General features: G+C 41.4%; 2 protein-coding genes across 10 annotated transcripts; one reads left to right on the forward strand and one right to left on the reverse strand.

The window, feature by feature from the left end:
- Positions 1 to 8,285: 8,285 nt before the first annotated feature.
- BASP1 (brain abundant membrane attached signal protein 1) lies at positions 8,286 to 100,516 on the reverse strand. Of its 9 annotated transcripts, none has more exons than XM_081517493.1 (3): positions 100,442 to 100,516; positions 66,660 to 66,747; positions 8,286 to 9,885 (listed from the first exon to the last, which is right to left on the reverse strand). In XM_081517493.1, the coding sequence occupies exon 3, from the start codon at positions 9,874 to 9,876 to the stop codon at positions 9,190 to 9,192; it is 687 nt and encodes a 228-aa protein (XP_081373619.1). In that variant the 5' UTR covers positions 9,877 to 9,885; positions 66,660 to 66,747; positions 100,442 to 100,516; the 3' UTR covers positions 8,286 to 9,189. The 9 variants fall into 9 exon arrangements, with proteins under 9 accessions (XP_081373619.1, XP_081373620.1, XP_081373621.1 ...); XM_081517494.1 differs by lacking the exon at positions 100,442 to 100,516 and adding an exon at positions 96,432 to 96,705; XM_081517495.1 differs by lacking the exon at positions 66,660 to 66,747 and having other exon boundaries at positions 100,442 to 100,511.
- Positions 62,139 to 113,570, forward strand: LOC145516353 (uncharacterized). Its single transcript, XM_081517499.1, has 4 exons — positions 62,139 to 62,841; positions 63,221 to 63,442; positions 78,834 to 78,918; positions 110,498 to 113,570. Exons 1-4 carry the CDS (start codon positions 62,795 to 62,797, stop codon positions 110,552 to 110,554), a joined length of 411 nt encoding a protein of 136 aa, XP_081373625.1. The 5' UTR covers positions 62,139 to 62,794; the 3' UTR covers positions 110,555 to 113,570.
- Positions 113,571 to 144,179: the final 30,609 nt, after the last annotated feature.

The following is a 144,179-nucleotide window of genomic DNA, read 5'->3' on the forward strand; positions in this document are numbered from 1 at the left end:
ATGTAGTCTTTCCCTTCCATTAAGAGGATTGCTTTCGTTTTAGGGGCTCAGGGATTTTTTTTTTTCCTTTTTCAGTTTTTTTCACTGCTCTTTTTGTTAACAAAAATGTATTACAAATGACTATGGTTTCCTCCAGTTTAAAAAAAAAAAGTGCCATTTTCCTTTGAGTAACAACATTGATGGGCCTGAGTTTCTGAATGTGTGGCTCTTAAATACAAACCAATTGATATTAAGGATTAATTTAGTCACTAAAGCAAGAATAGTCTTTGGTGCCTATTGCAACATAGCTTCTACTTGAATAAATCCATAGCTTAAAAAGCCAAAAGATAGTGAGGTTGCCACTAGTCTACCTGGTGATTAAAACTGAGTCTTTAAGATAAATATTTTTAATGTATCAGAATATTTACATGTTTAAAATAGCAAATTTCATTTTAAGCTTTAGTAGACTTTCTGCCACCCATGCCTTTGGGGAAGCCTGCAGCCTGTCTGGCTTTGTTTTCGTCATCCGAAACTGCCTTAGAATTAGGGAAATAGATGTAAAGCCATATTCAAGATGAGAATTCCTCAATACAACATCTTTGGACTCTTTTCTCTTACTCTTAAATCCTGGACTATATAATCAAAACCATATGTGAAGAAAGCAAATACGAAAGCTTTCTTGATGATTCTAAATTGGTGCTTATCACGCCATCATTTTGTCATTTGACTAGTAAAGACACGAATCTGGAGGAGTTAAAAAAAAAGAAGTAGATACATTATAGAAGGCTTATTAATTTATAAATGAAAGATGTTAAATGTGAATTTTCCTGGACTCAGAGGGAAACTTGGGGGAAACATAAAACCACCTTCAAAGGAAATGAAATGAGGAACAAATGTGATATTTGGACCTCAGGAAAATATGAAGGTCAAGTGTACATGAGATAGAGATATATGATATTGCTATTTGATTTTCTATTTCAATGTGTACAGTTGTACCAAGTATCCTTTTTCAAGAGAATAGTTCCTTTGCAAAAAGATTTTCCTCCAGGAATTTAAATATGTAAGTGAACGGAAGTACACAGCTTCAGAAGAAAAATTGCTTTTAATAAAATGACTGAGAACCGTTTGGAGAAATATACTTAACCAATGGTTCGTGGATTTTGAGATTTCATACACTAATAAAATTTCTATCCTTAAAAAGGCACAAGGCATATAGGCTCATGAAAAGAAATAGTTTTTTTTATTTTTATTTTTAATCAGGGACATATATCTTTATTTAAAACTGCAATCCTAATACAGGGGGCACAGGTTCGATCCCTGGTTGTGGAACTAAGATCTTGCATGCTGCATGGCACAGTCAAAAAATAAATAAACTTTTAAAAAGACAAATACCTTTATGAAAAACTCTCTGAATTACTCTCTTCACTTTCCCATGAGCAGGAAGGGTTAAAAACTCCGGGCCAAGTAACAGTCATTGACTAAACATTTAAAACATGAACTACTTGGCTGACCAAAACAATGTCAACTATAAATGAGGAAAATTTGGTCTCCTTTTACAAGGATGCATAGAAAAGTTCATCTGATTAATCCCATAAATATTAGTGGCACTGCTATTTGGTATATTGTTTTTTTATCTTAGCATCTTTTTTAATTGGAGGATAATTGCTTTACACTCTTGTGTTGGTTTCTGCCATATATCCACATGAATCAGCCACAAGTATGCATATGTCCCCTCCTTCCTGAATCCCTCTCCCATCTCCCTCTCCATCCCACTCCTCTAAGTTATCATAGAGCACTGGGTTGAGCTCCCTGTGTCACACAGCAAATTCCCACTTGCTACCTATTTTATATACGGTAATGTATATGTTTCCATGGTATTCTCTCAATTCATCCCACCCTCTCTTTCCCCCACTGTGTCCATAAGTCTGTTCTCTAGGTTTGCATCTCCATTGCTGCCCTGCAAATAGGTTCATCAGTACCATCTTTCTAGATTCCATACATGTGTTAATATACAACATTTGTCTCTTTCTGACTTACTTCACTCTAACAGGTTCATCCACCTCATTAGGACTGACTCAAATGCATTCTTTTTAACAGTTGAGTAATATTCCATTGTATATATGTACCACAATTTCTGTACCCATTCATCTGTCAATGGATATCTGGTTGCTTCTGAGAAAGTCAATTCTTAGGCAGGTTGATGAGAAGTATGGGGTCCCAGAGGACATGTTTCTACTTCTTAAGGCCCTTCTGACTAATCCTGTCATCTTTAAATGTATATTATGGCAGTGGGTCTAGTAAGATCTTTCTATTGTTAGCTCTAATCCCTTTATCTTAAAATGTAAATCATGGGAGTGGATCTGGTAAGACCTTTACAAAATTGAGACATTCTTTTGATTTACTGTAATAACCAATTGAAAATGTATATAACTCTCTTGCTAAGACGAGCAAAGGGGGCACACTCCGTCCCCCTTCTGATGTCTATGTCAGAAGCTTCCTCTGTCCCTCTTTATACTGTAATAAAATTCTGCTATAGCAAGGAGAGATGAATCTCTCTAAGAAAATTAGAGATACCCAGGAAACATTTCTTGCAAAAATGGATACTCCAAAGACAGAAATGGTATAGACCTAACAGAAGCAGAAGATATGAAGAAGAGGTGGCAAGAATACAGATAACTATACAAAAATGATCTATACAACCCAGATAATCATGATGGTGTGATTACTCACCTAGAGCCAGACATCCTAGAGTCCGAAGTCAAGTCACTACGAACAAAGCGAGAGGAAGTGATGGAATTCCAGCTGAGCTATTTCAAATCCTAAAAGATGATGCTGTGAAGGTGATGCACTCAATATGCCAGCAAATTTGGAAAACTCAGCAGTGGCCACAGGACTGGAAAAGGTCAGTTTTCATTCCAATCCCCAAGAAAGGCAACTCCAAATAATGTTCAAATTACTGCACAATTGTACTCATCTCACACGCTAGCAAAGAAATGCTCAAAATTCTCCAAAAAAGGCTTCAACAGTATGTGAAATGAGAACATCCAGATGTTCAAACTGGATTTAGAAAAGGAAGAGGAACCAGAGATCAAATTGCCAGCATCCACTGGATCATCGAAAAAGCAAGAGAGTTCCAGAAAAACATCTACTTCTGCTTCATTGACTATGCCAAAGCCTTTCACTGTGTGGATCACAACCAACTGTGGAAAATTCAAGAGATGGGAATACCAGACCACCTTATCTGCCTCCTGAGAAATGTGTATGCAGGTCAAGAAGCAACAGTTAGAACAGGATATGAAACAACGACTGGTTCCAAACTGGGAAAGGAGTACAGGTGTATATTGTCACCTTGCTTATTTAACTTATATGCAGAAGACATCATGCATCATGTGAAATGTCAGGCTGGATGAAGCACAAGCTGGAATCAAGATTGCTGGGAGAAATATCAATAACCTCAGATATGCAGATGACACCACCCTTATGGCAGAAAGCGAAGAGGAACTAAAGAACCTCTTCATGAAAGCAAAAGAGGAGAGTGCAAATGTTGGCTCAAAACTCAACATTCAAAAAACTAAGATCATAGCATCTGGTCCCATCACTTCATGGCAAATAGATGGGGAAGCAAAGGATACAGTGACAGACTTTAGTTTTTTGGTTTCTGAAATCACTGCAGATGGTGACTGCAGCCATGAAATTAAGACACTTGCTCCTTGGAAGAAAAGCTATGATCAACCTGGACAGCACATTAAAAAGCAGAGATGTTACTTTGCCAACAAAGGTCCATCTAGTCAAAGCTATGCTTTTTCCAGTAGTCATGTATGGATGTGAGAGTTGGACCATAAAGAAAGCTGAGTGCCAAAGAACTGATGCTTTTGAACTGTGGTGTTGGAGAAGACTCTTGAGAGTGCCTTGGACTGCAAAGAGATCCAACCAGTCCTTCCTAAAGGAAATCAGTCCTGAATATTCATTGGAAGGACTGATGCTGAAACTGAAGCTCCAATGCTTTGGCCACGTGATGTGAAGAACTGACTCACTGGAAAGACCCCGATATTGGGAAAGATTGAATGCATGAGGATAATGGGACAACAGAGGATGAGATGAATGGATGGCATCACTGAGTCAATGGACATGAGTTTGAGCAAGCTCCGGGAGTTGGTGATGAACAGGAATGCCTGGAGTGCTGCAGTCTGTGGGGTCACAAAGAGTCAGACAGGACTGAGTGCCTGAACTGAACTAAACTGAAAACTCTGCTATACAAAAGATCTCGACTAATCAAGCCTGGTCCCTGGTCTGGAAGCTAAATCTTCTTCTTTGGAAATCACGAATCTGACATCGTTCACTGTAAGCTATCACTTCCATGCCCTAGCTATTGTCAAAAGTGCCACAACGAACATTGGGGTACATGTGTGCATGCTCAGTCGCCTTGGTTGTGTCCAACTCTTTGTGACCCTTTGGACTCTAGCCTGCCAGGTTCCTCTGTCCATAGGATTCTCCAGGCAAGGATACTGGAATGGGTTACCATGCCCTCCTCCAGGGGATCTTCCTGACTTAGAGATAGAATGCAAGCCTGCATCGTGGGCAGATTCTTTACCACTGAGGAACTAGGGACACACAGGGTACATGCGTATCTTTCACTTGTGCTTTTCTCAGGTTATATGCCCAGTGGTGGGATTGCTGCGTCATGTTGTAGTTCTATTCCTAGTGTTTTAAGGACTCTCCGTACTGTTCTCCATAGTGGCTGTATCAATTTACATTCCCACCAACAAGGAAATAGTCACCCAAATCCAGGAAGCCCAGAGAGTCTGATACAGGATAAACCCAAAGAGAAATATACAAAGACACATATTAATCAAACTAACAAAAAATTAAACACAAAGGAAAACTATTAAAAGCCACAAGGGAAAAGCAAAAGAATAACATACAAAGGAATCCCCATAAGGCTAACAGCTGATTTTTCAACAGAAACTCTGCAGGCCAGAAGGGAGTGGAAGGATATATTTAAAGTGATGAAAGAGGAAAACCTAAATCAAGGTTACTCTCCCCAGCAAGGATTTCATTCAGATTTGATGGTAAGAAAATTATCTTCCAAGCATCCAATTTCCAATATTGTGTAAGTTGGTTAAAAATAAAGACTACAATAACTGCACTGTTACGCTGGAAAATAGAAATCAAAAGAATGAGGACTAATCTCATCAATTTTGAGGAAAGAATTTGGATAACAACAAAACAGTAAATTCTCTAAATAGTAGATTTTTTTTCCACAAATAAAACTTGACTGACATTTACTGTATGTCAAAGCCTTATGTCTGTAAAGAAACAATGTAAATGTGTGTTCCTAAGCCAGTTTTGACAGTGGATGGACATCAATTGATATGTTGAGTGTTACAATGAACATAATGTGTTTCAATAGAGCATGGTATTTCATTTAATGAAAATTAAGATTTTGAGATTTTTATGAGAACGAAGTGTGTAGCTGCTGCACCTAATAATTTTCCCAACTGAGGCAAGTAAAGAATGTCTAGATTTTATCAGCACCAGGTGGTTGACAACCACTTGCCTAGTGTACACCGAACCTTGGCCTTGACCCCACTAAGAATGGCAAGTGGGGTTCCTGGATAGTGGCCATGTGAGGCCTCTGTCTCAGTGACCACGGACAGGCTGAAGATGGCCTGCTCTTAGGGTTGAGGCCAGGCAGGATCACCATGGCACATACCAGCTCTTGAGGACTTGGGTCCATCCCCACCATGCAGAGGCAGTGTTAAGCTACTGGACAGGACATTCAAGGTAAAGGGTCACTGTGGAAAAGCTCATTTCACTCTCCGTTAGTTTTTGCTGTAGGTACACAGGCACCCAGTCAGTGTTAACCCCTGGAACCCTTTCTTCTCCGTAAAGCAGATGTTAAACACGCATGAAGTGGTGAGCCAAACATGAGGTGGGTCCCCAGATAACTTGCCAGTGACGCATAAGTTTGTGCAGGACCTTCCCTTTATTTAAGATCATTCATGAGAAGGGAGCAATTGAGCTTCCTCCAGAGTTAAAATGGACGCTCAACATTCCCGGGCTGAGTGCATCACTCCCACACACAAAACACGTTCTGCTGGATACACAGCCTCAAACCAAGGTTTTCTTCACTACAGCAAAATTAAATGTCATGAGCCATGGTTGGGTGGAAATTCTGATTTTGGTATTTGGGGGACCACATTTCTGATATTTTTTCATTGCTGGAACACCGACTGGAGTTACAAAACAGAAAAACAACTCAGATTATTAAATTCTCCCACACAACTTTAAGTGTAAATAAGCTAAAACTAAGAAAAATGCCTCCTTGGTTTCGTTTATCCCTAAACAGCAATTTATAGCGATAAACACTAATCCAGGAGACTGATTTGATTGTTCTAATCACCCAAAAGCCTAGGGAGTTTTTTATGAGAAAAGGATGAAGAGAGTGAATTTATGACTTTCATCAACGAGCACATCTATCTGCATGAACTGCATGGTACTTAATATTAGTAACCATTTAAATATCCTCCATGGTTCAAAGAATCTGTTATCTCTCTACCAGCACCACCAATCCACCCCCAAGCTATTTTACATAGGCCAGGACACACGTAATAATTCGGACATTTCTCTATTTTTCTTACCTAAAACAGCTGCTTGGTGGTTAATGTGTTTACGTATTTCTTGTTGTGCTTTCAAGCATTAAGAGTTCAAATTTATTTCACTATAGAAACAAGAACCCGCATTGAACCCTTGTATCCAGTTTCACTATTTCTTCTTCTCCAGTATAACCCACTGGCAACATCTTAAGTGTGGTACAGACTAGGCTACTGAGATGATAATTGGAGGGGAATTCTTTTTCCTTTTTTAATCCTGTGTAATGTAATCCATAAAAACTGAGTAAGGTCCCTCCTCATCCACTGTTCACTAGTGGATGAGGATGAACTAATTTTGGGAATAATTCCAGTATACTGGCCCTTCACAAATTCTAAAGAAAATTTTCTAGGTTAGGGTCTATTTATTACTCTATTACTATTATTTATTACTCTATTACCACCCAACCCATTCTTCCCAAACCTGCCATTTGATGGACTCAATCATGATTCAATCATGAGAAATCTGTGTCTAGGATTAACTTCGGGGCTTCCCTGATATCTCAGTTGGTAAAGAATCTGCCTGCAATGCAGGAGACCCCAGTTGGATTCCTGGGTTGGGAAGATCCCCTGGAGAAGGGATAGACTACCCACTCCAGTATTCTTGGGCTTCCCTTGTGGCTCAGCTGGTAAAGAATCTGCCTGCAATGCAGGAGACCCCAGTTGGATCCCTGGGTTGGTTAGATCCCTTGGAGAAGGGAAAAGCTACTACCCACTCCAGTATTCTGGCCTGGAGAATTCCTTGGACTGTACAGTCCATGGGGTCATAGAGTCTGACACGACCAAGCGACTTTCACTTTTCAGGATTCACTTCACTTTTAAGTGCTTTATATTTGAGATTTGGCTTTTAATAACCAATTGCAAAAGACCCAAACCACTACCAAGAAATTTGAGACAACTCCTTCTTTTCTTACGTTACAGGACTGATGCACCTGCCTGGCTGCTCCATAAAAGCCACTGCTGACACCAGTTTCCCAACCCCTTCCCCATCTATGGAATATGAGCAAACTGAGGATTGCCATTCCAGCCCTGGGGAAGAAATCGGACAGAGGTGACATACCTTCTGTTGGGACATACCTGTCCACCCCATAAAATCATCACCAGGCATATACACAAACTAGTATTTCAGAAGTGAATTGGGTTTGCTTTAGCTCTCTTACATGTAAGAGAGAAACCTGCAATTAGAAGTGACTTAAAAGCCATAAGTCATCAGTGCAAAACCAGAACAGGAATCCAGTCACTGTAAAGGCCGGTTCCATGTTTGCTTTCACTCCACAGCTACCATGAATATGGTACACAAACAGATAAAAGGACCTTCAGTGGTTTTATAACTTACGTGCATGTTATCTATAAGACCTGATCATTCTCTTCTACCCAGCCTTCAAGTTCAAATCCATTTACTGTCTTACAATGTGTTTGATGCAAAATATGTGACTTTTAATTAATCATGTCCTCATTTTTTATAGAGTATATCTCCATAGACTGACACTGATCCAGCTCATTTCTTAAACAAATAACCTTGAAGATCCTGCTTTATTTTTCTATCCAAATATACCCAAGAAAACTGCCAATAATTGTTCTGTTCCCTACTGAGGCAATGACCCAGGAGCAGGGAAGGGTAATGGTGGTAAAAAGAAAACCAGTAGTCTTCGTGACTTCATTTTAATTGTTTAACTTTATTACTGTTGCACCATTTATACAATTACATATAATTTCAATGCATCCATTGTACATTTTTTTTTGTTTTTTTTTTTAATTTTTATGTTTTTCCATTTTCCAATGAGTGGTGTGTTGGTGTCTGTGACACAGAATGGAAGAGAAAACTGGAACTGCAATGAACGCAGACTTTTTTTTATTTTATTTTTTTCATTTCCACTGACCAATAAACAGAACTACAGGTGCACCCAACCACGGACATGCATTAACTCGTCATGAGAAATCTAGGGAGGCTAAGTAGGATGAGAGAATGTTTGTTATTCCCAAAAGACCAGGGGAGGAAAAATGGAGTATTGGCATCAAGATACATGTGGACAGGCTACGGTGGGCTGTCTGAAAGTTGGCATTCATCCACAACATTAAAAAAATATCAAAATAAGAAAGGCTGTAAATGAAAAAAGAAAACACAGAAAATACTGCTTTCATAAACATCTGATTGCCTTGGCACAGCCCTGTGGGCAGAATCAAACGCATCACTCCCCACCCCCTGCCCCTTGCAGAAACACAAGATGTTCAGATCTTAGTGGCAGGAGCGCATGTGACAGCAGTTCAGGTACAAAAGATGTACTGCACTTTCAGACATTGATCTTGAAAATCCAGGGCTGATTGGTAGAGTTGACTGAAGGTATATTAGATATTTCCCCACAAAAATACTATTTGGATTCTCCCCACCCCCTCCCTCCCTTTGATGGGACCACATCCTTATTCTTGGGCAATACATATGATTACTTCCGATTTGAAACAAGTTAGTATAGGAGAGAGAGAGACAGAGAGAGAGAGAGAGACAAGAGAGACAGGTCGTCGTTAAGCTGTATTCTTTTTTTTTTCCATAGGCTGTCCTTTGTTACTCTTTCACTGCTACGGTTTGATCGGAATTAGCTGCCGGAGTGTCGGCAGGTTTGACCTCGTCTGCTGGGGCTGCGGGGGCCTGAGCCTTGGGCGTGGAACTCGGCGCTTCCGTGGCTGCCGGCGTCTCCTTGGAGGATGGGGCAGCCTCAGTGCTGCTGGGTTTTGAGTCTGAAGCTGGGGCCCCGTCACTTTTCGTCTCCTGCGCGGCAGGAGCGGCGGGAGCCTCAGTCTTTGTGGGGTCCCCTCCCTCCTTGCTCTTGTCATCCTTGGTGGGGGCCGTGGGCTCCGCCGCCTCGGCCTCTGAAGCTTTGGGAGCGTCGCTGCCCGCGGAGGGGCCTGAGGCGGCCGCCGGCTCCTGCTCAGCATCTTTGGGGGGCTCCGGCTTGCCCTCGGCCCCCTCCGTCGCCTCAGGCTCTGCCTTCGGGGCGTCTTCCTTGGCCGCCTCCGCGTCTTTCTCGCCTTCCTTGTCTTCGGGCTTGTTGGCGGCGTCCTGGGCATCCTTCTCCGGCTTCTCCTCTTTGCCCTCCTTCACCTCTGGGGTCTCGGCAGCTGCCTGGGTCTCATTCTCCTTCGGGGTTCCCTCCTCTTCTGTCCCAGCTCCTTCGGCCTTCTTGTCTTTGTCCTTGGCCTTCTCATCATTCACATTGTACCCCTTCTTCTTCTTGCTCAGTTTGCCTCCCATCTTGGAGTTCTGTAACAACAGGACACAAAACAAAACGAGAAAGAGTTACTTGACGCTCGCGTCCCCCCAAATTCATGGGTCGACATTCTAACCCCCAGGGTGACAGTATTGGGGGGCAGGGTGGGGTGGGTGGCCTTCCGGAGGTGATTAGGACATGCGGGTGGGGCCCTCATGGACAGATTAGCACCCTCATAGAAGCGACCCGGCACGGACCTCTCTGGCCCCTTTCCCCCTGTGCCCTCGCAGCCAGAAACCAGCCCCCTATAATCTCAAAGCAGGTCCTCACCAGATACCAAATCTGCCCACACCCTGATCTAGGACTTCCCACCCTAGCAGAACTGTGAGAAATCAATTGTTGCTGTTTACAAGCCACTCAATCTATGGTGATTAGCTACAGCAGCCCTAAGGTGATTGTCAAGCATAAAAACGCAAAGAGGCTTCTATGTACAAAGTAAAGGGTTTAGAACACTATTGAACCATGCATCTTAGAATGCTTAACTGGTAAATCATATGCTACAAGTACGTCATCATAGTTAAAAATAAAATAAAATGTAACCAATGAATCATTTAAAGTATCTAATCAGTAGTAAGCCAAGGACATACCAAGCTAAAATCCAAGAACAGTGATAAAAAGACTAAGTTTGTCAACTGCAAAGAGAAACGGAGCCACTAGCCACTATTTGTGTATCTGCTTCCTCATGTCCGGCTCAAATACCAAGCACTGAACAAAATGGCAGTGACAGCCATTTTAGATTTATAGGCAAGCTAGTGAAAGGTGTCATAATTTTAAAATACCTGGCAGAGAAATGACACAGCTGGAAAAAAAAAAATCACACAAATCTCAAATTTCGAGAAAATAATCTCAAGCTTCAAACCCCACTATCCATATATATGTTCATATATGCACTCACATCTTCAAAGACCAAAGGCCAGGAGGATTTGGTCTATCTCATTATTAAGAAGGACCCATTAAAGGAAAACTATCGCTCAGAAAAGGGTATCACCAGTCACATTTGGTTTGTTAGTTGTGTCAGACTTGTATTCACTGCTCTTTAAGGTATTTTTGGCTTAAAAGAAATAGTTCCACAATAATATAACAATGTCCTTCATGCTCAATTTCCTGATGAGAATTCAAACTAGATACTCAACTGTATTGGTCATTAACGGCCTTTTCACTCAAAGGTAAGTCTCCAACTTCCTTGAGGCTGACACTTTGACTCTGGTATAAGAACCTGAGAGTGTACTTGATCCTCAATCTTTCTCCTCTGGTACTATAGCATTCATCCAAATCAACAATCAGGTATAAATTTAGTTCAAGTGTATTTTTATGGCATCATATGTCACTGGGAATCCACTGAAATGTTGCTCTTTAGAGGCAAATTGGTTGCTTTTCCTTGATGAAGTGTGGCAAAAATTACATGGCAATATCCTCTTTCACCCCCACAAATAAGTTCAGGAGAAAGAGAAAGAAAAAGAGAGAGAGAGAGGAGAGAACACACACTTTGCTTCGTGTCCCCACATACACATACAGGTGACATCTCTGGTTCTGTTCCAGGTCAGAACTGACCCCTGGCAGAATTATATTGTACTCTGTGATGTCTTTTTTTTTTTTAAGTATTTTCCATTTAGAAAATAAAATTTTCTGCTTATTCATTCCATTCCTTGGACTCATGATTCAGGACAGTGATAACCTACATTTATCTTATTTAAGAGCTGGGTGTTGGATACAAAAGTGCTCTTCTTCAGTCAAAATTTGTCTTACCATGATGTACGTGAATTTCCTGTGCAGAATGACTTTAATAGTTGGGGAGGAAAAAAAAGCAATAAACCAAAAAATGATGAAAATACTGTTCCTTTTCTCAAGGAAGACCTTTATTATGTTATCAGAGTAAGAATTTCTCTTATACACATTTCTTTTTTAAAAGAGAGTGGCTTTTGGTCATTACCTACTTCAGACACCCTACGGGCTATATTTGACTTAATTTTTGGTTATTTTTCCCTCAGAAGTGAGAGCAAGCATATATGGTAAAAATACTTTAAATGCACCTTTATCCTGTAAGCAATCACAAAACAATAAATGAAAATATGAAGAAATAAACTGGAGCTGTTTAAATTATAGTTTAAACTCTTTCATTGAATTATAAATTACCCAGTATGTATGAATGGTGCATGTCAAAATGTCAACTCTGATATTTCAAGGTATTTTGGTACATTAGGTTAGAGCTAAGTAACAGAAAACCTGACAGGTCTGCCTGTAGGATCTTCTCCCAATTCCATAACAGAAACCCATGAACCAACTTAGAAAGTGCAGAACAGAAGACAAAGTATAAATGTGGTGGGCGTATGACCATAACCAAGTGTCCTTCCTGAACTACACAGCATGAAATTCTATACAGCTATCCCTAGAGGCTTAAAGTCAAGTTGGTTTACAAACCTAAAATCTACTTTACTAAAACTGGTGTTCTGAAACACAATTAGGGCCAATTTCCATTTTTTGTTTCTGGGTAGGAAATGAACGTACATAATCAAATTCTAAGAAAGTATGTCTCAATTCCTACTGGTCTTTGAAAGTTAATAAACACTATTACTTTTTGCAAATTTTCCTGTGTTAGTTATAGTGAGGTATCAGAGGAAGTCTTACAGAATTCTCTAGAACACTGGAAAAGCAGGACAGTCTGATATTTCACAAGAAAATATGGATGAAAACCTTGCCAACTACCAGGGATAAACTAGAATTCTAATTTCAAGTCTATTAACTGTTTCCAGGGGTCCAGGAACAACCCTAATCCCAAATATGTTACTAAAGTATTTTATTTAATTATCTCAACAGCACCATGAGATCATAAGTATACCATTAGTATCCTCCTTTTATCCCTATGGAAATTCTAACTAGCTGAGTTCATGGAGCAGTGTCATGTCATAAAAGCAAAAGGCCAAGTCCTATAAAATAAGATGAGGCAGGATAGCACTGTCTAGGTTGTCATAGGGAACTCCACCAAGAAACTAGCAAGTGGGCAGTGTTCTCATCTCAAGAATGGTACCCATCCTGAGTCACAAGGTTGGTGCAGATATACGGTGACTCAAAACTCAAAATGTTGACATGATTAGGACAAAATTCAGATTTTCTGGTACCCTCTGCCCCTGTAATTTTTTATCATCCCATTTGCCAATGGAGCTTTGTATCAAAATCCTAAAGAAACAAGGGGTGGTGGGCATATTTTTTCTCTTATTTCTATCACTTCTAATTTTGAAAGAGATTAGTTGGTGTAGAAATTCAGAAGTTTGAACTTCTAAATTAAAAAAAAAAAGGCAGTTAAACACACACACAAGCTCATCAACTAGTAATCCATCCTGGAAGGTACTTAAAACCCAAGGTATCTTTCCCTGATAGCTCAGTTGGTAAAGAATCTGCCTGCAATGCAGGAGACCTGGGTTTGATTCCTGGGTTGGGAAGATCTGCTGGAGAAGGGATAGGCTACCCACTCCAGCGTTTTTGGGCTTCCCTGGTGGCTCAGCTGGTATTGAATCCGCCTGCAATGTGGGAGACCTGGGTTTGAGCCCTGGGTTGGGAAGATCCTCTGGAAAAGAGAAAGGCTACCCACTCCAGGATTCTGGCCTAGAGAATTCCATGGACCGTATAGCCCTTGGGGTCACAAAGAGTCGGACACAACTGAGCAACTTTCACTTTCACGCTACAATGAAAGGACTAGGGCTACCTTTGCATTTCTCCACATTGGGACATTTACCAGCCACTGAGTGCCACAGCAAGAAAACTCAGACCTGTGCACTGAACTAAGCTCTCCGTGTTGATACGACAACCAAACACTAAAGGTGATTTATTAGTTATAACATCTCAGAGGAAAGCAAACTTGAGAGTTGTCCTTTGAAATTACAAAAGAATTCTATGTTACAAGGGCCAAAACTGTAGACTGATGGCTTCAAACTGGCTTAGAAAACAACTAACAACCAACAGCAAGAGAGAGAAACTTCACTGTGTTTAATCTTGAAAACATTGGACAGGAATTACTTCATGGAGACTTTGCACATGCCATTTCATGAGCCTGCAATATGTGCTAGCTCTTTCCCCCATCATTTAATTTTGCAATTCTTAGATAATTGCTTGTAAACCGTAAGAGAACAGCAGGACACAGGTTCCACAAACACACACAAGTTCTAGAATCAGGAATTAGAAGCACTGTGATTAAAATATTTTTAAATGGCATCAAGATTTTTGGTATCTGTGTTCCAAGCATGCTCCTGCTGACTGGATATATGTGGAAAAGAAGTTTGTGCGGTTATCTATTGTCACCACATGTGCGTGCATGCTAAGTTGCTTTAGTCGTGTCTGACTCTGTGTGACCCTGTGAGCTATAGCCTGCCAGGCTCCACTGTCCATGAGATTCTCCAGGCAAGAATACTCCAGTGGATTGACATACCTTCCTCCAGGGGATTGGCCTGACCCAGGGATCAAAACTGTATCTCTAGCATCCCCTGCATTGGCACCACCTGGGAAGCCCCTATTGTCACGTATTACCCCCATACTGCTAATATTAATATTAGTCTACTTCTTTGATTTGATTCTTTAATGTACTTAAGATTCCTGAAGTTAGAAATCTTTTAAAAATATAAACAGTCTATTATATCAAGAAAGCATTTCCCAGACAGAAGTAAAAATTATGGATCAGTCATCAAATCTACTTCCTCCCAATTTGAGCTCATACTCAGAGTGATCATAGAAGAAACATCATTTTATCTTCCCACTAATTCTCCGTCACCTGGTCCACGGAAACAAGAAAAAAACTCCCTTCCAGTTCTCAGGATGAGCAGAGAATCCAAATTCTTCGTATTTTTCAGGTACTAGTAGTATTCTAAATGGCTCAGCTGTTGTGTGACTTACCTGCTCCTCCAATCTTTTGCAAGTGAGCCTCTATCTAGTTAATTAATTCCACTTGGCTATACACAAATACTCCAGAAGAATGAAAATTCTGCTTTTTGGTGAAGAGAAAAAGTGACATTCTACAAAGCAACCTGGAAGGGAAGGTGGGGAAACAGGAGAGAAGCCGTGAAAATCAGAGGGAAGATCAGTGGCGGGTACGAAGCCCCGGAGCCCAGTTCTTTGTCTACACCACACATCAGGACTCAGAAAGAGATCGCATCCATGTGATAGACTACCTTCCTTGCCTTACCTTAAGTAAGGTAAGGCATTTTTTGGCCTCAGAAATAAATACATGAAGTAAATAATCAATGGCCTCAATATTAGATTTTAAATGTTTCTCCAAAACAAATATTTGGAGGATTTTGTTGAGTCTTCGAGCTAACAAGTATTTATTTTCTTGTAAAACGAATTCCTGTTTACAAGGTAATGGTCAACTACCAAGTTGAATACTAATATAGATCTATGAAGAGAAAAAAATGTAATCCTACATATCACCACTACTGCAAATCTTAAAAAAGTTTTTCTTTGAGGCATTCAGGTGAAGAAATACTTTGAAATATTATATGCTAATAAAGATACTCTAATAGGCAAAGATAGTCACTTCCAGAAAGCTCTTCAAATTCTTTGATCCTTTTGCTCCAGAAAGGCTGTCAGAGACCATGGAAGATGGTCCTTAGCCATTCAAATCATCTATATTTGTGTTTATTTTGTATACACAATCCCAGGACATGCTGGGCAAAATTACATCTGTATTAGATGAATTATCATGGGATTTCACTCAAGAACCACAATTCTTGCAAATTCTAATATGATCAACTCATCCAGGACTTTCCTAATATGTTTTTAAAGAACCCGCCTGCAATGTAGGAAACACGGGTCGGAAAGATCCCTTGGAGGAAGGCATGGCAACCCACTCTAGTATTCTTGCCTGAAGAATCCCATGGACAGAGGAGACTGGCGGGCTACAGTCTATAGAGTCACAAAGAGTCAGAAACGATTAAAACAACTGAGAATGCACATCAGCATAGCCTACACGACTGAATTAAAACTTAGCTTTCATTTCGGGAAAATAAAAGTAGACAGGCAGAGGCCAAAGTGTCGTTTTGGAAAAATTATAAATATTTTCTTTACAACTCATGTCAAAAACAAGCCACCTAGCACTCACTCACAGTATTACCATTTCCTTTGGAAGAAACCATTTTTGCTTTGTTTTGCTTTGAACTGAATTGAGCCCAGAAAACGGAATATTTCCTCTAAGAAAAAAATTTTTTTTTCATTTACTCATAAAGGCCTGTATCTTTTCATGGATTCCCTTGCATGTTCAGAATCTGACTAGAAAATAGTTTTACCTAAGAAATCTCTCAATCAAGGGGTAATTCATTTCTATATCTACTGTAATGGAAAGCTATACCACACAAAACTAGGACACAGCTGCATTGTTACAGAGCTATTTAGAATGCAACATTTTAGAAGATTTTGTTTGGAGTTTATCATAAGTTGGGAAAGAGTTCCAGTCAGTTACAGATTTTTAATACCAACAGCTTTGCTTTGGGAATATCAGCATGAGGTCATGGTGGCTTTAATACAGTAAGGGCAAAAATTCACTGTGTGTTAAGCTGCTTCAGTCGTGTCCGACTGTGCAACCCCATGGACTGTAGCCTGCCTGGCTCCTCTGTCCATGGGATTCTCAGGTAAGAATACTGGAGTGGGTTGCCATTCCCTTCTCCAGGGGATCTTCCCGACCCAGGGGTGGAACCCAAACCTCTTTTGTCTTCTGCACTGGCAAGCGGGTTCTTTGCCACTTCTCCAGGGGATTGCAAATACTCCTCTTTACCTCCCTTTACTAAGTCTGAATATCTGCTCCTCCTCTGGATCCAGTCTTTCTTTGCATTTTAACTTATAGAAACTGAAGCCAAATATTCGACCCTGCAAGCTTTTCATGAGCAACTACTCATGAGAAGCAACTCATGAGAGATTCTTTAGGTAAAACTATTTTCTAGTCAGCTTCTTGAGGAGGACAGCTTCAGAGGCAAGATAAAAGATCCAGCAGTAAAGGATTTAAATCTTGACTCCATCCTGCACCAAAGGTAAAAGGGATGGTAGTAGGAACCAGAAGCTCACTGGAACAGTTGCCCTGTTCCCAGTGCTAAGAAAAGGAGCCAGCTGGTAGACTATGTGAGTGCAGTCACTGAGCCAACCTGGTCCTGAGTAGCCTCTCTAGAAAGCAGTGCTGCCCCTTTCCAGTGACCAAGGTTCTCAAAGGATCTGGTTACCACGTGAAAACGCATGGCTCAGCCACTCTGCCCATACATTCCTTTGCTTTCCATCACGACAACTGTCTGTGTTTTAAGACACAGAAACTCAAAACCCTACCTACCAGGATAGGATCTAATCAATATTTTAGCCATTATGAAAGTGTTCTTATGGTTTTCAAAAAAAAATAAGATGTTTCTGGGACTCCTATTTACTCTTTCCTTTCTTCAGTCTGAAATAAAGCACTAAGTAATCGGGTTGTGTTCAGTGAGAGAGAATGAGGTAAATATTGGATTGAAAGGAGTTTTAAGTTGGAGAAATAATAGGGTTGTCATCACCAATTGAAAATTTCAGTCCTTAGAGGCAGGTCTAAGGAATAGCATGCCATTGGGCATTCTAGAAGAGTCCCTCTAGATAGCTGGGTCATCCAAAGAACTCTCAAGAACCATTCTGCATTCTGAAAGCAAAACTATTGGTGACTAAATGTAAAATGTTTATCTCAGCCCATGTACTGAATTTTAGATGTTCTGATATGCAGATGATCACCATCATTTAGGTAGCACTTTGTTGGTTACATTCATTAGTTAGCTTCCCATATCTTCAGATGAAAAATACAAGCCCCAATTATAGCACTGACTCTCTTCAGAAAATGCAACCTTGTATAATGACACAGTTTCTAGGCATTAACTACCTGGAAACCAGTGGCATTATGTGTACTATATTCTTCCTGCAATGAGTACATACTTCATGACATTTCCCAGTTCCATTTCTCCTTAGCATAATTCTGTATTTTTGTTACTTTGTCAATGAACAATGATGCAATTCTGTGACAATGAAAATCACTGGCATACATTAACTGGTGTATAAAACAAAACAAGCAAATGATTAATAGAGGATTTCTCCATATGGCCTGAAGGTTACAATATTATGACTTCAATGCTATTCCTATTTATATCTTCTCTCTCTGCACTATTATCTAGACATTTTTCTATATAGGACAGTTTGAATCATACAAAGGTCTTATCCACTGCCAAGTTTCTACTTTGAAAATACGAATCTGAATTAATTAATCGTTTCATCTAGAACCAGGAGACTATAAAGTTCTTAGGGATAATGTCAAACAGATTACAGTGAAAAAGATGATGCCAAGTCTATGGCAAAACCTAACATGAATATGCAACAGTATGTGTCAGAGACTGAAGTGTTATTTCTGGTTTGATTGCTGCTTCATACTGTGACCAAGATGAGGAACAGTGTCTCCTTTTGATTCTGTTTCCATCTGTGAGGCAGATATATTTTCTGCTGATTAAAAGATGGAAACAGAATAAAAAAAGACTATTCGTCTTGATCACGCCATGAGAACCAATCAAGATTTCTTGACAAAGTGAAATATGTGGTCATAGCAAATTAAACTGTGTCACTCTTCAAATTCAGGGCGACAAAAACTCAGCAGGTTTAAATACAAGACAATCCAATGATTGTTTTTTTAAGGTAACATACAAAGTTAGAACTGACTCATAAAATGCATCTGCAGACAAACATCACCAGACATGCTGGTTTCATAATGATTCGGGCTGAAAGAATCCAAGTTGTTGATTAAACCTACCTGCATTTGCTTCTGGTAGGTTTGATCAACAACTTGGATTTTGTTTTTTTTTACCTTAAGGAAAGAACTTACAAAGTATGGAGAAACACAACAAATTCAAAATAGATTTACAATAAGAGTAGAGGGGGAAAATCTAAAACATGATTGTTTATGTCCAAAAATTTCTGTTTTTAATAAATGACTGGCCCTTTCCTTTCAAATGCCAAAACTTTTATTCTAGAAGAGGAAAATGAAACAAACATAATATTGCCTATGTGTATTTTCAGTATTCCTACCAGGACGTACTATGTCATAATGATTTGCTCTTAGGTGTTATCAACGCCTGGTGATGTCCATGATGTCCATTGCTGGAATTATTGTTGTCGGTGTCTGATTCAATGAAAGCTTCCACTTGGCAACATCACCAACATTTAGGGATGGGAATGTCCTCCAGGGAAAGGGTACTACAGTAAGAATTGTCAACCCATGTGTAAATTTCTAAGGCAAACCTATTAAACACAAGTAAAATTTTAGAGAAATATTTTCAAAGTTAATTTATTTCCCTGTCACAATAAAAGTGTTCAACATTGTAAAAATATACTGCAAAATGTGCAAATCTGTGGAAAGCACCCAGATACACAAACACTCACACTGCTACAACCCGATTTTCCTAGAGAGCTACAAGGATGAGTTATAACTACAAAGTCAGAAAGCTCTCTTATAGAAAGGGAAATTAATCACAAATGACATTTCCATTCTAAGTCCAGGCCCTATAGAGCATCCTCCAGTATCTTTAAGGATCTCTCATCAAAAATCCAACACGCAGGGACTTCCCGGGTAGCCTAGTGGTTAAGGCTCTATGCTTCCAATGTAGGGGGTGTGGGTTCAATCCCTGGTGAGAGAACTAAGATCCCACATGCTCGGATAAAAAAAAAAAATCGAACATGCAGAGTTGCCTCAAGAACTTAAAACCTTCAGAAATTATTCTAGATTTAAAAATAGACCTGCTCCTTCGTAGGAGAAGAAAAACAATTTTCCAGTTAAGTAAGACCCAGCAGAGAACACGGGAGAGCAAAAAGTCTCTAGTTTAGCACGAGGGTCAGACATGTAGAGACAAGGAAAACGAGAACAAGCTGAGCCTCACGAGATAGCGAAAAATAAGCCTTCCCAGAAGAGATGACCTTTAGTTGAGGTTGGGAGATAAGAAAACTTTTACAGACAAGGTGGAGATGGAAACAGTAGAAAGAGCCCAGGTATTTATACACTAGGACTTACTCTGTCTAGGACTGTCTTACGATTTAATCTTTACATATATTAACCCATTAGCCCATAATCTCCTCAATCCTACAAGGAAGAAATTATTACTACTTCCACTTTATTACAAGGAAACTAAATCAAATAACCTACCCAACATGACACAACTAGGACTCTGGAGACAGTGGTGTGAACACACACACTCTGGCTCTGAAGTGAGGCCTCTTAAAACACTATGATCAACTGCCTTGAAAGATGAGTAAGCTACCTTTAGATGAAAATAGGGAAGTGCAAAGCATTTATGTTAGCGCAAACAAACCGGATGCTTTCAAACTGTGGTGTTGGAGAAGGCTCTTGAAAGTCCCTTGGACTGCAAGATCAAGCCAGTCAATCCTAAAGGAAATCAACCCTGAATATTCACTGGAAGGATTGATGCTAGAGCTGAAGCTCCAATACTTTGGCCACCTGCTGCGAAGAGCCAACTCATTGGAAAAGACCCTGATGCTGGGAAAGATTGAGGGCAGGAGGAGAAGGGGACGACAGAGGATGAGATGGTTGCATGGCAACATCAACTCAGTGGACATGAATCTGAGCAAACTCAGATGGGACACAGTGAAAGACAGGGAACCTGGTGTTTTGCAGTCTGTAGGATTGCAAACAGTCAGACACAACTTAGTGACCAAACAACAAACAACAACAAATTCTTGACGGGAAGAATCCAGTCAAGAGTGTATGAAAACCTTATTTACACTTTGGAGCTAGCTGTGGACTCACCTACCTGAAGGCAGGGGTGATAGAACATAATCTATCAAGGTTACCTAACAGAATGTTTATACCTACGTGGCAGGAAGCAGAACACCAGATCTTTCCAGAAAGGGGGTAAAAAAAAAAAAAAGATGTGTCAGAAGTCAAGAAAGAATTTTAGGAAGCAGCTTGGAAGAGTTAGATTCTGCTGCAAAATGATTAAAATAAAAAAAAACAAACCAAGCACAGAAATTGTGCAATTTGATCTTGTGATGAATTGTTTACTACTGAGCCTGGAGTGACTCAGGTAGAGGAGTGAAGACATTCGCCTCTTTGGAAAAGGCTCAAAAAACACACGAGCCAGAAAAGATATCTACAAAGGCCCACACCGAAGAGTTTTGGTGAAGTGAAAGCTATCTCAGGGCAACAATTTACAATTTTGTCAATATTTGCTTATAAGGATTTGGAAGAACCGAAAATACATACGGGAACATGGGATGAGACAAAGAATAAAGAGAGAAGCTAAAATGGAAACATAAAGGAGAAATAATGGACAGGGCACAGTTCTAAAAGACTCAGGTCAGTCAAGATTAAGCTTGGTAAGCAGGTACCCTTGCTATACAGACGAAGGAGGGAGAGGAGTTAAGTGAATTTCAAATCCAGTGGTTTTCCCAGACTGGCCATTGGCATAGCTCTTTTTAAGTGCATGTAGTCAAATTCGAATTATTCCAGACCAAAGACTCAGTAAGGTCTCTCTAGAGTCAACATGAGATCATGTGTCCTGGAAATAGTCACTGACCTATGGTACTTTATCTTCTCAGTTCTTTCATGTAACAGTTAAGAGATTTCTCAAGTACTGGGAGGAAAAGGGCTGATATTTCATCAACTAAAATGTTTGAAAATGCTAAAGAATGAATAAAGTGACCACTAAACCAAGAGAGAGGCCTTATTGTGAAACAACCTGATGTGCAAAAGGAGAGCAAATAGGCTTAGTGCATTACAAAGGAGTTTAAGAGTTTCTTAGATAACAAATGTATAGTTGATATCTAGACTCATATTCATATGTAAATATAAAAAGGAAATTAATTTCTTTTTTGCTAAAGCCAAAATTTTTTTTTTCTTTTAATTTTTATGTTGGAGTACAGTTGATCAACAATGTTGTGTTAGTTTCTGGTATAAAGCAGAGTGATTCAGTTTTACATATACATGTATCTATTCTTTGAAGGCAGGAGGACAAGCAAACGACAGAGGATGAGATGATTGGATGGCATCATTGACTCGATGGACATGAATTCGAGCAAGTTCCAGGAGTTGGTGATGGACAGGGAAGCCTGGCGTGCTGCAGTCCATGGGGTCGCAGAGTCAAACAAGACTGTGCGACTGAACTGATTCTTTTTCAAATTATTTTCCCATTTAGGTTATTACAGAATATTGAGCAGAGTTCCCTGTGCTGTACAGTAGAACCTTGTTGGTTATCTATTTTAAATATAGCAGTGTATACAAGGAACGTTAATTCTTAAGAACTTAATTACTATCCTAGTATTTCCTTATTATGCAATCTAGTCTTAGATAAGTCTCTATCTTTGGTTATTTATCTATATCATCATTTCTTAACCCTTTTACATGTGTTGTACTGTGTTTTAGCAGTAAGATAGACTGAACCCCATTTCAACATCAACCTGTAGTCTAACTTCAGATTTATTCAATGTAAATATTATGATACCAGAACAAAGATTCAGTTTTCAAGTTATAAGCTCAGAAGATGAAAGAGTCTATACAACCATATAGATTTAGTTATATAAACTCAGCTTTCACTTAGCAGTAGAAATAAGGCTAAATTAAAACTGAAATGTCCATTCCATTAAATGGGACATGGCCAAGTTCCAGGGATCATCCATGATGACACACTCTAAAGCATTAGAAGCCATCACATAATTAAAATGAGAATACACAGAAATTACTACACTAATATTGACAAGGCATTTTTCTTTTAAATTACTATGTGTATATTGTAGAGATCAATTTTTCAAAGTATATCTCCTAACTGAGTCTACAAGCTTTGAACATAAAACTCTGAATTGACGCTGCTGTTATAAATATGGCAGATGATGGTTAAGCTTGTTTTGGAATAACTAAATGCAGACCTCATGCAGAGGGTCTTTTATCCCCCCACTTTTAAAATATCCTACCACACAGAGCAAACACTATCAGAGAACATGTATTATTCATTCTCATCAATTGTCTAATATGCTTTTAGAGTCTGCTGTACACACACATCGTTATTTATTTGCACTTAACGGGTGAGGTGGTCCTTTCAAAAGCCATGCTTAACTGCATTCTAACATATGAGTTTAAATGAATCACCTGCTCTTTTAGTCAATAAAGCTGGTAAAGGAACAACAATCAGTCCAGGAAATGCAAGCCACTGAGATCACTTCTGAACCATTCCTCTCTTCCACAGACCCAGGAAACTATCATGTCTTATCACCACAGCTAATTTTGAACTCTCAAAACAGAGCTTTTAAAGCACAAGGGAAAAACTTACAAGAGCTAAGATGGATTAGACAGACCATCATGGGCTCTGGAGCTATAACAGACTTGCTCAGTGTGGGTCACCCAACAAAAACAGGCTGGTGGCCAAGGAGACAGAGAGGCAGCCCACCCATACCGAGAAGAACTGCAATTTCATTCCATAATTTCTACATCCAATCATAAAGGGAGACCTACACTTTCTGTGAACACCTGAAGTCACCACGTATTGACATTTTAATGCGTCTTTTTCTTTTCCCATGGCACCAACAGCAAATGCAGTATTTCCAGTCCTGACCATTTTTGATGAAAACCATTCCAAAATTCTCTATACGCATCCTTGATTTTTATTTTATTATTTTTAATTTATTTATTTTAATTGGACGCTAATTACTTTACAATATTGTAGTGGTTCTGCCATACACTGACATGAATCAGCCATAGGTGTACATGTGCTCCCCATCTTGAACCCCCTCCCACCTCCCTCCCCATCCCATCCCTCAGGGTCGCCTCAGTGAACCAGCCCTGAGCACCCTGTCTCATAAACTGAACCTGGACTGGCGATCTATTTCACATATGATAATATACATGATTCAGTGCTATTCTCCCAAATCATCCCACCCTCGCCTTCTCCCACAGAGTCCAAAAGTCTGTTCTTTACATCCATGTCTCTTTTGCTGTCTCACATATAGGGTTATTGTTACCATCTTTCTAAATTCCATATATATATATATATATATATGCATCCTTGATTTTTAAACAAAGAATCTGCTTTTTTTCTTGGTGTTGTGCTTAGCACAAATAAGGATTCAGTAAACGTATTCTGAATTAAGACACAATGCATTAAATCCACAGGCAAATAGTATGTGCTATATCTATCTTCAAGAGGCTATCGCAATATTGAGTTTAAGCAAGAGTGTAACATTTAATGTCATCTGTCATCTGGCCTCTCCACACAAATCAAGTTTACCTCTCTAAACTTCTCAATCAAACATTCTATTTCAAGCTGTCCATGTTCACACTCCCTGCCATGCTTTTGCCTTCTTCAAACCTGAGCATCTTGGCTACTTAATGAAGCACTGAGCAATGAAAAGACATGAAAGGTTTGAGTCTCAGGGGGCTGTGAGATTTAAAAACACAACTGAGGGGTATTTCTTCCTAACCATGCAACTACTGAAACAAAGAGACTGTCTTTTATTTCCAGACCAGGCATATGGCAAAAGCTCAATAGATACCTTTTCAAATAATGAATCAATGGGAAAGAATTCTAATTAAAGCAGCTAGAATTCAATACCAATTTGTTCCTTATTCATGATGTCATTTGAAGCAAAGTCACTCAAATTTTCTGTTTGGTTGATATTTCAATATAATGTGTCAAACTGTAGTAGTGAAATCTGTGTACACAGAAATCACCAGTGAGGAGCCTGTTAAAAATGTAGAACCAGGGTCTCATTACAGAAGCTAATTAGAGGGTCCAGAGTGGGTCCCAAGAATCTATTTTCAACACCTTGAGCAGTTGGAGCCAAAGCTGGTGACTCAGAGTCATTATTGAGAAATACAGATATATGGAGTTTGAAGAGTCAGTTAAGGGATTTTTCGCCATCTATAAAAACTGAAACATGAGTGTGATTACTAGTGGTTACAAAGCTAAAAACAATCATGGCAGAACATCTAGCTGGGTCCAACTCGGAGATAAGGGTGGAAAGAACAGGGTGGTATCAGCCCCAGTGAATGAGCCATTTTGTCTTTGAGCTCTCTTTGCTACCAGAATTATCAGGGCTTATTCTCCTTCTCCCAAATGCCCCAGTATTCAATCATTCCCAGCTTCCCTGGTGGCTCAGATGGTAAAGAATCTGCCTGCGATGTGGGAGACCCAGATTCGATCCCTGGGTCGGGAAGATCCCCTGAAGGGCATGGCAATCCATTCAAAGAGTCGGACACAACTGAGTGAGTAACACACACACACACCACCCTCTACCATCCTCTCCCCAATCTCTCCTCCCTAAGCCCCTCATTTGAGCCACGTGGGACACCACATGAGCAGCCCGCTTAGAAGAGCAAGGCTCCTTCCCTTGTTACCCTAACAACTCTGCCCATCACTGGAGGGGAAACACAGCTCAGTGATATTCAGCTCTGTAAACTCCCTTCTTACATAACGTAAGGCTTACATTGTTGTTCAAGGTTTCCAGTCCGCCCTGTTGAGACAATACCATTTTCAGAAGCATCCATTTTATGTAATTAGAGTTCATGTTTCAGAAAACAGGTTTTCCTCTTTTAGTTTCAAACGGAACTTTGATGGCTTGCCAATGAGTTTTGAGCCCTGATCCAACATTCTGTGGAGGAAAGTATATGGGCAATGGGGTCAGCAGGCCAAGTTCAGCTATGTGAACTTGGGCATGAACGTTAACTTCAGCAAACGCAGCCTCAACCATAAAAGAAAAAAGAGGGAGAGGAGGTTATTAATAGCACTTAAATGGAGAATTTGCAGGAAAGGACATAGTTCAACTAAAGACACACAGCAGGTATTCAGTACATTTTTTATTTACTCTTTTACCTAAAACCATTTCTCAGTTGTGTTAATATATAATAAGGAGTAATCTTGAATTTCAAGATTAGGGAAAACAGAGGTGAATACAAATTACTGTATTCAAAACAGGCAAACAAATGAAACTGGATCCAATTATAATCAAAATAATAATCACTTCCGTTAATGTTTGCATTCTATATTGAAGCCCACAATATCCATTCTATAATCTGTAGATTTTAAAAGCAAGTAGATGTTACTAAATGGGCAAAATCTTAAAATGATGAGAACAGATGTTGGTTCTTGGACATGAGTCCGCCTTCTCCCCAGGTTACTGGCCTCCTGAATAAAGCAATCTTTCCTTCCCAATCAACAGTCTCCAGTATTGACTTTTGAACAGTGAGCAGCCAAGCCTGAGTTAAGTAACACTGGGAAAAGATGAATGCCAAACTGGAACACCAAAGGACCAAGTGAGCCCAGCATACATGAGAAAATGCTACAGGGAAAATCAGAAGGGACAAAGGGTCTTAAAATGTGCTTTAAAGCAACCTTGGGGGGAAGGGAGAGTCTTTTCCCGACGATTTTTCTATCTCACTTGCTTTAAATTGAGCAACTGTGGTGAAGGGCCATACAGAGTATCCTGTTTTGCCCATTTCACCTGTCTGGATGGAGTTCACACCATAAGAAGGAATGAAGTTTGGGCACATGCTACCCCATAGATGAACCTTGATGACATTACGAAATGAGCCAGACATCAAAGGACAAACACTTTATCATTACACTTATATGAGGTACCCAAAGGAGTTAAATTCATAGAGACAAGAAACAGATGAGAGAATACCAGGGGCTGGGGGATGCTGATGGTAAAGGGGAATTTTTTACTTAATGGGTACAGAGTTTCTACTTGAGATGATGAAAAAGTTTCAGAAATAGAAATGGTGATGGGTGCACAGCACTGTGAATGTAATTAATGCCACTGAATTAACTGCACACTTAGCAATGGTTAAGATGGCAAATTTTATGTTATATGTATTTTTCTATAATTTAAAGGAGTTTTAAATGTAATACACAAAAACTATTGAGTGTACACTTTAAACAGGTGGATGTATGGTATGTGAATTACATCTCAATAACTGGCTATAAAATGATAATATCAATAAACCTTTTCCTTAGAAATATCTTATTCTTCACCTACAGCTATAAAATACATTTAAACACAAAGTAAAGGAAGGAATTACCAGATATCCTTCCTAGGTCTCAGGAAAAAAATTCAGGCAAGAAGCCAGTCACTTCTCTATTTTTGCCTATAGATTTAGAAAAGCAAGCTAAGAAAGTCCAATTGTCTGAATCCATGAGCATGTTTCTTGGGAGCTGGACAGGTCCCAGGGAATATGGCATTGAGTTCTGAGCCACACCAGCATCACACTAAGACTCAGTATGTCGACCAAGTGCTAAATACCATCCCAACATGGGGAACTTTAAACAGGGCACCCATTTCATGCCTCAGTGGAGTCCCTCTGGGGCCGTTCAAGCCACACAAAAATTCACCTGAATCGCTCTCTCTCAAAAAAGAACTGACACCACTCCTTGTGAACCTAAATCTTTACAAATATCTGTTAAGCCTGAGCTTGAGTCTTACCATAACCAATGCTGACTGCTTATGTTAAATAAGCCACGTTACTCCTCAGGGCTTGGTTATTTCATTTGTAATATAAACAACTAGAACTATATCCCTTAGGTCTGTAATCTTTCATCTTTATACAAAGAAGCTGTAATAACGCAAAAACTTAATGAGATGTTGGTGAGCACTCAAATCTGCTAATGCGTTTATTTCAAGAATGCCACTAATGTCCAGGCACTGTGCTGGATGCCCAATGGGAAACAAAATCAACTCTGACAGCCCCACCTTTTAAGTCCAGATCAGAGGAAAATTCTGCCTCTGAAAAAGGTCAAAGGCAACAGCAACTGCTAGCTTGTGAGCTGGATGCTAATGGTATGGCTTAAACTATTTCAACAAAAACATTTCAACTCAATTTATTTTGCAAAAATTAGAGCAGAAAATACAGAAGTAGGGACTGAAATCTTTGCCAATGAGGCTTTCCTTGGGGTGTCCTTCAAATTTTTTCCACAGTATCTACGATGCAGACCAAGGTGGGAGCTAAAAGGACCAAGAAAAGCACTGAAAAGCGGGGTGGGAAGGCATGCTGATACCAGACAAAGGAAGGAGGGACACCTCTGATGTCAAAGACAGGTACCTCAGGAGTCACTCAGTTGGGCACAAATTCCTTCTGACCAGGAAAACAAGGGTCCTGTCTGTGCATTCAACCCACAACTCCTTTGTGCCGGTACCTGGAGTTCACAGTCTACAATGTGCTCTGATCTGTAGGACGTTGCTAAATGGAATGCACCAGTGATGGCCTGAGTTTTAAGCAACCCTGGAGTTGTGACAGAGAGGCGTGCTGTCTTAATAAGAAAGTCAAAGGCAAACATAGTGTCCACTGAAAACAGAAGGTGGACGTGATAGAGCAGATGTATTCGACGTGACCAAGTTTATCTGATTTAGACAAGCAGGAAAAAGTAGGCCTCACTAAAGATCCTGAGGGTTCTACGACTAATTCCCACCACCAAGCTTGCACTCCCACAACTTCCTGCTCAGAAACACCTTCAAGGGTAGTGGGTAACAATTACCACATTTCCTGATTGACACTAGACATCAGTGTGGAGCAAGAGATTTCAAAATACACAACAGCCTGAGTCTGGCACAGGTACCACAGATGCTACACAACTCTTAAGATGCAGGGAGAGTACAGTAAGTCCCCTCCATCCCAGCAAGTTCCATTCCAATAGCACATTTTTAAGTCCAGTTTGTTCAAAGTCCAACAGAGTTAGCCCAGGTACCCAACTAACACAATTGGCTATATAGTACTGTACTGCAGTGTGTTTACAGTATTAATACTGGAGAAAGGAATGGCTACCCACTCCACTCCCATTCCATGGACAGAAGGGCCTGGCAGGTGACAGTCCATGGGGTCACAGAAGAGTTGGACATGACTGAGCAACTAACACTTTGACTTCACACAAATAATACATAAAAAAATGTATACCTAAAATACATAAAGAAACATATGTACATCTATGGCTGATTCACGTTGATGTATGGCAAAAACCAACACAACATTGTAAAGCAATTATCCTTCAATTGAAAATAAATAAATTTATTAAAAGAAATATAAAAAAATTAAAAAAATATTTTTAATCTTACAATACAGCACCCTGAAAAGTATAGAGTATAGTACAACATCTGGCACTGAGTGAACAGGCAAGAGTCACCGACTAGAAGAGGAAGAGGTAGGAGATGGTGGAGCTGAAGAATCACCAGCAATAGGGGACAGAGAACAAGCTGTATTGCACTCATGTCTGACATTGATGGCAAAGGTTCCGGTTCCTCGCTGGAACCAGACGCATGTTCACATCTTTGAAGTTTGCTCGTAGGGCACTTACTGTACAGAATCAAAGTGTGGAAGGTAACACTAGGCTATGACTCCTGAATCTATATTAATGGAAAAATCCTAGTGAACCTATTATAGGATGAAGTGGGTATATTATTCTACTCTGTCATTACCAGGAGCCCTAACATAGATTAAGCTGAACCAAAGGGAAGGGGAATCTCTGTTAGAATGGCATCCTCTTGCTTTTATCACTGTCCACCTGCTCCCCACCTCTCTAGACCTGTAATGTTTGTCTATAAAACAAAGAGACTGAGCTATTTCCTTTCTAAAATATCATGTGTCTAAATGATGATTACAATAAACACAAATATAGAAGAATTCACATGTTCCAAATTATTAACTTGTTTGCCAAACTGGGTCCAAATAAGTGAATAAATAAATGTTGCTGGTTAGAATTATCATGTAACATGAAGAAAAATCAAAGCTATACTTTCAGTCAGTTGGAAGGCTAAAAGGAAGCACAAGGAGAATTAAAATTACCTAAGACCACCTACAAAAGATGATAGAGCATCTATTAAGGGCAAGATCAGTGTCTGAACCTTGTTACTTCTTTTGGTGCCAACTGAAATAGGCTATCCAAAGTGCCACCTAGTGAAATAAGGACATTCAACATAGACACTGGCTTAAGATTTACTCCCTCCATTTTAATATCGGATCACTTACTAATTTAAGCCTAAAATGTCTTAGGGATCATTACCAAGCATGGAGTAGAGTAAAAATTCCTTACGCTAAATCATGATTCAACTTTGTGATGACTCAAACATGGGCTTTGTTATTCTTACCAAATTCTTACCTGAGAAATGAATATAGTTATTCAAAGCTTATTGAATTCTTCATTAAATACAGAAGACCTTTTGCAAATTAAACACTTCTAACAACTTACCTCACTTTACTTATTCACACAGATTTATTCCGTTTATAACATAGCTGTGAAAGCCGACAATGTTGAAATCCAAACCACCTTAGGCAAAACTCTCTTTTTACCTGCAGTTAGTGAAAACTGACTGTCACATGCGATTATAATAGACACCCAAACTCCACCAGGACTTCTCAGTTCCCCCAGGCACTCAAATTTCAAAGACCTTCTGTACAAGAATTGTATATTTCCTGTAAGTCATGATGAGAGCCAAAGGGCAAACAGATAAGCAGGACTCAACAGCCACGAGGGGGCCATTCCCCAAGGTGCATCCTGTATTACTAGGATGCACGCAGCCAGCCTGGCCCGGGAGAGGAAGGGCACTCTGAAATGAACACACACGACAGATGACAATTATTTTAGCAAAGATTTGGTTTTTCAGTACAAATAAATGAGAACTGCTAAAGAGAATCAAGAATCTGCTTATGATTCTTTTACAAATTCATTATGCTCATTTGTTATAATCAGTGCTTATTTGCATATAAAGTCCTGGGAGTTTGTTCTTTCATGAGAAAAAGATAATTCCCTTAAAAACCCTGTGTAGCTCATATCTCCCCAAATTCTCTACTATAATACAAAAGCAGATTTGCAATTTGAACCTACTGGAAAACTATCAACAGGCAAATTCCACTTAGAATGCTTTTCCAAGAGATATATATATATATCTGCATAATACAAATTAAAAAAACACAGAAGATAAAGTAACTGAGGTGCAGACGTTGTTTATTTCATAAAGTCCTCTAAATGTCATAGCGGTCTTTTCATCGGTAAGTAAAATGCATGAAACTTTGCGAACAATGTAAATACCCAAACATTCAGATTCCAGCCTGTAACCATACAGATGCTGGGATGCATGCACATGGATGATGATCAAAGAACTCAATGTCTCAGTCAGGTAATCAAGGCTTTCCATGATTTAGGGATTGACTTGAAAGATATGGATTACTTTGAGAGACGTGGAGGGACCTTCATAACTCAGAATTCCATCAAGACTACACAGGAGAAAATAAAATAGAGAACAAAGGAAATCCAATTTCATACTTGGCAGCTGCTCTTCCCAAACTGTCATTACACTTACAAAAGATCATTATAGAGGTAAGTTAATTTTAAAAACAAAATTGGCTAAATATTTTGAGTTCTGGAAATGAAAAAGAACAACTGCCATTTTTCCACAATTTTGTCAGATGATTTTACTTGCAGCATTAAAAGCGGAAATTCTAGAACTTAGCTTTCTTCTAGAGCAGGGGTCAGTAAACTGGGCCACCTGCTCGTTTTTGAAAATAAAGCTTAACTGGAACACAACCATTCCATTCATTTACACATTACAGCTGCTTTCACATCACGAAAGCAGAGTGGAGTAGCTATGATAGAAACTGTAGGGCTGGCAAAGTCTCAAATATTTACTGTCTAGTCCTTTAAGACGGAGAAGACGATGGCATCCCACTCCAGTACTCTTGCCTGCAAAATCCCATGGACAGAGGAGCCCGGTGGGCTGCAGTCCATGGGGTTGCTAAGAGTCGGACACAACTGAGCGACTTCACTTTCACTTTTCACTTTCATGCATTGGAGAAGGAACTGGCAACCCACTCCAGTGTTCTTGCCTGGAGAATCCCAGGGACGGGGGAGCCTGGTGGGCCGCCGTCTATAGGCTCGCACAGAGTCGGACACGACTGAAGACACTTAGCAGCAGCAGCAGTCCTTTAAGAAGATGTTTGCTGACCCCTGTCTAGGCTAGAGTCTTGGATGAACATACTTCACCAGTGACTCAGTTCCTACTATCAGATGAAAGCTTGATTCAAGCCTAAAAGATGCTACAAAGATTAATCAGGTTCTTTTGGGCCTGCAACAATGTTATCAGTAAAGAAGAATGTCATATGGGAATGTTTTAAGATTGGGAAACAAGATAATTTTTTTTAAAAAACCTCTTATCACTTACTTTGTATTCTGACTACCTGAGAACAGAAAGACTTAGGTTTGATATCAACACAGCACCTCCAGTTTAAAAACTCTGGACAAGCCAGTAGCAGAAAATCAGGTTGATTTTTCATACTTACTATAAGTCAATGCAGGTAAACTCACACACACACATACGACAAGTTCATCAAAGAACACACTTTCTGTAAAGTGCAAAGTTTTTATAAAGAGCAAAGTGACTTTTTATAGTCAGGAAGATCATATATCAACTGAAATAGGAGGTGCAGTTTAGTCAATATGGATCAAACAGCACAAGCAAGAGTGATTCTTAATAAGAAAAAAGCAGAAAGAAGCTCTAAAAACACACGTTTAGGGGGTGGACAAGAAAAAAGTTATGGGTTGAAAAAAATTAAACAGGAAGGACCAAAGCAAGCAAAGATAGAGACGTGCTGGTATGAAAAAAAGAGCCCTTTATAGAAAACATGATAGAAACTATTGGGTTGGCCAAAAAGTTCATTCAGTTAGTCATACCATTATTCAATCAAGTTCTTGATGAAAACTGAAAATATGTCTTTTATTTTTACTTAAAACCAAACGAACTTTTGGACCAACCCACAAAAATGGCAACCCACTCTAGTATTCTTGCCTGGAGAAAACCATGGACAGAGGAGCCTGGTGGGCTACAGTCCATGGAGTCGCAAGAGTCAGACAGGACTTGGCGAATAAACCACCACCAATGAACTGATGATTAAAAACAGAAAAGAGGCTGTGTTTAGCAAGTGACTTTAAGTAGTGTGTGTGGTTTTTTGTTTTTTGTTTTTAATGTATGATGGGAAATACTGCCTTGACACTGATTAAACAGGTCATGGAACTGTTTGGACAAGAATCTGGCTTGGACAAGTACCATGAAGAAGGACCTGAACACTGCAACTCAAGGAGATACAAGCTCAGATTTGGTGCTACAGGCTTAGAGGAGTAGATGTCTTCTCACCTGTGACCAAATTTTTTTCCAGGTGAAAAATAAAAGGCTTCAGGAAGACTGACATATACTGAGTCACTTGGATAGCAAGGAGATCAAACTAGTCAATCCTAAAGGATCCTAAAGGAAATCAACCCTGAATATCCATTGGAAGGATGATGCTGAAGCTAAAGCTCAAATACTTTGGCCACCTGATGTGAAGAACTGACTCACTGGAAAAGACCCTGATGCTGGGAAAGACTGAAGGCAGGAGGAGAAGGGGATGACAGAGAATGAGATGGTTGGATAGCATCACTGACATGAGTTTGAGCAAACTACGGGAGATGGTGAAGCACAGGGAAGCCTGTCTGTGGGTCAATAAGAGTCAGACACAGCTGAGCAACTGAACAACAACACAGGTCAGATCCACCCATCAAGAGCGGAATTCAGCAAGGCAGAGCCGGCAACAGGGATGGTTCCAAGTCAGGCCCTGTAGGTACAGGGTGAGGGTGTCTGAGCTCACAGGGGCCCTGCAACATATAAAATTTTCAGATCTCAAAGAAATTAAAGACAGCCTCCAAAATGCAAAAAGAAGACCTCCAGATTTTAATGAATATGTGTTTAACTGTTGCTACAGATTGGATGTTTGTTCCCTCCCCTCACCCAAAATCCACATGTTGAAATCTAATCCCCAAAGTGATGGTGTCTGGAGGTGAGGTCTTTTAGAGGCATTAGGTCTTGGAGGCAGAGCCCTGATAAGTGGGATTAGCGTGCTTAGAAAACAGGTCCCAAAGAGCTCCTTGTCCCTTCCAGATACAAGTCTGCTGGCATCTTGATCCTGGACTTCCCGGCCTCCAAAGCGAAGTAAAATTAATTTTTATTTTTGAAGCCCAAATGGACTCAGACAAATGCATCTACAGTAACACTTATGCCAATAAGCGCCTACACCTCAACACGGCGAGATTTAGTTATGTAAATTACACTTAATTTGGGATGTGAGTGTTTTCATGTTTAATATGACATGGGATAAGCCTTCCATAATTAAAGAGATGCTAGAACTTGGTGGAATGGTGGTATGTGACTAGAAAAAGGTAATGAAGGAGCCTAGAAGAAGTGCATCCATAGGTAAAAGTGATCAAAAGTGATGAAAAAGCACAACTGCAATGTGGCATGTGTTTATAAACAATGATACTGTCGGATATTATGGTGTCAGAGCCATCCAGTGCCCTCTTGTTTGACAGAGGCCCCCAAACATGCCCCAAACATGCTTGTTTTAGGACATCATGCTCTACCACAGACTGCGAACCACCCAGGACAACACACTGCTCCTTCCTTCCGAGTTCAGAACACTTCCGTGACTGAACTTGGTTTTATTCATCCTCTGTTTTACGCAATGGGAATGTTCCATGGCAGAATAAACACTGGACAGTGCAACGGCCAACTTAAGCTGAAGCAGATCTTTTTTAACGGTTCTGCTGAAGGGACTTCCCATTTAAATTCACATAGTCGACTAGAGCAGCAACAGGCACTGACGTTCGGAAATAAATTTGAGTTAAAAAATCCTTATCTGGCACACAGTAGCAGCACATGATGAAAACACCTTTTATTTTAAAGTATGATGTAGCTGTTTTCACACCAAATCAAGAAATTAAGGTCACAACAGAGGCTGCTCTGAAATGCACACTTGTTGGTCACTTTCTCCAGGTAATAGACACCAGGTGTGAACGTGGTCCTTTCGCTGCAGTAGTTTATAAACAATAGCTATACTTAAGTGTGTGCACAGAAAGTCACATCTATAGCTTAAATGAGAATTCTGACAATATGACTATAGGCAACTGTCTAAAATGTATTTAATAGAATACTGACCAGCATGAAACCATCTGCTCACTATTCTAGATCTGGAACACTTAAATGTTTGAACTGAAAAAAAATCATAAGCAACTGACAAGACAGAGGAAAACTTAAGACCGTGGGGCTATGGACTAGTCCTTGCCTAAGACAGCTTCATGGTGGCCCAGATGCAAAGAGATTCACAACTTCTCTGATCACTAACGTTGCTTTTCCAGGCAAGAGTGGGGCACTGCTAGAGACCACAGAAATGCTAACTATTTCCCAAATTCTCTACATTTATCCCCTGCTTCTCATAACACAAACTCCACCGATTCTTTTAAGTTACATCTGGGCCATGTGAAGTGCCAAAGGATTTCTTCAGCCACACTCATGTACCTCATTCCCACCACTGTCTTATACACTGAAAGAGATACAATTTCAGACACATTGCTTAAATCTGACTGAGGGGCGATTCCATCAAAGGCAGGCTTAAGTGCTGGCCCAGGAAGTTCATGAGCCACATCAAAGCTGATTCCCAACCACAGATACCTTTGAAGGATCAGCATCCATGATACAGCTTCACATCAGTCTCGAAAGCCTGACAGCATAGGGAACACACACCCACTGCACAATCTGGTATTCAAATAACTGCTTCCACAGCTGAATGAAGACATGGTAACATTTATGTTTCCCAATCTCAGAACTAAATGGAAACATCTCAAAAACCCCTTGCACATATGAAGTCAGGATCCGCATCCTTTAGAGCCCATTGGAGCCCCCTTTTCACAGGGAAGGCTCCTGGATCAACGGCCTCCCAGATCCAGTGACCAGTACTTTCTATGCTGAGAACTTTAATCCACGTCAGAATCCAACCTTCAGAAATCCAGATGGATTTTATAAGGTGACACAAAATGACTGAGAGAAGACAGGGCAACTTTCCTCCATAGTCACAGAGTTCAAAAGCCCAGAGACTCAGAGGTATAAAAATGCATTTTGAAAAAGATCCTCTCTTCAGATTTTGCCAAGTATCTATATAAGCTTGTATCTAGATGCAGGTGTGAGTTGATCCAAAGCACAGCACCATTCCTTTCACAGTGAGCTGCATTTAACAAAGTTTGAACTAAATCAGCCATTACTGAAATAATAACCTGGGTTTGAGTCTAAACCTAGAAATCCTCTCTCAAGTTTACTAGTTTGTATGCAGGTTAGTCCCTGGCACATGAGTTTCTTTCTCTCCCTCCTAAGTAACATCTTTATGCATTGGAGAGCTATCTATTTGGGAAACTTGGTGTATTTGGTTAGTTACCAGTCTAACTCCCCACTGCCATCTTGCAAGCCCCAGTTTTAACCTATTAATATTACTTTTTATTAATAACTGGATTCCCTGGTGGTTCAGATGGTAAAGAATCTGCCTGCAATGCAGGAGACCAGGGTTTGATCCCTGGGTCAGGAAGATCCTCTGGAGAAGGGAATGGCAACCCACTCCAGTATTCTTGCCTGGAGAATCCCACGGACAGAGGAGCCTGGCAGGCTACAGACCATGGGGTTGAAAAAAGAGTCGGACCCGACTGAGTGATTATTATTATTATTAATAATTAATATTAATAGGGTTGTCTTCTGGTTCCTGTGATCTAGGCTCTCTCCCTTCCAAAGGTCTTTATGGGGAGTCTTTTGTTCTTGTCAACACAGTCGAGACTGTCCTCTGAAGGGGCTAATAAGTCTATCCTCAAAGCAGGGACAAATCTTGTTGAGAAAGCCTCCTTCAAATACCTTTGGGGGGACTTCGCTGATGGTTCAGAGTAAGACTCCACGCTTCCATTGTGGAGGACAGGGGTTGGATCCCTCATCCAGGAACCAGGATTCCACACGTCGTGCAAAAACAAACGAAGGAACAAAAAACACACAAAACCTTTGAGTATGATGGGGCTCTACTATGAAGCCTTTCCCAGTAATTCTAGAAAATTCTAGGGAAAAAATTCTAGAAAAAGCTATTCCCTTTCCTTTTTGAGAGTGCTCTTCACATGTTGGTCACTATCCGTACATTGACTGATATCATTCAACACATCAGTGCCTCGCTCCTGCACCCTAGATCTGTTCTGACTCCAGGAGAACCAGCACAATTTCAAGCATTGCACACACAGTTCTGAATCCTGGTACTTCGGAGTTATTCTGAGCAGTGTGTTTATTCACTCTGATCTCAGTTTCCTCTCCTCTCTCTCCTTTCCTTGTCTTCCCTCCCTTGTTCTTTTCTCTATTTTTACCTTTTCCCTCCCAGCAAGTTTTCTCTCTTTTTTTTTTTTTCCAAATGAGACAAACAGTAAAGACCAAGGAGATTCTCTTTCTAGAGGGAAAAATTGTAACTTTCTATGTGCAGGTGTGCATGCTCAGTTGTGTCCAACTCTTTGCAACCCCATGGACTTTAACTCACTAGGCTCCTCTGTCCATGGGATTCTCCAGGCAAGAATACTGGAGTGGGTCACCATTTCCTATTCCAGGGGGTCTTCCCTACCCAGGGACTGAACCCATGTCTCCTGCATTGGCAGGTGGATTCTTTTACCATTGAGCCACCTGGGGAAGCCCCAACTTTCTATGTAGAATCTAGTAATTTCTACAGGCCTATAAAATTATAAGTTTATCCTTAATCTCAGGTTCTCATCTATTAAATTGCTGAGGTGAAAGTATTTATAAAAGAAATAAAATAAGGGAGGCAAGGTGGCATTTATAGATTTGTCTTAGTTTATATACAAATATTATGTAGTTGGCATTTATATTTAGCATTTATAAATTGTCTGTTAACCATTAGAAGAGTGAAACCAATCAGTGTTAATCAAATAGCTCTACAGACAAAACAGCATAAGGCTAAAATGAACTCCATCTTCAAAATCAGTTAAAAATTAATTTTTAAAACCTTAATTTAAAAATAATTTTAATGTTAAAATAATAAAATTTAAAATAACTTACATATAATGTATTTGACATCCACTAAAAGGAAAAAAAAGTCTCAACTACCTTTTCAAAAATTGTAATGACAGTATTTTGCACATAAATGTAAATACATATTCAATGCCTAAACACCTATCAAGCCCCCTACACATTAAAACATAACTTTAGGATCTGACAGTATATATAACAGCAGTGAGCTTGTGGGTAAGTCATAGGCCCTTTGGTTATCAGTTCCCTCACCCCTAAAAGGAGAACTGAAAGACATGGCTTCCAGGATTCAGTGTCAGATCTCAACTCAGCAGAAGTTACTGGCTAGAATGTAGGTCCCCAGATATCCAGACACCATACTCCTAAGTCATTCTGTGTTTCCTGATACTGGACAGCACTTTAATGTTTGATTCATGTTTGTGCCTTGATAATTTTTACCTGTCCTCACAAAACAAATCAAAGAAAGCTGACATTATACAAAATTTGGTCTGAAGTTAAAGCAGGGTCACTCAGAAGTATAATCTAATTATACTGGCATGAGTTAAATTACTAGTTTGGAAGGAAAAAAAAGCATAACATTGGACCAGCTTTTCACCTAGTTATTCTGTCCTCCAGACCTTGCGATGTATAATACCTATTGATACATTCTTACCAAAAGGGCATATATTGAAATATTTAACATAGAGATTCTCACTGAATAAAAAGCTATCATCCAATATTTGAGAGCCTGAACTATCAGAGAAACCTTCAACTCTGTTACAATTTACAGTGTAAGGATATATTTGCAAGGAAATAATGTTACCTGATTTTACATAATATGCAGCATGTATGGCACTGGAGAAACTGTGTCTGATAAACACTTTGGAAAGAGCTCCAGTGCTTGGTTTTCTGCTGGCAGGGGATAATTATGCATTGAGGACATGTAAGGGGCACAGTGCTGGAGACAGACCTGGGCTGGTAGCAGAGAGCTTACATTACTGCCTAGTAAGGAGATAGATAGCGTCATACACATACAAGACAAGACCATCAACGATAAGATCGTATGATAGGATATAGTCCACAAATACGTGTTATAACAGAGATCTGTATTAGAGCCAGGAGGGGAATAACAGTAACTATCACTCCTTCTTAAGGGACTACTTCAGGGCAGACAAATCATTATAGCAACACGAGGTAGATACAGTTCAAGTCAAATTAGCCACAAAGTAACTGAAGTTAAAAGGGATGGAGGAACTGATCCAAGTCAATGTAGATATAAATAAGGCAATGTAAATAAATAAGGCAAAGATTTATGCCCAGGTGGGTCTATCACGACTCCCTGTTACCATCTATTGCAGGACCCTGGTGGAGACAGTAGGGTACAGGTGTTCCCAGAATGTTCTTTTTCCCTTCACGTACAAGATCCAGTCTTATATTTTAAGGAAAAGGGCAAACTTCTGGGGATGGAAGGGCTTATGAACACATCATTTCATTGTACTGGCCCAAAAGTTCATTCAGGTTTCCCCATATGACATTGCTGCAAAATCTGAACAAAGTCTCTAGCCAACCCAATATTAGCACCTCTGGTGGTTCAGATGGTAAAGAATCTGCCTGCAATGTGGGAGACCCGAGGTTGATCCCTGGGTCGAGAAAATCTCCTGGAGAAGGAAATGGCAACCTACTCCAGTATTCTTGCCTGGAGAATCCCATGAACAGAGGAGCCTGGTGGGCTACAGTCCATGGGGTCTCAAAGAGTCAGACATAATTGAGCGCACACACACACACCAACTACAAATTCAGTGTGGTAGTGGTTTAGTCACTCAATCCAACTCTTTGCAACCCCATGGACTGTAGCCCTCCAGGCTCCTCCATCCCTGGGATTCTCCAGGCAAGAACATTGGAGTGGGTTGCCATTTCCTTCTCCAACAAAATCAGTGTAAGTGATAGTAATTGCCAAAACATCAAGAATCTTTCCACTCCAGGAGCAGTCTGAGAAGCCAGCGCCTTACTGTGGTTTCACTCCTCTCTCTGCCACTGAAGGAACCACACAGAATGTGAGGGAATGGTGTATGATCTTGGAGATAACCACCTTCCCTTAAAATACAGCACACCTCATATTCTGTAGGGAGACCACAGTATGGTTCAATATCTCAGTTAAGAGTCCTCTGATTAAATTCTTTAAGCTTAAATTTGAGTCTCAGGAATTTCAAAGTTTGCACGCTGAATCAGTGGATTAGTTTTGCATCCTGGTGCCCGAGTCCCCATCACTTGGTCGCCAGGGGGTCTGGGGTCTTGGTTTTCTTTTGGTAAATTGACCCACAGGATCAATTCCCACTCACTGCAGCCAAAGGGGCTGGAGGAGAGGCAATGAGACACTGGGGGCCCTCAGTCTCACAGGCAGACACAGGGACCTCTGTGCACACTGGCTCCACTCCAGCCCCCGAACAGACACAGCTTCCGACTCCTGTTCTATTTCCAATACAGCTAATGCATGGCACTTACTTAAAGAGGTCAAGAGAAGTGACCCAAATTGGAAGCAACAAATTGAGTTTTTCCATTGACTGCAATGCTTCTGGCAAGTGAAGAGCATGGATTGTGGCCCAGAAAGGGCTGGTCTCACAGGCTGTGTGAGCTGGGATTTACTGCTCTATGCATCAGTCTTCTCATCTGCACAATGGGATGGTAACAGCACGTCCTCCCCTCAGGGTGCTGTATCCTAAAACGTTGGCATCTGTGAAGCTTGCGGCACTGCCTGCTTGATCCCTGCTAAGCTTGTGTTCAGCACACTAAAAGGCTTTATTTTACAATAACATAATTTTAAAAGATTATAAAATGCTGTGAAATGCCATTTGAAAACCATATCTGTGTATGGTTTTACCTTCCTTGTAATGATGATTTCATGTTATCAACTTAGAATCAAAACCATAACATTCTAGGCCTTTTATTTAGAAGAACCTTTGACACTGCATCTCTATTAACAGTGTTGAATACAGGCCTACAGGTTGAAAGACTGAAAGAAAATGCAAACACCACCACACTGCCGAGTGGCTTTCCTGAAGACTCCACTCTGCAGTGGTTACCAATCAAGAGGATTTCACACACGGGGGTGGAAGGGGAGGGGAAATCCAAACTGGAGCAGTGTTGCTTCCCTAAGGGAAGCTTCTGTTTTCAACCATTAAAGGCCATTAGCAGACGAATATATGCCAGACACATCTCAGTTCCTAATTGGGTCCAAACTGGGATCAGCCTTCCATTGCAAAGATCCTGGAAGAAAGGTAACCGAAGCTGTAATTAAGATGATGGCCCTGCCTATCTCAACACATCCTTCAGGACTCTGAGACCTAGGTTCCAGCTGAGTGTGAGGCCAACGGTTATCACCAAATACACGTCCCTCTGTGCATGGACTAACGTTGACCTTCTTATCTGGACCTGGGGTCTGGCAACTTAAAAAATGGTTGACCTGAAAATCACCTGAACTTCAACTAAAAAAAAAAAAAAGGAAAGAAAAAAAAAATTGACTGAGAAGACGTTTCATCTATGCTACACTTTCTTCCAGAAGGAGCTAGAATACTGCATAATACTTGGTCAAAGTGAAAGGGAAAGCCACTCAGTCGTGTCCAGCTCTTTGCAACCCCATGGATTGTAGCCCACCAGGCTCCTCTGTCCATGGAATTCTCCAGGGATTGAACCCGGGTCTCCTGCACTACAGGCAGATTCTTTACAATCTGACCCATCAGGGAAGCCCAATATTCAGTCAAGTGCTGACCAATTAATCAGGTAAGAGTAAAGGACTCATGTGGCTTTACTGTCACTACTGTACACATTCCTTTGGCTCAAAACAGCTAAACTGGCTTATCATCGGACTGAAATGAGCAAGCACTAGACCAGTCGTCCTTTTCTAGCCATTCACTAGAGAGCTGTATAGTCTTCACCTGAGAAGTTGGGTCCTTAAAACATACTGAAGATAACCAAAGTTGGATAGAAAGTAGATGATTAACAGTTTATACTCAAAAAGAAGTTTCCACATATTCTTTGGGAAATCTTTGTGATATCAACATTTAAATACGATTCACAATGAATCATGTTTCAAGAGTCATATCCTTTACGCCACACTTCAGATATTTATGAGAAATCAGGAGCAAACATGGTGCTGGAAAACGGGATGGCAAACGAGATGGCGTGAGGCACAAGACGAAAAGGAGACGAAGTTAAGGTGGGACAAGCTCAGATGGGAAACGGCTGGGGCTACACATCAGTACATTTGGTTGAGGTTATCAGGCAACCAGGCAAGCGTTTTTACTCCAAGCTTTCATGGATTCCACAGAAACTCATGATCAGAGAGTATCAAATGCTCAACAAAAAATATTAAAGGTTTCTGCACACTGTTCTGAAGCTTGATATTAGTCTCTATTAACACTTGACTACATGTTTCATCAAATAAACCTCAAATTACTCCCAAGATAAACACTGGTAGGTGTTAGTTGAAAGGGAGAGAAGGGATGCTCAAGCTTCTTCGGTGTCTTTGAAGTTTTATTTTGCCTTCAATAAAAACTCAGATAGGCAGCTTCGTGAAGTGAGGTGGCTGAAAATGGTGACCACTTTTCCTGGATGAAACTAGGATGCTGAGAACTAAAGAAATCTGGAATGAGTTTAAGGAGAAGTGCAGTGCTGCTCTGAAAAGAGAAAGCGACTGAAACAGAGGGAAAAAAAAGAAAGGCATCTAGGCAATAGAATAAGTATAATTCACAAACATATTCCAAGTCATACACCAAATAAAGTGTTAGGGGAAGTGTCTCCTCAGAGCCATCCAAGAGAATGTGACTGAGAACTAAGACAAGACTCCAAATAAGCATTTATAACATGACACAGCCTCTTCACACACGTTTGTACTGGCTTGGTGACACCGGTTACTGTCATTGTTCAGTCGTTCAGTCGTGTCCGACTCTTTGCAACCCCATGGACGGCAGCACATCAGGCTTCCCTGTCCTTCACCATCTCCCAGAGTTTGCTCAGATTCATGTCCACTGAGCTGGTGAGGCTATCTAACCATCTCATCCTCTGCCACCCTCTTCTCCTTCTGCCCTAGCCAGGTTACAGAAGCCTCATTTAAACACCTGTCTCTAGAGGTCTACATGGTAATGCCTTCAACCCCAACTCCAGATTTAGGCAGTTTTCCTTCTTCAAAATGAAAAGCATCCAAGTCAGTAACATTAAAAACAGATCTTTAATCTGTGCTTTAATTCAGAAACGCATTCCAGATGAGCTCAAGGAGGGTTCTTTGCTTTTCTATCAGAAAGCCTTATCAGTCTTGCTTATAACACCTCCAGCAAGAATTCGAGGTTGTTTACTGCAAGGCGGGCTGGAACATTCCATTAACAAACTTTAAAAGGTATACAGAAAAATTCTAGCTCTTGAAAATTTCAGGACTTACACAGTGGCTTGTTTGATATGAAGACCTGATATATTTACATCAATACTTTCTGTTAAGAATTTTTTCTTAAGGTGGATCTAATGAGAAGTATGCTTTACCCAGTACATTTGACTTACTCAACTTCTAGATATTAGAGTGTACAAAGATGAGATAAGTAACAATGACATGAAAACTAAACTCTTAGGACATGGTCTCAGGATATATTCAGTAGCCATTTAACTACTTAAGAGAATATCAACAGAGCACGAATACTGTAATTCCCATCTATCAGCCAGGAAATTAGTTCTCTGAATGACTTGCCCAAGGGACTCACAAATGTATCACTGGTTTAAATTCATGTAATAACAAATTTTTAAAATGTAAAAAATAATCATTCTTGTGTTTCTCCCTCAAGGTAGATAGTCTCTAAGACTAATATACTGATTTATGTTGAACAATATTTCTGAGACAACTATTGCCTAAGTTGTAGAAGAACAGCAGTCAAGTGGACAGGGTTTCCATGGTCCAACGAGCTTCCCTGTGGGGTTGAAAAATAATCATTTGTCAGTCAGCTGGTACAGATGATGGGTAGTACAAATCAAACTAGAAGGTGAAGGTTAGAGGAACAATATGAGATTGGTTGCCAAACTTGCCATGAGGTCATTGAGATTTCTTTTTAAAGTCATGTTCACGTGTCTCTGTAAGCTATTTGCAATACAGGAGTCGAGAGAAACCAGCACTTTAGAGAAAAAAGGATTAGACACATAAGGAAATATAATTCCTATGACAAAACATGGAATATTAATGGAAAAATGATGTTATTAACTTTAGCACTGCAAACTTACCCAATCCAAGAAACTCTAGAATTAAGATTTTCCAAAGTACCTTTTATCAAAATGAATTTTGTACAGATACTCCTTAGTCCCAGGTCAGAGTTATTTCCACAGCCCTCCCATTGTGTTCCTAGAGATTCCAACTCTCCTTAGAACAAAGGACAAGCATCATTCATTCCTGGATTCAGGGAGCAACTTCCCGAGAATCAAGATTTGAAGAATTGTACAAACCATGAAGTGCTTTTCTGAGACTTTCGAAGAAAGAACAAGAGAAATTCTTCCCTCTGATTTCTCAGGCTGAGCAGCCTGTCTTAAAGTGGTCAGGGAGCACTAGCTGGGACCCTTTCCCTGACAGGTCCTTCGGGCACTGAAGAGGGTGCTCTGCTTAGACCTAAAGCATATCCGTATGTGTTCTGAGAACTAACTAGACTTGAAGGCTTTTCCTTCAGTTTATAATCCCAAAGTACTATGTTCTTGATGAAAATGCAAGATAATGTAAATGACTTCTCTACCGAGTGATTAAGACCTTTGAATTAAACGAAACCAACTTGGATTCTATATTCTCAAAAGTGATAGTTACATAAAACTCTTTAAATAATAGCCTACTGAACTCAGAATATCCCACATGGATGGCTTAGTCAAGTGGAAGAGATGGATCTACCAACAGCAGAACAGAGAGAGGACAGAGGTAATGATTGATCCATGCTGCTAATTCAATAATTATCTAATATTTCTATGTGGATACAGACCAACGCTTTTGTCTCACTGTAATTACTGGTGTACCTGTTTGCCTTCACCAACTGTAAACTCCTTAAAAACAAGGTTAACAGGTCTTTGTGTCTCTCAGCTCACTCAGTAAACAAACATTAACTCTACAAGATTTTAATGTGGTTTGTATTTTCCTACACTGCATTTAACAGAGCAGCAAACTCCCACGTCAGCTGCTCATTTGAACTGCTTTTAAAAAGCTTAGTCTTAAAAATATGCTTACCAAAACCACTGCCTTTTTTATCTTGTTTTTTAGAAAACCATTGATATTAAAATAAAGACTGAATTCATCACCAAGTAATACCTGTACCTTTTAACTATATAAAATATAGTTTTAAGCTTACGTCTTCAAATGTGTGAATGTACGTCATGTACATCCAACCCGATAATACATTTATAGAACAGAAATAGAATCATCTTCACAAAAAACTGAAGGGGAATGACGTAAGTATCCACAACAGCAGAAGATGGAGGTCCACACAGAATGCTTCCTGGAGCTGGGGGATGGTGGGACCTGAATATGTAAGCCAACCAGGCCTTGGGCTTCCTTACTGCAGCCACAGCAGCTTTTCTGTTTATATTCCTCATTTTCAAAACCAAAATGACATCTTTACCCTAGCAAGCCACATTAAGATGATTTTTTTAAAAAAAAATAAAGCAAGGAAAATATTGCTTAGTAAATTGCTTGGAAATACACATCCAAAGGTCTATCAGTCATCCAGTTACTCATTTGTGTCATAAACCGCTGCTCAACCATCAATACCATGTCATTCCAGCTAATTACATATTCCAAGTACATAATCTACAACCTCAAGGCTTCAAAACAAGAAGTTTGGTATGTGAGAAGCCAGCTGTCAGTATGGTGAGGTAGGGATACTCGACAGCACGTAAGACCAAAAATAAACTGCAGAGCCATCACTGCCCTTTTCATTCTACTACTCAATTTAAATCCAACTCACGTGACCCTACAGAGTTGATGATCCCAGGCTGAGCTCTCCCTTCTGGCTCCCTTCTGACGGCCAGTTCCCTTCCATCCGTACGGATGTGCCATCCTATGTGTTAGTAGGAAGGGCCACCAGAAAGGAAGGGGGAGATAAAGGAGCCACAGCTGCAGAGAATGCCATTGGCTAATTCACAAACTGAACTCACTGAAAATGAGACCATGCAAGTCTACAGCCATCTTGTAGAACGTGCCCCATTTCATCTAAAATGAGACCATTTTAAGACAAAGTATTGATTTACTAGTCAAAGTAGCCCGTGTTTATGGTATTAATCATGTAGATGGTATGAGATGCCCGATAGCTAGGCCAACACAGCTCAAAGCTAAAGACAATCAAGACCCAGATATCACTATATTCAACTATAACTGCACATTGAATATGTTAAAAAGTAGACAATTAAAATAAAAATGTTGTGAATAAAATATCAATATCTAGAAATGTTTTGGAATAAGTTGTATTGCCAGATTAGACTTGTTTTTAACTGGAAACTTGCATTATTATTTCTTAACCACACGCTATTTTAGAAATCAATTTCCTATGATTATCAAAAACTACAAACTTTTTTTATTTAATAAGAATTCTATCATTAAGAATCAGGTTTAGAGCACTAGACACTGTCCTGTGAGAGATCTCAGGGCTGAGAAGAAAATACTTACCTCTAAGAATCTCAGTTCACACTGAAGCTAAAGACACTCAAGGATGAGACAATGAAAGTTGAATACTGACCATCAAAGAGTATGGGTAAACGGCAGGGGTGGGGTGAGCGGTAAATCACAAATGTCTAAATTGTGTTCACCTCAACCAACCCAAAGGAAACACTGATATTTTGCTGAAAGTTTGTTACAAGCTGGTTCCTGTATGTGAAAGTACAGCAAAGGTCAATGCTTTGAAATATGCCTTCATCTGCACAGCATGATGTCACATGGCCATAAAACACGACCTTTTGTGCCTTCAGTCCTTACTGGACCATAGATTTTGTGCTAGAAACTGACATTCAAAGATGAACGAAACAAAGCCTTGATCTGGAGAAACTCACCATTCAGAGTAAGTGGTCACAGCATAAAACCAGGGCTGTGTGCTTAGTTGCATCTGATTCTTTGCGACCCCATGGACTGCCCATTAAATTCATATTTACTTCATTAGGTTTATAACCTACTAGTGTTAAAATCATTATGCTCATCTGGAGGCCTAATACTCCTGACTTCACAAAGACTGTCATAAAAATTCAATGGTCAAGATGCTCAATATGACCGATTCACGGCAGACCCGTGACATTCAGTCATTTGAAAGAATTCATGAGAAGTACAGCTACAATCTGCCCCAATGTCCATTTGCTGTGGTTTCTGTCTGAAAAGACCTCACAGGGCAATACTGCTTGTTTCCCAAATAACAACACAATTTCATTCTTTGACACCCTACCTTAGGAGGAAGCCTGGATGCAAGAGCCATTAGTACTAATTATTCCATAATGTCACAGGCCTGCAGAACAATTACCACTAAGGTTAGTGCTTGGAAACAGAATAATTACAGTAATTGGAGTGCATCAGGTTTTCATCTTCACAGTAAGCACAACTGATGAAGTGAGACTGCATGTCCATACATGGAGGTTATCTCAGCCGCCAAAGGTGACTTTCAGAGGATGTGTGCCCTCCATGAAATCTATGGTCCTGTGGTCAACCTTGACACTGAGCAAATATGAAGCGCTACGGAAGCCCCAGAACTGCTGGATAGCTCTGTTGCAGATCAACAAAACTGACGCATCCCTGCCTCCTGGGTCTTTCCATCCAGAGGAATGGAGACATTAAATAATCACATCATGTTTTGATCAATTAAGAGCCAAAAATGCCAAGTGCTCTGAGAGGGATGGGGACAGTCAGGAAAGGAACATCTGAGAAAGTGGCATCTTTAGGTTGAGGAGTACTTGGACAATGGAAAAAAGAATATCCCAGGCAGAAGAACAATGGGAAAGAGCTTGGAACATTTGGAAGAACTGAAAGGCGGGCCGCATGGGTGAGAGTGAGGATGAGAGGAGGCTGAAGAGGAAAACAGCAGGTGAACACGAGGGAACTTACAGATGAGCAAAGGATTTTGATAATTTTGTTCTACGTTAACAAAAAGTCACGATAGAGCGTTTAGCACAGGAATGCCATGCTTGCATTTAGCAGAGTATGACCACAGTGATCAAGGAGAGGGGTAAAAACTTCAACTAGGTTCACGACTTAGTGTAGAGAGGAATGGACGGATATGAGGGGCAATGACCAGGGAGATGCCATAGACCTTTGTTTGCAGGAAGATCCCTGCTTTCTGCAATGAATGGAAGAAGGTGCTACTGACCAGAAGCTGAGCACGGAAAGAAGACTCCAGACACTGGCTCCAAAACAGATATTGCATAAAGAGTTAAAAAAATTCTACAGTAACACTGCAGGTTTTACGAAGAAAATTATTCCTATAAGAGATATTAAACAGTACCAACTTTCAATTAGTTTAGGGCCAGTGGTTCATCTAGTTTCGTCCAATTGAATTACTATATTCAATTAGACTGTGGCTTAGTGAGGTAATATTTTTATTGCTATAGTTAAATACAACATGACGTGACCTGCAGCTCGAAACAGAAAGGCAATGACGGAACCACTCGAGAGGGTACTTTCAAACATCATAAAGTGCTTTTTGGAAAAGAGCTGCCAAAGTGTTACGTGAAGACATAGTCACATCCACACTTGTTGAGAATGCCCCTCAAAGAGTCCCCTCAGTATCACTACTTGTTTTACTTCTTGGAAAGGCCCCAGAATTCATAAGCCTTGATTTTTTTCGTTATCAAAAACTTCATATGACTCCTGACACTAACTTCCCTACCCCTACTGTCCCACTGTGTAGAAACCTATCAAAATTCCAACCATTCTTTCCACATTTGCTTTCTGCTAAAACCTGTATCTTCTAATGTCTTCAAGCTTCCATCCAAAAAAACTTGCCCACAGTAAGATTTTTCTGTACACTGAATCCCTACCAACAAGCATGGATGCTGGTATAGGATTCTAAACTGGCTTACACATCTGGGCAACCCTTCCATCTACATTAAGGAGGGCTCTTGATCAATGCCACTACTGTAGGAGTTGTCTTTTTTTCTTTTTATCCCCCCAGAATACCTCTATTTTAATTTACCCAAGAATAGGTGTCCTTTACATGACCTGGACTATGTAAATCCTTCTCTCTTCCTTTATTCCCTTGCTGTATTTAGAAATATGGATAACCAATGGAAAAGGCTTCATGCAGAGGAAAAGCATGATCACATAGTGCTGGAATGAAAACAGGCTTCACCACATATTAATGCCCATTGATTAGTGGCAACTGCCTAGAGCACTGTGTCGAGGAGGATTCTGAGGCCTCATGCCACGTCTACAACAGAGAGAATAGTACCTGCATACACCCTTTGCCATCCCCAGCCCAAGAGAGCCATAGAAACAGGCTTTGAATTCCACATAGGTTCTACCTTTCCTAGTGATGTGAATCTCAGGGAGATTAACTTCTCTGCATCTCATGTTGTCAAAAGAGAACACTACTCGGGCTTGCCTCACATGGATTTGCAAAGATTAAACCACAGGCATTGGAAGGACTGATGCTGAAGCTCCAAAACTTTGGCAGCCTAATGCGAAGAGCTGACTCTCTGGAAAAGATTGATGCTGGGAAAGACTGAGGGCAGGAAGAGAAGGGGGTGACAGAGGATGAGATGGTTGGATGGCATCACCGACTCAATGGACACGAGTTTGAGCAAACCCCGGGAGATGGTGAAGCACAGGGAAGCCTGGCGTACTTCAGTCCATGAGGTCACAAAGAGTCGGACTTAGTGACTGGACAGCAACAAAACCAGAGGCTCCAGGGTAGCTGATTCTCCCCACCTCCTTCGTCCTGAGGGCAGGGACGGGGCACTTTGCACAGGGGCTTTGACTATTCCTCACTCTAAACCACCTTTCCTAATATGAAATGTTATGAGCTGTGCCCTGCTCTCATTCATATGCTGAAGTTCTAACTTCCTGTACCTCAAAACTTAAGAGGTAAACTAGGTGAAAATGAGGCCACAGAGGTGGGCCTAAATCCACTAGAACTGGTGTGTCCTTATACAAAGAGATTGGGACATAGAGAGAGACACCAGCGGTGCACGCACAGATGGAAGACCCTACGAGGACACAGCAAGAAGACAGCCATCTGTAAGACAGGGAGAGACATCTCAAGAGCAAACTGAACTTGTCAACACCTTGACTTTGGCATGGTAGCCTCCAGTCCGGGGTATTCTGTTATGGCAGCCCTAGCAGAGGAACCCAGGAACAGAGTGTCCTGCCTCTGCAATTCCTATTACACAGGAGTATCTCCAGCTCTCCTCTCCTGCCCCTCCCCTGCCTCCTCTCACTCTCCAGTCTCCTTTTCTCCCCTGAAAACACCAGAAAGAGGGGGTTGGGGCTTAGAAACGAGGTCACTGACTGCTGATCTAGAACAATGCAGTTTTGCTTCCTGTATTGTACTTACCAGAAATCCTGCCCACGCAAGGGGAATCTAGACTCTCAGGAACAGAAAGGAATGGTGTTCCCCTCTCTCCATCCAGAAACACAGCTGCAGAAATACCCTCTGGAAACTTCTCTCAAGCATAGCCATTTGCTTCTTTTCAGAAGGATTTTCACAAACCTCAGTATTTAGTAAGAAATGCTACTTCTCCCAAAGGCCTCTCCCTCTCTCATGATGAGATGGTTTAGTTAGGGTGGTAGTTAAATGTGTTATCAACATCAGAATTCAATGGAAATTCTTCTGCAGCCAACTTACACCTCACACTAACCACGGGGCATGTTAGTGATCTAAAACATTTGTTCTAGCAGTTAGATCTTTTCTCTGCCAGGTAAACTAGGCAAACAATTGCTAACATGTCAGGGCTCGCTGGTTCGCCATGCTGTGTGCTGCTAACAGTAATTTTATTATATCACGCTATCTAAATATCCTAAGGGTTTAGGAAATTGAGGGGGTTGGTTTTTAGATATTATCTGCCCCAATGACAGATCTGCCTCTTCCAACAGAAATCATGCTCAACTCTATTGGGTTGAGCTTTCCTTCATTCCACTTATAACAGCAGTAACATTTTTTGCAGTATTACATCATTCTGGACTTCTTTACCCTTTACCTAGGATGCTTGGCTATCTCACTACAGATACAACAAAGAATACTCGTTAAGCAGTATGCCTAGCAAAGAGGATCACTAACAGGAAAGACATGCAAGCGGTCACTCTTGGTCATAAAGAAGGCAAGTTAAAGGTGGCAGCGTGGGGACAAATCCTAATTTAACTGGGGAGAAACTCTAATTTGCCAACTGATTCCTCTAACCACGTCTCCCCTTAACATGGTAATATTTGTTGCTGGAAATAAGGATACAGTCATAGAATGTATTACTACTGACAACGTTAAAGTTTAAAGTACAACCATGTGATATTTTTCAGGCAGGAAAGGACCAATTAACATGGTTGGGTGAGGCAGGAACATGAGAAGCTTGGTGACCTTCAGACTCAGTTTTTTAAAAATTCTTTTTTTTTTTTTGTTATACTCTCAGCACTCAGAGTTAGTAAATTAAACATCATAGCTTAGCAACATTACAAAACTCCTTTCCCATTTAGAACTACAACTCTTACCTTAGTGAAAGTATGTGTCATAATCCCATCATGTAGTTGTTTCTCTCTGCATTGTAGCCAGTTGAGTTCTCCTAGGAGGACCTCGTACCCACCCACCCAGGAGACTTTAGTATAAATGAAATGAAAGCTAAGCTCTCTGGAAGGCAGAAGCGAAGCCAGTTAGAACAGAAAGGGTGGAGGTTAAGTGGAGTGAGCTATTGGTTCTGTCTCTCATACCAGTGAAACTTTCAATGAGATTTTTCCTTAGTCAACCACTGGATTAGGTAATGGAGAAGAGTAATACTCAGATGTGAATCACAAGAAGAAACACATACCTGGGAAACCATCAACCTTGTGTTAACAACCTGTGGGAGACCATTGCTACAAACACTTGTTACTATTTGTCTGAAAACCACATAGTAGAAGTTCTGGAACCAGGTTTCTGAAGTCCAGCTGGGTGAGCCCTGGGAATTCAAAGCTTGAAGTCTCAACAAAAGTTGACCAGGGCTACTGAGAAACTCTAGTGCCGAAATAACCTCTGGTCAATTGTATTCACTGAGGCTGGGCGATCACAAGACTCGGTAAGAGCTATTGTCACCGTTAATTGTTAATTGAAAATCTTTTTTGCTTCCTTAGGAAAATAAGGCATGCAAATTACATTCCAGAACACCTCATTTTATCAATCAAGTCTTGAGTGAATACCCAAGTGGTCATATAATCTCACCCTACCTTCTAGGTGGAATACAGGATAAAGGAGGAAAGTCATCTCAAATTTCTCCATCTGTGAGTCACTGATTTCTCTAGATTTTCCTTTCCCAGTCGTCTTAAACGCACCTAAAGCAAACTCCGATGCTCTTATCCCATGCTGAAACAGCTGAGAATATTCACAAAGGTCCGAGTCAGCAAATATTCCACAGCCCCTACGGTTTCCAAGACAAGCTCAGAGAGGCTTAAAACAGGACTGTGGGGAGATCCAGTGATTCCAAGGAAATCTGGATGTCCTCACAGGCAATGGCATCCCACTCCAGTACTCTTGCCTGGAAAATCCCATGGATGGAGGAGCCTGGTAGGCTGCAGTCCATGAGGTTGCGAAGAGTCGGACACGACTGAGCGACTTCACTTTCACTTTTCATTTTCATGCATTGGAGAAGGAAATGGCAACCCACTCCAGTGTTCTTGCCTGGAGAATCCCAGGGACAGCGGAGCCTGGTGGGCTGCCATCTATGGGGTCGCACAGAGTCGGATACGACTGAGGTGACTTAGCAGTAGCAGTCAAGGCACTAGATGGTTGTTATTGCTTTCTCTTTTGATATACTATTTCCCCAAGTAGATCCTGTTACTGTTTAACTTGGCTATTGTAGTAGTCTATTGGCAATGGTGCTTTGAATGGCCACCATCAGGTAAATGATGTGGGTCTTTTCAAAATTAGTTGGCCAAGCAATCTAGGATATTCGTAATTTAGAAAGCTTAACCGGGAGAAGCTGTTCTCTGATATCCTTTGCTTCATAAACTAAAGAAAAAAAAAGGTTTTAACTTGGCTCTACTTAAGAAATATGTCCATTTCTGAACTTGCAAAACTATAATAATTTAAAAGCATTACAGAAATTGCAAAGTCACTTGTTTACTGCAGGGTTCCCTGGGAAAAAATATAAATTTATCTAAGACTTATTCTCTGTCTAAATAGATTGTTTTAAATATGAATTAGAACTCTTATCTAAAAATAAACTTATCACAGTTTCTCCAAATACAAATGCACACAGTTTACATTGCTAAAATTCATTTCAAACATCTGAATATTAAGCTTTACCAAGTGTTTTAACAACTTAAGTATTCAGTTCCATATTTTAATAACTACTTCAGAAACTCACGGCCCTTTTAAATCCTCTAAATAGTCCCAAATAGCATAAATGATCATTCTGATCATTCTAAAGAAAAAAGGTCAAACCTCATGTTTCATGCAGCTCTCGAGCCAGTAAACCAGACTGTGTCTGTGTGTGCTAAGTCGCTTCGTCTGACTCTTTGCAACCCTATGGACTGTAGCCTACCAGGCTCCTCTGTCCATGGGATTCTCCAAGTAAGAATACTGAGCTGGGTTGTCATGCCCTCCTCCAGGGGATCTTACTGATCCAGGGATCAAACCCACTGTCTTCTATGTATCTTGCATTGGCAGGCAGGTTCTTTACCACTAGTGCACCTGGGAAGCCTAGATAACCCTAGGAATGGACAGAAAAACTCATGTCCATCTCTACAGCCCTGTGCACACTGGATCTTCCAAGAGATTCTGGAGCATTTCTAGCTCACAATGCTTCACTGCTCTGCTCACTCCACAGCCCCCAAATTAGTCTAAAACCAACTGGCTTTCTTTTCAAACTCCTACCCTCCATCTGCAGGCTCCAAACCCTGCAACATTTGTTTATTTTAGGAGAGAAACAAAGATACGACACAAAAATTTAGTCTTCTGGGCGAAATTATTTTAACGCATGCCATAAATTCTTTAGCATCTGAAGGAAACCACACGCCTATAATAAGAAGAAAGCGGAGAAGATGGCATGTAGAAAAAGCAGCAGCAGGCAGTAAGCACAAGTGGTGTTATCGAGAAGGCGGAACTGGTTCTCTGCGGGAGAGAACACAGGATCAGGACTGGATTTTCAAAAACCGGTATCAGGGACTTCCCTGGTGGTCCAGTGGTTAAGACTCCCCCTTCCAATGCACGGGGTTCCATCCCTGGTTGGGGAACTAAGATCCCACATGCCTCGAGGGTCAAAAAACCAAAACATAAAAAACAGAATTTTGTTAACAAATTCAATAAAGACAAAAAAAAAAACCCAAAAACTGGAATCAGAGTCAAAGAAAGGAAGGAATTTTTTTTTTTAATTTGAAGACAGTAAGAGTTTGAGTCAATTAGACAGAAAGAAGGGCTGGCTGGTAGCAGTGGAACTTTAGTGGGAAATAACCTGGGTTTCCACTTGGCCACTAACCAGCTCATGGGACCTTGACTAAGCCATTAACATTTCTAAGGTCCTCTGAGTTCCAAAAGACGTGTTTTAGTGATGAGCTTACAATCCTTCTGTTAGGATGATGCAAGAATTTACAGAAGACTGAAGTTGTATTAATAATTAGGAGAGTATTCAAACGCAGCCACTGACTTTGTGTAAATGAATCCTGCATGGAGGTAGAGTGAAAATGGGGTCACGAATTTAGGACTTGGTTCATTTCTAATCAGGCAACTACAGAGCTGGAAGAGGGCTGACTAGAGTCTCTGATTAGTATTTCAAAAGTAGAATTACAGATAAGGCATTTGAGTGATTATTTCCACCTGTGAAGTGCAATGAGGCCATTTCTCTATAGTCCTCAAAAGCAGACTTTATCATCGTCATCCCAGAAAAAGAGATGACTTAAAGACATCAGCCCATATTCACACAACAGGAAGCATTTATAATCTAGAGGTCACTAAATATATTTATGGATTAAATATTTATTAGACAGTGTATCTCTTCTAAGATAATTTTCAGAGAAGAACCTAGCACAACTCTAAATGAATATTGAAGAGGTTAATGTGTTACAATATATTATCCATTTTATCCCAAGTGTCCATATTACATGAGATAAAATGGCAAAGGCTTACGGGAAAAAGGAGGATTGCCCAACAGAATAGGACTATTAGACATGAATCCAAATTCTATTAATTTCTGTTAGCCCTAGGATCTTATGTACATTATTTAACCCTCTATTTTCTTTTCATTTATTCATAGGCAAAATGCCTCTTACAATTTGAGGGGATAAATTTCAATTAGAGCATAAGACACATAATAGTCAATAGATGTCCAATTTCATCCCTTAACTTCTCCAGATGTAAAAGGAAAAAAAAAAAAAAAAACTTTGATGGAGGAAATTTCTTCTATGATACACTTACCATACCCACGACTGAGCGACTGAACTGAACTGAACTGAACTACCATACCCAAAACCACTTTCCCACAGTGGATACCTGGCAGATAAATTAATTTCCCTCCTGATTCCGTAAGATTCAAAATCCTGTTTTAAGTGCCTGAAAAGTCAAAGTGATTCCAGGATGAACCATCTCAAATATCTGAAAGGCCAAAGAACTTCCTTTTTTTTTTTTGTCACAGTGACTAAGGTTGCCAGGGGGATAATTATTTCCAGAGATTTTGTCAACAGGTAACAATACCTTCACATCCCTGAATAAGACAAGCTTTGGTTTTACTCCTGGTGTGGGTGGTGGGGATGTGGAACTGTGTCCTCAGGATTTTAAATATCTAAATTAGTTTTTACCAATCTTTGTACTAATGACTAAGACACTCCTTTCAGATGCTAATGAATGCACCTTGATTCAGGACACCACAAAGCCAAGTCTTTTCAGGTTATGAATGAATTGTGTCTACACCCAAGGTCATCCAGTCGAGTCTAGATCAAAACAGAGAGCCTTTCTCTGAAGATCTCCACTGGAGTGGATTGCCATTTCCTTCTCCAGGGGATCTTCCTGACCCAGGGATCAAACCTGGGTCTTCTGCATTACAGGCAGACTCTTTACCATCTGAGTCACCAGGGGCTTTAAGTTCCAAGGACTTTCACAGTATTGTTTTTCATTGTAATACTAATCAATATGGGGGCTGGACTTCTATAAATCGAGGCACTCTGGACTTTTAAAACTAGTACAAGTGTCTTGGCAACAACTTCAAGGTATCAGAGCTGCATTTGGAGGCTTTTCTAAACCAGATTTCTATATTCTACCAACTCCTGTCCAAGGTACCCCCACCAGAGTTTCTTGCAATAATAACCTTTGAAATAAGAATATAAACAGCTATAGATACAGAGGATGAAGTAAAGAAAGCTGGTCCTCTCACCACTTTACAGTGAATGTGCATTATAAAGGCCCATAGAATGTATGAGGCATTCTCCTGTTTGATTAATCTTTACAGAAACTCTATATTGTAACCTTCATTTTACAGATGAGAATTGAAGCACAGAGAAGTTAAGCAATTCGACAAATGTCACACAGCTAGTAAATGGCTGAAACAAAATTCTTAAGTCATCCAAAATGATTAAGAAAATAAATCAATTCAAAAACAAGTTTAGAAAGTGTCCTAAGTGATAAGAAGGAAATGTGGAAATACTTGGCCTTCCCTGCTGAACACCATTTTCTTATATAATCTTGAAATGTGTCCTTATGACCTGGGTCCCTGTGGTGCTTGCAGATGGCTTCCATTTCAAAGACTCTAAAGCTTTCAGGAATTTATTCCTAGACTTCCGAGGCATGCTCAATTACAACCTCCCCTATCTGACTTCCTTGGCTAGTCAAAAAAACTCTGCTTTCCCTGTTTTTGTTCAAAAACATCTACTGCCTTTGGAAAGCCTGATTTTTAATGTTACTTAAACCCTTAGGGTGCAGAAGAAGAAAAATATACTATGAGACTCTACATCCACGTCATCCCATTTCTGAGTTCCAGAACAAAGAAGAGAATGTCGTTTAATCACTTTGCTTCCTAGGCTTGTGTCTTTTCAAAATTACAATTTAACTATCCACTGGTAAGATCTATATGATTATCATTTACTTCTGATAAGATTTACTGGACATTTTCTTCTTACATGACACTTACCTAGATGTCTGTCTTGATAGAAGGGGAGGGGATGGCATTTAACAAAAATCTTTTGGCAGTCTGGGTACTTCTGTGGTTTTAAGACCACCCCTGTATTTTCCCAAAAGAATTGAAATGCCATCTCTTGAGTTATGTAGGGAGCCGTGGGAAATTCAGTGATGGTGGCCACTCTGGCGTCATTCAGTCCACATGGGAGCAAACTCCCATACAGTGTCTCATAGAATTTCAAATATGTATTTCCATGAGGTTTGAAATATCCTATTTCTGACTGAATATACTGAAACCCTCAGGTCTTAATCAGCACGGAACAAAAAATATAGCTCAATATACAGAAATTAGTTACTGATGTCAATCACACTGATGACTGTGTTGAAAATGCAGACTGAGAGGTCGAGGGGCCCCGAAGAGCCAGCCACTGTACTTACGCCCTTTTCAGACACGTGTGATCCTTTTTATAGCCTAAAATTAGGAATTATTACTCCAGTTTTACAATTGGAATTGTAATTCAGAGCGGTTTGAAGCAATCTGATCAAAGTGGCCCAGCCAGTGCCTAGAGATTTTTCAAACTGACTCTCCTTTAGACTACACCCTAGGAAACCCCCCCATCAAGAATATTTTCTCTCTAAAAAACATTCTGGCTATTCACAGCCTGGGTTATTTCCTGATACTAATCCACCAGAATTAAGCTGCAAAGTAAAGTTCCCATTGCATTGTATTACCCAAAGTCTTAAGAGTCAGAATAAATGGAAAGGATTCAATGAGTTAAGAAAACTTGATAGAACAACAGATTCCGCTCCCATCCCCCCACCTACCTCCAGAACTTCAATTCATATACAAGCTCAGTTTTACCTCCACAGTACCTAGCTTCCAGTTTACCAACTAAAATAATCATCAAGATGTTAATCTTTTGATAGAGAATATAAAATAGGTTAAAACTACATATTAGAAATATTAAGACCTAAGCAATTAAGAACATTTCTTTCAACAGAATCAGACACCAAAGGAAATCAATTGCTTTTGATGAACAATAATGAGCAGGCCTCTTTTTAAATATTTTCGAAGCAAAATTTTACAAACAAAAACAAAAATAAGGCAGGGCAACTTTATAAATCTTTTGTTTAGTATAAGCATTTGTTTATTACAGCTTTTAAAATGCTTTCATGTGAACATGCTAATTTAAGATGCTCAATGCAACCCATTTATTTCAGGGGTACACCAGTAAAAATTGGAAATGAGCATCCTAGTAGACTAGCTAGGATCTCCCTTCTATATACATACTGAGAAAAACAGAACACTGATTAGTTTCCAAAGACCAACATGAAACACTATGAAATGATATTCTGTACCAACTATTTTGTTTCATATCAGTAATAAAATTTATTTTGCAACATGTGTATATATATATATATATATATATACACAAATTCTGTGTGTGTGTGTGTGTGTGTGTGTGTGTGTATACATATGTATATACCTGGCACCTCACTTTCCTTAAAAATGGTTTTGGATTTTGGTAATTTTTTACAAAATTACAGTGAATATTACAGACATCCATTTAACAGTGATCAAATCTCCTAAGTTTTTCATACTCCCCTTATCTTGACCATGGAATAAAAATGGTTTGAAATTGTCCTTAATACGAAAAAAATTTTAAAAGACAAAAATTAACAAGACAGAATACGTCACACCTTAGATTATAATATGGTGTGTTCTAGTAAGTCCAGGAAGACTGCAACAGATGGCTCCAAAGTAAGGAGCTAGAGCTCTGTAAGACTCTTCCATTCAAATTAGATGTTCAAATTAGGGTGGTCTGTGGGGAGAAAAGGTTCTCTTCTGTCTGCATAATGAGAGCAAGTGCACCAGTTAAGGAGAGATACGCCACTGGCGCCACTGATAATACGGTCATTGTTGGCGCATTTTGTCAAAAGGCTCAGCTCCCTTTCTCCACCTGCTAAATCTTGCCAAAAAGCTAGCCGGGTAAAAGAATAAGGTAACCGATCATTTATAATTCAATTTAAAAACTGTCTTGCTCAAAAACCTGAGACTCATCGAATTGGGGGCATATTGGTATATACTCGTTAATACATGTGATCTATCTTCCGACTCATCCGTTCCTCAAAAACATAACCTAAAGAAAAAAACCCTACCTCTAGCCCTCTAAACCCTAAAAAAATCCACCCAATACTATGGAGGACAGTGGGTAGCAAGCGGCTACCCTCCATATTAAATAAAGGTCCTGATACATTCAACTTGATCAATATCAAGTTTTATTAACAGGAACAAAAGAGATAATTTCCATTTTCCTGCCACGTGTTGTCTTACCAGGGTGTACTGAGGATACTGAAGCATAAAATTCTTTCAAGTGTAATGTACCATGGCAAAAATATAATTATTTAGCTCCTTTTTATACACAACAGTTAAGTCTCTTGTTGGTTGATAGAACAAACTGGCCCAAAAAGAGGCCACAGTCTGCATCATTGGAAAGAAAATCAGTCATCAACCATCAAATGTGTGTGTGTATCTCCATATATATATACATATATATATATGGCGACATATATCGATATATACGGAAAAGAAAAATTAAGAACCTAACAGACCATCTTCACCCCAGCAGCCCCATCTGCCTTCTTCCTCCCCTACCAGTGGGTTCCATCTCCATGGGGTTCTTCTTGGATTTTCCTAATGAAACAATGAGGTAGGAATCAAAAGAAAACAGCGTTAGGATCCTGACAAAGTAACCATTTTCTCAGCTCTGGGTTTTGTAGGCCCACTTGTTTGAATAAATGCCAGATGTCTTAATTTTTCCCTAGTAGTGACACCGGGGGCAAGACCCACCGTCATTTTTGAGACCAATGTCTCTTCATCAAATGGCCAGCAGCAAAAATCTTTCAGACAAACGGTTAACTGATGCAAATTAATAGGGCCACCATCACTGCAGTGCGATATGTTACAGGAAAAAGAACAATGAACAGCAGGAGAAAGGAAAAGAGCAGTGTTCGGTTACAAAAACATTAAACCCCACAGTTTGCCCTCAGCATCAAGGCTAATCTTATTTTTCATCAATTGAAATAGCTAAGAAGGCAAAAGATGAGATAGCCTGGGAGAAGAAATATAAGCATGGGATGGGGGTTGGGGGGACTGTCATCTGTATCCAAGGGTTTCACGCAACATTTAGGGCAAACGCCTTTGTTCCTGGGCTTGGGAAGGGAGTGGGTGGGTGGGTGATGGAGGGATCAGATGGGTCGGCCCGGGCCCTCCACACCCTGCTCTCCGGCGCATGCGCGAGGCCAAGACAAAGGAATAGGTAATTACAGTACGGATTCATTCATTTTGCCCGCAGTACTGAGGTCTGTGAGCCCCGGTTGTAATCCCTGCGAGGCTGATCCACACCCCTAGTGCAGGAAGACCACCTCTATGCTAGTGTTTGATTTTAACCTGCCGCAGATATGCTAGTGGCCTCGCGGCAGACCGAGGCGTGGTTGTCAATCCTGTTCAAGGTATTAAAAAATGCACCCGTGTGCGCTGCGTTATTTTAAGCAGGGTGAAAATTACACAGGCAAAGACTGTTCTCGGAGTTCGTTTCAAGGCGGAAATGTCTCTTGAGGAAGCAGATAAGGAGCCCAGCCAAGCGTTCGATGAATATTCATGAAAAGAATGCGGTTTGTAGCCACGCATTGTGTGTGCGCTAGGATCCAAGGATTCTGCAATTTTTATTCTTTGTGGACGGGGGTTGGAGGCGATTGGGCGAAGAAGGGGGAACAGGGGCCAGGCGTCGGGTTTCAGTGTTAGCGCTTGAGGCAAAACCTACTAAACCCCAAACCTTCGCTCCCGGGCGGGCTGGGCGGCAAGGGGCCGCGCGCTGTCAGGTTCAAGCTCACACCCTCCGGGCCAGGGCCGCCAGAGGAGGCGCCCAGCGCAGTCTCCGAACTGCGTGTTGGAGAAAAGGAAACGCTCAGATGGAGCCCACAGGTTAATGGCAAGGCAGCTCGGCCCCGTCCGGGGCTGGGGCTCTGATCGGCTCAGTGGTGCTTCGGGAGGCACGTTGTCGTGTGAACCTCGCGTTCCTCAGCCACCCCAAGCGATTCAGGAGTCCCAGCGGCCAAGGAAACCCATTTGCTGAACCAAAAAGCCACTTCCTTCCTTCCGATCACACCACGTCCCCCGCTATCCCTTCTCCCCCTTACACTCCCGCCCCACCCCACCCCCACCCTTCGTCTTCCACCCCCACCCTTCGTCTTCTGCCGCTGCGACCCCCGCACCCAGCACCTTCTTCCCGGCGGTGAGCCGCGCGGGTGACAGCCTCTCCCGCCAGACTCAGAAAACCGTCTCTTCGGGACTCAGTGTACCGCAAGGGCTTCACGTTCGGCAATCACTAGCAGCTTTCCTCCCGCTACCCACCACCAGCTCCGCTTAGCAGACTCACTAGCCCCCCATCCTCCCAGCCTCCCCACCCTGCGAGTGGCTGCAGCCACCCAGCTCGGGGGGCCGCCCCCCCATCTCCCCAGTTCCCCGCGGCGCTACGGAGCCCTCCCCGAGGGACGCCCCCCTCCCCCACGACCAGCGCCGTCTAATCGGGGGCCCCGCACCACTCCCCTCCCCACACCCCCCATCGCGGGCCGCGGCGCCGAGAGAACAAAGGGCCTTGGGGGGGTGGAGCGGGTGCAGCGGGGGAAAGAAAGGGGGTGGCGGTGGCGGGGGGGAAACGGAGGCCCCCGGGGTGGCCGGCACCCCGGGTCCGCGGCGGCTGCGGGGGCCACCGGGGCGCGCCTCCTTACCGGGTCTGGGTGCCTGTGGCCGCCCGAGGTGAACGCAGTGCCGCGGAGGGGCCTGGGTCGCTGGGCGTCGTCCGGCCGTGTGCCTGGCCACTACGCGGGAGGCTCTCTCCCCGGCTCGACGGCGGGGAGCCCGGAGCGAGGAGCGAGCTGTCGCGCTGCTGCCGCCGCCGCCCTCGCCGCTGCCGCTACTGCCCTCGCTGCCGCCGCCGCAGCCTCTGCATTTCTCGCGCGCGCGCTCCCCCTCCCCTTCCTGCCCTGCGCCCTCCCCCCGGGCGCCCGCCCGCCCCGCTCCCGCCCTCGCTCGCCCCGCCCACCGCGCGCCCCTCCCCTCCCCTCCTGCTCGGGGCCCCGCCCGCCTCCCGTCCTCTCCCCGCGGTCCCCCAGCCCCGCCCGCCCGGGTACCCCCGCCTCCCTTCTCCTCCAAAGGGCTGGTTCCCCTCCTCGCCCCCTTCGCTTCCCTCCCCATCCCCGGGCCCCTCCTGCCTTCCTAGCCCACTCCCAACCCACCTCTCCTCCACTCCTCTCCAGTCCCTGGCCCCCCATCTCCGTCGCCTCCCCTCCCCCGCAGCGCCGGCGATGTTTGGGGCACACACACACTCTCTCTCGCTCTCCAATGCGCCCCCTTCTCTCTCTGTCTATTCTGTTTGGAACGGTTGGGTAAGAAGGGCTCGGGCTCTCTCTCAGACCTTGAGGGGCCGCCTCGAGGTGGTGCCTGACGCCCCCTGCCCCCTGCTACCCTTTCTCAGCATCCCACCGGAACGCTCGCGACGTCCGGCTGAAATTCTGATACCTGGGCGGGCAGTGAGGTTGGGGGTGGGGAGTGACCTGGTGGCTCCCTTCGGCCCATCAGGACCGACGCCCGAGGGTGGACAGTGGTCTCCCAGGGCAGGCGCGTCTGGGCGGCGCCCGGGTGCACCGAGTGCGCTGCGCCCGGGCAGGCTGCGGCTTTGGACCAGCGCGGTGCGGAGGTCCAGCCGGCCAGGCGCGCGGCATCGCCCCTGCGAGGATGCTCTCAGGACTTGAGAGAAGAAGGAAGGAAGACCAGAGTCCTAGGCACGGAGCCGTCGGGTTTTTGTTTTTGTTGTTTTTTTGATGTCTGTGCTTTAACGGAGGCACCAGTTATCAGGAAGAGCGAGTTAGCCGAGACAAGCCGCGCAGTGCAAGCGCAGAAACGCACAGGTCAAAACCGTGGCCAACTACGGAGTGTGGGGTGTCCCGGGGGAGGGGGGCTGCCACTTTATCACAGGAATACAAAATCCACCAGGGTGGGGATATGTGCTCACCTTGCTTATCTGTTGGCGAGAAGCTAATGCGAAAAATAACGTAACAAGACATCGCTTACAACGGTAGCTCTTTTCATTAGACAAAAGCCAATTTTACCCTTCCTGCAAAACCCTTCTGAGGCTTTGGAACTTTCATTTGCGGCATTTAGGCGCCCTCTGGCGGTATCTGGATTGCTTTCCGGCTCGTTCACATCACAGCAAAGAAAACCAAAGTATGCTGCTGCCGCCTCTCCAAGATGGTTCTGCCCTCTTGACCTGGGCGAGGATTCGAGAATAGGAATGTTATCCAAAGCCAGAATGACACAGTGTAACCATACGTTACAAGGAGGCAGACGCCAAAGGCAAGTGCATCCGCATTCAAATGGAAAAAGGTAAGTCCATTTTCTATTAACAAGGAAAAATCTTAACAGAATTTAATTGCTATATTTAAATTAAGCTGGGTGACAGTGTCAACCCCATACAAGCCTCGAAGTTTTGCAGCGGAACAAGGCTCCGCCACTGTACTGATATTTACAGTTTATTTACAGTTTATGTGGGCCACACCAAATTAGACAAAGGCGTGAAAGCTGGAAATGTTCACCTATGAAAGCCAAAGGGGCAAGGGAATTTTGCTTTTTCATTTTTTTCTTTTGTCTGTTTCTCATTTAAATGAAATAACAAAGTGTGTGTGTGTGTGCACACACGTGTGCTCAGTCGCTAAGTCGTGTCCAACTCTTTGCGACCCTTGGACTGTAGCCCACCAGGCTCCTCTGTCCATGGAATTCTCCAGGCAAGAATACTGGAGTGGGTTGTCATTTCCTCCTTCAGGGGATCTTCCGGACCCAGGGATCAAACCCACATCTCCTGCAGCTCCTGGATTCACAGGAGGATTCTTTATCACTGAGCCAAAGAAGTAAATATGGTACAAAACCAGGGAAGCAAATTACAAATAAAAGCATTTTATTTATTTGAACATAAATGTTCAATAATTTTCTATGTTCAGTATATGTCCCTCATTCCAGCACATTATTTATGAAGTTAGATGTAGGGTTTCTTGGTCTCCTGTTTTGGACAGATAATTTTCTGATGGGGGTGGGGATTGGGTGGATCTGCCCAGCGTACTGTAGGTTGTTCATCATCATTACTGATCTCTATCCATCCACTAGTTACCAGGAATACACACAGAAACACACACACGTATCACCCCTACCACCACCACTTGTGACAACCAAAATGTCTCCAGACATTGCCAAATGTCCCCTGGGAGGCAAAAATCCCTCCAGCTTGAACACCACTGGGCTGTAATTGTTTTTGAACTGTTATGAGCAAGTCTTTTACATTTTAACCCTATTCAATTAAATGAGCATTTGCAATTTTATGCTCAAAATATGTACTGAATATATTTGTTAGGGTATCTGCATAGTTATTTCATTTAGCATTCAGCATTTATCCCTCTGGTCTTCCAGTCATGTAAACTCATCCCAAAATGAGTAAATATATATTCCTTTTGTGTTTGCGTGGTAAGTCTTTGGATGTTATCTTCTATCTTTTCCTTTTTCAATTAAAAAAAAAAAAAACCCTAACAATTAATGTTTGGTACTTTCAGTGCTCCTAGCTAAATTTTCATGATGGAGAAAACAAGCCTTTCAAAGGTGTGGTTAGAATATAGATCACAGGTTACCATAGAAACGGGAGGCAAAAGCTTACATCAATGAGACTTCAGGTCTCCTCAGTTTGGTCTTCCATTAGATTTGTGTTTATTTAAAAGATTTTTAAAGGAATTCTTCTTTAATGAAATAATGATGTAACTGGCTGATAGTGCTATTAATCTTAAGAATGGAAGCTTTTCCAGAATTTATAGATATGCACCATGTAGTACCCAACATGTTATATCCCAATACATTATAAAATCCAATTTGTTGATGTTTTTAGTTTCATTTTTAGTTGTTCATCTAACATCTTACATTTTTAAGATGCATGCTCTTGAAAGGTTGTTTTTGTTTTTTTTAAACCCACACTTAGGGAATTAATGACTAAGCAATTTAAAGCTCTGCAGTTCAGAAAATTGTTAACATAAACTACTATAGATGCCACTAGCTGTTGAGATTATAGACAAATTAACTTGTAATTAGATGTTAAAGGTGCAGTTTATGACAAGTGTAATTAATTTTCAACATTATATTCATGAAAATAAAAATTGCTTTACTCTCTAAAAGGAGTGAATAATTTTTAATAAAGCTAGACTTCCTGAGATGTAAAATGAATTTCACTGTCATTTTCAATTGCCTACATATTTTGCTTCAGTGAGGCATAACCTGCATTATGGAAATATTCATCAAAAAGATAAATGATTCAGTGACTACTCATTTTTACTAAAGGATTTGCTGTAGAATTGCTTGCAATGAAATGGACTCATGTCACCTAAATTAGTAGGCTTACAAAAACCTCAGTGTGTGTTCAGCTTTTCAAATCATATCTATTGTCATTGAGACATATAGGATAGATTATTATATAGACCTCATCTCACCTCCAAAGCTCACCCACAACTCCCCTCTTGGTACCTCTCATATCACCCACCAAGGCCAAGCACCTTCCCAGTTCCCAGCCTTTCCTCCTAAACAGTAAAAAGAGAATTACGATCCCAAGGAATACATGTGGACCAACATGAATGAAGCAAAAGCATGGTGACAGTCGTGTCACCCCACTGTTCCCCTAGCCACCTTTGCCTGATGTCATTTTGACAAGCTCTTGTTCAGGGCTACTGAATTAATGCAAACCCACAGAGACTTCTATAGAGAATGTGATCAATTCAGCAGGACAGCTAAGTACTGGGCGAAGGACCGAACTGCTGCAATTTGTTCACAAGATCTCTTCTATGAATTGCAAGCTAAAGGTTAGACAGGCAATATTACATATGAAAGTAGATAGCTTTTCTTTCTTAAATATATTAATAATTTGTAATCAAAGGAAAATTTGACATTTGCATATTTACCTCCTCTTTCTCCCTTTCTACCTCCCCCCACCGCACCCTCCACCACCGTTATGACAATCTCAGCCTTCACATAGCCAAGAAAGGACTTTGTGTCAGTCAGTCGTTCTCAAGCGAGGGCTCTTCTGAGTCCCAGAAGACATATAGCAATATCTCCAGGCTTTGAGGGAAACCCATAAGGGGGGATGTGCTACTAATAGGTAAAGATCAGGCATCTTTAGATTTAACTAATTTAACTAATTGATAAAGATTAGGGTTACTGCTAAACCTCCTACAATGCACACAGAACAGCCCCCATAACAGGCAGTTGCCCATCCTGAAATGTTAGTAACAGTGAGTGGAGAAACCTTGGTTTAACACCTGATTTTTCTGAAGAGCACTTGCTGCCTAAGGAACTATCTCTTGCTGTGGTTCAAGGTGTCAGTAGAGGCACCAGGTCTGGAGGTGCAAAGAATTAACAGATTTTTCTTTGAGCAGGGGCTGCATTGCACCCTGAGCCCCTTCATTGCCACCTTTTTTGGCTAGATCACAGATCTAGGCGGTGACTTCCAGAGGCGTGGCAAAGATTTTTAATTGCACTATATTACTACATGCTGAGTAAATGGAAGAAAACAACTTACCTGTTCCCCTGTTTCATGTTCCTCTTTATGTCCTGAAGAGGAGAGTTGGAAACCTGAGCCAACGTGTGTTTACCACGAAACAGTGGACCTGAAATGCAAGGAGCAACCTGGCCTTGGCACCACACTGGGAACATTTTTGCCCAAGATAAAAGACGGATAAAAAACAAATCTTATCCTCTACCTGAATAGTTCTCATTCCCAACTCCCTCCTCCCTTTCAGACAGGAATTTCCCCACCTATCCTGTAAATCCCAAAGCACTTTACCTACTCAGTAGCATTTTCTATGAAGAAAATACACAAAACTAGACATAGAAAATGTCAGCTACAAACTGGCACTTGCCAAGAGCATTGACAATCAGTGAACAACAAGGGCATTTGCCATTTGCAGAGATGGGCTTCCCTGGTGGCTCAGAGGGTAAAGCGTCTGCCTGCAATGCGGGAAACCTGGGTTCGATCCCTGGTTGGGAAGATGCCCTGGAGACGGGAATGGCTACCCACTCCAGTATCCTGGCCTGGAGAATTCCATGCACCATATAGTCAATGGGGTCACAAAGAGTCGGATACGACTGAGCAACTTTCACTTTCACGTTACAATCTCAATCCTTGCATCTCCTTGTATCTAGAAAAGCACTAAATCCCTTCACAGTGACATCAGATCCTCACTACTAGCAGAAAACCCTTTGTAAAATGAGTGCTTAATGGTTCTGAACTTGGCCTTCTCCAAAACCTTATCTATTGACCTTCCCCCACTACCTCTTTGGAGCAGTCTCTCAGAGCTATCTGAAGTGCTGCCCCCAGGCTGCAGTCCTCCTTTTGCCCCAAATAAAACTTAACTCGCAGCTCTCAAGTCGTGCATCTTTTTTCGTTGACAAAAACAAACCTATGGTTACCAAAGGGGAAAGGTGGTGGAGGTTTAGTCTCTCAGTCATGTCTGACTCTTTGCAACCCATGGACTGTGGCCCGCCAGGCTCCTCTGTCCATTAAAATCTCCAGGTAAGAATACTGGAGTGAGGGAAGATTTCCCTTCCCCAGGGGATCTTCCCCACCCAGGGATTGAACCTGGGTCTCCTGCAAATTGCAGGCAGATTCTTTACCATGTGAGCCACCAGAGAAGCCCCAAAGGGAAAAGGGGGGAGGGATAAATTAGGAGGTTAGGAGTAACAGATACCTACTACTGTTTATAAATATGAACTATATATACAAGGACCTACTATATAGTACAGGGAACTATACTCAGTATTTTGTAATAACCTATAAGGGAAAAGACTTTGAAAAAGAATGTGTGTGTGTGTGTGTATAACTGAATCTGCATACTGTATACTTTAAACTAACACAATACTGTAAACCAGCTTACTTCAATATAAATAAATAAAAGAAAATACATAACGCCAGTGATCAAAGGATGTTTGCCTCCCTAACCAGTGAGGGCTTTTTTCAAGCACTGCTTACCTGTTTCTACAGACACAGGGCAGGGGATTAGAGCAGAGGGACCTTAGTCTTGGGGAAATAGTCCTTAATTCTTTGGCTGCCCTTCCTCCATAATCACCCATTAAGCTCTTCAAATAACAAATGACTTTACAATGGCATAAAGAAAGAATGTTGTAGAGCACTTTTTCATATGGTTTCCCTTTTGAGTAAAAGAGACTATAGAGGTTCCAACATTAAGTATTGTGAAGCTTAAGACCAGCCCCATTTCTTGTTACCACCTGCTTCTCTCTCAGATCAAATACCCCAATGGTATTTTTACTTTTAACTCCAATGCAAGAAATAGTGCCCCAAATAAACTGGTTTTAAGTGTAAAGTAAGTTGCCAAGCAGAAGGCAGAGAATGCACTTTTTTTTTTTTTTATACTGTAAGTTAATAAAGCGATGCTGCTTTGCCTACTCCTCTAAGTGCAAATATTGTCAAATTCCAACATCTCCACAACTCTGCTCTTTGGATAGACTCCCCAAGACTTCCAAACAGAAACCATAACCCTCTTGCTTCTTAAGCTTAGAAATTTTCTACTCAGCAAAGTTCAACGTAATGTCAGAAAGAATGATTCCTCCCCAAACAGAAAAGCAAAATAGTAAGAAATAAGAAAGCCAAATTGCAAATGTATTCAAGAAAGAGCTGGCGAAAATGGTTGAGGATATCTAAAAACCAACCAACCACAAAAACAGCTATTGTATCAGTAGTTTTAATGGGACCCAAAAGTCATCTGTGAAAATGAGTGATGGGCCAGGATATTGGACACAGCAAGAAAAGCATGGTTCCTGTCTTAAAGCATCAGCATTTCTGGAGGACTTGGAACAAAAAGGAAAAGCAATCTCATTGTAGTAATTAAAAGACTCATGTGATCAAAATCAAACACAAGGAAAGATGTCAAAAACAACTCCTTAGGTGCCTAAAGTAAGTTCCTGAACGGTATAGAAAGTATTACTGTCCCTATATTATGCTATACATAAATACACAGGGAAGAGCTACAGGATTTCAACCCAAACTGTTCACTGTATCTTTCAGTGGGAGTCAGTGTCATTTCAGAGGTGGGGCAGAAGGTTACTCAGCTTTCTAATACCATGTTCTAAAGTTCTATATTGAATGACTGTTTTTACAGTGACCACTCATTACTTTGGGAATCACGATGTATAATTTTGTACACTGCTCAGGAGACCTGGGCTAAGAAATCACTACTTGGAAACTGCCTTCTCATCAGCTTTCCTGGCACTCTGTATTTTAACACCATACTACTGTTTCTTGCATCTCTCTGCTTCTTCACCTTTAAATTAGTGGCTCGGTTTGGATGAAGAACGTGGCCTCAGCCTTGGCATTCTCCTTTGGGCTGCTGGCCGAGGTCCCTGGGGTGCCCTAATCCAGTCCACTTCTAATGCAGATAACTGCCTCCCACTCCCATATTCTGAGATGGGGATTTCATTAATAGGAGGGACAAGATTTTAGTCTATAGTTAGTGCCTGCCACTCCATCCATGTAGTAACTTCATTTTTGTATTTGCATAATCAAAACAGAGTTCTGTTTTCTATAGAACATTGTTTGTTATGTCTTCCTAGGTGTATCAGTGAACTTCTAGTACACAGCGTTGTTGCTGAATCAAAATCACCTGAGCATTTTATCTTCTATTGAAGACTGGTTATCTCCTTTCTGCTAATAATGCTGCGGTGACAGTTTTGAACACACGGTTCTCATCTTTTAAAGTATTTCCTCAGTTTCAGTTTCTAGAAAGAGGACCCATAAATTGACACTATGCTGATTTTTGTGGTTTTGTCCTCCAATAAGATTAAACAAATTTGGTGCAACCAAAAGAACCTTAGAGAACCTACCTCTCCAGAGCTCCAATGCCAAAGCATTTTATAACTTTTCATAGGTGCGAAATGGTTTTAAGTTGCATATTAATTATGGACGAGATTAGACTGTTTTCCCAATGTCGACTCATTGCTTGGATTTCATTTGATGTCACAGTCTCAGTCTCTTGTGAAAAGGTTAATATCAATTCTATGGATAAAGTCTATTAGTTATTGTTCATCCTATTAATCTTTTTTTTTTTCAATGGGAAAATTGATTGCATTTTTACAGAGCCGGTCTCTTTGACATCTGTTGAAACCCACCAGAATATGACTGGGAGACATTGTCCATCTCAGTGATTGAGTTGATAAGCTCGGCTTTTAGGTGATAAATGGTATCAAATCCTAATTTTGCCTTCACTTTCTAGCCTTGCAGTCCTTCTTGTCTTTTAGTCTTTTCATCTGGAAGATGGGAAAATTACCAACTTCACTGGACTGTTCTGAAAATTATATGAGAAAATGAATGTAAAACTCTTAGACAGTTCAGAAAATGTGTTCTAAGGAAGCTAATTTTGTAGCCCCACCAATATGACTTTTGAGGATGAGATAAAATAACAAGACAAATAATGAATCAGGGAAGACGGGAGGGCTCAGAAAACCATAACGGAAGGCCTGAAGTATGTTGCTATGTTTGCACAAAGAATTTAGCTCTAAGTTTCTTGGCAGCCAAGAGAAAAAAAAATCAAAATATTATGGACTATTAATTTTTCTGATAAGGGAAGACATTCAAGTGTGTCAGAAAGAACAACACTTCCTAGCAGTCAGCTTAAGAATGTATTGCTATATCCCTTTCTGTAAAAGATACTCAATTTCTTAAAGAAAAATTTTCAACAGTGACTTTTACTGGAAATACGACAATTTTCTCATGAGGCCATTTATTGTGTCAATCTGCAAATGCAGAAACCATCTTAGTATAATTCTGCTAAAACGTTTTTATGAAAAGAAGAAAAAGAATGAGGTCCAGACCAGCAACTGTGGCTGGAGCACATAGACAGATTCTCCACGTGCGTGGAGGGCATAGGAAGGGAGTAGGAAGAGTCTCCTTGGACGGGGCACAGTGTCCATTGTGGGAGCAAGGTCGATTCAAAACATGTGTCCACCCTCACTCCAGGCTCTGGTGCCGCCTCTCCCCTTCAGTCTCAGGCAGAAGTTTTCAACTTGGGACTCCAGGCTCCTAGGAGACTAAGGGGTGGCCATCCAGGAACTCTTCACCCCTGCCCCTTGGCTCAGTACAGTTCAATCACTCAGTCGTGTCCCACTATTTGTGACCCCATGGACTGTAGCACGCCAGGCTTCCCTGTCCATCACCAACTCTTGGAGTTTACTCAAACTCATGTCCATCGAGTCAGTGATGCCATCCAACCATCTCATCCTTTATCATCCCCTTCTCTTCCTGCCTTTGATCTTTCCCAGCATCAGGGTCTTTTCAAATGAGTCAGTTCTTCTCATCAGGTAGTCAAAACACTGGAGCTTCAGCTTCAGCATCAGTCCTTCCAATGAATATTCAGGACTGATTTCCTTTAAGACTGACTGGTTTGATCTCCTTGCAGTCCAAGAGACTCTCAAGAGTCTTCTCCAACACCATAGTTCAAAAGCATCAATTCTTTGCCTCTCAACTTTCTTTATGGTCCAACTCTCACATCCACACATGACTACTGGAAAAACCATAGCTTTGACTAGATGGACCTTTGTTGGCAAAGAATGTCTCAGCTTCTTAATATGCTGTCTAGTTTTGTCATAGCTTTTCTTCCAAGGAACAAACATCTTTTAATTTCATGGCTGCAGTCGCCATCTGCAGTGATTTTGGAGCCCAAGAAAATAAAGTCTGTCACCGTTTCCACTGTTTCCCCATCTAGTTGCTTGAAGTGATAGGACCAGATGCCATGATCTTAGTTTTTTAAACATTTAGTTTTAAGCCAGCATTTTCACTCTCCTCTTTCACTTTCATCAAGAGGCTCTTTAGTTCCTCTTCGCTTTCTGCCATAAGGGTTGTGTCATCTGCGTATGCTGAGTTATTGATATTTCTCCCTGCAATCTTGATTCCAGCTTGTGCTTCATCCAGCCCAGCATTTCACACGATGTACTCCACATATATGTTAAATAAGCAGGGTGACTGTATATAGCCTTGAGGTACTCCTTTCCCAATTTGGAACCAGTCCATTGTTCCATATCCAGTTCTATTGCTTCTTGACCTGCATACAGGTTTTTCAGGAGGCAAGTAAGGTAGTCTGGTATTCCCATCTCGAAGAATTTTCCACAGTTTGTTGTGATCCATACAGTGAAAGGCTTTGGCATAGTCAATAAAGCAGAAATAGATGTTTTTCTGGAACTCTCTTGCTTTTTCAATGATCCAGTGGATGTTGTCAATTTGATCTCTGGTTTCTCTGCCTTTTCTAAAACCAGCTTGAACATCTGGAAGTTCACGGTTCACGTATTGTTGAAGCCTGGCTTGGAGAATTTTGAGCATTACTTTACTACTGTGTGAGATGAGTGCAATTGTGCGGTAATTTGAGCATTCTTTGGCATTGCCTTTCTTTGGGATTGGAATGAAAACCGACTTTTTCCAGTCCTGTGGCCACTGCTGAGTTTTCCAAATTTGCTGACATATAGAGTGCAGCAGTTTCACAGCATCTTCTTTTAGGATTTGAAATAGCTCAGCTGGAATTTCATCACCTCCACTCTGGCTGCTTCTTACTAAATGCCAGATATTTTGGTGTGAAGATGGCTCAGATGGTAAAGAGTCCACCTGCAACACAGGAGATCCGGGTTCCATCCCTGGGCGGGGAAGATACCCTGGTGAAGGAAATGGCAACCCACTCCAGTATTCTTGCCTGAGAAATCCCACGGACAGAGGAGCCTACCAGGCTATATAGCCCAGGGGGTTGCAAAGAGCTGGACATGACTGAGCAACTAACACGCTTTCACACTTAAGTAAAAGCTGAGGTGCAAAAATCGACTTCTCAAGTATTGTATTGACTGAAAAATAATAAGAAAATATTTGTATTTTAAGGTTTTCTTTTTCTTCTTTTAAATTTAAGACCCTGGCTTGTATTTTGGCCCAGGGAGGGCTCCCCCAGGTCTGCCTGAAGGAATGCTGTGGAAGTCTGGAGATGGACACCCTTCCAACGTGGCTTGCTGCAGACCCTAGCTGAGCGCAGAGATGGGAGGGTAGGGCAGAGCCCTGAGGGCTGAGAAAAGCAGGGTTGGCCTAAAGGACATGTGTAACTGCTGCTAGGAAATACCACCCACTGCATAAAAGTGTATGCTACGATGTTTCGTACAGTTATTAACTGATCATCTCAAAGGGATTGATACTTTTTTAAAGGTAAATTAAAGACTGAAGTTAAACCTGGAATCCCTGTCTTTAAAAATATACAATCTAGGGAATTCCCTGCTGGTCCAGGGGTTAAGACTCCATGCTTCCACTGCAGGGACTCAATCCCTGCTCAGGGATTAAGATCCTGCACGCTATATGGTATGGCCAGAAAAGCTAAGCAAAATAAATTAAAAAGCATATTAAAACTACTTTAAAAATTAAATGTTTTAAAAAACAAAAATAATCTAATGGAGAAGCTTGTAAGGCCCTCCTAGAAAGGGCCAGAATAGTAACTATTTTGGGTTTTGCAACCATGAGATTTCTGTCTGCCACTGGGACTCCGCCATATCAAAGGAAAGCAGCCACACAGACCATGAAGACAAATGGACATGGCTGTGGCCCAATAAAACCTTATTTACAAAAACACATCGGCAGGTCAGCTTTGACACAAGATCAGCAGTTTGTCCAACCCCGGTATACGTCATTAATAATTTCCTCCCACTAAAATCACCAATCACTATCTTTTCTTTTCACTGGGATAAACTCTACCCATTCTTTTTAAGTCTCCATGTCCATTCAGGTGTTTTTTTTATCCACTCAAAACATTTATGAATGACTGAATGACCTATGAAATGATGAAAATTTGCATTTAATCCTGATCTTCATTAAAAGGGGCTTACACTCCCTTCTGGGATTCATTTTATCTTAATCTCATTAATTTCACATTTATTATTCCCATAATGGAAATAAAGCTTGAAATATTTATCAGTCTAGTCCAGAATTGTCTCCTTGTAAAGAAGCAAAATGGAAGAAAAGAAAGCAAATGAAACCAGCCAACTAGAAGAAAAGATAACACACTAGGGAAATAAAATAATAGACATAATAAATACCAGACAGTGCAGGACATTTTTCTGAAAGGAACATTTTTAATATACAATAAAATGTTTTTCTTTCAAGATATAGGGTATCAGATGAATTCTAGTTAAATAAATAGATGCAGATCCCTTTCAATTCATCTTAGATTTATTCCTGGAGATTGTAGTTTATAATTTTGAGTCTGAATTGAAATCTTACTCTATCATTAAATGTTGAGAACTGCTCAAAGGTTTAAATCTAGTTCAAATCTAAAATGCAGTTGAAACAACCTTTTGGGAATCTGTCTTTTTAAATCACTTCACCTTTAGAGCTGAAGGAAGCCATGTAACCCAGGAATGCCCAGCCAACACCGCCTTCCACATCCAGCTGGGCACTGTTAATCAGTCAATATCAATCAATCATGACATTCTTTCCCTGGGCAAAAAATTCTTTGTTACACTATACCCAAGATGCCACTGTCAATTAGGTCTTACCCCAAGGCTGAAATGTAATTGTCATCTCTAATGTATTCCAGCCCCTCACTTTACAAATTAGGAAGCCATAAGATTAAAGCATCTTTCCAAGTGCTAAGCATAATTCTTATCAACTTAGTGCCTTTTCTGGGGCTTCCCTGGTGGCTCAGACAGTAAAGAATCTGCCTGAAATGCTGGAGACCCAGGTTTGATCCCTGGGTTGGGAAGATCTCCTGGAGAAGGGAACATCAACCCACTCCAGTATTCTTGCCTGAAGAATTCCATGGACAGAGGAGCCTGGTGGGCTACAGTCCATGGGGTCGTACAGAGTTGGGCATGACTGAGCTCTCACTTTCTAGTGCCTTTTCTACTTCTGTCTTCCAAATACCAGATTACCCAGAGACCAGGGTTGGGTGGGAGTTGCCATTCTTGCAATATGAATTCATATGTAAACTAAACATTTATCAAGCACCTACTAAATGCCAGGAACTCTGCCAGAGTGCTGAGAATTTAGCAATAAACAAGGCTGGTGAAGTCCTTGTAGACACAAAGCATACAAACAAAACCTTGAGAAGTTTTATTGTGATGGGAAGCAGAGAAATGCAGCACTAGCTAGAGAGAATTTGGAAGTAAGGAAAGGGTTTTGTGTGTGTGTGTGTGTGTGTTTTTCAATGACAGCTATTGGAGCATGGGTATGTGTGAAGGAAATATACAAAGAATGTAGAGGAATGAGGGGTTAATTATAGTTGCTAAGTCCTTGGGAGGGCAAGAGGTATTTGGATTTGGAGAATAAAAAGGGGATGAGCTGACCTTTATAGGAAGAGGTTATTTTGCTCAAAAATAGCAGGAAGAATGGTAAAGAACATGGGGTAACATTTCCACATTAAACTTACATACAAAAGTCTTTTCGCTTTCAAACTTAAGTTACAGGAGGGTGGCGATTCTTGTCCGTTTCATTCACTGTTATAAGCCTAGTATGTAGGACATTGTTTAGTACACATTATGTATGTGCTCAGTCACTCGGTTTTGTCCGTAACTCTTTGGACTGTAGCTTGCCAGGTTCCTCTGTCCATGGAAACTTTCCAGGCCAAGAATACTGGAGCGGGTCACCATTTCCTCCTCCAGGGGATCTTCCTGACCCAGGGATCAAACCTGAGTCTCTTGCATCTCCTACATTGGCAGGCGGATTCTTTACCACTGCACCATCTGGCGTTGTTGTTGTTCAGTGGCTAAGTCCTGTCGAACTCTTTGCAACCCCATGGACTGCAATATGCCAAGCTCCTCTGCCCTTCACTATCTCCTGGAGTTTGCTCAAATTCATGTAGAATTTGATTCAGTAGAAATAGATACTATCTATTTCATCCTCTAATACCCTATTCTCCTTTGGCCTTCAATCCTTCCCAGCATCAGGGTCTTTTCCAATGAGTCAGCTCTGCACATCATGTGGCCAAAGTATTGTAGCTTCAGCTTCAGCATCAGTCCTTCCAATAAATATTCAGGACTGATTTCCTTTAAGATTGACTGGTTTGATCTTCTTGCTGTCCAAGAGACTCTCAAGAGTCTTCTCCAGCCCCACAGTTTAAAAGCATCAATTCTTCAGCGCTCAGCCTTCTTTACGGTCCAACTCTCACATCCATATATGACTACTAGAAAAACCATAGTGTTGACTAGACGGACATTTGTCAGCAAAGTGATGTCTCTGCTTTTTAATATGCTGTCTAGATTTGTCATAGCTCCCCTTTCAAGGAGCAAGTGTGTTTTAATGTCATGGCTTCAGTCACTGTCCACAGTGATTTTGGAGACCAAGGAAATAAAATTTGTCACTGTTTCCACTTTGCCCTCTTCTATTTGCCATGAAGCCACCTGGCATTCAAGGAAAAGTACTGCAGAACACTTGTTTTACCAAAGCTGATTTTCCAAATGACCACAAGATGGCAGGCTTATGCCAAGAAAATACTGTCACCGGGTTGGCTAATTTCCATAATGTGATAAATGCTAAACCCAGGGAAGTGGTAGCTTTTTAATGAATATTTGAATAAACCGAAAAATAGTTTCCAGTAGTGAGATGTGTATGAACTTGTTTTCACAAGTACTTACTTGACAGACAAGAATTTATGTAGCCATTAGAAAGGAAATAAAATGCAAAGATTGGCTAGGTACCCAGGAGTTTAAGATATACTTCTGGTGATGGGAAACTATTTCCTCTTAAGATTACATCCCCTTAAAACAATAACACTTAACTGCCCCAGCTGTTCCTCGAATTTGGCAAATTTAGAGTCACGTGGTAAATGTAAAACTCTACAGAATCCCCAAAAGGAAACAGATCCTCTTTGAGACCACCTAAGCTGTCTGAAATCTAGGTTTTAGAATCTGAGTTTAATTTGTAGAAATAACATTAGATTGGCCCTTTTGTAAAGAAATCTCTTGGTGTTATTCCTCGTAGGTAATACCTTAACGTTTTCTTTTTCTTTCCCAACTACCTCCTAGAATAATAACGTACAAGGGAAAATTGTTTCTTGTTTTGAAAAAGCTGCATACAGGATTTGATTCTCACATTTCTGCATTATGAGGTCCTCCACATTGTGTTTTTGTCTTTTTTTGCTGATTTTGTTTTGTCTGTGGTGGGTTGTATTCCTCCAAAAATATTTGCTGCTCGCCCTGAAGAACGATTGGACTTCTCCACCCACAGGGAGCAGGCCTGGACATGTGATTTGAGATGTGTTTCCATGAAATAGGACTTTCCACGTGGCACAGTCATAAAGAATTCACCTGCCAGTGCAGGAAATGCAAGAGACACCTGCAGGTTCAATCCGTGAGTCTGGAAGAGCCCCTGAGCAGGAAATGGCCACCCATTCCAGTGTTCTTGCCTGGAAATCCCATGGACAGAGGAGCCTGGTGGGCTACAGTCCATGGGGTTGCAAAGAGTCGGACATGACCGACTGAGCAACTGAGCACGCACACACACACACACACACACACACACACACATTCCACGAAATAGAATAAAACCTCCCTGACACATGCAGATCAGGAGTGACCATGTGACTAGCTTTGGCCATTCAGTGGAGGGGAGAAGTGACATGTGTCATTGAATAGAAATTTTGAGAACTGGCTCCTTGTTTACCAGCCCTCCTCTCTCATCACCTGAAACTACCAGTATCCACCACCCAGTAGCTGCCCTACCTTGGGTCCGTAGTGAAACAGTCCCACGATGGACATGTATATGAATAAAAAATAAATGTGTGTTGTCATAATCCTTTGAGATCTATTTTTATCTGGGGGCTATTTTTTTAACCTGCAGCATAACTTAATCTAAATTGACTGATACAATATCTTATATGGTAGTTATAAACATAAGTGAACAAATACCTAAAAAATGCTTAGCCTTGTGTGTGGTGGATATTAAGCAATGAATAAATGTTAAGTTATTCATTAGTATCATTGATCATTTCCATTCATCCACTTTACCTACCACATTCATGATAAAAACACCCTTAGGTCTTATCTAAGTTGCATTAGAAGGTTTTGGCATCGTTGTGAGATTTAAAATGAGATTTAGAGTCCAATAAAAAGACTTGGGCTTCCCTAGTGGCTCAGACGGTAAAGAAGCTGCCTGCAATGCAGGAGACCCAGGTTCCATCCCTGGGTCAGGAAGACCCCCTGGAGAAGGGAACGGCTAACCCACTTCAGTATTCTTGCCTGGGAGATCCCATGGACAGAGGAGCCTGGCGTGCTACAGTCCATGGGGTCGCAAAGAGTCAGATATGACTGAAACGTTTTTTACTTGAAGAGTGATGGAAAGTATGAGCAATTAAGTACCATCCGTGGCTCCATGGAATGCACATACTCAAGAATATTTATTGAACAACTAGTGTTAATTTCCCTGGTGTTGCTACTCTGCCTTTACAGCTTGTTAATCAGAAGGTACTCATTTCTCTCTTTTTTTTAAATTAAAGTATATTTTATTTGTTACCATTCATTCAACACTTTGTATCGTTGTTGAGAATCTACTGCTGTACTAGATAAATTCTGTGAATACAGAAATAATTTTAAAGAAACATGTGGTTTCTACCCTCATGCCCTCTTAGGGTTCACAGTCTGGTGAAGGGGATGAACAGTAACTGAATATCTTAGTCAGCTCAAGCTGACTATAGACCAAATGGTAAAATAACAGACATTTATTTTCTCACAGGTCTAGAGGCTGGAAAGTCCATATCAAGCCAGCAAATTCAGTATCTGGTGAGGACCGTCTTCCTGGCTTGCAAATGGCTAATAAGGTACACATTTCTTTGACTGCTAGGTACATTCAATGAAAACAAATTACTCAACCTAAGATATTCTGATTTTAAAATTCCATTTCATTAAATAATTTTGTTCTCTTCCCTTCTGTTCTTGGCATCAAGGAAAGGAAGGGACATCTCCCCTACTGGCCCCAGGGCACAGTAACAAAGCAACATCTATTTGGTGCCAAATTAAAATTATTTTTACAACCCCTTGATGTTTCTGCAAGAATGCATTCTAATGTCCCAAAGAATACAGATTTACTTTCCAGTTGGTGACAACTTAGTGTTCTTAATACAGCTTTCAGTGTGTGCCTCTTAAGCCAACTTGCTGAGTCATGTAGATTCTAACCTGCAGTTTCTGCTGATTCTTTCAACCCAGATCGAGTATCACAAATTCCACCCTATCACACAATTCACAACAATACTTCTTCAACTAGTCCTTTTAATGAAAAACAAAATGGTTTAAACTATAATTCTTTCCCAGAAGGACTGGAAAGTCTGCTTACCCTATAGACCCTTCAAAGATCCAGAACTTCAAGGTAGAAGATACCCAAAGGCAGGGGACACTGCAGGGGTTTGGTTGACAGTCTCTGTGTAAAACAAATGTACCCCCAACTTCCCTCCCAACTATTCAACCGAGGCAACCACCTCCAAGCTCCCTGCCCCCAGCCTTGACTGGAAACTTGCTCTAGAGAAACCGACTGCAAGGTGGATGGACCTAAGAATGTGTCATACAGAGTGAAGTGAGTCAGAAAGAGAAAAATAAATATTGCATATTAACACATTATGTAAAATTTAGAAAAATGGTACAGATGAACCTATTTCCAAAGCAAGGAATAGAGAGGCAGACACTGAGAATGGATGGATGGACCCAGAGTGAAAGAAGGAGGATGAGATAAGTTGGGAGATTTTAACTGACATATACACACTACTGTATCTAAGACAAATAACTAGCAGGAAGCTTTTATATAACACAAGGAGCTCAGCCCGGTGCTCTGTGATGACCTACATGGGTGGGAATGGGGATGTGGGGGTGGAGAGGTCCAAGAGGGAGGGAATATATGTACACATATAACTGATTTACTTATTATACAGCAAAAACCAACACAGCATTGTAAGTCAAAATGAAGCAAAAGTGTTAGTTTCTTAGTCATGTCTAACTCTTTGCAACTCCATAGACTATAGCCCACCAGGCTCCTCTGTCCATTAAGTTCTCCAGGCAAAAATACTGGAGTGGGTAGCCATTCCCTTCTCCAGGGGGTCTTCTCGACCCAGGGACTGAACCCAGGTGTCCTGCACTGCAGGCAGATTCTTTACTGTTTGAGCCATCAGGAAAACCCTACCTACTATACCCCAATTTAAAAAGAAAAGAAGCACCAGTCTAATGGTTAATGATGAGCACCAGAAAGAGGATGAGGCATAGGCCTGAAAGTAGGGGAATTAACTAAGAGTCAGCCTAATCATGGTAGACTACTCAGCCCACTTCCTCACAACTTGACGCCAGAAACATTTCTCAGAACGTGGTTCCTGCTGTATTTTCCTGTTACCAGAAAATAACATCTCCCCACCCACCCAGTAGGAGACTGGAGGCTTCTCTGGAGAAATGGCTCCCTAATGAAAAGACCAGTTGGCCCTCTAGCCAAAATTTTAGTTAGACGTAATTGTGAAGCCTGCAGTTCTAACCACACAGAGAGCTTGCAAATTGTTTTCAAGTCTCTTAGTCTTAACTACAAAAGGACAGCCAAAGATTGCCAGATATTTAAGAAAATTTGTACATGAATTAGAGGAGATGGTAGAAAGGATTCCAGGGAATATAGAGACAATGCAGGAAACAGATGTGTGTGTGTGTGTGTGTGTGTGTGTGTGTGTGTGTGTGTGTGTACCATCAGAGCTATTAGAGAAGAGAGTTTGTTCATAAAATAACAAATATCAAAGAGCAAGAGAGATTTCTTGAGAATTTAGAAAAAATTTAACTAAGATATAAATTTCAGTAAGAAGGTTACAATATCATATGGAGCAAATTCTAGAAAGTAAAGCAAAAATATTAAGAAATAGAAAGACAGATCTGGAACATAAGGCCCAACATTTCTGAAATTTGAGAAACAGAACTAAAAGGAAGAAATTGTCAAAGTGTTTATAGAAAGTCTTCCCCAGGCCTGAGGATCACAAGTCTTGAAATGAAAAAGGCACACTGAATGCCAAGTACAATGAATGAAAAGATCACAACAAAGCAGACTTTTGAAATTCTCCAAGGATAAAGAAAAGATGCTAAAGCCATCCAGAGAGGAAAGACACCAACGGAATCAGGAATAAGAATGAAAACACCAGAAGTAAAAGATAAAAAATTTTAAATTCTAAAGGAAAATTGTTCTCAATCTAGGATTTTATATCCAGCCAATCTATCCACCAAAAGTAAGAGTAGAATAGACATTTTCAAACTTTAAGGATCCCAGCAGAATGAGGGCCAATACCAAAGAAAAGTGGGTCATGGCACCAAAAAAGAAAATGTTCAGCATAGGAAAGAAAGGGAAGTCCTAGTGGAACAACAGTGCTGCCAGTTCAGTCAGCAACTGGCCCAGATTAGATCAGGTGAACAGAATCTGTGGGAGGAAGTTTTCCTAGCAAAACCTGAACTGAAAGATTATGTGTTGCATTTGAGAATTTGGAAAATAATACTGACAAACATGTTCTATGAGAGCATTTGGAAATAAAATGAATGATAGTTTCAGAGACAACAAAATGAAGATGAATAACTTTCCCATCATCAGTCGGTAAAGCTGAATTCCAACCCAACAAGTCTAGTTCCAAACTACACACTAAACTGCTACAAAGTGTAATCAGTGAAATTGTTCATAAATACCTTCACGTGATGCATATTTCCTTTTGAGTTGCCAAACCACCTAGCTCTATAAGTTTCCCAGGCTTCTGCTCCAAAATTTGTGAATTAGAAAATAAGCCAATTTTTGTTTACTGGTAGAGAGTAACTGAAGCCTCCGCCAATTCTATGCACTGCACAGCTCATAAATTGACACATTAAAAAGTAATGATTAGAATATACAAAGGACTGAGATCAGTGTCCTAAAAGGGGCAGTAAGATGTTGGCAGTTGGAAAATAGCATTAAATATGGGAATGATGGATGACCAGCACTGCATGGGATATGTGTTGAACATAGCCTTAGAATATTGGAGACTGTATCAGTTTTCTGTGGCTAACTTAAAAAGTGACCACAAATCTGGTGGGTTAAAACAACAGAAAGAGGAATTTCTGGCATCCCAGTGGTTAGGACTCCATGTTTCCACTGAAGGAGGCATGGGTTCAGTCCTTGCTTGGGGAACAAGATCCTATAAGCTATATGCTATGGCCAAAATATGTATTTTTTAAAAAGTCCATAAAAATAAGTAAAACATAAGTACATAAAATAGAAATGTATTCTCTCCCAGCTCTGTAGGCCAGGAGTCCATAATCAAGGTGTTGCCAGGGCCACATGCCCTCTGCAGACTCTAGGAAAGAACCTTTCCTCACTTGTTCCGGTTTCTGAGAGACACCAGCATTCCCTGCCCTATGGCCACACCCCTCCAGTCACTGCTCTCATCTTCACATCACCTTCTCTGTATGCCTTTCCCATGTATATCTTTCATAACGACACTTGCCACCGGATTTAGAACCCACAGAGATAATCCAAGATGATCTTCCTATTGGAAGATCCTAAACTGAATTAGATCTGTAAAGTTACTTATTTCAAATAAAGTAACAACATTCACAGGTTCCAGGGATTAGAATGTGAACTAGAGGATGGGATGTGATTCAGCTCATGACAGAAACACAATCAAAACCAAAAAACTGAGTTAACTGGTTGAAATATACAACTGATTCAAAGCTTGGCAACATAAGGCAAGGCAAATGGAAAGATACACGGTCAAGAAAAATATGCGGAGAAGAAATAAGACGGCTGGGAAGTGGGTGGATGTGGAGCGTATCTGTCTTCATGGATGCATCAGGAATACATCTTCAGGTGCAGAAGACCTCCCAGAGCACCAGCTGAGAACTGGCAGGAGTCCCTGACCACCAGAAAGGAATCTACAGATTCACACAAAACTTGGTAGAAAGAAGGGGAAAAGAGGAGAAGAGTGAGCAGACCAGACCTGCACCCAGAGGGGTGGGAGAGCTGAAGTAGGGGTGAGATCTCCACGTTGGGGCAATCAGTTGGATTGAAGGAGAAGCATTTGAGGCTGTTGGAGAGTGAAGCCGCTAATCTGTGACAATCTGCATGGAGTGAGAGCCACACAATCTGTGCCACAGCCCTGGGTATCCCAGACAGGGATGCAAGTCCACGGGAACACGCAGCAGCTGGGAGCCGGAGTGTAGGGGCTGGAGAGCAATCCCAGGGCAAGGACTACTGTCGACCGTGGAAGATAGTCTGAGGGAACAGGAGGGAGAAGATTGCAGCAGAAAATATGTTTGGAGGAAAGACAGGCAGCTATGGAGGCAGGGTGATACTACAGAGTCATATGCAGAGGGTGGAGCCATCAGTGTAGCTTCTTTCTCCCCGTGTTAGTCAGCCCCAGCAGCTAACCAATCATGTTAGTCGGCACCGGCAGCTAACCAATAGAGAGACCTCAGAGAGGGTGGCACTTTGAGTGCCTGCTTCACAAAACAATAGAGAAGGACCAGCTAGGGAGGCCCTTTGAACACCAGCTGCCAGAGGCTATACAAAGATTCTAACAGCGCTGTATCTTCTACACCCTAGGCCACTGGTTTTCCCAGGTACGTGGTACTGCCAGGGTCCCTGCAGTCTAAGCAGCTGTGCCACCTCCACACTTTTCCTCACTGTGGCAGACCCAAGTCCTCCAGGGAAGTCTCAGGAGCAAACTCATATGGATGACCCACTAATAGAGACAGGGATAAACCCACAACTGAGCTCCAGAAATGGAGTGGCTAAGGAAGAGGATCAAAAACCTCTCTACTAGCTGTACAAACTGCATGTTACATCCACAGGATCAGCTAGGTAGCCTCTGTGTCTATGGAATATGTAAAAGGGCAATGAGTGTTCCCCAAAAAGAAAATGCCCTAGCCCCAGCAACTGTGGACATTGGAGGCAAGAACACTCCAAAGTAGGGCCAGATTAGAGTCTGAGCTGTCCCCACAGCAGGTCAAGAGACCAGCCTCCTCAGTATTGGAGGGCCTCCTAGCAAGATGAAGGTGGGCTGTGAATCAAAGCAGGGGAAAGGATGCTGACAGCTGAGACCCAAGAAAAACATTTATTATTATTCTTATATTTTGACTCATTCTGTAGTTGATTCTGAAATTTTTTTCTCCTTGTTTCCTTTTCTCTGTTGCTGTGATTGTTGTTATTATTATTGTATCCATTTAAGGTTTTGAGTATTTTTGTTTAACTACATTTTTTATTTCCTTTGTATACTTCAACCTCTACATTGACTTTTTGTGGTTCTATGAGATTTGTTGGTGTTGCTGTTGTTGTTTTCCTCCCCTGCCCCACTTTTTTTTCATTTGTTTTGTTTCTCTTATTGTTATTTTCTTGGTGTAGTTTTCCTCTTATATATATATATATATATATATATTCTAATATGTACATATATATATATATATATACTTCTATTTTTTTCCTTCTTTACGTCACCATGTTGGTTAGTTACTTTTGTTCTCTTTGCTTTATTCTTCAGTAGGCTCTCGGCTTTGGTCTTGTTTTCTGTTTTGTGTTTCTGCTGTTGTTATTTTTAATTTGTTAATATCATTTTTGGTTTCATCTGTTTGCTAGGTCACTCTCTTGTACTTTGTTTTCTTTGGACTGTTTTGGTTTTGTTTGTGTGTGTGTGTGTGTTCCTTTGCATTTTTTACCATTTTCCTAATATTGCATTGACCACTTATCTGGAATTCTTTTTTTTTTTTTCCTAGTTCTTTTTGTTGTTGTTCTCACTCCATTCAGACTATTAAGAAAACAAAAATGTCATCCATTAATACCATTAAGAAAATGCAAATAGGAACATACATATCAATAATTACTTTAAATGTGTTAGGTTAAACATTCCAGCCAAAAGACACAGACTGACTGAATGGATACAAAACAAGACCTATATATATATGCTGTCCATTATAGACCTACTTCAGACCTTGAGACACATACAGATTGAAAGTAAAGGATGGAAAAAGATATTCCATGCAAATGGAAATCAAAAGAAAGCTGGAGTAGCAATTCTTATGTCAGACAAAATAAACCTTAAAATAAAGAATATTACAAGAGATAAGGAAGGACACTACATAATGATCAAAGGATCAATCCAAGAAGACATAATAATTGTAAATATTTATACACTGAACATTGGAGCACCTCAATAGATAAGGCAAACACTAACAGACATAACAGGGGAAATCAAAAGTAGCACAATAATAGTAGAGGACTTTAACACCCCACTTACACAAATGGACAAATCATCAAAACAGAAAGTAAGAAAACACAAGCCTTAGATGACACATTATACCAGCTAGACCTAACTGATAGCTTCAAGACATTCCATCCAAATGCAGAAGAATAGACTTTATTCTCAAGTGTACACAGAACATTTTCCAGGATATATCACATCTTGGATCACAAATCAAGCTTTGGTGTATTTAAGAAAACTGAAATTCTATCAATCACGTTTCTGACCACAATGTTGTGATACTAGATATCAATTACAGGAATAAAAAAAAAAACTGTAAAAAAACACAAACACATGGAGGCTAAACAACATGCTTCTAAATCACCAACAGGTCACTGAAGAAATCAAAAAGGAAATTTTTTTAAAAACCTAGAAAAGAATGACAATGAAAACACAATGACCCAAAACCTATGGGATGTAGCAAAAGCAGTTCTGAAAGGGAATTTTATAGCAATACAAGCCTACCTCAAGAAACAAGAAAAACATCAAATAAACAACTTGACTTTACACCTAAAGCAACTACAAAAAGAAGCACAAAAAAACTTCGAAGTTAGCAGAAGGAAAGAAATCATAAAGATCATAGCAGAAATAAATAAAAAGAAAATGAAGGAAATAACAGTGAAGATCAACAAAACTAAAAGCTAGTTCTTTGAGAAGATAAAAGTAACAAATCATTAGCCAGACTAATCAAGAAGAAAAGGGATAAGACTCAAATCAGCAAAATTAGAAATGAAAAGAAGAGGTTACAATAGACAATGTGGAAATACAAAAGATCATAAGAGACTATTAGGAGCAACTATATGCCAATGAAATGAACAACCTAGAAGAAATAGACAAATTCTTAGAAAAGTTCAACCTTCCCAGACTGAGCCAGGAAAAAATAGAAATTTTGAACAAACCAATCACAAGCACTGACATTGAAGCTATGATCAAAAATCTCCCCCAAAACAAAAGCATTGGGTCAGATGGCTTCACAGGTGAATTCTGTCAAATGTTTAGAGAAGAACTAATGCCTATCCTTCTCAAACTCTTTCAAAAAATTTCAGAGGAAGGAATACTCCCAACTCATTCTATGAAGCCAACCTCACCCTGAAAACCAAAACCAGACATAGGCATCATAAAAAAAAAGGAGAATTACATGCCAATATCACTGATGAACATAGATGCAAAAACTCTCAACCAAATTCTGGCACACAGGATGCAACAACACATTAAAAGGATCATACACCATGATCAAGTTGGATTTATCCAAGCAATGCCCAAATTCTTCAGTACATGCAACTGAATCAATTTGATACCCCATATTAATAAATTAAAAGGTAAAAATCATGGTGATCTCAATAGATGCAGAAAAAGCTTTTTGACAAAGTTCAACACCCATTTATGATAAAACTCTCCAGAAAATCAGCTAGAAGGAAGCTACCTCTATGTAATAAAGGCCATATATGATAAACCCACAGCAGACATTATTTTAAATTGTGAAAACCTGAATTTCTTCTAAGATCAGAAACAAGACAAAGGTGCCCACTCTTGCCACTATTATTCAACATAGGTTTGGAAGTCCTAGCCACAGCAATCAGAGAAGAAAAAGAAATAAAAGGAATCCAGACTGGAAAAGAAGTAAAACTCTCACTCTTTGCAGGCAACATGATACTATACATAGAAAACCCTAAAGATACTATCAGAAAATTACTAAGAGCTAATCAGTGAATTTAGCAAAGTTGCAGGATATAAAATCAATACACAGAAATCACTTGCATTCCTTTACACTAACAATGAAAAATCAGAAAGAGAAATTAAGGGATCAACCCCATTCACTATTGCAACAAAAATAATAAAATACCTAGGAATAAACCTACCCAAGGAGACAAAAGAGCTATATACAGAAAACTATAAGACACTGATGAAAGAAATCAAAGGCGACATAAACAGATGGAGAGATACACCATGTAATTGAATTAGAAGAATCAATATTGCGAAAATGACTATACTACCCAAAGCAATCTACAGATTTAATGCAATCCCTATCAAATTACCAAGGACATTTTCACAAAATTAGAACAAAAAATCTCATAATTTGTATGGAAACATAAAAGATCCAAAAGAGCCAAAGCAATCTTGAGAAAGAAGAATGGAGATGGGGTAATCAACCTTCCTGATTTCAGACTATACTACAAAGCTACAGTCATCAGGACAGTATGGTACTGGCATAAAAACAGAAATATAGACCAATGGAACAAGATAGAAAGCCTGTAGATAAAACTCACACACTTATGGGCACTGGATCTTTGACAAAGGAGGCAAGACTACACAATGGAGAAAAGATAATCTCTTCAATAAGTGGTGGTTAGAAAATTGGACAGCTATGTGTAAAGGAATGAAAATAGAACACTTCCTAACACCATACACAAAGGTAAACTCAAAAAGGATTAAAGACCTAAATGTAAGACCAGAAATTATAAATCTTTTAGAGGAAAACATAGGCAAAACACTTATTGACATAAATCACAGCAACATCCTCTGTGAACCGTCTAATAAGAGTAATGGAAATAAAAACAAAAATAAACAAATGGGACCTAATTAAACTTAAAAAACTTTTTCACAGTAAATGAAATCATAAACAAGATGAAAGGACAGCCCTTAGAATGGGTGAAGCAACTGACAAAGGATTAATCTCCAAAATGTACAAGCAGCTTATGCATCTCAAGAACAGAAAAATGAACAAACCAATCAAGAAAATGGGCAGAAGACCAAAACAGACACTTCTCCAAAGAAGACACCCAGATGGCTAATAAACACAGGAAAAAATGCTCAGCATCACTTATTATTAGAGAAACGCAAATCAAAACTACAATGAGGTGTCACCTCACACTGGTCAGAATGGCCATCGTCAAAAAAATCTACAAACAATAAACGATGGAGAGGATTTGGAGAAAATGGAATGCGCCTGCACTGTTGGCGTGAATGTAAATTGATATAGCCACTATGGAAGACAGTACGGAGATTCCATTAAAAACTAGGAATAAAAATACCATATGACTACTCAGCAATCCCACTATTAGGCAAATACCCTGAGAAAACCATAATTGAAAAAGACATATGTACCTCAGTGTTCATTGCAGCACTATTTACAATAACCAGGACAGGGAAGCAACCTAGACGTCTGTCAACAGATGAATGGATAAAGAAGTATGGTACATATATACAATGGAATATTATTCAGCCATAAAATGTAATGCATTTGAGTCAGTTCTAGTGAGGTGGATGAACCTAGAGCCAGTTATACAGAGTGAAGTAAATCAGAAAAAACAAACATCATATGCTAACACGTATATTTGATATCTAGAATAATGGCAGGGCAGGAATGAGACTCAGACATAGAGAACAGACTTATGGACATGGGGGGTGTGGGGGGTGGGGATGGTAGGAAAGATCAGTTCAGTTCAGTCCCTCAGTCGTGTCTGACTCTCTGTGACCATGTGGACTGCAGCACGCCAGTCCTCCCTGTCTATCACCAACTCCCAGAGTTTACTCAAACTCATGTCCATTGAAGTCAGTGATGCCATCCAACCATCTCATCCTCTGTCGTCCCTTTCTCCTCCTGCCTTCAATCTTTCCCAGCATCAGGGTCTTTTCCAATGAGTTAGTTCTTCGCATCAGGTGACCAAAGTATGGGTAGGAAAGATAGAGTGAGACAAATTCAGAGGGTAGCACTGAAACATAAACATTAGCATGTGTAAACCAGATAGCTAATTGGAAGCTGCCGCATAGCAGAGAGAGCTCAGCCTGGTGCTCTGTGACAACCTCGAGGGATGGGATGGGGTGGGAGGCGGGAGGGAGGTTCAAGAGAGAGGGGCATGTATATACCTATGGCTGATTCATGTTGATGTGTGTTAGAAACCAGCACAACATTGCACAGCAATTATCCTCCAATAAAAAATTAATTAAAAAAGAAAATTATGAGTAATAGTATGCAGTCCACAAACTTCCAAAATGCACAGGATAGGGGAATACATAAATTATGTAAATGTTTGGTGTCAACTGGACATTAGGACACTGTGGCCCATTTGGAGGAATACATGTGAAAAGGGAACTAAATTTGAAAAGAAAACCTAACAATTAAATATTTGTAAAATAAGGGCTTGGATAAGAAGAAGCTTAGACTCTAAAATAATTGATCCAAGCCTAGCGGGAGAAGGCTCTCAAGAAAGTTCTCTGCTGTTGTGTTTCCTTCGGCTCGCAGGGCTCCTAGTAAGTAGAGGGTGTGCCCCAGGGGGTGGGTTAAGTGTAAGGTTAAGTGTCAGGAGAGCCCAGCGCAGCTATCCACCATCCCCAGGAGATCTGCATCCAAGGCTCCATCATTGGGCACTGGTGCCTGCAGGGGAATGCCAGCCCTTCCAAAGATCATCTTACTGAATCTGTGCTTGTCCTTTGCCTCTTCCAGGTGAATTAATAATATGGAGAAATTCAACTACAGAATTTTAGACCCACTCTGGCTGTAAATTGCTGATTCTAAGAGTCTGAGGATTTCCTTTTTAAGTGTGAGCGCTATAGAGGTTAGGATTACCATGTACAAGAGTGCTTGGGCCCTGAGCGTGAGCACAGCCCATCTGTCTGGGACACTCCACACGCGGTTCTGTACTAACCCGGGAGGATTAACTAGGCGGTGACTTTGGGTCCTGCGGTCCCCAGGGTTCTCAGTGATCTGACTTTCTCATGTACCCTCCACAGCAAGCAGAGCCCAGCAGAGACAAAGTCTGTAATCCCGGAGGGTAGATTCTCTTTTTCAGTTCATCTCTCCTTATACAACAGTGGGCCCTGCATCTCAATTCCAAAGATCTCACATATAGTGGAGGCGTACTCCAGATTGCCAGGGAGAGCCAACGTTCAGGGTCAGAGTTCCTCAAAGTCAGCCCACAGACAGCTGCCAGTTGAGGACAAACTTTTTCTTGTTCCATGGTGACATGAAAGACAAGGAAGGACAATTGTGTGCGTGTGTGTACACAAACACATATGTATTATATATATAGATCACAACTTCCTCTGGATGAAATGTCCATCTATAATTACATCTCATCTTTTGTATTAAATTGTTCTCTCTCTTATGAACTAATGTGGATAGTAATTGTGTAATTATTACTTTTAATGCCATTCGTTGGAGAAAACATTTTTTAATTAGCAATCATCTTTTAATACCCCATTTAGAACTTTCTTTCCTTTTTGGCTCATTTGCAAAATCTCAAGTCTGGGGATCTATGTGGTAGCTTCAGGGAGGACTTGAGAACCCCCACTCACACCCCAATCTGTTTCCTGTATAAGATAATACTTACTTGAATCCCTAAACTTTGTGCCGCACAGTCTCCTGGAAGCTACAGAGTCAGGAAATGAGGCAAGGGCCTTCACCTCCACCCTAATTGTGGGCCAGAAGGAGCCGGAGCCCGCAGAACAGCTGGAGATCCCAGGAGTTGCTGATTAAAATGGGGATAAAGTTCGGGGCAGAACATCTTTATGCAAAGCAGCAAGAAAGTGGCCTTTATCTGGGGACCCACTGTTTCCTCCCCGTGTACTTGTCACAAGCCCTCAGGCAGAAAATAGAGGTCAGACTCTGGCTGCAGAAGTTCATATCCTTATCCTGATTTTAAAATTGCTTAGTCATGTAAATCTCAGTTTTAAAGCTTCACTGTACCGTATTTCCAGCGTTTTTGTTTTCTAGACACATACATCATGTTACCAAGCACAGTTCTAAAATCCTCATAGTCATTTCCTTCTGTGCCTGTTTCATTACATCTCCCTTCCCTCTCCCTTCTTTCCTGAAATTAACAGGGGATGTGCAGTACTCTGATTGTTCATGTGAACAATCAGAGGATTATACATATACATAATTCGGTCACATATTGAAATGAACTTTCATTGGAAAAAAATACAGACCTACTTTAGAAAATAATGTTTGTTAAAATGCATTCTATTTCTGACAAGTGATCGACCATGAGAACGTTGTTAGAAAAGTATCCACTCGGGGGCACTGCAGTCAAAGCAGACAGGAGTGAACAGCCCAAGGTTTCATCAACTTGGATAAACGAGTCATTTCATTAATATTGTCAAAAGCATATTGTTTTTGCAAAAATGAGAGGCCAACGTTTTCAAATTTTGTTGAAGGAAAAATAATCCATTTTCTTGCAGCAGAAGCTAAAAAGTAGCTGACTCCAGTCATCCGGAATTGGCCCTGTACTCAGATTAATATACATGAACCTGCTTGAGAATGTGAACCAAGACTGTCAGGCCAGAGGTGACAGTGAGTCTTGGAATTGTCCCTGGTGGCTCAGCAGTAAAGAATCTGCCTGCAATGCAGGAGATGCGGGTTCAATCCCTGGGTTGGGAAGATTCCCTGGAAATGACAACCCACTCCAGTATTCTTGCCTGGAGAATCCCATGGACAGAGGAGCCTGGCAGACAGTCCATGGGGTTGCAAAGAGCTGGACACGACCGAGCGACTGAGCACACAGGCGTGCATGCACTCTGCTGGAAGTGTCCTGCCCCTCTTTCCTCCTCTCCTCCCACTCCATCACCCCTCGTGATCATCATACACAAGAAAATGTAGGAGACTCAGAGAAGCTTTAAAATAAGATTTAGCGGTAGAAGGCATTTAATGTCGTAATGCATCTGACATCACCAGCTGCTTCCAGCTAAGCGATGGCATCCTCTCAGGGGAGGAGGGGCATAGTCTCTTTGCTGCAGAAGGTCAAGAGAACTCCTTTGTGGCTGTGGCAAATAGAGCCGAGAAAAATGAAGAGGAAAGTGCAAGAGGCCAGGAATGCATGTTCTGACCCTTTTTAAAAAAAATACATTTGACCTTTTTATTTAACTAACTTCATTTTTTTAGATGGGAGTATAATTGCTTTACAATGTTGTGTTAGTTTCTGCTGAACAACAAAGTGAATCAGCTGTATGTATACATAGGTCCTTCCAACTAACTCTCATTTTAAAGTATTTGATTTATCTATTAAACTAAAAATAAATGTCTTGGACAGAGAGCAGAAGGAAAACTGAGGCAGGGCGGGGGGTGGCTAGTTTAGGGCAGTATAATACCCAAGGAAAAGTTGCATAAAGGCACACACAGCACAATTCACATCTCTGCAGCTCAGTCCCTGAGCTTCCTGCTTGCCCTGGAAGGTACCCCCAAGATGCCTCACCCACACAGAGAGTTGCCTTCATCACCCAGGCAAAGTGAAGATTTAGTTTTAACTTGGTCAGTATTGTAGGTTGAATAGTGTCCTCTCCTCAAAATATGTTGAAGTCCTAGCCACCCCCAACACGTGTGAATGTGACTTTATTTGGAAATTAGTTCTTTGCAAATGTGATCAAATTAGGATGAGGTCGTTAGGGTGGATTGTAATCCAGTATGACTGTTGTCCTTACACAGAAGGGGGTTTTGATGCTGAGAATCACGGAGAGAAGGCCTTGTGATGAAAGAGGCAGAACTGGTCATCCAACACTCACAGACTTGGAGAATAAGCTTACGGTTGCTGGTGAAGGAAGTTTGGGGGAAACAGATAGATTGGCAGTTTGGGATGGACATGTGCACACCACTGTGTCTGAAATGGATAGCCAACAAGGACGTACTATATAGCACAGTGAACTCTGCTCAGTGTTATATGGCAGCCTGGATGGGAGGGGAGTTTGAGGGAGAACGGATACATGTATACATGTGGATGAGTCCCTTTGCTATTCACCTGAAACTCGTAACATTGTTAGTTGGCTATACTCTAATTGTTCAATCACTCAGTCATGTCCAACTCTTCGTGACACCGTGGACTGCAACATGCCAGGCTTCCCTGTCCTTCACTATCTTCCAGAGCTTGCTCAAACTCATGTCCACTGAGTCAGTGGTGCCATCCAACCATCTCATCCTCTGTCATCCCCTTCTCCTCCTGCTTCCAATACTCCAATATAAAATAAAATTTTTTTAAAAATTAAGGTCATCCGCCTGCAAGTGAGGAACACCAAGAATCGCAGACAATGGCTAGGAGACAAGGAAGGACCAGATTCTCCATCAGAGCCCATATAAGAAACCATCCTCACCCAGACTTCCAGCATCCACCATTGTGAGAAAGTTAACTTTTGTTGTTGTAAGCCACCTAGTTTGTTACTGCGTCCCTAGGAAACTAATTATTTCTGTGAACTCAAAAACAGTAGGATGGAATTCTGGAATGGCAATGAAGAGAGACTTAACTGAGCATAAGGTTTTAAAGAATTTTTTTCTATCACTTTCTTTTTTCCTCTCTACCCAATGCCAATACTCCACTTTCTTATTAAACTAAGATATTGTTTTTAGTTTTCTTTAAATGCACAGCTCAATGCTTTCTAGAGATGTGTGCACTTTTTTTCCTGCAGCATTTTATAGTTCTCCTCAAATACCTAAAAACTTCACAGACCAGATGGCATTTTTAAAGCACTTTACTCCCTGGAGTTACTCAAAGTATGACATGAATATTCCCTTATTCTTCATGACATCTTAAAGGAGATTTTTCTTTTTTTTTTAATCAACAGTTATTTTAAACCTCAGGAAATGTAGGGCCAAGTTAAGCATCTTGTCCTAAATCACATGGCCTTTCATTGGATGAACAGAGCTTGAGAGGCAGACCTCCCAGCTCTTTGTACACAGTAGTTCCCACTTATCCAAGGTTTCACTTTGCATGGTTTCAGTCAACCAAGGTCAACTGCAGTCCAAAAATGTTATAAGGAAAATTCCAGAAACGAACAGTTCATAAATTTTAAATTGCGCACAACTCTAGGTTGCATGATGAAATCTCACGCTGTCCTTCGGTGTCCCACCGGGGATGTGAATCATCCTTTTGCCCAGAATACCTGCCCACTAGTATAGGGAAAAACATAATATACAGGATTTGTCATTATCTGTGGTCTCAAGCATCCACTGGGAGTCTTGGAATGATCCCCGTGGATAAGTGAGTGGGGGGAGGGGCTTCTCCGGGCTCTTTTAAATATTGTACAGTTCTATTTTATACTTAATTATCCACCTATAAGAGAAGAGTGAAGACATCCTCCAGAATTGCGGTCAATCAGGAGTTACCTTTTGGGTACCTTTTCTGTGTTTTGGATAGAAATGTGTCTGTTGCTCTGGGAATTCATAAAACCTCAAGCCCCAAGGATACAAGGACATTGTCATGTTCTCATCTCCCAGCATCTGCAAGAGTTTCTTCTCCCTTCCTCCCCATTCCATCCTGAGAAAGGGCCATGCCACCTCTCAGAATACGGGAAAGATCAAACACAAGCCAGGGTGAACCTTCTTCCCATCTTTCTTGGCTCCCATGTCTCTGGCAAAGGACGATCATTAGCTTGCTGGCTCCGTATGCCAAGATCATTCCAAATGCCTTAGGAAGGCTTCCATTCAATTCCCTCTGCTGTCTCCTTTCCGCCTCCCAAAGAGCCATCTTCCAAGTCTGGCTCACGCTCGGACAGAATTCCTTATCCTTGTTGTGACTCAGCGGGGTTGAGAAAGACTGGAATTTCCAAAAGTCCCAGTTTAAGAGAAATCAGAGAAAGCCTAGGAAGCACAGAAGCACAGCTAGGTTTGTCCCAGGACTCCAAGGTCCTGTTCCATTCCTTGTCTGAGTTCAGACACTGAATTCAGGTGACGAAGGTCACCTCCTGGTGTCCTAGCTACTGGGCCATTCCCATGTGAGAGTGCCACCCTGCCTCCCTGCCAAGTGGGTCCTAGACGATCACCCCCTGGGATCAAGGCCATTACTGGCCCAGGGCCCAATCTCCAGATGAGAGGTAGAGGGTAAGCTCCTTCCCATAGGGAGTAGTTTAGCCCCCTGTTCATCCTTACAGTGGAATAATTATGAAAATATAGCCCTAGAACAATCCTGACATTTATATGAGATAATTACCTACACAGCACAACCTGTGTAGGTTTAAGGAAAGTAAGTCATCTGACCAAGGCTAAAGGGTTCCACCTGGTGATACGAAAAGACAAGGACAAGACTTCTCCAGCTGTCCAGTGGTTAAGACTCTGTGTTCCCAATGCTGGGGGCATGGGTTCAATTCCTGGTCAGGGAGCTAGGATCCCGCTTGCCACAAGGGGAAATAAAAATTTAAAAATAAACAAAAGAAAGGGACAAGGATATGATGGTTGAGAAGACAGTGACCCTCGCAGAGAAGTGTAGACCAGGACATTGTCATAAAGAAGTGGGATGGGGGTGCGGCAGAGATGCCCCTACTTAAACAAGGCAGGGATAACCGATGGGGAACAGCTTGGGTCATTCCAAAGAACACTGAACTTTCCCCAGATGGTGGTGGAATTTGGGAAGGAAAACAAGCAGCCCAGTGTGAGCATAGTTAACAATTCTCAAATTATGCCAGAACCGTGCCAACCACCTTATACGGATCTTCTCACTTCATCCTTGCAACTACTGCATGCTAGAAGAACTACTGTTATCTATCTGCATTTTCCAGAAGAGTTAACAACCTTAAAAACATTCAGGCACTTGGCCAAAGTCACACAAACAAATGCATACAAAGCAGAAATTAGAATCCAAGTCATCAGATGTTGCAGCTGGGGTCTTGACAGTATATAGGTCACACACATACACACACACACACACACACACACACACACACACACAGAGTCACATCTTAATTGAATTGGGAAAGTGGGAGGGAGCAATCACCAGGACATCCCAGAGGGAGACAAAAAGGAGGAAAGAGAGGAATTGTACAATGTCAAGGAGTCAACAGATGGGGGATTATTTTCCAAAAGGAAGAAGAGTGATGGATTGCAAGTGATGGGGGTGTGGGCACGGGTTGGGGTGGGGAGGACTGACATAACCCTAAATCCCAAACCCGGCTTAAAGAAAAGTAGAAAGAAAGTCAGATTCAGTTAAGGTTTGCACCCTTAGAAAACTCTGAGGATGCAAAAGGGATTATCCACCTCATAGCCAGGACCCAGACAGCCCAGTGGGACCAGTTGGCATGGGAGCAGAAGAGGAGTCAGAGCCCATGGATGGGAAAGGCCCACAGAGCGGCAAGGAGCAAAGGAGACAGGTTACCGGGGGGCTGGCGCTTGGGTGATCCCTGGAGATGGCAGAGCGGCAGGCAGGATGGGACTCGCTAGCCTCCAGAAGCCCCGCAAGCATCCAGTCCAGTTGTTTCCAATCCTCTGAGCCCCCAGGGCACTGGAGTGCTCGATCAGCTGGGTGCCACCCCAGGTGGAAGGGGTGTCTTTGGGGCCACAGGTGCCTTGGAGAAGGAAGGAATTCTGCCCCACCAGCTGACGGCTAGGAGCTGCCAGTCCTGCAGGAGGAGAATTAGCTGCTCTAGGAAGCTTACCCTGGCGTGACAGAGGGAAGGTACAGTAATCTGCCTAACATACATTCCTTTTTCCACTGGAAAATCTGAAACAGAGAACAATTTGCCTTAAAGCATGACTGTTCCTTCTGCTTGTCTGGAAGGGGTGGGACACAGTGACGCCAAAGAGCCAGACATGTAGTATTTATGATAATTAAGACCCTAGAACCGAAGCTCTCTCTTTGGCTCCCAGGTAAAGTCCAGTACATAGCAGCCACATAACTAATCTCAGGATCACTGGTGTTGGTTTGTTTTTCTAACCTTCAGGTCCTGTTACTATTTGGAAACCATCTCAATCAGCCGCTAACAATATGTCATAGACTTTCTCAACCGTCTTGTACTCTTGCCATCCCTGACCCCTCCCAGGCTGAGCTGTGTTGAAATAGTTTTTGAGTGTGTTTTTAAAGTTCCAGGAAATATTTTTAAGGTCTCCTTAAAAGATGAGTTGGAACTAAATGGAAGTTGTGCTTCTGTTTAGCTCTTCTTGAAGGTTCTGAGAACAGCCCCAAACTAGGGCCATGATCTTTTTTTTTTTTTTTTGGCACTGTTTTCGCTCTCCTTTTCCTTGTTTTAGTAAGGAAAGTTCCAAACTGGCACAACAGCCTGGAGGGAAGAATCTTGACGCCCTAAGCATTCATCACTCAGCCCCAACAATCATCAGTTCATTTTGGCCACTAGATTCAATAGACAGTATTCCTTTGCAAATGCAATGAAATGTTGCACACAATTTGGAGTACGATCCCCATTCCCTCCATATTTCCAAGGGGGCATTGAAACCCAGATTGAAATAGTTCTCAGCCCAAATGACAAACAACTTGTTTTTTAAAACTTCCTAGATTCTGAATTTCAAATAGATTTCAGAGAAATCATTAGGGGATGAGAACTAGGGGCCTCCTTATAAAGGCACTTATCTCATTGTCACTTGCTATTCTGAATGTGACTCTAAAACAAAAATGATTCTTTATGCCAGGCTCACATTTTACTTGTTGGGGATTTTAACCACATGAAAGAAATTCCGGTAGGAAGCTTTAAAAATTTCCCAGCTAAAGCAATGCTGGTGGTGGCAGGATTGAGGCGGGTACAAATAGCTTTGAATTTCTGTAAACTCCAGCCAAGTCATGCAAATTTACGTTGCAGACTGTTGAAAAAGGGTCCATGGGAGATCCCTTGGAGGTGAGTCAATGGAAGCTACTCTAGAGGGAGTCAGACTTCTTGAATAAGGAGGAGAGATTGGTCGGTTTGCTGAGAGTTTCTCCAAAGTAGCTTATCACTTCCTTCCTTCTTTCTCTCTTTCTTCGTGTCTTTTTAAAGAGCCTGGTCTTATTAAGAAAATGAGAATTTACCTCATCAGTGTTAGCAGTCACACAATCACTCTTCTGTCTTCTGTTAGCAGGTGAAAGTGAAAAGAAAAATTATGAGCAGGAGCTTCCAATTCTTGCTCAAGATCTAGCTATGTTATATATTTCCAGAGTCACTGGAAACTTTCCGTTGTGGGATTCGGTGAACTTAAATGATAGCCTCCAAATCCTGACCATGTCTATGTAACAGTAAACAATAGGTTTGGCATGAAATAGATCAGGGCTGAAATCTTGGCATCTGCACTTCCACATGTATTCTTCCTTGGAACAAAAGGTTTAAGACTTATCTCTAAAATGAATGCTGTCCCATGGAGGAGGCTAGATAGCTTACACACACACACACACACACACACACACAACCCCATACACAAATAGAAATAAGAAGACCCATTCTCTTGGGCCAAGACTGTCCTAGAAGGCTCCTTGCTAGGACCCTGAAATGGAAGAGTTTCTTCAAGGACCCCAAAGGTGGCTGCATTCACCTGGGACAACTTTTCACATTCTTGACCATCTGCAGAGATGCAAAAGAAAAGACCACCCTCTAGAGAGTTGGTGGCCTGGGTTTTATCTGTGCTCCTTCAGGGATTTACATTGCAGGATTTAACTTTCAGCTAATTTCTTCAGCTCTGATTATTTCTAAAGGTCTAAACACAGATCTAAATTCACAGTGGACTGTGAACACAGACCAGGGCTTAGCATCTGCTGGCGACAAGTCTTAGCTCCATGCATACAAACTGTGTGTCCGCGGGAATGTCACTTGATTTCTTCCACAAACTAGAGAGAGGAATACCTAGGTCACAGGTTCTTGTAAGGACTGCATTCTTTAAACATATAGAAAGTGCCTGACCTGTGGAATATGCCATAATGCTTATATTCTCCTTCCTAAAATGCTATTATTTCAAACCTCACAGAGTCTGGGAAGATTGCCTGTCTGGAACACAAGAAGATAACTTAGTCTAAAATATTTCCCACACTAACTTCTTACTCATAGTAGACTGAAAATCATGGGCTTCTCAGGTGGTGCTAGTGGTGAAGAACCCACCTGCCAATGCAGGAGACACAAGAGATGTGGGTTCGATCCCTGGGTCATGGCAGATCTTCCGGAGTAGGACGTGGCAACCCAATCCAGTAGCCTTACCCAGAGAATCTCATGAGCAGAGAAGCCTAGCAGGCTCCAGTTCATAGGGTCACAAATAGTCGGACACGACTGAAGTGACTTAGCACACACACATGCCCAGAATGAAAATTATACAAATCTGGGCCGGAACTACTGAAAAATACTCAGGAGATCAAAGTATCGCATCGTTCGTGTCTTATGGGAGATATTTTACATTTTCCCCCTTTGTTCCAGTTCACTCAGAAATAAAAGAAATGATATATGCTAAACCAAGCTGGGAAAGTGAAGTCTTTACAAAGTTTATATTACTAATTAAATTAAGATTTCTAGCAGATCAAGGCCAAATGACTGGGTTCAGCCAAATATTTCCTTTGATCTTGAGTTTTTTGTTTTTTTTTTTACTTCAAAGACTAACCAGTGGCATCACACAAGCTGCCAGGGGCTCCTCCAGTCTCTACAATGAGGGGCTCATGGTGAAAGAAGAACTTGTGAGGGCCTGGGGTTTGTGTCTGTCACCTACCCACATACCATGAGAAAGTCACTTATTTATCTTGTAGATTTGATATAATGTTGGGTCTTTGGATACACCAAATACTCAAATCAGATTAAATACTAAAACCCCAGCAGGGGAACTTTCCCGGTGGCCCAGTGATAAAGAACTTATCTTGCAATGCTGGAGACTGGGTTCGATCCCTGGCCAGGGAAATAAGAGCTCACATGCCCACAGAGTAAATAAGCCCGCGTGCTCCAGAGCCCGGGCGCCTCACTGAAAGACCCGCTGTGACACAACGTAGGTCCCACCACAACTCAGACCTGATGCAGCCAAATAAACAAATAATAATAAAACCCCAGCAGGGTCCTACAGCAGTTTCTTTCTCTCCCTGAGTTTGATCACTATCGTATCTCTGGTGCCTTAACAGTAGGTGCACATCGATTCTTTGCTGACTAAGCGAGGGACACAGAGTAGTGAAGGATGGACCCGGGACTGTCTGCCCCTCAGGTTGGTTCTTCCCTCCTCTGGGACCATCCCGTGCGTCCTGCCATTGCAGCCCTGATTCTGCTTAATCCTGTACTGTGCCATGAGCTCAACCACTTCAGTCGTGTCTGACTCTTTGCGATCCTATGGACTGTAGCCCACCAGGCTCCTCGGACCATGGGATTCTCCAGGCAGGAATACTAGAATGGATCGAACATTCATAGGTTTCCAAATTTTCATCAGCCCCGGGAGACAACTTACCTTACCAGCGAAAGAAAGACAACTTTCTCCTTACCAGTGAAACACAACTTCAAGTCATCCTGAATTCTTAGTCACAGAGGAGGGCCTGGGGGAACCCAGACATCGACTCCATGATGAGATCATAATGAATCGACTTGAAGAATCTGCACTGTGGCCTATTACAGATGTTTTTCAAGTCTCTCTATTTCTCTGAGTTTCTCTCTTCCACATTACCTCTGGACAAGCTTCATTTATCAGAATCAGAGATAAGGGCAAGAGCTGAAAGGCCAAACTTTGCGGTAATTGGAGCTCCTAGGTAAGCATGGGTAGAATCCCCCTGTGAGTGTCTCCATCTAGATATTTCCACACCGGGGCTCCCAGGACTCAGATGGATGGTTCTTCCCTAACGTTGGGATGGTTTCCTAATCTGTGTCAGCAGTGAGTCAGCCCCTGGCGGAGGCATGATTCCATGGACCAGCATGGTCAGGAATTCCAAAAGACAGAGACTCACTCAAAGATATGATATCAGTCAGGATGTTTGAGGCTGCAAGTCACAGGAAACCCAGCCTAAAGTGGCTTAAACACAAGGACGTGTATTCGTCTCACATACCAAGAAGTCTAGTGACTTGGTGGTTCCAGGGTTATGCTGTTCTCTCGGTTCTAGACAGGCAGGATGGTGTCACAGTGAGAGGCATAGCCTCTGCTCTCAGTGTCCCTGGGTTCAAATCCCAGCTGTGGCGCTTCTTGGTTGTGGGACTTCCGGCCAGTCAACTACTCGAGCCTCAGTTCTGTCCTCTGTGAAACTGGAGGTAACTTAGCACCTCCCTTCCAGGGGTCTTGCCAGCATTAAATTAGTTAGTATTAAACTATTACATTAGTATGTGTAAACTGCTTGGCCAGGGCCTGATGTATGATAAACACTACATGAATGTTAGAGGTTTTGTTTGTTTTTGTCTACGCAGCACGAGGGATCTTAGTTCCCCGATCAGGGATTGAACCGGGGCCCTCAGCAGCGAGAGCACAGAGTCCTAACCAATGGACCACCAGAGAATTCCCCATAAATGTTAGTTTTTATCATCTTCATCGATTAATATCACCCTCTTACCAACACAAGAGGGTTGCCAAGCCAGCAAGCTTCACACTGCATGAGACAACGTGTAGAGCAGGGAGGGGAGTGTGGGCAGGGGACAAGGCAGGAGGTGAGAATGACAAGTGCTCCCTAGTGCATCCCTCTCCATCATCAAGGAGAAAAGTCCTTCCCAGATGCCCACATCCCTTTGCACCAGAGCCTGGAGGTCAGGATTGGGCCAGAGGGCCATGTCTGAAAATACCTGGAAAAGAGGATCGGAACCATCACTGTTTGGTGTCTTTGTACCATCCAACATGGTAGCCATTATCCACCATGAAGTGATTTAGAGTTACATGACAATTAGTCACAATTAGAAATTCAGGGACTTCCCTGGCGGTCCAGCGACTAAGACTGCAGGCTCCCACTGCGAGGGACGCAGTTTCAATCCCTGGTCGGGGAACTAAGATCCCACATGTTGCTCAGTACAGCAAAAAAAAAAAAAGAAAGAAAGAAATTCAGTTGCTCGATTTCACAAGCCACATTTCAAGGGCTCGATAGCCACAGGCAACCAGATATCTCTAGAAGGGACAGTTCGGATAGAGACCACTGCCCCCTTCCAGAAAGTTCTATTGGACGGCACTGGACTCCAAGTTCATAACTGAGGGACCCTAAGCACATTTTCTCCCATGTGTGAACAAATTCAGGGCTCTGTTCACAAGAAGGATGTGGAGGTGGACACTGGGCTGGTCATCAACCTCAAAGGAAGACCAGGAAGAGGACCAGCAGAGACGCTGCTGTGAACGTGGAGGTGGGGGCCGGGGTAGGCTCAGCACAGCTGAGGACGTCTGGTTACAGTTCAAGTTTACCACCCTGGCCTCTATGCTGGCTAGGCTCCCTTTCACACAGGAGCCCAGCTATTTGATGGTGGTGGAAATTGGAATTATCAAGAAGAACGTGCCAGACCCCCATCCGAGTCATTTCAGATACTAAAGAACAAAAAGGAGCCTCCAGTCCGCCTCGAGCCTGGCCTCCCACCTAGGGTTACAACAACACTCTGCAAATCACCACACTGATGTTGACTATTTGCAAGATGGTGTAACGTGGGGATAATAGCCATTTTCTCCTTTGCCTAATCACCCTGATGAGCACCAGACAACCTGACAAAGCCCTCAGGAAAGTTCTTCCGGCCTAACTGCAGAATGCAGCAGTGGGATCATCCTTGCTTACCCAGGGGATCCTGGGCAGCAATAAAATCCTCAGAGCTCCCGCTAAGTGTTTGAGAAGGTGGTTGACTGCGACAGGAACGAAGACAGAAAAATAATAATGACAACTGATGTGCGCTTATTCTTAAGTATATGCCAGGCATTTGCCAGGGTCAGGAAGTAGCCAAGTGGGACATGCACCTAGGAGTTTTGCTGCCCGAGCCCAAGCCCTCTGACACACTTCCTTCCCGGATCTCCCGATGACTAAGCTCTTTAGGGCAATGGTGTTCAAGTTCCAGCATGCAGCACAATCATCCAGAAAGCTTGTTGAAACAGAGCTCTGTGGTCCTCTAGCATGCTAGAGCCAGTCCCCCTATCAGCTTAGGAGAGTGGATGGTTTGTATCTCTTTCCAGCTCAGTAACAACGCATTCGATGACATTGCTTTGGTAGCGCGAATGCAGTCATAATGGGAGAATCTAAACCACAGGAATCCGCAAATTCTACAGCTTATTTTCTCCTGATGAGCCAGCTGTTAAACCTTTATCAGTACATCACCCAGAGTCTCTGATTCTGTAAATCTTGGATGGGGAGCCTGAAAATTTACATTTCAAGTAAGTTCCTAGGTGATGCTGATTCTGCCAGTCCAGGGACCACATTTTGAGAACTGTTTCAGAGAGCCCTTAAATGGATGGCAGGTTCCTGTCCTGACATAAGTCATCATTGGTGTGAGAATCCTGAAAGTCTCAGCAAGGAGTGTTGGCCGTAGATGATCCTATGTCAAACCGATACTAGTAAGAGATAATGTTTACAGAGTATTGGTGGTAGGCAGCTACTGTCCTAGTCATGCCTTGCAGTAACTCAATCATCCCAACAACCCTGAACAGTAGGTTCTATTATCACAGGTGAGGCCGAAACCCCACACAGCCAACGTTGTACAAGGAGTCAGTGGACCCGCTGGCATGTGAACATGGGCAGTCTGGTTCCAGAGCCCGCAGGTTTAAGGGGTACCACAAATCACAGATGAGACCACAGATGCGAGAAGAAGAAAGAGGTGGGGAGGAAAAGAAGGGGGACTTCCTAAAGAACACTCACATAAAAGCGGACTCGAATTTGTTTCTCCCAACTAGACTTTCCTGACTTTACAGGAAAAAATGGATACAGGTATTTTCATTGTCCTTCCTCCAACATCCTGAATGTACAGAGCCACATGACAAGCTGATGAGAAAGTCAATCCGATATCCTGGATCAAAGTGAAGTCATTCAGTCGTGTCCGACTCTTTGCGACCCCATGGACTGTGGCCGGCCAGGATTCTTCATCCATGGAATTTTCCAGGCTAGAGTACTGGAGTGGGTTGCCATTTCCTTCTCCAGGGGATCTTCCCGACCCAGGGATCGAACCCAGGTCTCCCGCAGGGGTTGGTAAACTTTTTCTATGAAGGACAAGGTAGTAAATACCTGAGGCTCTGTTGCGGCTACTTGCTCTGCTATTGTGGCTGGAAGCAGCCATAGAGGCCGCATCAGAATGAGAGAGGCTGTGCCCCAGTAAAACTTTGTTTACAAAGACAAGCAAGGACCCTGCTCACCTGTGGCCTGTAATTTGATGACCCGTCCTACATTTATCTACAAGTTACTCCTTGTGTGTGGTGTGCTTAGTTGCTCAGTCATGTCTGACTCTTTGCGATGCCATGGACTGTAGCCCACCAGGCTCCTCTGTCCATGGAGATTCTCCAGGCAAGAATACTGAAGTGGATTGCCATTTCCTCCTCCAGGGGATCTTCCCAACCCAGGTGTTGAACCTTCATCTCCTGCAGTGGGAGGTGGATTCTTTACCACTGAGCCACCAGGGAAGCCCTTAGCAGGAACTATACGTTCATTAAATTTAGGCAGAATTTTAGACCAAAAACAAAATAAAAAAACATGCCAGTATATCTGAGTAATCATTTAACAGATTCCACTGGGAGCTTCCTAAGAAGACAATCCATTTCTCTGGTTCTAATGTGGTTAGAGAAGTTCTTCCTTGGTGTTAGATCATGATGGTTGGTTTAGTTGACTGGAAAATCATGCTACTGAGATAGACTTCCACAGATCCAAAGTTTGGTTTGGTTTCAGTTCTCTGGGTCAAGAGGGGAACCAGAGTCATGACCTCATTTGATCACCTCAAATACATCATGACTAGTTTAGAACCAATTCAGAATCAGCCATGTCGTCTTTCTTCTTAAAAGATGAAGTGTTCATTCCGTTTTATAAACCAACAGTGATGCCAAAGAATATGACGGTGGTCTGTAAGGAATTTGAAAATGATGGATCCCACATTATCTTCTCGTTAACATTGAGATTGTTGCCTTCTTGGTAAATGCCCCCATAACTTTTCTCCTAGTCTCTAAGCTGTTCTCCTTACCTCCAGGTCCTCCCTGCCCTCATTCACTTTCTTAACATTCATTCCTGTTCCTTTACCCTCCTAACCAAGAAACTCTCTCTGAATTACCACTGCATATTGACTTAGAGCAGAAATCATCAGAACAGCATTCAAGAGCTGGTAAGATCTGACCTCACCTCTCTCTCTCTCTCAGTTTATCTCAAATGCACCCAATTTCTATACACCCACATAATCATGGAGTAAGAAGTTCCAAGGGCTGAGTCAAATGAGACAAGTGTTTTAGCAAAAAACCACACGTTCATGGAAGAACCATAATCACAGCCAATAGAAAGACAGAGTTGAAGGCAGCAAGATAATCTAGAAATCAAAAGAAGAATGTGGGACAAAGTTTCAGAAATGAGGCAATAGAATATGACACTACTCTTCTTCTGTGGTGTCTGGACAGATCTGGGACCTTAAGAGAAAAATATGGCTAATGCTCTAGGTCGATGCTTTCCAAACTCACCTCTCTGTTAGAACCACTTGGGTGATTTTTAACCATACATATTAAAGTGCTTCACTCAATATGTCAGCAAATTTGGAAAACTCAGCAGTGACCACAAGACTGGAAAAGGTCAGTTTTCATTCCAATCCCAAAGAAGGGCCATGCCAAAGAATTTTCAAATTACCATACAATTGTGCTCATTTCTCATGCTGGCAAGATAATGCTCAAAATCCTTCAAGTTAGGCTTCAACAGTACATGAACCGAGAACTTCCAGATGTAAAAGCTGGGCTTTGAAGAGGCAGAGGAACCAGAGATCAAATTGCCAACATTCATTGGATCATGGAGAAAGCAAGGAAGTTCCAGAGAAACATCTACTTCTGCTTCACTGAGTACACTAAAGCCTTTGACTGTGTGGATCACATCAAACTGTGGAAAATTCCTAAGAGACAGGAATATCAGGCCACCTTACCTGTCTCCTGAGAAACCTGTATGAAGGTCAAGAAGCAACAGTTAGAGCCAAACATGGAAAAATGGACTGATTCAAAATTGGGAACAGAGTATGACAAAGAGTATTGTCACTCTGCTTATGTGCAGTATACATCATACAAAATACCAGGCTGGGTGAGTCACAAGCTACAATCAAGATTTCCAGAAGAAACATCAACAACCTCAGATATGCAGATGATGCCACTCTAATGGCAGAAAGTGAAGAGGAACTAAAGAGCCTCTTGATGAGGGTGAAAGAGGAGAGTGAAAAAAACTGGCTTAAAATGCAACATTCAAAATACTAAGATCATGGCATCTGGCCCCATCATTTCATGACAGATGGAAGGCAGGAAGCAGTGACAGATTTTATTTTCCTGGGCTCCAAAATCACTGTGGATGATGGTAGTGCAGCCATGAAATTAAAGGACACTTGCTCCTTGGAAGGAAAGCTATAATCAACCTAAACAATATATTAAAAAGCAGAGATGTCACTTTGCTGACAAAGGTCCATATAGTTAAAGTTATGATTTTTCCAGTAGTCAAGTATGGATGAGAGAGATGGACCATAAAGGAGGCTGAGTGCTGGAGAATTGACACTTTTGAATTATGGTGCTGGAGAAGACTCTTGAGAGTCCCTTGAACTACAAGGAGATCAAACCAGTTATTTCTAAAGGAAATTATCCCTGAATATTCATTGGAAGGACTGATGCTGGAGCTGAAGCTCTAACACTTTGGCCACCTGATGCGAAGAGCTGACTCGTTGGAAAAGACTCTGATGCTGGGAAAGATTCATAGCAAGAGAAGAGGGCAGGAGAGGATACAATGGCTAGATAACACCACTGACTCAATGGACGTGAATTTGAGCAAACTCCAGGAGATAGTTAAGGACAGAGGAGCCTGGCGTGCTGCAGTCCATGGGGTCACAACGAGTTAGACATGGCTCAGTGACTGAACAACAACAACAACTTTAATCGTCCCCATCCCATTCCCAGGAAAAGGGCCAGAGAATCTGAATTTTATTATGGTAAATGCTTAAGATCATTTTTATGATTGTTCATGTTTGGGAAAATGCTGACTTCAAATTAAAATCACCTGGAGGCCATACAGAGCTATCACATGAAGAGGCCACATCAAGGTGTGCTGGCTGACAGCCCAACCAAGGCTAGGCTGGGCCAACAGCTAGTCTCAACTGCCAGACATATGTGAAGATGCATCTAGACGATCCCAGACTCCAGGTACCAGCATGTCTCAGCCGAGGCCCCAGACATCATGGAGCAGAGACAATTTACCCCCTCTTTGTCCTGTCCGAATTCTTGACCAACAGAATCCAGGAGCTTAATAAAATGATTGTTTTATGGATTTTTTTTTTTAATCATCCAGGGAGCTTCTAAAAAACAAAATACTGTAGCTTAAGTCTTGTCCCCACGACATCCTGATTTATTTTTTCTAGAGTAGAATCTGGTATTAATTTTTCCCCTACTTTTTGTTTTAAAAAATTTAACATTAAATTAAATGTAATGTTTAACATTAAGAAGAGTAGAGAATAGTACATGGAAATCTGTGAACCCATCACAATCGTGAATATTTCACAATATGATAGATTGATAGACGATAAATAGATGATAGAGGAATAGATGATAGATATATAGAAACCCAGGTAGATACCTAGATACAAGTAGATACATGTAGCTGGAACTATTTGAATATACTTTACAGGAGTAACATTTTACCTGTACTTAAACATGACACTATCCAAAAACAAAGGCATTTTGTTTTTGTACATAAACATAGTACCATTAGCATGCCTAAAAAAATAACAGCAACTCCCGAATATCCAGTCTGAAGGCATATTTGACAATTAATACTTTCAAGGTTAAATCCCACAGCCAAACTTATATAAGTTAATTTTATAAGATGACACTGTCTAGTTTAATAAACTCTACATTTAATCCAGCTTGCAAAAGATTTTCCAAGTTATTAGCCATTCCTAGTAAAATAGCTGTTTCAGTTCAGTCATTCAGTTGTGTCTGACTCATTGCGACCCCATGAACTGCAGCACACCAGGCTTCCCTGTCCATCATCAACTCCTGGAACTTGCTCAAACTCAAGTACATCGAGTTGGTGATGCCATCCCACCATCTCATCCTCTGTTGTCCCCTTCTCCTCCTGCCTTCAATCTTGCCCAGCATCAGGGTCTTTTCAAATGACAACTTCAGCATCAGTCTTTCCAATGAATATTCAGGACTGATTTCCTTTAGGATTGACTGGTTTAATCTTGCAGTCCAAGGGACTCTCAAGAGTCTTCTCCAACACCACAGTTCAAAAGCATCAATTCTTCCTAAATAAATGTATGTATGTATTAGGGCAACCACCACCACCACTCTGTAGAATAGTTCCACTGCCCCCCCAAACCCCCATATCCTGTTCCAGTCACCTCCCCCCCCACCCAGCCCCAGCCCTTGGCAGCCATTCATATATTTTCTGTCCCTTTAGACTTGCCTTTTCTAGAATGTCACACACATGGAATCATACATGGTGTAGCCTTTTGAGTTTGGCTTCTTTTACTTAACAGAATGTATTTGAGACCCATCCATGCCGTTCGTGTATCTGTTAGTTTTTCCTGTTTATGACTGAATAGAATCCCATTGCAGGAGTGCACTGCAGTTTGTTTAGCCATTCCAAGGTGAGGGACATTTCAGTTGTTTACAGCTTGAGGCAATTACGAACAAAACCAGACAAACATTTTCATCCAGATCTTCGTGTGAACTTAAGTTTTCCTTTCACTTGGGTAAATACTTAGGAACAGGATTTCTGGGTTGTTTAGTAAGTATATGTTTAGCTTTATAAGTGCATGCTAAATTCTTTTCTTCGGTGGCTGTACCATCTTACATTCTCACTCATGAGAATGAGAGTTAGATGGTCATTATTAAAATTCCATCATCCTTTATATTTTTTAACTGGCAATCTCTCATGGCGGTGAAAAACATTTTCTCATTAACTTAAGATGAACTATATCTTTTACCATTAAGGAAAGGAAACGCTAATTCTTTTTGCTTAATTACTAATTTTTAGAGAGTTTTTATAGGAATCCCTCTAGCGGTAGCAAGCAAGGTTTTCTATTTTCTTCCTCTGTTTCTTTCTTTTCCATAACTGTGGACTTCTGAATTTATTTTACAATCAATAACATTTATCATCCTTTTAAAGTCTCAGTGTCCTAAATTTGCCTAACAGAAATGCTATCAAGTTGGTCTTCTGACCTTTTGATGACTTCATTAGCCTTTGACACTTTTTTTTTCCTTTCTGACATAAGATTCCCATTCTCACCTTGAACTTCTCTTGACCCAAGCCTAGAACTGACCATTTCTCCAGAAGGACCAGTTTCTTTAAATAATACTTAGAAACTAAGTGTCCAATAGCCTTCTTATGGCTACTGGGATGTCATCACTTTTAGTTTCTTTCAGTAGAAAGACGCGCACACACACACACACTTTAAATGAAGAATGAAGATATCTATAGACATGCAAATCATAGACATGCAAATTCATACCAGTATTTCCTGTTCAAATTCTTTGACATTTAGCCTTCTCAGCATTTTTGACTTTTTAATCTCTTTTCCCTTTCACCAAACATTAATAAAATGAACATACTTACTAATCTGCTTTATCTCATCATACAAATAAAATAGTATCAAGATCATAATGCCAGTATGACTACGAATAAAATTGCTGAGGGAAATTTAAGAATTCTTTGCAATTCTTTTTATCTTTACAATACTTCCAGCTGGAGAAGGAAATGGAAGCCCACTCCAGTATTCTTGCCTGGAAAATCCCATGGACAGAAGAGCCTGGTGGGCTACAGTCCATGGGGTTGGAAGAGTCGGACATGACTGAGGATGTCTAGGCGTCACCAAGGGTGTCTAGTCAGGGTGCTGGTGCTGGTGCTCAGTCACTATGTCGTGTCTGAGTCTTTGCAACCCTGTGGACTGTAGCCCACCAGGCTCCTCTGTCCATGGGGATTCTCCAGGCAAGAATACTGGAGTGAGTTGCCATGCCCTCCTCCAGGGGACCTTCCCGACCCAGGGATCGAACCTACATCTCTTGCATCTCCTGCATTGGCAGGCAGGTTCTTTACCACTAGCGCCACTGGGGAAGCTCATCTGAGTTCAAAAGTCAGTTGGAATCATTCTTTCTCTGAGTGGTTATCTTCCAACTTGATATACAGTTAGGTGTATTTGTTCCACTTTTTTTCCATTTTATGGTCTGGCCTCAATATGTTTGAAAAGCTCCCTAAGGCTTCCAGGGTGCAGCTCTAGGCTGAGAGGCACTGACTGGGTTGTTTGCTCTCTCTTCCCTCTCTCTTCCCTCCCTGAACCCAAAACTGCTTCTCTCCACTTTCCATTTTTGGCTAGAGAATTGTGGAAATAATAATAATACTGTACTATTTATTCCTCTGGACAGCTCCCGTGGCAGCTTTGGATAGAGTCTGAAGACAAGCATTCACCCGGCATGTGCTAGAAGAAATGGACGCCTCCTGACTTCCCTGCAGCCCAGGGGTTAGCACTCCCCACTTCCACTGCACAGGCTCAATCCCCAAAAAAGACACCTACATTACAAAAAAAGAAATGGATAACTCAACAAAATGATACCACTCGTTAAATGTGAGGCTGCTTTAAGAAGATCGAAAGAAGAAAAAGAAATTCTCATTTGTTTGTTTCTGCATCTGCTCTCAGAGGTAAGATGTCTCTCCCAAAAGAATAACAGCTCTAACTATTGCCATATTTGTAATTTCCAAAGGTTTCAGTGAAGTTAAAAAAAGCTCTGTAGAACATGTTAGTTTTTGTTTTGTTTTTGTCAAAGAGAGTCAAAAAGTATCAGCTCGAAAAATGATGGAATTCTTTAAAATAAAAAATCAGCCTCCCCTTCATGAACCCTATAGCCTTTTGACCATTCCTAAGCATTTCTAAATCCAGCTCATACATCTGGAAGTACAGCTGGATTTCAAAAAGTCAGAGGAACCAGACATCAAATCCCCAACATCTGCTGGATCATAGAAAAAGTAAGAGAATTTCAAAAAAACATCTACTTCTGCCTCATTGATTACACTAAAGTCTTTGACTATATTGATCACAACAAACTGTGGAAAATTCTTAAAGGAATGGGACTACCATATCACCTGACCTGACTCCTGAGAAACCTGTATGCGGGTCAAGAAGCAACAGAAAGAACTGGACATGGAACAATGGACTGGTTCCAAATTGGGAAAGGAGTACATCAAGGCTGTATACTGTCACCCTGCTTATTTAACTTATATGCAGAGTACATCATGAGAAACGCTGGGCTGGATGAAGCACAAACTGGAATCAAGATTGCTGGGAGAAATATCAATAACCTCAGATATGGAGATGACAACACCCTTATGGCAGAAAGCGAAGAGGAACTAAAGAGCCTCTTGATGAAAGTGAAAGAGGAGAGTGAAAAAGCTGGCCTAAAACTCAACATTCAAAAAACAAAGATCATGGCATCCAGTCCCTTCACTTCATGGCAAATAGATGGGGAAACAATGGAAACAGTGACAGACTTTATTTTCTTGAGTTCCAAAATCACTGCAGATGGTGACTGCAGCCATGAAATTAAAAGATACATGCTCCTTGGAAGAAAATTTATGAGAAAGCCTGGACAGTGTATTAACAAGCAGAGACATCACTTTGCCAACAAAGGTCCATATAGTCAAAGCTATGGTTTTCCCAGTAGTTGTGTATGGATGTCAGTCGGATCATAAAGAAGGCTGAGCACCGAAGAACTGATGCTTTCAAACTGTGTGGTGTTGGAGAAGACATTTGAGAGTTCCTTGGACAGCAAGGAAATCAAACCAGTCAATCCCAAAGGAAGTCAACCCTGAATACTGATTGGAAGGACTGATGCTGAAACTGAAGCTCCAATACTTTAACCACCTGATGCGAAGAGCCAACTCATTGGAAAAGATCCTGATGCTGGGAAATATTGAAAGCAGGAGGCAAAGGAGATGATAGAGGATGAGATGGTTGGATGGCATCACCAGCTCAATGAACATGAATTTGAGCAAACTCCAGGAGATAGTGAAGTACAGGGAAGCCTGGCATGCTGCAGTCCATGGGGTTGCAAAGAGTCGGACATGACTAAGCAAATGAACAACAAATAGGTCTTTAATGAAAGCAAAACATTGAAAGTTCCACCTTGCAGTCCTTGTGTCAAGGGTCCACACACTTTGGCTGTGAAGAACCAGATAGTAGATACTGTAGGCTTTACAAATCATATGTGTCTTTATCACATACCCTTCCTCTTATCTTTTAATTCTTCATACTCTCAGCTATCAGGATGGACAAAAACAGGCGATGCTCTGAGCTTTGGCTTTGAGGTTTTTGTCAGCACCTTCCTTATGTCACCTTATTTCGGGTGCCCTGGGGGCAGGAAAGGTCTTACTCATCCCTGTTTGCCCCACTTACAGCCAAATACATGGGAAAAGATGCTCACTCAGTGGGTGCAGAACTCATGAATATACAACATCAGTATATAGCACACTTAGAAGAATTTGTTATTAACACAGAAAATTGAGCTCTAAAACAGAACTATAAAAACGATATACAAACATAGAACAATGGTTAGAGACCTGAGTGTCTAACTCTAACAATGGTTAGAATACCACCCTGAGTGTTCAGACACTTGCAGAGCCTTCTTCCAAGAGTGAGAGGAGATTGGTGGCTGTGTGTAGGTCTGATCATCATGGACACGGAGATTCTTAGGACTAAACACAAGTGGCCAGGAGAGCAACTTAACAGGTACAGATGTACAGGAACAGACAAGATCTCAGAGGTGGGAGCAATTAAACTCCCATCCTTGCGGCTCCCAATAGCTGTGAAGGTGGGACCTCCCCTCCCCAGGAGATGCCCACAAAATGAGAGGCAGCTCTGGTTTTCAGAAGCCTGACTCCGTCTTCATCTGGGTCTGAAAGAGAAGCAGAGATTGGTACCATCTGGAAGAGAATGGAAACAGATCCGTAGCCCATTTCTAGCTCTTGGACACTCTGAGTGTGTTAGGGCGAAGGAAGAGAAAATAGGGCAGGATTAACAGTCTGCACAGGGCTTCCCTGGTGGCTCAGCTGGTGAAAAATCCACCTGCAATGCAGAAGACCTAGGTTCAATCCCTGGGTTGGGAAGATCCCCTGGAGGAAGACATGGCAACCCACTCCAATATTCTTGCCTGGAGAATCCCACGGACAGAGGAGCCTGGTGGGCTACAGTCCATGGGGTCGCAAAGAGTCAGACACGACTGAGCGACTGAGCACAACAGTCTGCACAAGGGCAGGGCAGTGTGCTAAAACCCTCCCCGCCCCCCCCCCAACACCACCATCACCTTCCCGAAACAGCTCCTTAGTGCAAAATGCTGATTTTACTAGAAGAAAGAAAAAGGAAAAACTGGAAATGCTTTCTAAAAATCTGTTGTCTTGTATTCTGGGAAGTTTCTACTAACACTAAAGTTCCACTTCTGACCTGAATTCTGGTGTCCAGAGATGTTACTTCCCATGGTAGGGACCTCCTCCTCTAAGCACCTCACATCTCACATTAAAAAGTAGGTGTCTTTGTGGCTGCAGCGAAGAAATTTAAGAGTTCATTTGAAGTTTTTTCAGCCCAAGAAAATTTATTTCCACGTGTAGTGGGGATGAAAACTATATGCAATCCGTGTAAAACAAAAGTGCTTTATAATAATGATGTTTGAATTTACAATTTTGTCTCTTCCTTTAGCCAGTCTTATCTGAAGCTGTATGTTGCTGTAAATTAAAAGAAAAGGACATTTAAAGCAAATGGTTTCCCCGAATAGCATTAATCCCATCAAGAGTAGTTTGTGACAAAAGGTAAAGATTGTGCTCTTGCCTTTTAGGTACAACCAAGTCAAACATTTGAACTTTTTCTGCTGTCTCTTAAATACTAAGATGTGACACATTGGTGATATTTGTTGACATTTGTCATACTTCTGCTGAACAATTAGCCCACAAGAATATTAACAGGAAATTCCATTCATGAGATAAGCAGCTGGCCCTGCAAGGCTTCAGCCAGATCATGGGACCAAAAATCTTCTTTAGGCAACTACTGTTTGTTGAATAGTCAGCATTCCTTACATGTCCAAAGGAAGTGCTTTGAAAATAACTTTTAGGGCTAATTTTGACTCTTCCATTTTCATAAGGAAAAAATGACTTTTATGATTAATTGGGGCTCTGAAGCTTGCAATTTGTAGAATGTGAGTATTTAGTAGTGTCCTGAATCACCATGTGAATTTCAAATAACGGCACTAACCAGTGACTAATTCCAGTAATTTCCAACCTGTAATGTAGAGTCTTAAGTCCAGACTTAACAACCCTAATTCTTCAGCATAGCCTAGTGCATTCTTACTTCATTCTTGACACAAAAGGCTGGGTGCCAATCTTTATATGCAACACTCTCTTATTCAAAAGTATGAATCTCTTCCATTTTTGAGCCATTAAAACATTTAATGTAATGGTCACATTGCAACATTTAACTTAGCATCTACTAAATTGCTAAAAATACATATCTAAAAGACAGAGTGGAAAATGACTGGTAACTAACTAGGTGGATTGCAATGCCATCACAGAATTGAAGGCAGTTCTATAGAAATGCTAGAAAGACAATACATTCCTCACTAAGGGTCCAGGGTTTTATCAAAGATTCACTCACAAACCATCAGTCACCAAATCCTAGATACCATTCTCATCTGTCTCTTTTCCAACTGCTTCATCTCCTCCTCTGTTCTATGCCATAAAGGACAAAAAAAGAAATCTGGAAGGCCCTTGGGTTTATTTTAAAGTACAACAAAAGCCCATAATTGTGTCCCCATCAGTAAAATATTTCTGAGCAGGCATTCCCAATCTGTGAACATTTATTTATAAATTATACACATGTAATCCTCTGAAGCAGTGTTTAAATATCAGTCAAGTTCAGTGTCTTCTGTTTTCAAATAAAAAAGTACATCTGCAGCCAATATCCTCCTAATATTTTCTTACATGCTTTTCAGAATACAAGTGGCCCTGCAACTTGTGAGAACACTGCTCAAAAACGTCACCAGAGCAAACCTTCTGAAATGATATCAGATCATAATTAAGACCCTTTCTGAAGTCCTGCGATTTATGGTGTTCAGCTTTTACTTTAAAAGCTGGATTTCCTTCTTTGCTCACTGTAGCCTCCAATCTGGCTCCAAAGATAAACAGATCTCTGCTCAGATAAGCAGACCCCACACGTCCCCCAGATCCTCACAATCATTTTCCTGCCCCTCACCCCACAACACATCCAGCCCTCTGCTCCAGTCCTGCAGAACTTTTGGCAGAAAAGGAGTTAAGACAGAAAAGGTGGAGGTTCCTGACGGCCAGATGCCAAGTTATTCTCCAGTGGAGAACACCCCTGAGGTTTAACTGGCCAGAAGTCTGAAATACAATCTTTCAGGATTAAGAAGTATCCTTTTTAGTGAAGGTAGCTAAAAGGTGCAAACTTCCAGGATGAGATAAATGAGTCTTGTAATGTACAGCATGGTGACTATAGTTAAATAACACCATATTGAGGACTTCCCTGATGGTCCAGTGGTTAAGACTTCACGCTTCCATTGCAAGGGGCTCAGGTTTGATCCCTGGCCGGGGAACTAAGCTCACACAAGCCTCGAGGCATGGTAAACCATGCCCCTACCCAAACCCCAAAAAAACAAAAACACTGTATTGTACGCTTGAAAGTTGCTAAGAGAGTAGATCTTGAAAGTTGTCAATACAGGGGGAAAAATTATTGTAACTGTGTGTGGTGATGTATGCTAACTAAACTAATCTTGGCAATTCTTTTTAATATATACATATATCAAAATCATTGTTAAACTAAAACAATCTTATGTGTCAGTTCTATCTCAACTGGGAGGGATATACTGGGAGTTTGGAATTGACAGGTACACACTGTTATATTTAAAACGGATAGCCAACAGGGACCACCTGTATAGCACAGGGACCTCTGCTCAGTGTTATGTAACAACATAAATGGGAAAAGAATTTGGCAAAGAATAGATACATGTATATGCATAATTGAATCGCTTTGCTGTGTACAGCTGAAACTAATACAACATTATTAATCAACTATGCTCCAATATAAAACAAAAAGTAGATACAACCTCATTTGAGGATCACAGCATTCAGTATCTCAAACTATTATTTCCAGCTGCCATTGTAAAAATAAGCAACAGGAAAAATTTTAAATCATTGGAGTCTTTTCTATTCATTTCATAATGACTCTATCTTCAGTTGCACTGTAGGGGTCATATTATATACAACTATTATAAAATAGAAGGCTATTTGAGTTACTCTTCTAGAACATATAGTTGAGCTAAATTTAATTTTGTTATCCGCCCAAAGTAATGACCAAGAAAAACACTGGCCATGGGGATACAGTCCACAGAAGAAATATCGAGGATACTAAGTAAAAATCACCTATCAAAGTAAAGGACTCTTAAAATGCCCTATCAAGCTAAAGGACCCAGAACACCAAAAATAGAAATGGGAAAAAGCTCCAAAGGAGATTGCGGAGGACAGATTGGGATGGACCTTCTCCCAGGTAAGAAATCTACTGTATATCAAGTACCTGGTGTTTGAAAGCTTTAAGCAAACTGCTGCTGCTGCTGCTGCTAAGTCGCTTCAGTCGTGTCCAACTCTGTGCGACCCCATAGATGGCAGCCCACCAGGCTCCCCTGTCCCTGGGATTCTCCAGGCAAGAACACTGGAGTGGCTTGCCATTTCCTTCTCCAATCCATGAAAGGAAAAGTGAAAGTGAAGTCGTTCAGTTGTGTCCGACTCTTCGCGACCCCATGGACTTCAGCCTACCAGGCTCCTCCGTCCATGGGATTTTCCAGGCAAGAGTACAGGAGTGGGTTGCCATTGCCTTCTCTGTAAGCAAACTGCCTTGATGGTAATTCAAGTGCTAAGTCATATCTGACTCTTGCAACCCCGTGGACTGCAGCCCACCAGACTCCTCCATCCATGGGATTTCTCAGGCAAGAGTACTGGCGTGGGTTGCCATTTTCTTCTCCAAGGGATCTTCCCGACCCAGGGATCAAACCCAGGTGGTCTCCTGCACTGCTGGCACATTTTTTACCAACTGAGCCACCAGGGATAAGCAGCAGGATGGGGCAAAATCAGACAACTGCACCTCACATTTCTCCAAGGTAAACCCAAATAGTTGGCTTACTTACCAAAGTGAGGAAAAATTATGAAGACTTTGAATGGATAAACATTAATAAATTTAAGGAGGGTCCTGTCTGACTACCCTTTCAGGTTATATTTATTGTCTTTGGGCTATTTTACAGCTCTGTAAGTTGTGGAAAACTAAAAATGATGCAAATGATACTTGTCCACAGAAATGCAAATGAATTTTTTTTCAGGGGAATACAACTGCTAATATTGTCCTGTAAGGCAATACTGACCTTGACCCATTTTGCATCTATTTTTTTAGATTCATTTTATCATTCCTCATTGCCTACATATGTGTAGGTTTGAATTTTCCTTTGAACCAATTGGAACATCTTATTAGTACCCTCATTTAGTTACCACGTTAAAGAATACCTTTGACATATGATTCATTTTCACGAATCATGAGATCCCAGGAAGGCTTCTGAGACCTGTCACATGAGAAAATGTGTCCCCTTGATAAGCAAGCAAGGAACCAAGAGAAATTTTGCTCCTATCACCTTTCTGTTCTCTGAGTAAATAGAGGTGCTATAATTTGAGACTAGAGAGGCTTAAACTTTTCAAGAAGTCAACTGCCTCTGGCTTTTGATCTCTGATCTGTAGTAGCCTTTGCAGAAGATTCTCTGTTAAAATGAAACAAATAAAAGCCCCAAACTTAGACCTTCCAACCTACCACCAGTTGTCAGAAATGTGAGCCCACCCTCTCTTCGCCGTATGTCCCAGCCTTCTGCTTCTAGGACCCCTTGCTCAGCCATGGAGTGCTTTGCTTCATCCCCAGGGCTACTCCCTCCTTCTAGAATGGGGATGGAGTAGGAGGGGAATTCCCTCCCTCCCTTTCATCCTTCAGGACCCTGCTAAAAAGTTACTTCTTCCTATGACACTGTTCAAACACTTGTAGGCATGACTAATTGCATCTTTTCCTAAATTTTCAAAGAATGTGTGCTAATCTCCTCTTCTAAGATGTTAACATTTGATCCGTTTGCTTGAATATCAAGTTAAGAAATCTCATTATTCCCAGAAAGCTGCAGCAGTTCATTCTGGGATGGAACTGTGTTTGTATAAGAAAATATTTGGAAGAATAGAAGCTGAGGTCCTGAGGGTGTAATCTGCAAGGAAGAGAGTTCGACAGCTCTGCTTATTTAGTGAAAGAGGAGGAGACAGATGGAGTGAGTGAGGTTACGGAGAGCAGAGAAGGCAGGCAGAGAAGGAGAGACAGAAAGAAGAAAGGCAGAGAGACAAGATAGCAGAGAAGTAGGTGGACGTGGAGTACATCTCTCTTGACAGATGCATCAGAAATGCATCTTCAGATGCAGAAGATCTCACAGAGCATCAGCTCAGAGCAGGAACAGAGAGTCAGACATAGAGCGCAGGCTAATGGACACAGTGGGGGAAGGAGAGGGCGGGACGAATTGAGAGAGTAACATTGACATATATACATGACCACGTGTAAAATAGATAGCTAATGGGAAGTCGCTCAACTGCACAGAGAGCCCAGCCTGATGCTCTGTGACAGCCTAGAGGTTTGGGGTGGGAGGGGTGAGGGAGGTTCAAGAGGGACGGGATATATGTATACCTGTGGTTGATTCATACTGAGGTCAGGTGGAAACCAACACAGCATTGTGAAGCAGTTATCCTCCAATTAAAAATAGATATTTTTTTAGAAAGAAGGAATGCAGAGAACAGGAAGAGATCTCAGCAAAATAGTAGAGGAATGGAATTAGAGTTGGTGGAAATACAATTGAGACACATTTTGAAGAATAGGGGTGTCGATTATTCAGTTTTAAATTAACCACTCTATGGCCTTGCAACGCAACCTGCCTTGTCATCAAATTGCCAACAGAAGTCTACTGCACACAGCTGCATCATGTTTATAATTTAATTGAACGAGAAGTAATCAAGGGTTGTGTCCCATGTTTGGGTTGATTCCAAGGAAAAGATAAAGGAATAACTCAAGATATAGAGTGGAGACTACAAATGCAGCAGAAGCTGGCAGCTGAAAGCAGAGGAGGGTGACACCAGGAATGGACAGACAGTTTGGCAACAGCATAGAACTTCCTGGTAGAGAAGGAGTTTGAGCAGATCTGAGTCAGATCTGAGAAGGGCAGAGTGCGTAGCCTGATATGTGGTTTACTCATATATGTGACCCCATTATAGCTGCAATTTTTAAGATCCTAAACTAGGAACTCCCTGAGGACAGAGGGATAAAGCGTTTATTTTCTCCTAGCAGAGCAAAGTACCTAGTTCATAATAGGGGAGGAAATGTCAGCCCGTTCCAATATTCTTGCCTGGAGAATTCCATGGACAGAGGAGCCTGGCAGGCTACAGTCCATGGGGTCGCAACCGGACATGACCGAGAGACTATCACTCACTCACAAATTTTAACTAATAAGTACTGAGATGTCAATTATCATAGTTGGCAGCCTAAGATTATGTCATTGCTAGACTACACGATTTATTATCTAAAGGCACACCACATTCTTATATGTATTATATAATAATAGTCTCTCTTGAGAGTCCGTTGGACTGCATAGAGATCAAAGCAGTCCATCCTAAAGGAAATCAGCCCTGAATATTCATTGGAAGGACTGATGCTGAAGCTGAAGCTCCAATACTTTGGCCACCTGATGCGAAGAACTGACTCATTGGAAAAGACCCTGATGCTGGGAAAGATTGAAAGCGGGAGGAGAAGGGGATGACAGAGGCTGAGATGGTTGGATGGCATCACCGACTTGATGGACATGAGTTTGAGTAAGCTCCGGCAGTTGGTGATGGACAGGGAGGCCTGGTGTGCTGCAGTCCATGGGGTCGCAAAGAGTCGGACACGGCTGAGCGACTGAATGGAACTGAACTGATAGTATTCTACTTATACTTTTCGATTTTTTCTGGGATTAAAACATTCCATACTTTTTGATGGTATCAAGCAATGTGTTAGGCCCTGGAGATCACCATCATTCTTCAGTGTAATAATAAATATCCTGAAAAGTTCAGGTCCCACTTACATACTAAGGGCCAGAAAATGACCAGTCCTGTAGGGATTGTCATGGGGTGGATTGTGTCCCCACTATTTCATCCCCCCTCCTCCCACGCCAAATTCATATGTACTTATTCCCAGCATCGCAGAATAAGACAGTTTGGGACATAAAGTCATTAAAATAGGTAATTAAGGTAAAATGAGATCAAATGATTGGGCCTTAATCCAGTCTAACTGGTGTTCCTACAAGAAGGGGAAATTAAGACATTAATGTGTGAACACAGAGCGAAGACCCCATGAAGACACAGTGAAAACATGACCATCTACAAGCCAAGGAGAGAGACCTCAGAAGAAATCAACCTGGCCAACGTCTTAATCGTGGACTTCTAGCCTCCAGATCTACGCAAAACTCAATTTCTGTTAGGTCCTCATCCCCCCAGTCTATGGCACCCCTAGAGAATGAATACAGGAACTGTATTTCCTAATGGAAAATTAGGACATGTGGTCTGACAAGTAATGTGATTTATAGAATCAATTGACTGGAATCCCCTTTATTTGAAACCCAGCCATACCTAATCCGTAGTCTCGCTTCCAAATAGGACATGACTTAAATCCTAGAAAAATAACCTTTACTCCATTCTTTACAAAAGGGAGCTCTGTTACCACCACTGGAAATGTACCAAATCCCAATTTTGAAACTGAAGTTTTACCGCCATGTATCATTTTGACACCATTCAGAAACCAAACCAAATGTAATTTAGAGAGAATTAAGGGTAGAAATTCACGGACGTTTTGTCCTTAACATGTAAGTGTAGGCTAAATGACTGTAAGCACACACTGCTCTATTTTTAGGCAAGAGGAAATCTAAGACCTCAAATGCCTTCAAGAAGACAAATCCTGTAAGAGAAATGGCAGAGGCCAGCATTTCAGGCTCTTAGGCCAACCAGCTACATAATTAGAAAACACCAGGGAGCGGGGGTGGAAGAGGATTATTTTCAACTAAATATTTTTCAAGATCCAAATCAAGGGATGAATTGGAATCTGTCCATTGTTGTTGATTCTGTGCATATTAAACAAAAATGCCCATTTTCACCCATAGAACGAGAATTTAAAAATCAAAGCTCTTATTTATTAATATAGACAACACAACATTACTGACATATATGTCTTTAAGGTCCACTGGGATAAAAAGAAAATAGTGGAACATGTGGGATCCTCATCAAATGCAAGCCAGGTGTGAATTCTTTTGCCTTGCTTCAGGAAACTTCAGACTCACAGACCTCATATTACAACACTGTCTCCCCAAGCTCTCCACAGGTTAGGGAAATACAGCTAAATAACAAAGAAAATTAAATTATAAATGCTTCCAAAAGAAGTATAATTATTTGACTTCTGGGATCAGATGACAAAGTGGAGCCAAATTATCAATTGCTCGATTCACAAAAGTCAGTGAAGAAAAAAAGGAAAAGCATAAGCTAGAGAAAAAGAAATTGTATCAACTGACCTGAAACAGAAAAGGAGGGAAAATTCATGTTAAATCTTTGAAGTGTTACCCAGAAAAACCTATGTGTTTATAAAGATGGGACGGTGGCTCATAGCCTTATATTCTCAGAAACAGTATCAAAACGAAAAGGTAGGTGGGTAACACCATTTACAAGTGGACATTTAATTTCCAAATACATGGGGTTTTTTTAAGTATTTTTGATATGAATTTCTCATTTTGATCTTATTTAAATACTTTCTTGTCTTTAATCATCCTTCGCATTTTTTCACTCTTTTAACTTTGTCAGGGCTTTCAATGGCTGTCAAAAATCTCTCTTGGTAAATACCACATTGTACTTGAAAATACGTGAGTTGTTTTGAAATATTTTCTGATATTGATTTCTAACATAATTGCACGAACAGACTCTGTATGATTTCAATACCTTTAGACCATGAAATTTTGCACCTTGTTTTATGTCCCTGGGTATGTTCCAGTGTCTCCTGGTTTATAGTCTACGAGAACTTGAATAGAATTTATATCCTGCTGTTGTGTGAAAATTGTGTAAATCTTAATTATGTTGAATTGGTTCATAGTGCTTTCGGTGTTACTATATTCTTCTACTTTTCTGTCTATTCATTCTATTAATTTTTGAGAGTTTAATATTGAAACTCCAGCTAAATTTTTGTCTATTTTAAAAAGTAATTGTTATATATAGTGGAGCTATATATAACTTTGTTATGTGTTTCCCAAGTCTCCTGTAAATGTATTATCATACTTTCATAATTTAAAAAATAAAAAAAAGAAAGAGAAAAATAAAATGAAATTTAAAAAAGATGAGTGGATAAAATATTGGGAGAAAAGTTCCCTAATTTCTCCCTCACTTCAAGGAAAGCAGCCTTGGAGCAGCTCAGAGGAGTGGAGTGGAATATCTCCTTAGAATAAGAGTTTCAACCTCTCTGCCTGTTGACTCAACCACTAGAACTATTAAGAGAAAAGAAAATGTGCGTGGAAGCCTTGTTTCTACTAACAAATAGGGGTTCCTAAATATGAAAGACAAAAGAGAAATTAAGACAAAAAGCAGTAATATTGTAGGGGTGCAAAGCAGGAGGTTGCACAGAAGCCTCATTTCAGCTCCCCAACCTCTCTTTAGAGTAAAATTGCCATCACAAGAGATGGGGTACCAAAGAGGCTCCACTTCTAATTAGCTGTGTGACCTTGGGCAGGTTACTTCACATCTCTTAGCATCAGTTTCCTCATCTGTAAAATGGGAATTATGATACCTACATATACGGATAAACTGAGGTTATATAGATAAAGCACTTCAAAAATGCAGAGCACGTAATAAGCTATGTGTTGACTATCATTATTATATACTCATAAATTATATGAGTGTTGACTATTATTATTACTGTTATTGTCAAAGTCCATAAACCTCTCTCTCCTTTTTTTTTTTTCCTCTGGCTGACATCAATGTGGGGGCCCATTAGGGGCCAGGTGGCACTGAAGATGTTGTTGTTAGTCACCAAGTCGTGTCCGACTCTTTGAGACCCCATGGACTGTAACTTGCCAGACTCCTCTGTCCATGAGATTTCCCAGGCAAGAATACTGGAGTGGTTTGCATTTCCTTCTCCAGGGGATCTTCCTGATCCAGGGAGTGAATCCACATCTCCTGCATTGGCAGGTGGATGCTTTACCACTGAGCCACCAGGGAAGCCCACCACCTAAGATACTGGCGATGTAAAATCAAAAGATTCAATGCCTGGCTTAGTGAAGCTCCCCATCTATTGGGAGAGGGGAGGGGCAGACAAATGACCCATCCACGCTCTAGTAGCGATTGCCCTGGTCTGTCCATGACTGAGTACTTAAGCAGTCCTGGGAGGAGGTTTATGGAAGAGATTTCCCACTGCCAACACCAGTCATCAACTCCTCTCTCAGTGACCAATTTTGTTTCGGTCATTTTTAGTCTGTTTATGTCCTTCAGTTCTTCTGCTCTTGTGTTCTGCGTGAAAATCACCACCTAAGCTAGCTCCTTTCTGTCATACCTCTTGCACAATGCACCACTTAAGTGTGGGTACATTAAAGCTCAGCAAAACCTAGCTCTTAAGCTCCTGCCTTACACACATAAGCATCTCAACTCAACTTGAACTCGTCTTTGCCCTTCATTCCTCTTGAGTTAACATAGCAATCCTGCACATGTAAATTCCGCACACTATACATATATTTAAGTATGGTTGATTGATAAGGTTGTGCTAGTTTCTGCTATAGAGAAAAATTTTGGTTATAAATATACATATTCTTTTTCATATTCCTTCCCATTATAGGTTATTACAAGACAGTGAATATAGTTTCCTGTGTTATAGAGTAGGTCCTTGTTGTTTATTTTACATATAGCAGTTTGTATTGATTAATTTCAAGTTCCTAAATTATTCCTGACCCCTTCCCCTTTGGTAACCATAAATTTGTTTTCTATGTCTGTGAGTCTGTTTCTGTTTTGTAAATATGTTCATTTATATTATATTTTAGATTACACATTTAAGTGATATCATTTGATATTTGTCTTTGTCTGACTTACTAAGTATAATCTCTAGATCCATCTATGTTTCTGCAAATGGCATTATTTCATTCTTTCTATGGTTGAGTAGTATTTCATTGCATATATGTGCCACTTCTTCCTTACCCATTTATTTGTAGATGGACATTTAGGTTGCTTCGATATCTTGGCTATTGCAAGTAGTGCTGCTGTAAACATTGGGGAGCATGTATCTTTTTGAATTAGAATTGCCTCTGTATATATGCCCAGGAATGGGGTTGCTGGATCACATGGTAACTCTATTTTTAGTTTTTTAAGGAACCTCCACACTGTTCTACATAATAACTGCACCAATTTACATTCCCACCAACAATGTAAGAGAGTTTACTTTTCTCCACAGCCTCTCCAGCATTTTTCATTTGTAGATTTTTTAAAATGATGGCTAATCTGACCAATGTGAGATGATACCTCATTGTAGTTTTGATTTGTATTTTTCTGGTAATTAGTGATTTTGAGCATTTTTCATGTGTCTATTGGCCATCTATATGTCTTCTTTGGAGAACAGTTCATTTAGGTCGTATGCCCATTTTCTAATTGGATTGTTTGATTTTTTTGTTATTGACTTGTATGAGCTATTTGTGTATTTTGAAATTAAACGCTTGTCTGTCACATCGTCTGCAGATATTTTCTCCCACTTCGTAGGCGTCTTTTTGTTTTGTTTATGGCTTCCTTCAACACACTTCATTCTTAACCTTTTTATCCCTCTTCTCCATTCCTGTGATCCTTAAGAACAAAGAATGAAAAAAAAAGCTTAAAAGTAACAGCATGATAGATAAGATAACTGTGCTGATCTTGCAAAGTTCCTAGACTTGCACAGTCCACAACCCTATGCAACAGCTCTGCCATCATGAGTCCTAACAGCATGTGATATGGTTCATGGGAAGGACAGGAGACAGAATGCTCAACTCTACTTGGGAAGATTTAGGAAAAGCTGCTCAAAACAAGTATTCATTGACCTGGATCTTGAAGCATGAGCAGAGATTCTCCATTCGTTCAGAGTTCTGAGGAGGGTGTGGTAGGGAGAAGAAGCAGTGTGTAAAAAGGCATAGAAGCATAAAACAGTGCAACATCCTGAAAGTGAAAGTGAAAGTCGCTCAGTGATGTCTGACTCTTTGCCACCTCATGGACTATATAGTTCGTGGAATTCTCCAGGCCAGAATACTGGAGTGGGCAGCCTTTCCCTTCCCCAGGGGATCTTCCCAACCCAGGGATTGAACCCAGATCTCCCGCATTGCTGGCAGATTCCTTACCAGCTGAGCCACAAGGGAATCATTACAAGATTAGCAAGATCTAGGGAGTAACTAAAGCAAAGGGGATGATGGCAGGAACAGCTGGAGATGAAACTGAAGATATAATCATGTAGGGACTTGCATAAATATCAACGGTTTTGAGAGTATGGAGAACCTTGGGGAAGGTGGATTACTCAGGACCAGGTTTCCTTAGAAAGATCACCATAGCAGTATAAATACACTTCTAAAGTGGGGCTGGGGTGACCTAGGAGAATATTTGGGAGCTCTCTCCACAGTCCAAGATCTAGTGATGAGAATAAATACTGACTAAATGCAGATATTCCACAAATATTTAAGAAGCACCATAGACAAGTCATGCTGACTAAATGGAATAGAGAGTAAATTAGCTGAGAAAAGAAGAGAAGATAAGGCAAGGAAGAAAAGGAAAGTTACACCCATCTGAATGTAGAGTTCCAAAGAATAGCAAGGAGAGAAAAGAAAGCCTTCCTCAGTGATCAGTGTGAAGAAATAGAGGAAAATAATAGAATGGGAAAGACTAGAGATCTCTTCAAGAAAATTAGAGATAGCAAGGGAACATTTCATGCAAAGATGGGCTCCATAAAGGACAGAAATGGTATGGACCTAACAGAAGCAGAAGATATTAAGAAGAGGTGGCAAGAATACACAGAAGAACTGTACAAAAAAGATCTTCACGACTCAGATAACCATGATGGTGTGATCACTCACCTAGAGCCAGATATCCTGGAATGCGAAGTCAAGTCACTACGAACAAAGCCAGTAGAGGTGATGAAATTCCAGCTGAGCTATTTCAAATCCTAAAAGATGATGCTGTGAAAGTGCTGCACTCAATATGCCAGCAAATTTGGAAAACTCAGCAGTGACCACAGGACTGGAAAAGGTCAGTTTTCATTCCAATCCCAAAGAAAGGCAATGCTAAAGAATGCTGAAACTACCACACAACTCATCTCACAAGCTAGTAAAGTAATACTCAAAAGTCTCCAAGTGAGGCTTCAATAGTACATGAACTGAGAATTCCAGATGTTCAAGCTGGATTTAGAAAAGGCAGAGGAACCAGAGATCAAATTGCCAATATCTGTTGAATCATAGAAAAAGCTACAGAATCCCAGAAAGTCATCTTCTTCTGCTTTATTGATTATGCCTAAGCCTTTGACTATGTGAATCACAACAAACTGTGGAACATTCTTCAAGAGATGGGAATACCAGACCACCTTACCTGCCTTCTGAGAAATCTGTATGCAGATCAAGAAGCAACTGTTAGAACTGGATATGGAACAACAGACTGGTTCCAAATTGGGAAAGGAGTATGTCAAGGCTGTATATTGTCACCTTGCTTATTTAAATTATATGTAGAGTATATTATGAGAAATGCCACACTGGATGAAGCACAAGTTGAAATCAAGATTTCCGGAAGAAATATCAATAACCTCGGATATGCAGATGACACTACCCTTACGACAGAAAGTGAAGAGGAACTAGAGAGCCTCTTGGTGAAAGAGGAGAGTGAAAAAGCTGGCTTAAAACTCAACATTCAGAAAACTAAGATCATGGCATCTGGTCCCATCACTTCATGGCAAATACACGGAGAAACAATGGAAACAGTGGGCTCCAAAATCACTGCAGATGGTAACTGCAGCCTTGAAATTAAAAGACCCTTGTTCCTTGGAAGAAAAGCTGTGACCAACTTAGACAGCATATTGAAAAGCAGAGACATTACTTTGCAAACAAAAGTCCATCTAGTCAAAGCTATGGTTTTTCCAGTGGTCAAGTATGGAAGTGAGAGTTGAACCATAAACAAATCTGAGCACCACAGAATTGATGCTTTTGAACTGTGGTGTTGTAGAAGACTCTTGAGAGTCCCTTGGACTGCAAGGAGATCCAACCAGTCCATCCTAAAGGAAATCAGTTCTGAATATTCATTGGAAGGACTGATGCTGAAGCTGAAACTCCAATACTTTGGCCACCTGATGTGAAAAACTGACTCGCTGGAAAAGGCCCTGATGCTGAGAAAGATTGAAGGCAGGAGGAGAAGGGGATGACAGAAGATGAGATGGTTGGATGGCATCACTGATTCGACGGATATGAGTTTGAGCAAGCTTTGGGAGTTGGTGATGGACAGGGAAGCCAGGCATGCTTCAATCCATGGGGTCGCAAAGAGTTGGACACGACTGAGCAACTGAACTGAACTAAAGGCAATTAGGATAAGGATCAGAACTCTGATTTGGTAGTTGAGTGAAGGATAGTACCTTTTACCCCTAGGTGGCACTAGTGGTAAAGAACCCACCTGCCAATGCAAGAGACATGAGACATGGATTTGAGCCCTGGGTCGGGAAGATCTCCTGGAGGAAGAAATGGCAGCCCACTCCAGTATTCTTGCCTGGAGAATCCCATGGATAGAGGAGCCTGGTGGGCTACAGTCCATAGGGTCGCAAAGAACTGTACACAACTGAAGTGACTTAGTAAGCACACAAAGGAAGAAAGGAAGGGCAGGTTCAAAAAAGTTGAAACCTTTTGCATTAGAAGAGCCCTTGATATGTACAGATAAATATACCAAGTCACCAGTTGGTAATTTGGATCTGGAGTTCAAGAAAATAATTTGAATTTGATTTTGTAGTCATTAGAGAAGGTGACAGCACATGAAAATGAGAAGAGAAGGCAGACAAAATGTAGGATTGGGGAGGGTATTTTTTCCTGGTGGGGCTTGAAATATAAATGGATGCAAGAAAGGAATAAGGCAATGAAGAAACACTGAAATTTGAAAAAGATGAAATCATTGGAACCAGATCAGGGAGGGCATGTGATTAAGAACACAGTGGAGAGGACTCATCCAGAACTGAGATTTTTGGGGAACTAAAAACTCACTAAGGTGTGGGTTGGAAAATGAGGGTGTTCACACCTCAAAACTTGATTTTCTCTAAGAAATAGAAAATTATTCACGCATTAATTGTCACTCTTGCAATAAATATTTTCTGAGCACCGACCAAGTACCCTGGTACCACGATAAGCATCATCCTTGTCTGCTTGGAGCTTAAAATCTGATGGAGTGGCAGGCTTAACCAAAAAGTCACGCCAATAGTGGTAAAAGTGAAACTGGGAGAGATGCTATGAAGATTTACATGATGCAATAGGAGTTTATGGCAAAAGGAATTGACCTACTAAGGTATCAACAAAGTCTTCTTTGCTAAGGTAACACAAGAGGGACATGTTACTTGACGAAAAGACGTGACTCCAACCCACAAGCTGGGGTCAACTATTATAGAAAGAGATGGGAGGAGGGTTCAGAGTGTGAAAAAGTCCTGCGAAAGTGGGGAGAATTGGAAGAGTCAGAATGAAAATGCAGGCAGTGTGGCTGGAGCAGAGTGAGCTGGAGACATAAGTAGGACCTCATAGGATGTGTCAGGAAGGCACATCTTAATCCATTAAGTACTAGGGAGCCATTGAGGAATCTTAAGAGAGGCTGGGGGCAGGGGGGACATGATTACATTTGAATTTCCTGAAGTTATTTTGGCTGCCGCTCAGAGAATGGATTAGAAGAGTTGGGAGAGGGCAAGATGGGCCCATTTTTGTCATACTGGAAAGAAATAACTATAGCTCAGAAAAGGTGGGAGTGATGCAAACTGAAGGATGAGTTCAAGATTTCAAGAGATACTTAAGAAGTGAGATTCAGTAAGATAAGGTGAAAGAGTACTGAGGCTAGCTCCTAGATTTCCAGTCTGCACAGACCAGAGGGATTGCTAAAATGAAGTACACTGAAGGTGGGCTGGGTTTTGTGGAAAGATTATGAATTGACTTCTAGCTATATTGACATTAGTGTATCTTTGAGACATTCACCAGAAATGACGGCACATATGAGCCTAAATCCCAAAGGAGAGAGCTAACCTGTAGGTAGAAAATACAGGCTTCAAAAGAATAAGACTATTTCTGGAAAGATTACAAAGGAAAGGACAGGGTCCAAGAGAGAGAGAATTTTGAGGAGCTCAGCATTCAGTGGATGCATCGAAGATGATGAGACTGTTCAGAGACAGAAGAACTAGCCAGAAAGATAAGTAGAAAACTAAGATAGTTTGGTGGCACAGAAGATAAGAGATGGGAAAATTCCAAAAACAGAAAATATCCAAGAATCTTGCTAAGAAGAAAGATGAGAGTAGGAATGTCCATTGAGTTGACACAGAGTTTGGCCTCGGGGCAAAATGTCTTTTATTGTGATCACGGAACTAGAAGTCACACTGGGCCAGGCTGAGGAAGAAGGAAGAGAAGAAGAAAATGGAGGCAGTGAATACAGACCATTCTAGCAAGAAATCTGGCTGAGTCATCGACAGAAAATGAGAGGGATAAAAGCAGAGGAGATGCCTTGAGGAGAGAGGGAAAGTTCAGCCGAGTTGCTGAGAGTTATTAAAGAGCAGGCTGACCTAGAATAAGTAAAAAAATATAATAAACTGGAGAGACGGATTTCCATTAATTTGCGGTGGCACCAGTGTGCCTGGGTGGGCAATTCTTTCTAGCTATTATAGTCTGAGCTTAGTTGGGAAATACCAAATTGTGGTTGAGAAAAGAAAAGAAGAAAGAAGAGGAAAACAACAGCCAGGAGACAATGAATCTGAGAGGCTTGAGAGAAAGAAGCTCAAATTGTTCTCGGGATCCAGGCTCCATATGGAAGGAATTGTGGTACCAGGAGGCTGATCATTTAGCTGAAAATGAATGAGTCAAGGGATTAGGGACTCAATAAAGACGAGGGGCATGTTTAGGGGAAACACAGCATTAAGAGAACAGAATGGGTAGGTGAAGTTGACGCTGTCTGTGACCCCGAATCCTTATTTCTATGCCGCCTTCTCCAGCCAGACTCTCATTTGTTTTAAGCTCAGCACCTTCTCAGGCCAGGAACACCAAGCAGTTGCTGTCCACTAGAAGCAGCCCTTAGCCAAGGAATGATGGGAACCAGAGAATAACTGCCTGGCTCCTTCTCCTTTCCTCCAGGTGGGATAACTCTAAGGGATGCTCTGTTTCCTTCTCTTCCTTGTCACCCCAGTCCCCTGCTGAGATGATTCATCACATAAAGAATCCACCTGCAATGCAGGAGACACTGGAGACATGGGTTTGATCCCTGGGTGGAGAAGATCCCCCAGAGGAGGAAATGATAACCCACTCTAGTATTCTTGCCTAAAAAATCCCAAGGACAGAATACCCTGGTGGGCTACAATCCAAAGGTTCACAAAGAGTCAGACACTACTGAGTGACTCAGCACAAGCACGAACTGCTTGGACTGGTGTCTGTTGTCAAGGTTGACCTCTTGGGAGACTCAAGCCAGAACATTAAGCTGTTGGAGTTTTCAGAGGTGACACTGTCTGGTGGTAAAAAGGTACAGGGAGTGCTAGTGAAAGAGAGATGCTAAAATGCAGTGGAAGTCAGGTCAAGAAGCCTTAGAGGTCATCATGTCTGGGGTTGTTGACATGGACATCAAATTGATCCTGTATGCTGCAGATGGTGACATAGAGAAGACTATGAACTGACTACCAAGGCTTTCATAAATGTGGGAGAGATCAGAAGGCCAGTAAATGACAATGATCCACAGGGATGGAGGGTGGATTAGGTGGATGGCATGACCCAAAACAAAGAGGATTTCTACCCAAGGGCGATTGATATCCAGGCACAGGAAAAGGGGATTGAGGACAATGTTGATGCCCACCCCAGATTAAGAATACACAGACTGTAAAAGAAAGAGCAGCCTCCATTAATTCAAGAAAAATAGTGACCCTCTGAGAGGAGAACAGATAGTTTACGATGGGTTGATTATATGATGAAAGTCTTTATGACAGAAAAAAACAGATCATTCCAGATGCACAGCTGAAAGATTTAGCACGGAGGTCAGCTGGAAGGGTATGCATTGAGGGAAGAAACAGCAAATAGAGGTTGTGCATTTTTTGTGTTTTTGAAGCTATAGTTTATTTTTTATTAAAGTATAGTTGATGCCTGAATATTCATTGGAAAGACTGATGCTGAAGCTGAAACTCCAATACTTTGGCCACCTGATGCGAAGAACTGACTCATTGGAAAAGATCCTGATGCTGGGAGGGATTGAAGGCAGGAGAAGGGGACGACAGAGGATGAGATGGTTGGATGGCATCACTGACTTGATGGACGTGAGTTTGAGTAAGCTCTAGGAGCTGGTGATGGATAGGGAAGGCTGGCATGCTTCCATGGGGTCACAAAGACTCAGACATAACTGAGAGACTGAACTGGACTGATGCATATTATTACATGTTACAGATGTACAATATAGTGATTCACAATTTTTAGGTTATACTTCACTTATAGTTATTATAAAATATTGATTATTTTTCCTGTGTTGTACAATATTTCCTTGAGACTATCTTATACCCAATAGTTTGTACTTCCCACTCCCCTACCCCTATAATGCCCCTCCTGCTTCCCTCTCTAGTAACCACTTGTACCAGAGACAGTGGTAACCTCTAATCTCTGGTAACCACTAATTTGTTCTCTTTGTAAGTCTGTTATATTTACTAGTTTGTTGTATTTTTCAGATTTTACCTATAAGTGATATCAGACAATATTTGTCTTTCTTTGTCTGATTTTGCATAATGCCTTCTAAGTTCATCATATTGCTGCAAAGGCAAAATTTTGTTCTTTCCTTTTTTTTTTTTTTGCTTGTGCTGGCTCAGTAGTTGCAGTTCACTGGCTCCTCTAGATGTGGTGCTTGGGCTCCAGGGCCCACAGTTTCAGTAGTTGTGGTGCACAGGCTAAGTGGCTCTGTGGTATGTGGGAACTTAATTCCCCAACTAGGAATCGAACCCAAGTTCCCTGTACTGGTTCAGTTCAGTTCAGTTCAGTTCAGTCGCTCAGTCATGTCTGACTCTTTGCGACCCCATGAATTGCAGCACGCCAGGCCTCCCTGTCCATCACCAACTCCCGGAGTTTACCCAAACCCATGTCCATCGAGTCGGTGGTGCCATCCAACCATGTCATCCTCTGTCGTCCCCTTCTCCTCCTGCCCCCAATCCTTCCCAGCATGAGGGTCTTTTCCAATGAGTCAACTCTTCGCATGAGGTGGCCAAAGTATTGGAGTTTCAGCTTCAACATCAGTCCTTCCAATAAACAACCAGGACTGATCCCCTGTACTGGTAGGTGGATTCTTAACCACTGGACAACCCAAGAAGTCCCAAAATTTCGTTTGTTTTTATGGCTGAGTAGTATTACATTGTATATTTGTATCACATCTACTTTCTTCTTTCGTCCGCTGATGGACACTAAGATTGCTTCCGTAACTTGGCAATTGTAAATTATGCTGCTATGAACATAGGAATTAATGTTTGGGTTTTTTGGATATATATCCAGGAATGAAATTGCTGCATCATATCGTGAGGGGGTATATTTTGAGCGGAGTGAAGGTAAAGAACCTGCCTGCAATGCAGAACACCCAGGTTCGATCTCTCGGTTGGGAAGATATCCCCTGGAGAAGGAAATGGCTACGCACTCCAGTATTCCTGCCTGAAGAATTTCGTGGATAGCGGAGCATGGCAGGCTACAGTCCATTGGGTCACAAAGAGTCAGTCATGACTGAGTGACTAACACTTCCACTGTCACTGGAATGAAACTCTCCAACCATCTTCTAAGGCAGGATCCTGGGAACATGAGACCCACTGTCTCATAGCCCATATGTGATGGAGAAACCGAACCAAGCAGTCTGGCTCTAGGAGTGATAGCTTATGGTGAACGATGTTGAATTCCTCATCTCTGAAGATTTAGCTTTGGGACAAGGGCCCAGGGACCAGGCTTGATCACGCAAGAGGTTTTGTGTAGCAGAAATTTTATTACAGTGAAAAAGGACAGAGGAAGCTTCCGACATAGACATCAGAAGGGGGACAAAGAGTCTTATCAAGTCCTTATATACTTTTACCAGATCCACTCCCACAACATGCATCTTAAATTAACAAGATTAGTCAGAAGGTTCTTGTCAAAAAGGAGAAACATGTCCTTGAGCAAGATACATTGTTATTATATAATCATTAGTACAGAGTAAAAGGAAAAACATACCCTTGAGCAAGATGCATTTTGTTGTGTAATCATTAGCTCTGGCCTTAAAGAAAATACTGTTTTATGAGACTAAGACAAAGCAATGTAGAAAAAAATGTTTGTCCTTTTCTCCTCCTCAAGAGCCTCAGACCCCTCTCCTCCCCAGGGACCCCGGACTTCTTATCAACCTACCTAAGAATTAACTCTCTCAACAGCCTGGCTGTCACCAGCCACTATTCTTTGCTTGCCCTGAGATTCAAGGCTCCAAAGTCTGTCTCATAGGTGGGGACAGGAATTTATGTTTATATCACACAATATTTTTTTTTAATGGCACACAATACAAGATTGCACAGAAATATATAAAAAGAAACAGTGTTTAAAAATGTCCATACTGTGACACCATGACTGTCTTCTTCTTCTCCCCTTCCTCCTCTCCTCATCTTCCTCATCCTCCTCTGCCTTCTTTTTAAATTCAGGAGTTTTTTGGTTTTGTTTTTTTAACCATCAACTCTACTCTATCAGAAAATCCCAGGTGGGGCCGGTGATAAAGAATTGACCTGCCAGTGCAGGAGATGCAAGTGATGCAGGTTAGATCTCTGGATCAGGAAGGTCCCCTCGAGAAGGAAACAGCAATACACTCTAATGTTCTTGCCTGGAAAATCCCATAGACAGAGGGGCATGGTGGGCTACAGTCCATGGGGCTGCAAAGAATTGGACAGGACAGAGTGACTGAGCACTGCTCTATCAAAGTAAACAGAATTAGCATCCAAAAGCTGACTTTAAAAGGATTATTATTATCTGTCCAGATTTGTTTCAAAAAGGAGTTGGCTCTGTAGCCACTCCTATATTGGCTTCAGTCCTGTTCTTTGATGCATCACAGAAGCTAGTGTAGGACATTTTAATCTAATCATCTCCTGCCTGGGAGAAAAGATGGGATGAGGCCCATGGTGGGCCTTGCAGGGCTCAGCACAGACTCCGCTCAGGAATGAAGACTCACTCCCCCAGCTGCTGGCAATGCTGTTGGCCCCAGACTCTCAGTGTGTTGCCCCCATGATGACCACCATGGTGAAAAGGAATTTCTTCACTCAAAGTCACATCCCCTCTGCAACGCCCACATTCAGTGACTGATTCACAGAGGTCATAAAGGTCAAGATCTTTGCCCCAAGAGGAGTCAGCTCTGAGTACCACCTCTGCTTCAGGGCTCCTAGTGGGATGAGCCGAAGCTATTGCCAGACTGCACCACAGCTCAGCTTGCCACACTTAGGCAAATTTTCTCTCTTTTTGGCAGGAGTCCATATCAAATACACTCCCTAATAAACATCCTTCACATAATCTCCATCACAGACTAAAAATTGAAGAAGTCTGATTCGATCGTGCAATGCTGGTTATAGAAAATATAATACCTGGACTTCCCCAGTCGTCCAGTGGTTAGCTCAGTTGGTAAAGAATCTGCCTGCAATGCAGGAGACCCAGTTTGATTCCTGGGTCAGGAAGATCCACTGCAGAAGGGAACAGCTAGTTACCCACTCCAGTATTCTGACCTGAAGAATTCCATGGACTATGTAGTCCATGGGGTCGCAAAGAGTTGGACACAATTGGAGTGACTTTCACTTCACTTTTCAGTGGTTAAGATTTTGCAGGGCGGAGGGCAGTTTGATCCCTGGTCGGGGAGCTGATCCCATGTGCCTCATCACTAGAAAACCAAAACATAAAACAGAAACAATATTGTAACAAATTCAATAAAGGCCTTAAAAAATAAAATAAATTACTCTTTTAAAAAAGAGAATATGGTACCATTTGATAGATATTCAAAGGGTAAGGGAATGAGGTTGCATTAACTCATATAGACTTGGAATTGAATCCTCACTTTATATTTTCTCAGAAGTAATAATCTGAAGAATATTGAGATGAGATATGATGAGAATTCATCAAATTAAGAATCTTGCCCCCATCCTGACATTTCCAGGGATAAGCAACTTCATCTTCTTGAGCCTCAGTTTATCCATCTAAGTAGATGATCCCTGAGGTACTTGGTCCAACTAATAAGATAACACCGGTTGCCATTTTTTGAGAACAGGCTGAACAGCAGTTGCCATTTTTTGAGAACAGGCTGTATTCTGACATCCTGAAATTCTAAGAGATTGTTCATATACTTCTCAGAAGACTGAAAGGTAGTCTCAAATAGAATTGTTTTGGTGGTGAAAGCAAAGACATGGTACAGACTGTAAACTTTAGATCCTTAAAGTCTTTCCTAAGGCAACCTTCAAATATAAATGCAAGTTATCAGTGAGAGTTCGAGGTATGAGGCAAGGCACCCAAAGCCAGTGCTCTATGACAACCTGGAAGAATGGGGTTGGTGGAAGTTGGTGGGGGGTTTTGGATAGAGGTACACATGTATGCCTATGGCCTACCCATAGTGATGTATGGCAAAAACCACATCACCGTATTGTAAAGTAATTATCCTCCAATTAAAATAAACAAATTTAAAAAATAAAAAGCAAAAAATGAAAAGACAAAAAATAAATAAATACAGGTTATCTCCAATTTTTAAATAAGCTGTGTTATAAATGTTTGTAATTCAAAATCCATGCCCCTACCCTCCCCCCCTGAAGCAAGAGTATAAGTGAAGGTTTGTTCTATTCAGTAAAAATATTTCTGAGCCAATCACACGCCAGACCCTAGGCACCACCGTTAGATTTGCAGTGAGAAATTCCTTAGGTCAGAGCATAGAAGCTTATTCAACCTTTAAATGATTCTAGACACCTCTAACCGTCGCTTGTAACACCATGTTACTGAGGGGAAACTGCCTTGTTAGTCAGAAACAGGAATCAGAAACACGTCTCTCTCTCTTTTTTTATTTTTTGCCTTTTAAAAAAAATTTATTGAACTATAGTTGATTTACAATGTTGTGTTAGTTTCAGGTGTATAGCAACGTGATTTAGTTATACATATATTCACTCTTTTTCAGATTCTTTTCTCATATAGGTTATCACAGGATACTGAGTAGAGTTTTCTGTGCTACAGAGTAGGCCTTTACTGGTTATCTGTCTTTTATACAGTGATGTGTGGGCTGAGTGTCCTTTGAAGTCACTCCGTGATCTATGACCTGTGGTACAACCTGCACAAGAATAATGACCTGCCTGCCAGCTTTCCTCTTTGAAGGTAGAAGTTTATTTCAAAATTACGAAAATAGCACATAGGATGGGCTATGGTTTCTTTCCTTTGTTAAAGGATAATACAAACTAATGGATGTGAGAAACAAGTAAGAGGCACTTTAAAAAAACAAATTTTATAAGTTGAAACATAAAGTTGAAAATGAAGTGAAAGTGTTAGTTACTCAGTCGTGTCCAACTCTTTTCAACCCCATGGACTGTAGCCTGCCAGGCTCCTAAGTCCATTGAATTCTCCAGGCAAGAATATTGGAGTGGGTTGCCATTCCCTTCTCCAGGGGATCTTCCTGACCCAGAGATCGAACCCCGGTCTTCCACATTACAGGCAGATTCTTTACCATCTGAGCCAACAGGGAAGCCCCAACACAATGTTGGTGAACAACCAAAGAATATGTATCCCAGGTGGCTCAGTGGTAAAGAATCTGCCTGCCAACGCAGGAGACGTAAGAGATGCGGTTCCAGCCCTGGTTTGGGAAGATCCTCTGAAGGAGGAAATGGCAACCCACTCCAGTATTCTTGCCTGGAGAATCCCGTGGGCAGAGGAGCCTGGTGGCCACCCTTCTAGTGAATTAAGGAAGGGTGGTAGATGCTTCCAGAAACTTGCTTAATAGAAAACAAGGCTCGATATGTTCATTCCTCCACAAGATTGAAAAGGGCAACTAAAAAGTCTATGTTTAATTTCAGTGTGTGGGTTTGAGATTGTTTCCTCACCCCACCAGTGGGATGTCCTCCAATTCAAGTCAGTTCTGTCACTCTCCTCCAGGAGACAGTGTTGGAGCCCTCATCCCACATGACACCGGAGGCACCAAAGCAAGCCTAGACTGTCCCCCGGGCTTCTGACTGACTGACTAGAGGTCAGAGGTCTCAACGACACCTGCTCGTAGAACTCAGAGAAACATTTTACTTACTAGATCTCTGGTTTATTCTGAGCTTCCCTGGTGGCTCAGATGGTGAAAGTGTCTGTTTGCAATGCGGGAGACCAAGGCTCAATCCCTGGGTCGGGAAGATCCCCTGGAGAAGGAAATGGCAACCCACTCCAGTACTCTTGCCTAGAGAATTCCATGGATGGAGGAACCTCGTAAGCTACAGTCCATGGGGTCGCAAAGAGCCGGACACGACTGAGCGACTGGTTTATTCTAAGAGGATACAATTCAGGAACAGCCAGATGGAGAAGATGTACACAGCAAAGACGTATGGGGAAAGGACGAGAACTTCCACACTCTCTCAAGAGGTCACTGTTCTCAAATCTCCAAGCGTTCACAAACTCAGAGACTCTCTGCGCCCCCTCTTTTGGGATTTTTATGTAACCTTCATTACAGGCACGACTGATTAAATTACTGGCCATTGGTGATGGATTCAACATCTAGCCTCTCTTCCCTTTCCAGACATTGGAAAGGGCCAGAAACCAGTCCCCATCCTTTAGATGCTCTCCAAAACTGACCTCGTTAACATAAACCTAGTCGTGCTGGAAAAGGGGCTCATTATGAATAACAAGACACTCATTTTATCCTGATGGCTCAGAAGTGATTTCACAAACTGAAGACTAGAGACCAAATATTATGACCAAAGATGCTCGCATTTCTCATACTGCTTGGGAAATCCCAAGGGTTTGGGGAGTTGTACATCAGAAACCACAAAAACCAAATATATATCAGAAATATACTTCTTCTTATAAATCACAGTATCCTTGTAACCATAAGAGTATTTTCCAAGTTAAAATCAACAGTGTTAAAGAGATGCTGTCAAGGGTTCTACGGCCAAATAAATTTAGGAAACAAAGAGTTTCAACAGGTGTCTTTGTTGAAGAGCTCATTAAGTGCCTGGATCTAGTATTGTCTTTTATATCGCTAAAAGGTGGAAACTGTAAGACGCAGTTTCTAAAATTTTTTGGCTCCAGGACTATTCTGTGCTCAGTATTTCTCTTAGAGCTAAGGGTGTGATGATCATCCTGATTTTCCCAGGGCTGGGAGCCGTTCCTGGGATGCATGAACTTTTAGGACTGAAATCAGGACCGTTCCGGACAAAGCAGGACAGTTGGTCTCCCAACCTAATAAAGCCCTACTCACAGCCTGAAAGATGCTGCTCAAGATGGATAACATTGGGGTATCTGGAATTGAGAAAAACAAGGATCATTGCTTTCATGAAGGCAGAAAGGCTCGAATCTGCTGCTTTATCCCTGTTACCCCACCTCCACCTCCAGTCCTGCGTGTGAGCTGATCTTTAGTCAGATTGCATATGTTGCACCAGGATGTGGTGGACCTGTAATTGCCCTGTTTTGTAATACCCATGAATCTATGTAAGAAGGATATCTGTGCTTTTCCTCCAGATAAACTAAAGCTTAAGAAATCTGTGACCCACTCAAAGTTCTAAAAGAAGAATGCTGAAATCAGAGACCAACATTAAATCAGAAAAAGTGAAAGTGTTAGTCGCTCAGTCATGTCCAGTTCTTTGCGACCCCATGGGCTGTAGTCTCCCAGGCTCCTCTGTCCATGGGATTCTCCAGGCAAGTATACTGGAGTGGGTTGCCGTGCCCTTCTCCAGGAGATCTTCCCAACCTAGGGATCGAACCTGGGATTCCTGCATTGCAGGCAAGAAGCACCCTCTCCCAGAGCTTGGTCAAACTCATGTCCATTGAATCAGTAATGCCATCCAACCATCTCATCCTCTGTCATCGCCTTCTCCTCCTGCCTTCAATCTTTCCCAGCATCAGGGTCTTTTCTAATGAGTTGGCTCTTCACAACAGGTTGCCAAAGTATTGGAGCTTCAGCTACAGCATCAATCCCTCCAATGAATAGTCAGGATTGATTTCCTTTAGGATTGACTGATTTGATCTGCTTGCAGCCCAAGGGACTCTCAAGAGTCTTCTCCAACACCACAGTTCAAAAGCATCAATTTTTCGATGCTCAGCCTTCTTTATGGTCCAACTCTCACATCCATACATGACTACTGGAAAAACCATAGCTTTGACTATTCACACCTTTGATGGCAAAGGACCTTTGCTGTCCCCCATACTCATGTACATTTCAAGTTGTCACGTCTGGAAGATCAGGTTTGAGTATGTTTGCATAAAGGGCATCCCTAAATTGTAACTTGCCTTCTCCAGTCTGGGTAGATTTGTGAGTGACAGGTTAGCAGTGTTTTCACTTCGGTGGCTGGGTGCTGGCATCTGTGTGTACGTGCAAACACGCCCCATCTAAAATGGGAACTCGGGCTCCGTGTGAGGAGAGCAAAGCCCACAGTTTACATTCAGGACCCAGGACAAAGCTCTCCACACCATAGGCATGCAATTAATGTTCTCCAAAATGAAAGCAATTGCATGCTTCGTTCTTGGGCTTTCATAGCTGTTTATATGATCTTGTAGCCAGTTACCAAAAATAGACTGAAATGGGGAAAATGCAGACAGATCCAAAAAAGAGAATCGGGTTGGTGGATCCTGTGTTCTGTTTGTGGCCAAAACAGAGATCCTTTAGTGGCTGTGGGGTCTCAGGACCTCAGAGGAAACCCTTTGAGAAAAATATCCCCAAATGAGAAGTTACATCATTGACCCCAACACACTGCCACTTCACCTTTGCAAAAGTCTCCGTTCTAGATTTGTATTGCAAAGCCTTGAAATAGAAGACACCGTCAATCACAACAGATTCCCGCACAGATCTGTAACATGCGTTGGTCATGGGTCAAAGGGGAGGCCTTTGACCCTGACCTTCTGAGGCTTTCTCCCTAAGAGAGACAGCAGCATTCTGAGTGATAACTTTGGGGAAAAATATGTCCTAAAGAAAGTGTTTTGCACAATCACTAGGTCATGATGCAGAACCAGGAGAAGGCAATGTCATCCCACTCCAGTACTCTTGCCTGGAAAATCCCATGGATGGAGGAGCCTGGTAGGCTACAGTCCATGGGGTCGCTAAGAGTCGGATACGACTGAGCGACTTCACTTTCACTTTTCCCTTTCATGAACTGGAGAAGGACATGGCAACCCACTCCAGTGTTCTTGCCTGGAGAATCCCAGGGACGGCAGAGCCTGGTGGGCTGCCGTCTATGGGGTCGCACAGAGTCGGACACGACTGAAGCGACTTAGCAGCAGCAGCAGATGCAGAACCTGTTACAAGCACTCCATCATCCGTTTTTTTAACTCCTCTAAGCTATAAGAAATTGAAACTAGAGGTCACAAAGGGTTCCCATTACTTTGAATAAGTAATATTTTACATATACTGACCATAGGCTTCTGGAAAGCTGCCATTAGCCAAAAAGACATAAGTGCACATAGACTGAGAATAATTTTCACTTTATTCCCTCCCAAATATGTAACATAACACAAACTATTTCCATGTTGTTTGTTAAAATAATCTTATTCCCAAGAGGCCAAGAGGTATCTATAAAGTCATGGAATTCCTAGCTCAACTGATTCAAGTTTCATGATAAGCCAGTAGTCCTAATTCATACAGTCAGAGAAATTTGCCTGTGCGAATGTGTGCTCAGTCGTGTCCAATTCTTTGCGACACCATGGCCTGGCCAGGTTCCTCTGTCCATGGAACTTTCCAGGCAAGAATATTAGAGTGGGTTGCCATTTCCTACTCCAGGGGAATCTTCTTGACCCAAGGATTGAAACTGCATCTCTTGCATCTCCTGAATTGGCAGGTGAAATAGGACAACTTAAAATTAGGATTAGAGACTCCCCTGGTGGTCCAGTGGTTAAGACTTTGCCTTCTAGTGCAGAGGGTATGGGTTCAATCCCTGGTCAGGAAACTAAGATCCCACATTCCTTGCTAGCAAAAAAAATCAGAACATAAAAAATAAACAGTATTATATTTTAAAAAATTCAATAATGACTTTAAAAATGGTCCACAACAAAATAAAAAACGTTAAAAAAGTAAAAACTAAAATAAATATTGGTGGTGGTTTAGTTGCTAAGTTGTTTCCGACTCTTGTGACCACATGCACTGTAGCCCACCAGGCTCCTCTGCCCATGGGATTTCCCAGGCATGGACTGAGTTGCCATTTCCTTCTCCAGGGGATTTTTCTGAACCAGGGATCAAACCCGTGTCTTCTGCATTGGCAGGTGGATACTTTACCAAGTGAGCCACCAAGGAAGCCCAAAATAAGGATTAGAAAAACATTTACTTAAAGAGCAAAAAGTCTTCCTTAGTGGATCAGACCATAAAGAATCTGTCTGTAATGCAGGACACCCAGATTCAATCCCTGAGTCGGGAAGATCCCCTGGAGAAGGGCATGGCAACCCACTTCAGTATTCTTGCCTGGAGAATCCCGAACAGAGGAGTCTGGCAGGCTACAGGCCACAGGATTGCACACAGTTGGACATGACTGAAGCAACTTATCATGCAAAAAGAGCAAAAAAGAGGAAAATGAGCATCTCATAAATTAGTTTGCTAATCACACAATTTATGCTTAATGATTTCATTGACTCTTTCTCTAATTCACTGTAAGATTATGCTCAGTTCCCTTGGTAAAGTGTCACCACGAAAGTGTGTTTTCTTCAATGGAAGGATATTTATTAAAAGGTCACACACACACACACTGCTGTCCCCACATTAACATGCAATAGATCAGCATGAGTATCTCATGTTTTTCCCATGAAACTGGTGTTGATTGGCATTTCAAAATATATCTCATTTCATATTGAGGAGAGTAATACTGTCTACGTGGAAATATTCTCCACACTGGCCAAAATAAATACATTTTAAAATTCAAAAGACAAAAAAAATTTCAAAAGACGACAGTGACATATTGACATATTTTTCATTTTTGCCTTCAGGTTTCATGAAAATTAAGAGCAGACTTTAGAAGCAGATACTATGATTTCATAACAGGGGCAAAAGCATTTGCAGTGAAAAGAACCCTTTGGGACGTTCTTGCATTTGTGAAACAATGGTTAGGGTGGAATTCGTCTTTCTGCACGTCAAATGTTTAAAAACAGCTGTTTTTTGTTTGAGGGTTTTATTTCAAAGAAGCTTGTTCCCTCCCCCAAATTTCCTGGCATCCTTAATGGCTTTTGCTCATGCCATTTGGGAAATGCAATTATGATTTCCTGATTTATTCATTTATTACAAATTTCATAAAATAAATGAGAAATTCATGTCCATAATTATGGCTCCCTGATAGAAAGATGACTGTGACTTTTCCATCCTGGCATAGGGAACAATGCCCTAAAAATATCTCTTTTTATTATTGTCCAAAACATATGGAAAATGTTTAGAATAATTTCCCTTTAGTTGGATGAGAGAAAAACCTTTAAACTACTTAACCATGTCTAAGGTAGCATGTTTGGACAGGTAGTAGGTAAGGCCCTTCAGACTAAAGTCTTTCTCTTCTTTCTTGTGGCTTTGAGTTTTTCTCTGCATTTGGAGCTGATGTTCATTAGAAGATTTCAAGTAACCAGCTGTCACAAATGTCTGTTCAAGGGTCTGAAAATTTCAAGAGTTCACTTTTGTAGTCCTTTGCTTTGGGCCTTAAAAATACAAGCCTTTTTGAAACTAGATGTGGTTCCTAAGAGAAATACAATAAAACAACGACAAAGCCTGCTCCTACCAGTGAGATTTGTGAGTGACAACACTTAAAAAGGTCAAGGACTTCAAGTTATAAAACGAGGTAACTTACATACACATCATTTCATTAAAAGAATTTTTCATCTAATTAGGCAAATTAAAGGGAAATCGACTAAAGGTGGTTATCTAATTTTCAGTTAAGTTTTTGCCGTGTAGCAAATTATCTCAATACTTGTCATCCAGTCCCAGTTCTTTATTCAGCTCACAATGTGTGAGCTAAAGACCTCCTAGGGAAATCCCATTTCTGTCATATTTTAGATTCCACGTGTAAGTGATATCATGAAGTATTTGCCTTTCTCTTTCTGACTTACTTCACTTAATATGATAATCACTAAGTCCACCCATGTAACTGCAGATAGTATTATTTCATTCTTTTTATGGCTGAGTAATATTCTGTTATATGTATTAAATGTAATATATATAATATTGTTGTTTGTTGTTCAGTCACTAAGTCATCTGCAACTCTGGACTGCAGCATGCCAGGCTTTCCTATCTTTCACTCTGTCCTGGAGGTTGCTCAAATTCATGTCCACTGAGTTGATGATCCTATCTAAATATCTCATCCTCTGCTGCCCTCTTCTCATTTTGCCTTCAATCTTTCCCAGCATCAGGGTCCTTTCCAATGAGTCAACTCTTTGCATCAGGTGGCCAAAATATATGTGTATACCACATCTCCTTTATCCATCTATCTGTCAGTGTTTGTTTAGTTTGTTTCCACATCTTGGCTATTGTCAATAGTGCTGATATGAACATAAGGGTGTATATATCATTTTGAATTGTAGTTTTGTCCAGTTATATGCCCGGGAATGA

This window comes from Giraffa tippelskirchi, chromosome 8, assembly GCF_054371585.1.
Source record: "Giraffa tippelskirchi isolate mGirTip1 chromosome 8, T2T-mGirTip1v1.2.pri, whole genome shotgun sequence".
Classification (NCBI taxonomy): Eukaryota; Metazoa; Chordata; class Mammalia; order Artiodactyla; family Giraffidae; genus Giraffa; species Giraffa tippelskirchi.

What these genes read in the sequence shown, in the direction of transcription:
- LOC145516353 (XM_081517499.1), top strand. Translation starts at nt 62,795, where the DNA reads ATGCTCTCAGGACTTGAGAGAAGAAGGAAGGAAGACCAGAGTCCTAG. An exon ending in AAGGAAGACCAGAGTCCTAG is followed by an intron (nt 62,842 to 63,220) that starts GCACGGAGCCGT and finishes TGCGGCATTTAG; the next exon opens with GCGCCCTCTGGCGGTATCTG. An exon ending in GCTTGCAAATGGCTAATAAG is followed by an intron (nt 78,919 to 110,497) that starts GTACACATTTCT and finishes TCCTCTGGACAG; the next exon opens with CTCCCGTGGCAGCTTTGGAT.
- BASP1 (XM_081517490.1), bottom strand. Translation starts at nt 96,518, where the DNA reads ATGCTTGCGGGGCTTCTGGAGGCTAGCGAGTCCCATCCTGCCTGCCGC. An exon ending in ACCCAAGCGCCAGCCCCCCG is followed by an intron (nt 9,886 to 96,431) that starts GTAACCTGTCTC and finishes CTGTTGTTACAG; the next exon opens with AACTCCAAGATGGGAGGCAA.